The following is a 144,179-nucleotide window of genomic DNA, read 5'->3' as shown; positions in this document are numbered from 1 at the left end:
TTTTAATTATTTTTATGTGTTCATGTCGTGAACTCAACTTTTTTTGTAGCCTTGTCAACATGTCACTTTACTGTAAAAAGAATACTTTTTGTGCACTCCACATTGTGGCATGAAGAACCCTTGTCCTAAACTCCACTTTTTAGTATGCTCAATTAACTAGTTGACTTCTCATATTGCTACAAGTGTTGATGACTCACGACAACATATGTGACTTTGCTATAAGTGAGTCTAACAATGACATCTATATCCTTAGGATTACAAAATAAATAGTCCTTCGTTCCATGAGATAGCCTATAAATAGCTTTACTTCTTTACGAGAATCTAATTTACTCACGTTCTTGTTCAGCAATGTGCTACACAACCCCAAACCTGAATACGTCTTAGACTTAGCTTCTTACCAGTCCATAATTCTATTGGAGTATGGCACTAAGTTTAGAAGGTAAGATGTTATTTCTAAAACATGTCACCAAAATGACTGGGATAAATCAGATATAACTCATCATCTTTCTCTTTGCTACATTGTTCTGCAGGGTTGTGCTAGGTGCATCAACTAGCATTAAACCCCATTATAAGATAATGTTAGTCCCAAAGTGTCGCGATGGGGGGGGGGGAGGTCTGAATACGACACTACCCAATTTTCAAATTCATTTGCGGAATATTAATTTTATGTTCTTATCAAAATCCGAGTCCAACCAGTCTAAAGAATAATTAATTTGTGTATAACCCTCAAAGGTGCTATAAATGACAGTGGCACTATAAATCGTCACAAGCTCTTGCTTGTAGAAATATTTCTCTGTCTAGCTAAGTGTATATGAGTGCTTATAGTATGCACAAATGAGTTTGTGTGTTGTTGTTTTCAAATGAAAACAATTAGCTATTTATAGATTTTCATTTTAACTATGGTTAAGCCACCTTGCTCCAAGCCTTGTATGTCTGTATCAGTGAAAACCACTTGACATCTCTATTACTTAGTTTTATTCCTCAGTATTCCAAATGGCGTCACAACTTGCATATACATGGATCGCCATGCACTTCTTGAACCATTACCATCACCTTGCGCCAGTTTTGTCCTCCTTGGGCCTCCATAGAGAAAGAGAGGCGGAAGGTCCCTTTTATATGATTTATTTGATAACAGCTTATCACCTGACACCTCTTATGTGCTAGGTTAAGGTACTTTACGCTTGTATAGAGTGGTACAAGGCGCAAGGCCCTTGGACTTAGCCAAATACCAAGCAAATACCACATGTCGCCTTATATACATTGTATCCATGATATAAGTACAAGGTGTGGTGGAGTTAGAAAATATTTTATCCACATTGCGCTAATAAGCCTTATACATATATAAAAATGTTTGTTTTTTACTTAATTTTTTTTAATTCAAACAACTTGCGGCAAAAACACAGACACGACACATATAAAGTCACACACACACACACACACACACACAAATATACTTAAATTCCTTAGAGCCTGATAGGAGTTAGATTAATTGAGTATTATGGCCCGATCCAATAGAGGCCCGAGTAACCAGTTTGACCATGTTAAAATCCGCTTCAGCCCAGTAACGGTCCAAACCAGATATATATGGATCGTGAGATAGATTTAAATGGGCTCGAGGCCCATTCAAAGGTCAAACTACGAAATTAAGTCCTACGATACGACTGACTCTCGTGGATGAACGTCCCGGAGTTCTAGGTGAGTATTAACACCTGAAGATAAGAGTTCTTTCTTACTAGTTGCTCCGAAGCATACTTTGATACGAAGTCTGGTATATGGAATCATACTTCCATCCGGCTTCTAACTCTGAAGTGCCTATATAAAGGGCTCTACCCCTCATAACTAGAACTATGTTTTGGACTTGATTCTTCTCCAAGTAGAAGATACGTAGGCATCTCGCATCGAGACCAGTCCAAAGCACGAATCGCTCGCACCCCTCGTTTTCTGTTCCATAACATTTGGGGCCGTCTGTGGGAAGAAGACGACAACCATGACGAACCCAAGAATACGTTCAGAAGTACATGTTCCACTCAGCTAGACGACCACCGGAGTCTCGACCGGAATGGTCCCCATCACCGCCTCCATCCCTCTTGGGACTACCGCTGCTCAAACCAGTACTCCCCTGATCTTTGGCACGCTGCCCCCATTAACTCGGGTGATTGCAACCGTGACCGACGCTGACACCCATTACTCAACTGTCATGACCACTAGTCGTGGAGGTACGAGTAATGATGACGTACACATAACTGATTACGACTCCTCCGACTCGGAGCAAGAACATGATACCCCTCCTCGAAGGAGAAGAGATACGACCATACTCGAAACCGCCGACGTCGTCATAGGCAAGAGACTAATGAGCCCCGAGGAGCAACAAATCAAACTTATGAGGATCGAATCCGCGCTTATGAAGAAGAAATTGCACGATTGAAAAGGGACCAGGCAAGATTACCACCCCCAGAACCAAGGGATAAAAACCCTCGTCAGACCAGCATGAATAAGATCCACTTGTTGCCGGCAAGCGATCCCGATAATCCCGTTCCTCCTTTCACCCAAGAAATTATGGGTGCAAGAATCTCCAGAAAATTCAAGCTCCCAACCATTAAAGCCTATGATGGCACGGGTGATCCCGCTAACCACGTTCGGAACTTTATGAACGCTCTGTTAGTCCAACCTGTTACGGAAGCAATCAAGTACCGTGCTTTTCCTCAGACCTTGAGCGGGATGGCTCAACACTGGTATAGTCGTTTGCCCCCAAATTCTATTTATTGTTTTGCTGACTTGAGCAGACCTTCATAGGACAATTTGTTGGAAGCAAAACACACGCTAAGAGCTCCGCCTCCTTAATGAATCTACACCAAGGTAAGAACAAATCGATCCGAGAGTATATGAATTGTTTTACCAAAGAAGCCTTGAAGGTCCCAGACCTAGATCAGAAGGTAGCCATGATTGCACTCCAGCAGGGTACTACCGATGACAACTTTCGTCGGTCTCTAGCAAAGAGGGCCCCTGATAATATGAATGATTTACAAGAGAGAGCCGGGAAGTATATTAAGGCGGAGGAAAGCTTGAGAAAATCACAGAATAATCAGGGACAGAACACCAATTTCAAGAAGTGCGGGAATGACACCGAGTATAACGCTGAGAATAAATATGCCAAGAAAGACGACGATGAGAAGTCGCCCGCTAAAAAGAAGTTAGGACCAAGGTTCACGGAATACGTCAGGCTTAACGCCCCAAGAAGTCAAATCCTAATGGAGATTGAGAAGGATGAAACTGTTAGATGGCCGAAGCCTATAAGGACCGACCTAGAGAAACGAAACAAAGATTTATATTGTCGATTCCATAAGGATACAAGACATAAGACCGATGATTGCCGGCAGCTAAAAGGTGAAATTGAGTTCTTGATCCGAAGAGGCAAGTTGTCCAAATTTACCAAAGATGGGGACAAAAATCATCGGGACAATGACAGTCGTGGGAGAGACAACGATGACAAAAGAACCCAGCCTCGAGGGCCTGTGATTAATGTGATCTCCAGAGGACGTACAGCTACAGGCACTTCCAGTAATTCAAGGAAGGCTTATGCAAGAGAAGTAATGAGTATAGTGGGAGAACCCCTGAAGCGGGCTAAAATTGATTATGCTATGGCGTTCGAGAATGTTGATCTTGAGAAGGTAAAATTCCCCCATGATGATCCATTAGTAATTACACAAGTGATTGGAAACTCGTCCGTAAAGAGAGTACTCGTTGATAATGGGGCCTCGGTGGATATCTTGTTCTATGATGCATATGAGAAGATGGGGTATTCTGATACTCAACTGACATAATCAGATATGCCTATATATGGTTTCAATAACGTAGAAACAAAGATCGAGGGCATGATTCAACTCCCTGTAACTATGGGCACCGAGCCTAGACAGGCCACGTGTAAGCTGAATTTCTTGGTTGTTAAAGCCTCGTCAACCTATAATGCCATTCTTGGAAGGACTGGGATACACGTCTTCAAAGCGATTCCATCTACTTACCACTTGAAGATTAAATTCCTGACTAGTAATGGGATCAGAGAGGAAATAGGAGATCAGAAAATGGCACGAAGCTGTTATATAGGAGCATTGAAATCCGGAGGGACTGGGGGCAAGTACTACCCATAGAAGACCTTGATATCCGAGAAGAAGAATAAAGAAGAGGCAAACCTGCCGAGGACTTGGTTCTCATCCCATTGTATACTGAGGAACCTGAAAAGGTTACATATGTTGGAGCACTACTCCATGAAAACTTGAGGCAAAAACTTGTAGAATTCTTAAGGAACAATCGCGATGTTTTTGCTTGGACAGCAACCGACATGCCAGGTATTGATCCCTTGTTTATGACCCATAAGTTGAATGTGAATCCTGAGAGGAAACCTATTAAGCAGAAGAAAGGGAACTTCGCCCCTGAAAGGCAGGAAGCCATTAAACAGGAGGTTGATAAGTTGTTGGAAGCAGGGTTTATTGAGGAGATTCAATTTCCAGAATGGTTAGCCAACCCTGTCATGGTCAAGAAGGCTAATGGAAAGTGGAAGATGTGTGTGGACTTTACTGACCTGAATGATGCTTGCCCCAAGGATTGTTTCTCTCTTCCAAGGATAGACACACTAATAGATGCCACTGCTGGTCATGAGATGCTAAGCTTCATGGACGGCTTCAGTGAAGATAATCAGATCCGGATATATAAGGACGACGTACCCAAGGTATCATTCATTACTGACTTTGGTGTATTCTGTTATTTGGTTATGGCGTTTGGACTTAAGAATGCAGGAGCAACGTACCAACGTCTGGCAAACAAGATGTCCAAACATGTTGATAGGTAAGACTATGGAAGTGTATGTCGATGATATGTTGGTGAAAAGCTTGAATAAAGCGGATCACCTAGAACATTTGAAAGAGGATTTTGAAGTCCTGAGGACGCATAAGATGATGCTAAACCCAGCCAAGTGTGCCTTTGGGGTTGGTTCCGGGAAGTTCCTGGGTCAAATGGTCTCCAAGCGTGGTATTGAGGCCAAACCCGATAAAATAAAAGCTATCCTTGACATGGAACCACCCAAAAGTGTAAGGGACGTACAGAAGTTAACAGGAAGGATTACAGCCTTGGGAAAGTTTGTATCCAAGTCTGGAGACAAGTGCTTACCTTTCTTCAAAGCATTAAAGAAGGTTAAGAACTTCGAATGGACGGATGAGAGCCAAGTGGCATTTGAAGAACCGAAAAAATACATGGCGGAGCCACCCCTCCTATCGAAGCCTATTGATGGAGAGGTCTTGTATGTATACTTGGCTGTTTCGGAACAAGCACTGAGTGCTGTGTTAGTTCGAGAGGAGTTAAAAATTCAGAAACTGGTGTATTATGTGAGCAAGGTTCTGCATGGAGCGGAGTTCAATTACTCGGTGATCGAAAAGTTTCCTTTGGCCATGATTACGGCCTCGAGAAAGTTGAGATCATATTTTCAGTCGCACAAAATAGAAGTCTTGACAGACCAACCTCTTCGTAATGTTATACATAGTCCGAAGGCTAGTGGGAGGTTAATTAAGTGGGCAATTGAGCTCGGGGAGTTTGATATCCAATACAGGCCATGAACGGAGATTAAGGCTCAAGCTTTAGCTGACTTCCTCGTTGAATGTACCATTAGCAACCTGGAAGTCGGGGGGCAGGAGGATAGAGTAGAAGAACCTACTAAGGAAGAGAAGCCTAAAGAATATTGGTTACTATTTTTTGACAGGGCTTCAAAAACAAAAGGTAGTGGTACATGACTTGTGCTCCAGAGCCCTGATGGCTTTATCGTGGAATATGCTATTAAGCTGGACTTCCCGACCACCAACAACGAAGCTGAGTATGAGGCGTTGATAGCTGGGCTTGGCTTAGCCAGAACCCTGAGGGTAAAGAACTTAAAAGTCTGCGGTGACTCGAAGCTTGTAGTCTTCCAAGTAAATGGTGAGTTCGAAGCTCGCGAAGAGACTATGTTGAGATATTTGAGGATTGTAAAGACTCAAATGGCGCTATTTGAAGAATGTATAGTAGAGTATGTGCCAAGGGAAGAGAACACTAAGGCTGATGCCTTGTCACAATTTGCATCCTCCGACGATGAGATATGCTCGGGAAGTGTTTACTATCAGGTTATGAGAACCCCAAGCATCGAAGCAAAGTTAGTTGCTCTAATTGACACAAGGGCCACCTGGATGGATGAGATCAAGTTGTATCTGGAAAATGGCCATCTACCACCCAATGCCGATGAAGCACGAAAGTTACAGGTAAGGGCCTTTAAATATGTAATCATTGAGGGAATCCTATACAGGAAGTCGTTTGTTATCCCTTACTTGAGATGTTTGAGGCCGGATGAGGCTCGGGAAGCCCTTGAAGAAGTTCATGAAGGTGTATGTGGCCAACAACTTGGAGGAAGGGCACTGGCTCATAAAGTCACCCGTCTTGGATTTTATTGGGCCAGATATGCTTAAACATGCCCAAGATTATGTGAAAAAGTGTGATCGCTGCCAAAGGTTCGCACCAATAGTACGACAGCTACCTGAGATGTTGACATCCATTAATACTCCTATTCCTTTTGCCATGTGGGGAATGGATATTCTTGGACCATTTCCACTTGCTAGTGCGCAAAGGAAGTTCTTGTTGGTAGCGATTGACTATTTTACTAAGTGGATTGAGGCCAAACCCATGGTCAAGATAACCACCAAACAAGTTGCTCAGTTTGTATGGGAAAACATTATCTGAAGGTATGGAATACCACGAATCATGGTGACAGACAATGGGACTCAGTTCAATAATGCTGAGTTTAAAAGTTACTGTGAAGATTACTCGATTGAGTTACGCTTTACCTCAGTTGCCCATCCTCAAGCCAACGGACAGGCTGAGGTAGCTAACAGAATAATCCTCGATGGACTGAAAAAGAGAGTTGAGAAAGCCCAGGGGTCATGGGCCGATGAATTACTCCCTATACTTTGGGCGTATAGGACAACTTGTAAGGTCTCTACTGGAGCTACCCCTTTCCAGTTAGCTTATGGAGCCGAGGCAGTGGCGCCACTAGAAATCACTCATACTTCCTCTAGGGTCTAGCAGTATGAGCCCGAAGCCAATGAAGAAGGCATGAGACTTGCACTTGATATGATTGATGAAATCCATGATGAAGCTCATGCTAAGATTGTGGAAAACCAGAAGCGAGCTTCCTACTACCACAACCTACGGGTTAAAGAACGATACTTTCGAGAAGGAGATCTAGTACTTAGAAAAATTGAAGCCTCTGGGGTAGGCCCCAAAGGCAAGATGGCTCCAAACTGGGAAGGCCCCTATCAAGTTAAGGCTGTTACAGGCCATGGCTCATACAAGCTTCAGACCCTTGAAGGAATCGAAGTCCCTAGGAGTTGGCATGCGACCAACTTAAAGATATATTATATTTGATACCTATTCTATGGTAATAGAAGTTAGTAGTTATCATACAATAAGGTCATGTCGACCACTGCCATGTAGTTGATTTCAAGAATAGTTTATCTCTTTTACTATGATATTAATAAAAGTCCCGAGGATTCTTCACCTTGATTTTCTCAAGTGTTATCAATTTACTTATGTTTTCTCTTGAAGAAATGTCCATGAGTATGGATTAATGTGAATAAAAGCTTTGGAGCTAATACTAAGTAAAAAGTTAAGTCAAAGGCATCATAAGTAAAGATCACCCTTGAAGGGTCAACTAAGTCATTGGAAAATGATATGAGCATCCAAAGTCGTAACCGAATCATTAGAAGATGATTTGAGAATTTAAGTTACGAACTTACAGGATAAAGATAGACTGGGGGGCAAAAGCCCTAGGTACGATTTATCTTGAATAAAAATTCAGAATATATTAAGCCTTGTAGGGTGAAAGACAAAATCCAGAGGATTATTCTAATACTTGAACTCGCAAGTTTTCTTAGTCTATCATTCAAAGATTAATCTAGAAATTCTAAGTAAAGAATGTTAAGTGCACAAGGGGTAGGAGTCAAAAAATGAAACAAAAGTTAACTTAGATAAATAAGTTAATAAAGAGTTAACCCCGAAGGCTACAAACATCTGAATAATTAATAAATATTACAAAAGTTAAGCCTCGCAGGGCTGAGAAAGGCCTAGTCTAAGGAAGCCCATCGTCGAAGATGTCTTCTTTTCCCTGGAGTTGGGCCTCCGTATCCTGGGCCTCCACATCCCGGGATCTCCCATCTTGGGTGTTAGACGGGAACGAGTCCGTCAGGTCCTCCACCGCCATCGGGGAAGGAGGTCCTCCGCGGTGAGCGAAAGAACCAGAAACCGCTCCAGGCTAACACCATCGATTTGGGAGCTGAGCTCGTCGATGATTCTAACCCAACAAGACTTAAAGGTCTCGGGGAAGCTCAAGTCATATTCCGCCGCGAGAAGTTCCTCGAACCCCGGCAACGCCTTGAAATCGACGATCGCCTCCCTACGCACCCTCGCCAACTCAGCCTCCAATGAGCGCACCTTCTCCTGCTCCGCCACGAGCTCCGCCTCCACCTTCCTAAATTGCTCGAAATTGGCGGCTGAGGCTTCAAAGTATCGATCGTGGTTGCGTTCCGCAATCGTCTTCTCCGCCCTCACCGCTTTCAGGTTGTGGACGGCGGCCTGAAGATAGGTGTTCATCTGCAAAAGATGAACGGAAAATTTTTAAGTCAGAAATTTCCTAAGGAAAAGAAAGAAAGTTTCTAAATTTAAAAAAAGGGTGATTTGGGCCTTACCGTGGTCACGGCTTGGGCCCCCAGCATTTCGATCTGTAGATCGTCTGAGGACTCGACCACATGGGCCCGGTTGCGGGGGGTTACGACGTTCTTGGACCACTCAGTGGCGGCTCGAGCATCTCCCACAATGGTGTCCTTATTTAAAAGGCCCCATTGGACCACATACGGGCTTGGATCTTCATCCACAACCGTGGGCTTAGGTGTCAAAAAGGCCGGGATCTTCTCCACGGCCTCCTGGGCCCCATGCTTTCTGGGCCTCTTGACCCTTTGGACCTCGGCCGGCACAACCTTTGTTGCGGCCTTCTCCCTCTTCGCGAAAACCGTGCCAATCTTTCTTGGGCTGCAAACGTCAAACAAAGAAATAGTTAGAATGTATAACCAAAATAAACAAATGCATAAGGCCCAGAAATTAAGAGAAAAAAGGGAAATACCCTCAGGGCCCAAATTGCTTAACCCATGTTTCTGGAGCGAAGCCTCAGAAACGAGCATGGTGCAATGGTGGAGGCAATCCCCGGTCAAAATTGTGATTGCGGCTTCTTCCTCCACCCCCAATTTTAAGGACCTAACAGGCCCATCTTCAGCTTTGCTAAAGTCCGAATAAAAATAATCGGCCCTATTCCCATCATTTAAATAAAGATAAAACCACTGTTTTTTCAATAGGGAAGGGAAACAGGGACCGTTCCCGAAACAAAGATGCTACGAGCCAAGGTCTTATACTGGATCTTGACCCAACCCTCGTCATTGGGCGCGTTACCGAATTTGAACAAATATCTAAAAACGGATACACTAGGCTCGATACCGTGTTTTTTACACTAGACCGAAAAATAATAAATAAATTTCCAGCCATTGGGTTGAAGTTGGGTTGGGCAAACACGGGCCTCGGCCAAAAGCCTGAATACGAAAGGAGGGGGGGTAACCTTAAACCCGCATAAAAAGTTTCTTTATATATTCTAATGGCCTTAGGTTTTGGGTAGCAAGCCCGGTCATTTGGGCCTGGGGCCTCAACCCTATAAGGCCCATTGATGCCAAAAAGATATGCTATGGCATCAACGTCCTTTTGATCATATTTGGAAGGATATTTGTATGCATCTAAATGAAGTAAATTTGGAAAATCTTGGCCAAATTCAGAATGCAAGTCGCGAAGAGAAAAAACGCTTGCATGAACAAGAGATTTTTTACCTCGATTGGCCCTAGATCGAGCCGCAGGAGGCTGGGAAAGCTGGGATTGCTGTGATGATGAAGAATCCGCCATTGATCTTCAAAGAAAGGAAGGCTGAAACCCAGAAATTGATGAAGAGGGATGAAGATTGATCGGAACCTGGGAAAATCTTTGAAGATCGCCCAGAAACTGGAAAAAGCCTTGAATATCGGCCGGAAACTGAAAAAAATCTTGAAGATGGCCGGAATCGCGCCTGAGAACTAGCCGAAAAACTCGAGGAAACTAGAGAGTATTTGAGAGTGTTTGAGAGGGTTTTTAGCTCTTGAACTTGGAAACTTTTGTGTGAAATGAGAAATGAAATCTCAAGTCACCCATTATATAGAAAACTCTCAACCGGTAAACCCTAAAATAAACAGGTTACAGCCAGTAAAATGGGTCTTGGGCCGGTCACAAAGCCATGTCATAGGCGGGAAGCCCAAGAATTTGAAAATTCGAACCTATTCCAGAAGGATCTCGAGAATTCTGGGGGACGTTTGAAAAATTAAAGGAAAAATAAGCTATATAGGCCTGACAAGTTATAGACTAAGGCCCACAACATATAACACTACATTACTCCTAAAAGCACGCCCTCTACGCGTGGGAAAGACCACGTCTCCTTGGCGGGGCTACCCACGCCTAGGGCACATTCACTTACTGAGCAACGACATCATTTATTATAAATAAATGATAATTTCAGCATAATAAAATGACTATGTATTCTTGGCGTGGATCGAAACCGTGTTTACTAGGCGGGGCATCACACGCCAAGGAAACATCAACTTCGTCAGCCTGTGACCGGCTATACATAACCACGCCCAGGAAATATATCTCCTAGGCGTGGTAGGAATCATGCCTCCTTGGCGTGGAAAAGCACGCCAAGGAAGTATCGACCTGTTCAGCCTGGACAGGGCTAAAACAATCGCGCCCAGGAGACATGTCTCCTAGGCGTGGTAGAAAGCATGCCTCCTTGGCGTGGCAAGGCACGCCAAGGAAGCAACAACTTGCTCAGCTTTGACAGGCCTGATACAACCATGCCCTGGAGACGTGTCTCCTAGGCATGGTACAATGGATACCTCATTTGCTTTGCTAAGCTCGCCAAGGAAGCATCGAGCTAATCAGCCGTGGCCGGCCATACCATCCACGCCTAGGAAACATGTCTCCTAGGCGTGGCACAACACTTACCTCCTTGGCGTGCCAAAGCATGCCAAGGAAGCATCACACGGACTGGCCCTGACACGTCTAATCTAACCACGCCCAAGAGACATGTCTCCTAGGCGTGGCAGGTTACACGTCTCCTAGGCGTGGCAAGGCATGCCCACGAGACCCCCACAATTGAAGGATGATTCTGATTAATTAAAGAATGATTTATTTCTTTAATTGTATTCTGGAAATTCAATAAACGTGGGAAAATGTATGAAAAAATCCCAAAGATTAGGGAAAATCAAGAAAATTGAGGTTTAATTCTCAATAAATATCTTGGAAAATGCTAAAAGGCTCGAAAAATTCTGAAAAATTGGAATTAAATCACAAAATTCCGATAAAATAGAATTAAGCCTTGAGATAATACGAGGATATCATTTTGGTGAGAAATTCAACAAAGTACGCGGTGTACGACGCTAAGACCTCTATAAACTTCCGATAAATTGCTACGACATTTGTCGAAATTTGGGGGGCAAATGATAGGAGTTGGATTAATTGAGTATTGTGGCCCGATCCAATAAAGGCCCGAGTAACCAGTTTGACCATGTTAAAATCCGCTTCGGCACAGTAACGGTCCATACCAGATATATATGGATCGTGAGATAGATTTAAATGGGCTCGAGGCCTATGATACGACTGACTTTCGTGGATGAACGTCCCGGAGTTCTAGGTGAGTATTAACACCTGAAGATAGGAGTTCTTTCGTATCTGTTGCTCCGAAGCGTACTTTGATACAAAGTCTTGTACATGGAATCATACTTCCATCCGGCTTCTAACTCCGAAGTGCCTATATAAAGGGCTCTACCCCTCATAACTAGAACTATGTTTTGGACTTGATTCTTCTCCAAGCAGAAGATACGTAGGCATCTCGCATCGAGACCAGTCCAAAGCACAAATCGCTCACACCCCTCGTTTTTTGTTCCATAACAGAGCCCTTATCCATCTTGAGTTTATTTGAATCTCGTGACCTTAAAAAATTTAAAATACATGCATGGCTTGATTTTGTCTTGTAACAAATGATGACATTGGTTGACTTATAGGGATGGCAGATAATCCGATCTGATGAATAACTAATCCGAAATTTATGTACCAAACCTGTTTGTTTGGATTAGATTTAGATTTATTTTTTTAAGACCAAACTTTTTTGGATTTGGATATTAGGTATATTGATATTAAACTTGATTTGAAATCTGAAATCTGATCCAAACCCGATCCGAATATGAAATCCAAAAAAATCTAAACACACACATACACATATGTGATATTTTATTTATTACACATGATAATATATATTACTATATATGTAAGTTTAATAATATATTGCAATTTATACATTATTTAATATCCATAAAATATTTTATTGTTATTAATTAAATCCAAAATATGTCATATTGAACATATAATATTATATATTATAATATATTATAAGTTTATCGGTTAAAACTTGGTTTCCACTTAGCCGGAAAAAACGCGAGACAATGATAAACATTCAATGTCTAGTCATGATTGTTAGGAATATGTGATGCTTGATGATACAAAGTATTTTATTCTTACTTAGAATAAAATTGCATGTAGCTTATTAATTGATAGCATGTCAAGGCAGTATCAATTAATTAGATTAACTCATCAACGACTGATGAGGTACTGTAACAAAGCTGGAGTATATTAGCGATTGATGTAATAATGATGAATACTTTTAGATTAGCAGTTGATTTATCAATGGATGTTTAGATAGGGTGACATAATTGTAAATATGAGAAGTCATGTAATCTATCCAAGTGAAGTGAAGATCGGTCGCTAATCATGAAGTATCAATGTCTATTTAGAAAGAGCTTATCAACCGCTACATCAACACCATTATCCCATAATTCAAGGAAGACTATCAACCGCAAATTCAGAATAGTATCAACGGGTAATATTAGCAGTTGACAGTTAGCAATTGACAGCTACAAGTCAAGTAAAAGACAAAGAGCACATGGGTTGATGTGACAAATGCTGCACCAGTTTTGGAAGCTAAACAAAAGCAGTTTAGTCAAATATTGGGAACCTCGAAGCCTACCATTTCGGCAAAAGCAACAAGGATTTCAAGCTGCCAAATGCTGTATCAAGTTCAAGAAATTCTATATTTGTATTAGCTAGAAATTGAGTAGGAAGATGCTTTTACAGACTAGTTTTTGTTTGTAGTAGTATATATTCACTTTGTAATTTTACATTTCAAAGTATCCAAACACCAAGAACTGAAGAGCAAAGCACTAGAGAAAGTTAGCAAGAAATTGTAAGCTTCTGCTCTTCATTCTTTTGTAAGCAGCCAAGTATTTTTACTTGGAAGGTTCTTAATATAAAAATCTCTCAGGTGGATCAAACAATCTACCTGAAATTTTTAAGATCCTTGTTCTTTAAATTTCTGTTTCAGTTTTTATGTTCTCTTGTAGTTTGAATATAATCTGTTGTGCAAAAATTTATTAAAATTTTTGTATATTGTATTCAACCCCCCCCCCTCCTACAATCTAACTTATTATTTGCATTGTCTAAATAACAATGATATATGTGTTATCCTTTCTTTAAAATAATTTTTTTTGATTGATGTATTTTAAGTGTTAAAGATAAAAAAATATTAGTGGTTAAGTACTAGTAAATTCAAATTTTCAGTTTTTGATTTTGGGTTCGGGTTTTTGATTTTGGATTTCGGGTTTTGGATTTTGGTCATATCCATATCTGATCTAAAAATATACGAGTTTCAGGTATACCCGAATCTGATCAGGAATCCATCGAATCGGGTTTGAGTTTTTATTTTTTGGGTATCTTTCGGGTTCAAGTCAAGTTCGAGTATGGATGAAAAAAATTCGGGTTTGGATTTGGCCATATCCGATCTAACCCGATTGTCATCCCTATTGACTTGATCAAGTCTTTGATTAATAATTATCTTGAACAACTTTTTACGTGTTGATGATTAGTGCACCGATTTGGTTCACAAAAAACTAACACTGAAATCAAATTTCATACCGTTTTTGTCTGCTAGTATTGATTAGTCCATTCCAAATTAGAAATACTTTGATATTTGATCACCAATAATCAATCAAACTGACAACACTAGAATCGATTATTAGACAACTTGTGAATCCTGAAGCAAGCGATACTTTATTCTTCATTCTGAATATATTAATCAACTTCTTTGGTGGTTCTGTGATTGCTTAAATTTCACTGATTATCTGATTTTGTATGTACCTGTTCGTCAATTTGTCGAATCTTGTATCATACTCATTCATTATTTCACATCTTGTTACTATGTTGATTTATCTCTACTACATACTATGTTAAATTATGCCTTACAATCTACCCCTATTTGATTGTTAAATTTCAACAAGAAAATCCTTTAGAGGACAACTCAACTGAAAACAAGAAAAAGTGAAATGTATTTAAGACATGAAATAATAATTAAGTGTATTATGGATCATATAATACTTTTATAGATTTTCATAAGTAAAATACAAAGACTAAGAAGTGTTCCTCTCGCATGAACTATTCTTCTTTGATTTCTTGGCCTTTGTATTGATTTCATCTTTTTCTGCTTTGTTCATATCAATCATTCATTCCTTAGCTCAGACTATTTTTGTTGTAGCTCATCAATCCTTGCATCGATATTGTTCAATGTAGCTTGCCTAGGTCATTTTCTGGTGCAGGATCCTCGAACTTTGCGTTCAACTTCTCCAGTGAGAGTATATGTCTCATTTTGTGCAATTTCATGAATGTCAATTTCAAGTCCATACCTTCAGTGGTCATGATTACTCAAAATGGATGACCACAAACTCTTTTAGTATCATGCATGGATTTCATTGTCTTCTTTCTCTAATAACTTTCGGCAAAGGTCAAAGGGCCTGTTTATCTTCTTTAATGCATGAAATTTAATCCTTTTAATAGCCTTGACGATCTCTTTTTATATAAGATCACCAATTTAATTAATTTTAAAAGTTGAAGCCTCTCCTCCTTTCTTCATCCCAAAAGTGACCATGAGTTTGTATGATACAACAACAACTTCTACCTTCGGAGGTTTTGATGGATCAAGTGGAGGCAATGGACATGGTTTCTGTCTGTTAAAGGCATTGAGACGTTGATTCCTGATAACAACATAGTTTAGCCAATAAGCATATAGATAATTTGTTACATCTATTTTTAACCTCAACTGTTTATTTAAGTATTTTAAGGTGCCTGGATTTTAGCTAGATAGACTTTCATCTCTCAAGTTTATATTTTGAATTAGTCCATCCTTGAAGTACTTGATCAGATGTGGCTTGCTATGAAATTGCAGGCCAATGTTCACTATCCATTGCTCAACCCTATCACCGAAAATTTCATTGATTATATGTCCATAAGAGATTACCTTGTTCCTGACCATGAAGAACTTAGTTAATGTACATTTACGTGATTGTTTCTGAATGCTTGAAAGACGTCTTTCACCTCCTCACCGTGATTGTTCTACCTTATCTCTAGTAGCTTAAACAATTCCCTGGCCTTGTCCCAGTCATCTAAGACTTTGTACTTAGCAACTTCTCGGCTCTCCCTCTTGATTAATTCTTATCTAGTTTTCCAATATTTGTCTAGTATCTTATCTTTCGAGTAGTTCCTTCTTGAAATCATGTTCTGCGTGTAAGACATTGACTTCTCTTTCAAACTTTGGTAAGTAGTCATCATGATATGCAAATTTGTCTCGGAATAATTCGTCAATAAGAGCAATCTCTCTTTCTTCCAGCTCATTCTCAGTTCAAGTTTAACATCTTTGATCAATCGCTCAGGTTCCACATAGAGGGGAACAAACTCCACATAAGTAGCAAATTCAAAATCTTGTCCTCCTTCTATGAACACATCTTCTTCTTCATAATGCCCTTATCTTTGTCCAGTGGAGCTTTTTCTTGCCTCTCCTTCTCTCCCTCAGTTGAGTAGTCCTGCAGATTTAGTACAAGAGTTGATCGAGAAGGTATTAGTGACTTGAATTGAGCTTCTACGGCAACCAACCTTAACTTTCTTTTAAATTCTATTAAATATTTATGCATTCTCCCTTGAGAGCTTAATTCTCAGCTTCAAAATGTGAAACCTAATACTTCAAAGTTTAAATTTTGCTATCGATATAATGGTTTCTCACGAGTTCGTTCAATGGGTGTTTCAGTCAATTCACTCATATCACTTGATTTAGAGGTGGGGTTTTATATAATAAGTTATGTTCATGCTTACCTCACACTCATAGACCCTCCTTGAGTAGTTATTCCTGCAGTTTAAATCACCTTAGCCCCTTCTATAGATGTCACAGGTGGTGCAATGAGGTTTCATAAATCTCCGTCCTCATTAGACACTCATCGGACGAATCCATGTCACAATGTACGAGTTCCTTACTACCTTCAGCGGGTAGTAAAGTAATTTATGATAGATTTTTTTTTTTGCTAAATAATTTATAATAGATTTTTGGATGAGGTGCTTGTAAATATTATTTTTCAAATTTTTTTGTTTTGTCTAAAAATATGGATCTTATATTATTTTAAGTATCCCTACCGAACACATTGAAATGTGTGAAAAAGTCAAAGGGTCATTCGTTTTGGGACGGAAAGAGTACCTTACAGTTGTTCTTATAAATTTTTTTGTTGAATGTGTTATTCCCTGAAATAGTAAAATCCTTCATAAATAGATATCCATATAAATATTAATGTTCTTGTTCTCTATTATATCTTTTCTTGGATATACTATTCCACCTATAATAAAAATTTACCATAAAATACACACACACACACACACACACATATTCATGTAGTAAATATATTATACCATAAATATTATAAAGTTTCTTATCAAAAGAGAACTTTTTTAAATAAAACGGTCCTTTGGATCTACTAAACATCTCTATATTCAACCTCTCATATTCAAAAGGTGATGTGGCCCAGAAATAAAAAGAATAAGTATATAATATTCTCACGAGATTTTATTCCTCATATTGCCATATGAATTGTACAGAATGTTTTTTTACGAAATTCTCTTATAAATATACAACATCTTTACATAGTTAAAATACAACCATTATAAATATTATATCTACAAGAAAAAGAAGAAAAGATACAATGTCCAACCCCAATTCAGAGATGGAGGAAATGATGAAGCCACCCCAAAACCTCAAGTGTCCCCGATGTGATTCAGAGGAGACAAAGTTTTGCTACTTTAACAACAGTAAGTCATCTCAGCCTCGTTATCGATGTAAGAACTGCAACAGATTCTGGACCCATGGTGGGAAACTTAGAGACATCCCGTCCAATGCGGCAGAGAGGAGGGCGGAACGTGCTCGGGATTCTTTCATCTCCACTATCTCATCTCCCCCAACAGTGACATATGCTGCTGCTGAGATTGATAGGGCTAGGCCCCTATACCTGACTCGCCCGCGACCTAATCAGCCTCGGCTTGAATTTGTCCGAACGGACATAAACAGCTTGTCGATTACAAAATCTCATGCGGCCCCAAAATATGTGCAGGTCCAGAAGTATCATGTTCAGCCAAACCTAAGTGTTTTTCAAGCTAGTTATGGTCAAGGCGTCCCCGACCGTCATTACATGGGCGGTTCAACTAGCGATCCTTCTAGGTCGTCTTCTGGTGCTTGGTTTTCTTATTAAGGAATCAAGAGAAAATGGTATCTACACCTTGTCAGATTTTCATATTATTGCTGAAATTTTCCTGCACCAAAATTTATTTTCAGTTTTAACGTTATAGATAAAATCACAAACGAATTGTCTCAATTTTGGAGTATGTGACTATTTGGGCATAAATTCTGCAAAAAATTTCAATATATTATTTTTGGGTTTATTATTAGTTTGCATTAGTGCACACCAAATTATGTTTGTGGTAAGTGATATATATATTTCTTTAGTAAATGATAGAAAATATTATGCGAACTAAGGAATGTTGTGTTAGATGTTAGTAGGAATTATATGTATTAATATACTAAAGATTAGAGATATGAAAATCACAATTCTTTATGTCTAACAAGATCTAATGATATGGTGATTTACTTATTTTTAAGGTATGACTGTAGGGGTGAACATAACCGACCCAAACCGTGAAAACCGACCCAAACCAACCCTTTTTTGAACCGATTAAACCGAACCATTCAAAACCGACAATTAAATGGGTTCATTTTCGAAAAACCCGAATAAAATGGGTTGGGTCAGGGTTTAACATAATATAACCCTTAACCAACCCAACTCGTTTATATAAAAAATAGAAAAATTTAAGTCTGGTTTGTGTTAACCACTGTTTTATCTTCCTGTTGTTTCTTCCTTTTATCAAGTGAGCTAATATTTGCATGACAATGTTTATATTTGGTATTGATGACTGTTACTACACTTTGTCAAGTGATTATGTTCTGCTGAAATGAAAGGCCTAACAGTTATGTTATGTTCTTAAGGGGAGTGTTGTTAGTTGCTGTAATTTATTGTTTGTTCCAGTTTATCAAGTCTTGCATGGCCCAATAATTTATTCTCTTACTTTTACATTACATACAAATAGTCATATGCCAGTTCTTGCACATAAAAGTTAAAGCATACAGGGGATTACTAGATTTGATGCCTATTTGGAATCAAATTCAAGTTAATTTGTTCTGATTTGTCCAATGCTCTGTAGTCTGATTGTGCGCCTAGTGTTTTTACATTGCTTTTCTGGATACATTTTGCTTATAGTCCTAATTCTTAAAATAAGCAGAATATTTAGCATTTCCACATGCTTAACAGGAGCTTGTCTCTTCGGGTATACAGGTCTTTAGGGAAGTTCGTGCACCAAAAAATGTTTATTAACAAACCGAACCAACCCGAACCAACCCAACCCAAATTTTAATTAGCAAGGTTGGGTTATGGATATTTTTTTTTTAGTTAATGGGTTAAATTTTTATAAACCGAACTAATTGGGTTGGGTCATTTTATTCTCCCTAACCCAACCGACCCAACCCGTGTTCACCCCTAGATATGAGGATTGTCTTATTTATAGGGCTATATAGAACTTAAGAAAGAACTTTTATACATACCAATAATTTAGAATCATTTATGTATGAATACATGCCATGTAATGATTATTTTAAAAAAATCATAAGAATATAATAAAATACTAAAGGATTACGTTCGCACATGCCAAGTTTGTTCTCCTGTCTTTTTTTTACAGATCCTGTCTCTTTAAGAATGTTAGACCTCAAATATTTTTTTAATATGATCATTTGATCTTTGTTCTCTTTTTCAATTATTGCTTCAACTTTTTAAACCAAGTCTAATACAATATTATATATTTAGCGAGTGTTGTAGCAAATTTGTTATGATAATATTAATAGTTTACATCCTATTTAACAAGAACTAGTTGCTTGAGAAGATATTGATTAGTTTATGATATCCTAGTATGTAGGAATTGTGATAATTATTAGTTTAGTTTTTGTTGTACTCAATGTGTATATATATTTGTTAACATTAATGAGAAACCATTTAACCTCTAATCTTTTATGGTATTCGAACCCGAAAATCTCCAACGAGAATTTTTATTCCTATCCATTCTCTTTCATTTTTTTTCTTTAATCATGATTTCTACAACTTCCTCTCATGCGGTTCATTCTATCATTCCTAATAGCATGTCATTATCCTCTACCTCAACAACTCCTGTATTAGTACTCTTAAACTTTCCTCGACCAATTATTCAGTTGGCAAGCTCAATTTTGAGCATTATTTTATGGTCTTTATCTTCTTGGTTATCTTCATGGCAATTGTGTGTCTCCATCACCAACTCTTAGAGAAAATAATGTTACTAATCCGGAATTTGTGTTTTGGAAATGTGAAGATCAATTGATTCTTCCTGCTATTCTTACATTTGTCACGGTAATTCCTCTCATCTGCTCAGCCAACACATGTTGTGATGTGTGGGATCAGTTATCTCATCTTTATGCTAAAAGAACCAATCAACATATCATTCATTTGAAGGACAAATTGTCCATGATCACCAGAGGTTGTTCTTTAGTCACAAACTTTCTTATTTTAATAAAAAGATTTGCCGATGAACTCACTACTTTGGACTCCCCTCCAAGTGACTCTGATCTCGTGGTATATTGATCTCATGGTATATTGCACTTATGGACTTAGTCCTACTTACAAAGAACTTGTTACTACTCTACGCAACCGTGATACTGTAATTCTTATTGAAGTATTATATGATAATTAAAATCATAGATCATGAAACATTTCTTCTACATAATGAATCTTAACCCACCAAACTTGTTCTACCAACAGCTCATGTAGCTAAACAATTTTCTGTTTCTCGTTCATCTCGATCACATTTTTCTCCAAATGGTACTTGCATATTAACACTCCCAGTCTCCAAAAATGTTAAATTTCAGGCACCAACCTCTCAAAATATTTGTCAATATCATGACAAACGTGTACACACAATCAAAAGTGCTTTATAGTTATTTCCTAACTTTCATCCTCAATGACCAACTGCTCATCATTTCAGTGCTCCATTTCATTTAGGAAATTGGATCATCGCTCTGGAGTTTCTCATCACATCACATCCAAAGCTGAGTGACCTTTCGCTTCGATGGACCTGATGACATAATCATCGGAAATGGCTTAGGTTTACTAATCACTTATACTAGTTCCACGCACTTCTCTCCCTCTTTTAAATTAATTAATATGAGGAGATTGACTATATTTATAGACAGGAAAGATGTATTATTACGATTGAATTTTTTAATATGATTTTCATAATTTTATTTATAATATATATATATATATATTAATGATTTTTACTCTAAACAGTCAGGTTCCAAATTCCACTCCCTTCAGTGAGGTACGTCATATATGTTAAAATCCATGGTCCTTTGAGTCTTTATAGCTTAGGAACTTGCATGTTATCATGAAGGCTTCAAACTCCATTTCACAGCAGATGACCCATTTGTTGGACCTGCGAAAATGTATTGGACCTTCAAATCTATATTTAAGAAGTACAAATTAGATGCAAGTCAAGACTTATAAATAATTAAAGTGTTTGAAAAAGAAGTATAAGTCATGAAATAAAAGCTAGTATTCTCAACTTTTTATAAGTATTCTCGATTTTTTACGCAAACGCTACTAACAAGTATAATAAAATCAGAAACCGGACTTTTAAGTCTGGCCAAACCTCCTCTATCACCCACCCCGCCATTTTCGTCCAGCCACGCACCAGCTGAGAAGGCAAATGAATCAAGTTTACTGCATAAGAGCATCTTCAACCATCAAAAACTTTTAGCTAAAATGTGAGTTGGCATACTAAAAATAAAAAATTTAGCCAACTCTCTAAAAACTCATACTCCAATCACACTCAGCTGTTGTCTATAATTTTAGCCAACCTCCTATTGATGGCTAAATTTGTCGAACCTCTACAGGTCTGTAATACTTTCATTCAAAACAAAAGATAACCGGGGGCCATTCCCATCCCAAGCGGTGGCCCGATTCGGCCTGGCTAGGAAGTAAGCCCCACAACCCAAAGCGGCAAAAAACAAAGGAAGATTGAGCAAGGCAAAGGAGAAAGAAGTTGTCCTCTCTTCTCTGGTTCTGGTAACCCGCCGCCGCATATGTAGAAAAAGCCCACCTTCTAATCGATTTTGGATTGGAAGGAGGTTGAATTGATATATTCAATTTTAACAATTTGAAATATTAATAATATACTATTTTTAAATTATAACCAACCAATATAGCCAATACCATTGAAGCAAAATATCTTGTAGGTTCAGTAAATTTTACATAATGTCTTACATGTCCAATTTAGCCAACGATTATAGCCAACGCTGTTGGAGATGGAGATGCTCTAAGAGCATCTCCAACCATTAAAAGCCCTTGGCTAAAAGGTTAGTTGGCATACTTAAAATAAAAAAATTTAACCAACAGCTCGAAAAACTCAACTCCAACCATGCTCAGCTGTTGTCTATAAATTTAGTCAACCTCCTCTGGATGACTAAATTTGTCGAACCTCTACAGGCTTGTAAGAAATCTGTAGGAAGATTACACATCATTTATTACCATATTGAACTGATATATTCTATTTTAGCAATCTAAAATATTAATAACATACTATTTTTGAATTACAGCCAACTAATATAGCCAATACCATTGAAGATGTCTTACAGGTTCAGCAAATTCTACATAATATCTTACAGGTCCCATTTAGCCAACGATTATAGCTAACAATGTTGGAGATGCTCTCACCTACATAAGAATAACGATTTTGAAAGCTCTCATGATGCATGTTGTGGGTCTCTGTTTCAATCACTCTGCTTCAAGAGTATAAGTAAAACAAATCGATATTTTCACAATATTTATCTGGATCTTCAACTCAAAACATATATTATTAATTTTATTAATTTAGAGTCCTTGTTTAACTTTTTGGTGAGTGATGCGAACTATATAACTTTTTATGGATCTTCTTAATATATAACATTTCATACTTTACTTCCGTTGTGATTTGTGAAGCTTCTATTCATCCATGTGCTTCCCAAATTAGAATGATTTGGAAACGTGGTGTCCTTTACAATACACCATCAAATTTACAGTAAAAAACAAGGGATCAGATTTCATCGGTGAAGTCACGGAACGAAAATTAATCGGAGATTAATTGAACTGATCGAGGATTAATTGAATAATCGGAGATCTAATTAGTTCGGCAAGCTATACAGAACATAGATTACCGATGAGTTAAAAAAGCAAGAAAGTGATTATTGACTTAAACAAATACAGAATGGTTTCAAATTGAAACTTGTTGAAATTCAAAGTAACTTGCACCGAAAAACAAACAAACAAACTTTTAACGAAATTCACTAAATCAAATTATTGAGGATAAATGCGTTTGTATCATGTTGAATTTTCGCTGCCACCAGTGCTGCCATCACTTTCTCAGATTCATTGTAATAATCTAACTCAGCATTGTATGGCTTGGCACTGGATTTCACACAGTAGGTATGTGTATCAAAATCACATTTTCTGCAACGATAACGCCAGCAGCCTTCACTAGCTGATTCCTGACAAACATCACACCTGAATTCGCTCTTCATTTCGTAGTAGAGAGTCAGAGGATGTTCGTGATCTTTCCGCTTCACGGTCTTTGGAAGCGAAGCACAATCGGTGTGCAGGGTGAAATCACAAGCCCTGCAACTATAAGTAAACGAGAAACCGTTTTTGTGACAGCCGTCGCAGGTGAAACCATTGGTCTGATCAGGGATTATTATGAGTCTGAGTGGATGGTTTGGATGTGAATTGTGTCGGATCTCCTCGGGCAAATCAAAGCAAGACTTGTGGAGATTGAAGTCACATTGATTGTCCTTGCAGACATAGGCTGAACCAGAATTGTTTTCGTCGCAACCTGAGCAGACTTTCATCTGCTTCTCCCGAATTTCAGACAGGCACAGGGGATGGCCATGAGTAAAATGCCTGGTCTCTCCAGCAGCGCCTGATTGAGGATTGGCATTTGGCATCGTATCGTGACTATGTGAAGCAGATTGGGTTGGAGGACTATTGTGATTGTGACTACCAGGCATATTTGGATAAGGAGTCGCGTTCTGGTTCGTGTAAGGATTCTGAGGATTATATGTTTGAGGAGGGTAAGCAGGAATTGATCCAGAATTATTAGGCACATAAGTTTGGTGAACATTATTTTGGTAAGAAGATTGAGGTGTTGTATTAGACATGTAAGCGCAATGGACATGGATATCGAACTCACAGAGTGAGCAACTATATGCAAAGCCTGTCCCAACTAGATTGCAAGAATTGCAGTAAAATGTATTAGAAGGATAAGTTGGAAAAGGGGCTAAGGTTAAAGGGTGTGATGGATGGGAAGGATGAATCATAGCGCGGCTCGCGGTGAAACATTGGTCATGAAGGAAGAAGTTGCAGTCCCAGCAGCCGTGGACCAAGCCAGAGGCCTGGAGTTTACAGCCAGAGCATTCGATTTCATGGCCTTGAGGAATTATTTGCTGGTGGCCAAGAATGTGGATGTGGCTGAAGTGCTTCTTCTCCATTGTTATTCTGTCAAAGGGTATAAGAGTTAGGAAATTTCAATTGGAGACAACTTTTTTGCAATGAGAATTTTGCTATATATATAGATGTCTAATGACAAGTATTGTTTCGAGTAAACTAGACTAAACTTATAGTTGACTAAAATTTGATATCCACTAGCTAGCTAGATCCTTGTTCATTGGTTTGAATACTTCAAATGTCAAACTGTTTAGCTGTGGATTTATAATGCGCAAAGTCACAAACTATATAAAGAAAGATCGTTGGGATCTTGAGTATCACATTTTGTTAGAAGATGGCTCCAAATCTCAGTCTTGCAGAAGATGATTCCAACCTACTCCTATAATTTTCTAATTAAAACACTAAATCGTCTAGCGTCTATTATCTTTTTTCTTTTTAATGCGACATGATCTAGTGTTTTGTATACCTAAACGCTATTTCATTTATCGTCTTACCCACTAAAACACTGGATCGTGTTGTGTTTTCTTCACTGGATCGTGTTGCGTTTTTAAGGGTTTTTCAGCATAAAATGCAACATGATCCAACGTTTTCTTCTGAAAATCAAAACGCCGGATTATCCAGCGTTACTAAGTGATATTTTGAGCCCATTTCTTCCTAATTTTGTTATTTTAGGCATTTCACCTTAAATTTTGTGATGTTTGGGTTTTGTACATGTCTATATTGTATTATTGAATTCGAGACATGATAAGTGTATTACTCCCTCCGTTTCTTTTTTCTTTTCTTGTTTGTGATATCGGTACTGTTCATAACATGAGACAAATTACTAATTTACATCTAATCTATAAAACTAAATATAGTCATGAGTGATCTTGTTAGATTCGTATTCACAAGTACTTTAATACAGTGAAGTTTTTATATTTAATGCTACTACGAAATGAAAGATATTAACGATCAAAAGTGTGTATTGGCAAACGTGAAAAGTACAAACCGGAAAAGTATTTAGAGACGGAGGGAGTAGTTCTTATATACTCCTTCCCTCCTCGTGAATTATATATATCGGGGATGAGAACGAGCCATGTAATTTAATACTCGTGCAAAGTATGCTTCCGTCTTCAAATGATGTCGATTGAAATATCACGTACTATAGTTGACAAAAGAAATGGAGTTGTATACAAATGTATCCATATATCATATACTAGTATTTCTACCTCCAAATAAGCTTAAGATGGGCTGAAATATATTTTTCCGATACAAATATATCATATGCATATATATATCATATACTTGTACAGTTGTACGTACATATCATATACATGGATAGTTCACGCATGATCCATATTCCATATACAGCGTACACGCATTATTGTCTCCACAAATCTATCTTATGAATGTACTCCCTCCGTCCCCCTGAATTGTATACATTGGGGGACGGGGACGCGGCACGGATTTTAATGCTCCTGTAAAGTGTAGTTGTGTAATTTATTTTTAAAATTTTCTTTTTCTGAATTAAAGTTTGGATGTTATATTTTTATTCAGAAAAAGAAAATCTCAAAAATAAGTTACGAAACTATATTTTTTAAGAGCATTGAAATGCGTGTCGAACAGTTGAAAAAGAAACGTACTCCCTCCGTCCCGAAAAGATTGAACTGCTTTGACTTTCACGGAGATTAAGAAAAAGGTAGTAAAAAGGTTGAAAAGTTGGTAAAGTGGTGGGACCTATCAAAATTTTAATAATAGATTTGAGATAGTGGAGGAAAGTAGTGGGTGTAATAGTGTTTATATTATTATAGAATAGAGATAGTGGAAGAAAGTAGTAGGTGTAATACTCCCTCTGTTTTTTTTATATGACGCTTTGACTTTTGGCACACACTTTTAAGTGCTTTGACCGGGTAGTTAAAAATATTATTTTTAAGATTTTCTTTTTCTGAATAAAAGTTTTGATCATATATTATTATTCAGAAAAAGAAATTTTAAAAAATAATATTTTTAACTACCCGGTCAAAGCACTTAAAAGTGTGTGCCAAAAGTCAAAGCGTCATATAAAAAAACAGAGGGAGTAGTGAAAAGTAGTGTTCAAAAATAGTAAGTTTAATAGGTTCATTCTTTTTGGGACGTCCCAAAAAGGAATAAGTGTCAATTAAAATGAGACGGAGGGAGTATACAATTAAATGGGACAGAGGGAGTACTATTATCGGTTAGAGTTTACTTTGACTTTCAACATATATCGACACAACCGAAGCCAAAACATGTATTGCGTATTTTCCTCGCTCCATCTTTACACCAAGTTGTTGCTTTGTTCACTGCCTGACAAAACCACAATTCCACAGACTTTAGTTTGCTAAACCAATACATTGACTTGTCTTTTCTATGTATGATAATATACATATCTACTGTGTGCAGGTATCTTTCTAATTCTAATTATTCAAAATGTCAACTTTTTATTCCTGATTTGGAGATTATTCGTTTTGCAATTATTATATGTTAATTTAAATTGTGAAACTGATTGTATAATGTCAACTTCCAATAGATATCAAGGCACAGTTTAAGACGTTGAATAGGCATTCCCGGGCTCACTTATGATTGATGAACTGCATAACACAGTTGACAAATCAAAAATTTAACACGCTTAATTTGTTTCTTGGAAGTTTCTTCAGAGGTTAATATTCAATGGCATTAATGCTAATTTGAGCGTACAAAAAATATCTCAAAATTTTTGGAAAATAACGCATGATATTGGTGTTATATTATATCTCAAAAATTTTGGAAAATAACGCATGATTTTTGGAAAATTTTGCTAATTTACAAGTAAGGATTGGAATTAAAGTTTTAAATTAGATGAATTTTTCCTTAAATTATTGATATTTTGGAATCAAATAGCATTAGGTGGACGTCATTGGTTAACTGTTGTTATCATTATTATTATTTATTTTTCCAAAAGCACGCAAACTATATAACAAATGAACAAAATTCCTTTGAAAAAGTCAAATTGCCATAATAATTAAAATAAACCTAAATTATTCTTTTCTCAAATACTGTTCTTAACCGAGGGATCTGGTTAGTAATTATTATTCTTCCATCTTACACTGATATTGTAGAAAAATATTTAAAAAAATACATTTGTAACGAATATTGATTTAGCTAGGGCTGTTCACGAACCGAACCGAGCCGAATTATATATTATATGTTGAATTTGACGTTCAATAACACATATATATTACGAAATTATCATAAAAAAATTGTATTTTTTCGAGTTTTAACGAGCCGAGCTCGAGCCGAACACACTAAAAGCTCGGCTCGAGCTCATTTTCTTAACGAACACATTTATATGTTCGAGCTCGAGTTCGAGTTCTTAACGAACCGAGCCGAACTTTTATCGAGCCGAGCTCGAGCTTATTCGCGAACAGCTCGATTCGCGAACAGCTCTAGATTTAGCTTCTTCGGCATCTTTGATTAATGACCGCGCGCAATGATGGAATAAATCGCTATCTTCTAGCTCAGCGAGTCAACATATTACATCAAGTTGTTTTAAGACTAAAATTAAGTACTTAATTTAGCAAGTCAATGGTTTGCTCTACATAATAAACTCCTCTCGAGCAAGCAAACTGAACACACAAAGTAATTGATAGCTAGATAGACAACTGTTGAGACATGGGAAGGGTGAGCAACTCTGAAATCCTCTCAGAATCAGCACCAATACTAAACCATTTCAGCCACCTACACCAACTCCAACTTTTCAAGTTCCTGCCCCAGCAATCCCTAAACCTACCTTCATGCTCAGCATGCAACCTCAAATCTTCCGAAATCATGTACGCCTGCCTTACATGCAACTACTATCTTCACCAAACATGTTCACGTCTGCGCGATAAAACTACTCACCAATCTCATTCCCACCAGCTCAAACTCACGTTCTCGCCTCCTTACCCTAACCAAGTCTTTTCTTGTGACGTGTGCAGCAAGGCAGGCGCCAAGCAGTGGCTTTATCGGTGTGATTGCTGTGAGTTTGATGCTCATTTAATCTGCGCGACTAGTGTTCCAGCTCAGAATTTAGCCCCGGTGCCTTCGGCTGCTGAGATGTTGCTTAAGAGCTATAATGACAGTTATAATGCGAGTTTGGCGGCTATTGCTGCGGGAACAAGTCGACAGCAGAATCAGTTGATGAACCAGGTTTTCCAGCAAACAAGTAATGATGTGACTTCTTATAACAGGATTCTTCAGGGGCTGATGGGTGGTGGGAGTACCGGCGGTACGAGCCAGTTGCAGGGACTGATGGGGGCTGGTGGTGGAGCTGGGAGTCCATTGCAGGCACTTATGGGTGGTGGCGGAGGGGTCGATCTGCAGGCGTTGATGGGTGGTGGTGCTGGTGTTGATCTGCAGAGTTTAATGGGGGGTACTGGTGGTGCAGGTACTGCAGATCTGCTGCAGTCATTGATTGGTGGTGGCGGTGGGGGTGCTGGTGCTGGTTTGCTTCAGGGTTTCTTAGGAGGATTAGGTGGATTTTAACAACATTTTCACCTGGAAATCTTGAATTAACTTTTAAACACTCGTTTTTTTTTTTTTTTTTGCGCCTTTGGTTTTTCGATTATTTGTTCTTTGACTTTTTCTTTTCGTTCAATATCATATCAGAAATCATGTTTAAATGTATATGTAGTTTTTTTATACAAAATAAAACAATTTCATTTAATCAAAAAATAATATACAGTCGGGACAAACTCCCAACTGATCTGAAAAACAAATAACATACTAAAACTAATTAGCTAATTTGTTTCCTGATCGTTTGACACATAAAATTTAAAAATTCTTAACAATAAAAATGAAATGAAAGATCTTCCAAGCGATCGAAATGACACCAACATAACAGAAAACAACAATGTCACAATTGACTTTATCACATGAAAGTCATTGTTAGGACGGTGTTCAAAAATCCTAATCTCACTACAGATGATGACATGTTGTCTAATGTCTATTGCAGCATCTAAATTCAGAAGCAACTAACTCTGAAACCAGAAAGCAGAGAATGCAATGACAAAGCACTCGAGGTTCCAAAAATGACTAAATAAGATAGTGTTATGGGTTACAAGAATATGATCAGTCTGACCATGGAGTTGAGGCACTGGCTGACTTTGCTTTAACAGGCATGAAGCCCCCGATCCTGACAGACGAGGAGATGTCGATTACCACAGTGCTCCCCTCGCCCACACCACCGCGCAATCAGGGCAAGGGCTCCTCCGGGAAACGGTCACAACCGAAAACACAAAATGAGGATGAATAGTCTGAAGAGTCCCTGGAATCAATCAAGATCATGGAGTGCAAGCCAGAGTGGAATCATCCGAACGCTAAAATTTACTCCCAAGCAACGTCACGACAGTAAAGCACAAAATCCCATGAGGTAAGTACATATTTAATTAATTTCACAACATCATTCTAGTCTTACAAGCAGAACCGACTTAATTTTTGTTTTTTTTGGTCCACAGTTCATCTCCAAGCTACTACACATACACAAGTGAAATCCACATAGCATTGACTATACCGTAGACGAAAATGACTACCGAACCCCCAATGTGGCACCTGCAAACATGAAGCACCAATATCTTGGCCCCGAAATTTGCAAATTCGTTTTTATCTGAGACATGGGTTTTAATGCGCCGCAACTTTATAAACATTAGACGCACACCTGAGCTCTTTCTTTCTAGACTGTTGGTTCTTACTGTCACGGGCATTCTGATGGCTACTTTATTCCTTCATCCTAAAAGTAATCTCCACGGAATCACAAATTAATCGCCTAAGTTTCTTCATTTTCACCGTCTGTTTCTTCTTTTTCTCTTCCAACGACGCTGTCCCTGCTTTTATCCAAGAACGCTTCATTTTTGTCCGCGAAACTTCTCATAATGCCTACAGAGCCTCTTCATACACCATTGCTGGAGTCATCACATACCTTCCTTTTCAAGCAATTCAGGCTGGCGTCTATACGCTGGAATCGTCTGGTTCCCATTAGGCCTTCGAGGAGAGTTGTACTCCCTCTGTCCCATTTAATTGTATACGTTTCTTTTCAACTGCTCGACACGCATTTCAATGCTCTTATAAAATATAGTTCCGTAACTTATTTTTGAGATTTTATTTTTCTGAATAAAAATATAACATCCAAACTTTAATTCAGAAAAAGAAAATTTTAAAAATAAATTACACAACTACACTCTACAGGAGCATTAAAGTCCGTGCCGCGTCCCCGTCCCCCAATGTATACAACTCAGGGGGACGGAGGGAGTACTACTTTTTCATAGTACTCTACATGTCTCTCCTCTCCACCAACTCATTCGTTGTGTTTGTGAGCTCAGTAGTGCCAAACTACATAATGGGCTACGCAGCAGTCATTGCATTCACTGCTCTTTTTTTCCTATTTTGCGGCTACTTCCTGAACAGCGACGACATCCCTCCATACTGGGTATGGATGAACAAAATTTCAACAATGACATATCCTTATCAGGGGTCTTTGATGAACCAGTTTCAGACGACAGATGTTTTTGGACAAAATCCCGGAGGACAAAATACTGGGACCGCAATTCTAGAATCACTCGCAATAAGTAGCAAAGAATCAAAAAAGTGGTACATGGTTCTGATTATGTTCGGGTGGGCTGTTCTATATAGAGTCTTGTTCTATATATATAGTCATCCGTTTTGCTTTTAAAGAATCAGAGGTCATAGAGATCATTATAGTTATAAGATTGAACTTCATTTCTCAACTGCAAACAATATATTCAGTTTAAATAACCCTCGCCTTTCTCTTTTTTATTTTACTTGCTTGGTTTTACATTAACAAGTTTTACCTACATATCTGGATAGTTTGGTTACTCTGACTTTGGGCGAGAACCGATCCCCGAGGATATTAGTATTGTTTATGGAATCAAAATTTGTTAGGCTTCCAAGTCGGCTAATTAAGAGTTGATGTACTAATCAGAGCCGCCAAGGTGAAAATCCGAGAACGTACTCCTTGAGATCAATGACTCCATCGCCATCAGTGTCGATTTCCGACATTATACGCTCAAATGCCTGTAAAATGGATCCGAGCTCTGATAAATCAATTTTGCCATCTCCATAGCGTCGAACTAGCTCAATACCTTCTTAACTTCGTCTCCGTATCATCCTCACCTCGAACACTCTTTCCCATTAAAAAAAGACACAGAATTGGACCACCACAGTTTATTGAATACAGAGAGATCTGTGCCAGCAGTTAGCAATTATATAGTACCACAGATCATACATAAATTCGAATACAAAACATTACTTTGTGGGTGTTTGGCGGAGCTTAAAAGCCCCGCTTCTGGACTTTTAAGTTATAAGCACTTATTCGTACCGTTTGTGTAAAAAGTCGAGAAGCACTTATAAAAAGCTACGATTCCTGGTTTTTGTTTCATGACTTCTATTTTTTTCCCAAACACTACTTATAAGTCTTAACTAACTTCTAACTTCTACTTCGCTTTTTTATTTTAAGCAAGAAGCACTTATTTTAAGATCACCCAAACGGTCCCTTTATCCTGTGTTACTTAATTTTTAAGTTCGAAAAGCTATTTAAATATATTTTTGGATGCAAGATGATATTTTAAGTTGTTTTTTTATGTAGAACACCACTTCATCCCGTATACCCATTTTTTCAAGATTATGACAGCGATCAATTGAAGTTAAAGGGTCATTTTTTTAATTGTGATATTAGGATATTTTAATTCAAATTATAATATTGGGAGCTTTTTAATTAAAAATTTCTTAAACAGTGAATAGTGTTTCTAAGAAAATGCTGCAAGTGTACAAAACACAGAACAGAAAAAAATTGCAAAAACAAATACAGGAACACTAGTGAAAGTGTTTGGAGTATTAGTGAAACTGTGAATAACACGAGTGATTCCGGGTGAATGGCAGTGTTAATTTGAATTGAGAGGCGGCAAACAAACACATAATTGGGAAAGCATGGAAGGCAGTGAAAGCGAAGCCATCTTTGATTCTCTCAACCTCAATCCCCAACTCTTTCTCAACGAGATTTTCAATCGACTCGACGATTTAGTCGATGGCGCCTTCCATTGCTTTCATCAGTCTCTCTCTCTCTCTCCCCCCTCTCTCTCTCCCTCTCCCTCTCTCTCTCTCTCCCTCTCCCTCCCTCTCTCACTCACACACAAACACACAAACACTTTCAACACAATGTTGCCTATTTTTATGTCTAATTTGCATTTTCTCGATAAATATGTTTAGGGAGGCTTCAACTGGACTCAAAATTGAGGGCACTGATAGAGCAGATGAGCTGAAGAAGGTGAGATTTTACTTCAAATTCTCTTCTTTTTTCTACTTTTTACTGCTTTCGATGTTAATTAGCTGTACGGGGCAAGTGTTCTTCTCTTTTTCTTTCCCTTTTTTTGTTGGGAGTTATAAGTTCTCATGGGTGTTTGCTTTGATTTTTAGGGTGTAGTTTATTTACAGAACAGGATTCATTCGGCTTTGGATAGGCCGTTAACTATGTGGGAAAAGTATTGTTTGCGCCATTGTTTCGCTGTTCCTCTAGGATTCACGCTGCCCGCAAATGTGAGTTGTTTTGTGATTTAAGTGTTATGGATTTTATGCTTTTTTTTTTTTGTTTATAGTCTTGCTGATTCGTTTGTTGGTTTGAATCATGTGGATGGAAGAAGTGTTGTGTGTTGCAGTAATTAAGTTTGTGCATCTTTTTAAATGCCAGCCTGGAACTTTATGCAAAACTAATGCAATTTTCGTAGTGTTGTGCTCTATGGTTATGTTTTTATAAGTCTTAGCTCAAATATATGTAATGATGTATACATCGGTGGTGAATGGTGATGTATACACTTCAGTTGTGTTATTAACTAACAATTCTTATTATGTCAATCAACCAACTCAACTCAAGCAAAACACGTATATAAACCATCAAATGATAATTCATACTATAATGAAAGATAATCTGGCTTTTAAGATGCCTGCGCACTCCTATCAGCTATAGATTACAATATTCAGAGATGAGATCCACAGTTTGGCTAACGCTAACACCTTATACTCCCAGTATGTGCCCTGCACCTGACTCTTTAAGTAGAAAGTCTGTTTTATCCTTGAGCTTCAATGGCTGACTTGTGTTGCCCACCTCCTTTGTTTCTAGTGCTTTAATCTTCTGTTGTAGTCGTTTCCTGGAACACCTGACGTGGCTGTGTAGTAAAAGAATGCATCACAAATTGCTTCAGAATCTAATTGTTGATATACCGGTATACGTGTAGGAGAGTGCACAGAGGAATTTATATTTTCTGGTGCACTGTTGCACATTTAGATATCTGTATGTTTCTTCATACTCTTTATGACTAGGATTTTGCTGTCGTAGCCTCCATGATTGTGTCAAATTTTTTAAATGAAAATCCTAAAATGTGCAAAAACTAAGAAACCGATCTGGAGTTCAGGTAACATAAGTCGTAGCATAGTCTGTGTTGCTTTTTGAATCTACCTACTGCCTTCATCATGTTCAAGTATGTCATTTCGCAGTTTTTCTATGAGTTAAGATTGTTGTCTATGGCAGAAGATTGGTTTGTCAGGGTTTTAATGAGTAACATATTGATTGGTTACTCTGGAGTAATCGTTTTGTTTAGACTTAGGTATTTTTTTTTCTATTGCAAGGAGTGTAAGTTGTGTGTGGTGCCTTATTTCTGAATAACTTGTGGGGTTCTTGTTAGATATGATCCTGGTAAGCCCTCCTCCTAACACCTTGAGGTTTTAGGAGAATTGGTCACTTAACATGGTATCAGAGCTTAGGCTCGCGGGAGATTTGAGTTCGACTCCCTGTGACCCCCAATATTCTCAGAAATTATTAAGGACACGAAGGCACTCGACCCATAAAATGGGCTTTCGAGTGAGGGGGAATGTTAGAATATGATCCTGGTAAGCCCTTTATGCTGTAATGGGACCTAGACACAAGGGGTTGGAATATATTTTGACACAGGGGGTTAGGATGTGTTTTCTTTTTGAAAAAATTATAATAAGATAGTATCATTAAAAATTAACAGAGTATACAGTAAAGTTGAACTTCCCTCAGCATATAAATGTGAATTAACTTGTTTAATTGCATTTCTCCTACAAATTGATTTTTGTTACTGTCGTTAAGATTACAACCATCTGGTTTTGTTAAGTTTGGCATATATGAAATGTATTCTTTGTGATGAAATGTTGGCTTTAAGATCTTCCGCCTTCTTTACATATTCAAGATAGTTAACCTTTTCTTCTGTTGTATCGGACGGAAATAATAATAGTAGACCAGAAATCTATCTGTAGTTGTTTTACTCATATAGTATGATTTTGTTTATTGTTTTCGTAGAATGAATCAACTGGTGAAGTAGCTATGGATGTTGATGTCACTGATGACACAGAGCTGGATTTGCAGTTAAACTCCTTGAGGAAAAGGCTTGTTTTGGTAAATAAGTATTTCATAGGCTGTCAGTGTATTATTTTGGACTGCATTTATGTATAATTTCTAAAAAAGTTGTCATTGTTAGGTTGGAAAAGAATCTGCAGAGCTGAACAGAGAGCTTAGAATGCTGGAAAGGCAGTCGTCGTTGAGCAACCAATGTTCAAGGTCTTTAGATGAAGCAGTACAGTTGTGTGGACAATATTTTGACCTAGACATGTTTGAAGGTATGTGTAGACTGTATTCTTTGATCATCAAAACATATATATATATATATATATATATATATATATATATATATATATATATATATATATATATATATATAGAGAGAGAGAGAGAGAGAGAGAGAGAGAGAGAGAGAGTCGCACTCAGTCTAGTAGAGAAACACCCAATATATACACACAAAATAATATATCAATTACAGAATAGTTAATGTGCATTTTTGGGCAACTAGGGATCATGAGAAATATGATTAAATGTTTTGCTATACTTGATTTTTATATTGTAAAGCATATGGTGAACTTTGGAGTTCAGATATAACTCCCTCCATCCTCCAAAAAGAATTAAATTTGAATATTTGGTCAAGACCAAACTTTAATTGTAACATATTAGTGTGTTTTTTGTATGTTTGCAATTTTGGAAATTAAATGCTATGGCATGTCTTTGTACAGTGATCATGACAAATTGCATTGAACATCATTCTGTCCTTGCGGGGTCTTGAGAGCCTTTTCAGATTTTAAAGGTCACCAGTAATTATAGCTTTTAATGTGTTTTTAGACACAGTGCCTGGCTGTAATATACTCTATGGTCTATACTTAATCTTGGCAAGGATCAATACGCCAAAAAAAGTGCATGTTTGTTGTTTCAGTTTGTAAACATTGCACAGGTATTGTTATTATGCAGGTGACACTGAAGTGGTGCTTAGTTGTATCTCTATTACATCCTAAAAATGATTTACTGTTTCGACAGAGTTAAAGAAAACTGCATCACAGCTTCGTACAAAGTTGGAGAAGCTGAAGACGAACAGAGTGGAAGAAAATGACTGTATTATAATGAACAGAATGCATACATCTGATGGAACTCTGTTTGGGGTTAATCATGGAAATGGTAAAAGAATCTAAAATCTCTAATTATTATAACCCACATGGCTAATTTATTTATACAATAGTGAGTGAAGTTTTTTTTATCTATGTCTCTTGCAGGCCTGGCAAATACAACACTTGAAGAGCTTCAACAGTTGATGAATGATGTATAGTTTCAGGTTGTATATATACACCTTTGGCAGTTCTGTCTTAAGGTTTGTAAGACTACAAGTTTGTCTGGGGATTGCACCCTATTTGTGTGTACACCTTTGCTAAAAACCATATAAATAGAGTAACAACTTAAGTTACTAGAAAATTACTGTGTTTTCTAATGTTTTTTATGTGTCAAGAGTGTTCTGTAATGTTTTATTATTATAAATTTGTTATTACTATTTTCTGTAAGTGCCAACGAAACTCCCTAAAAGGGTTCCAACAAATATTCCGCATACATTTTCTTGAACCTGACTAATGCTGTTGGCAATTTGTATTTGCAACGCCTCCATTAGAACCCACTACAGCTAGTCCATATACAGCATCTGCAACATAAGGTCACCATTGCCAACAAAGTGTTGGTGTGGCGGTAGAGCTCTTGTACCCCCTTGCGGGAGGTCGGGAGTTCGACTCCCCACGTGTGCGTGTGTAATCAATTAGCAAAAAAAAAAAACATAAGGTCACCATTATTGTAGTTGATTGCGACTCCTAATGGCCTACAAGGAGCTTGTCCCAATTTTGTATTGTTTCTGTCATCACCAAGACCAACTGCTTTGTTTCATCACCAACTGCTTTGTTCCTGAAAATGGATGGGTGATTATGATTTCAATATCATTCCCCGAAATTTGATCTTCAACTATGCTACACTATGCATTCATATGGTGTCTGTCTGTCTAGAGAAGGCTAATATAGTTATTATAAATGTTCAACAAGTATTTCATATTCGTTATGTGATAAAATATTAAGAGTTTATTTCAGAAAAGAATATATCTCCAGAAATAAGCTCTTATTTCTGATGAATAAGCTTAGCCAAATGGCACCTTGTTGCAAAGACGAAAAGCACAACTGATGCCAAATTCACTTGAGAGGCGACGTGGTTGCAAAATTGACGAAAACATGATTTGCCAATTCATACTTGAGGATTCTACTATCAGATACACCGGTATAAAACTCGTCCCCCTTGCTGTTGAAAGCAAGAGAGTCTGGACCCCTTCCCCTGTTGGACGGGACAACTGACAATATTTGTAAAACTATTTTAAATTATTTTTTGAAATTGGCATAATTTTTTAAACAATTTCATCTAGTAAAGTAACAATATGCACGAAAATATTATAAAATATTAAGAACCCAATTTAATATCATGGAATACATACACAAAAGTCATTTGGATAAACTAATTAAAATTTATAAGTGATTAAACTGTTTGGAAAAATAAGTAGGTTAATTCCAAACTCCACTTATTTATAAGTATAAAAAAATATATTATTCAATTATTTTGTAAATTATCTTATTAACATTTTATATGTTGATTTATATGTTTTTAAAACAGCAAAAAAAATTATTTTTATGAAAATAATAATATTCCGTAAGGATCCAACAATTATAGAGATGACAATCGGTCGGTATGGTTCGGTTTTGACAAAAATCGAACCCGGACCGAATAGTATTTCTCAAAACCGAAACCGAACCGAACTGAAAACCGAAGTTCAAAAACCAAACCCGAACTACTGGTTGTCCGTTCGGTTTAAACCGAGACCCGAAAATTATATAAATAATATTAAAAAACTATTACAAAACACTATGTTCTCCTATATAATTCATAAACTAAACAATAATCTTAACACTTGTTAAATTTCAAATATATTAATGATTAGTTGATAATTATGTTTAAGTGTACTTATAAATGATAAATTATATTAAAAAAAATTACAATTAAAGATATTATTTGTGATTAAACTAAAAAGCTGTGATCGGTACTACAATATTATTCTGTACTCCCTAGAACTTGACCTATATTATACAGTGATATAAAATAAATTTATACTATCGGGTTCGGTTGGGTTTTGGTCAGGTTCAGATAATTCGGATCGGGTTTTGGTTCAGTTGGTCTAAAAAACAAACCCAAACCAAATTCAGTCGGTTTTCAAAAATAAAAAATCAAACCCGTAACAATACTATAAAAATCGAGTTGGTAAAATCCATTCGGATCAATTCGGTCGGATATCCGTCGGTTCGAAAAATTTTGCCATCCCTAAACAATTATATTTCAATTAAAAAACAAAATATAAAATATAAAATAATAATTATAATTATTTTAATAAGAATCATACTGCTTCTGGCAAAAAAATATAAAATAAAAATCATACTGCACTTACAAAACATTTTCCAATATGATTTATAACATAAAGAACAAGAGTTATGTTATATTTACAAAACCTATCAAACATAAAAAGAATATATTATATATTTATTTGAGTATTATATATAAATATAATTTATTATTATACAATCTTAATCCTCTATTCAATGTAATAGTTCTTTTTTCATTTGTGATATATTGCACCAAACAATTAATTATACTCATTATATTTATTATATTGAAGGATATGATAATTTCGAATAAAACCGAACTAAACAATTTATTTGCCAAATTATTGCATAAATAAATAGTCAAAGAAAGCATTGATTTCTTGCATGCATTACTTTTGGTCAATCATCGAGTATCACAACAAACGAATTTGAGTGAAACACGTAACATATATGTGGTACACGCGTCCACTACTCTCTCGATTTACCGGAAGTGGTTAAACATACTTACAAGTTACAACCTTCCTTAATTAACTCTTGTCTATGCATCTACAATATTAACAACTCCACACTCGCATGCAATTTAATTTATTACATAAACAAGTTTCTAATTAATGTAGTCATGGTGGAAGATTCATTACCAGAAGAACTCTGCATCCAGATCCTGTCCAGACTACCTGCGGAGTGTCTTGTTCGGTTCAGGTGCGTTTGTAAGACATGGTTCAATTTAATCAGCAGTGCACCTTTTTTTATAGATCATCTCACACATCAGAGCACTGATATGAACACGAACAAGTACCTCGTATTTAATCATGACAATTTTTATTCGTTGCGTGTTGTTGATGAATCTGAAAATACCTCGCTGGAGATTAATTTTCGTGCGGAGCTAGTTGTTTATGGAAGTTGTAATGGGTTAGTTTGTTTGTCGCATGAGAGTGTGGAAATGAACAGTGATATTTATTTGTGGAACCCGGTTATTAGGAAAATTAAAAAGCTTCCTGTGCCGTCTCTTGTTTTTGATGTATCGCCGGATATGGTTGATTTCGGGGATGATGAGTTGGTGACAAGTGTTTATGTTTGTTTCGGGTATGAGGATGATGATTATAAGGTTGTAATGGTGGGTGTTGTTGAAGGTGTGTGTAGTGTCGGGATTTATAGTTTGGGCAACAATTGTTGGAGTGTTGTTGATGATCTCGAAAATGATGATGATGATCTTGATCCTTTTAGGTTGCATGATTTGGTTTCGAGAGACTCCAGGTTTGTGAATGGGGCTGCGTATTTTAAAACAAGTGATGATGCTGATAATGATAATGTGATTGTTTGCTTTGATATGAGCCGCAAGGTTATTCGAGAGATTGGATTACCAGATGAAATTCATGAGATTGATAGTTATACTATGGATGTGTATGGAGAATCACTTGCTGTTTTAACTGTAAGTGTGTATGCTAATGGTTTGGGTTGTCTGTCGATTTCATTGTTAAGCGATGAATCTGTTCCGTCCTGGGAAAAGATTTTTGTCATTGATTTATCGTGGAGAATGAATATCAATCCCCGTGTACCAGTAAGGTTTATCAATAAGGGGAAAGTTCTGATAAAGGTCGGGGTGAAGCTTTTCGTGTGCAACATCGAGACACAAAAGCTTGTAGAACTAAAAGGTGAAGGGATGACTCATAATATCAGGGATTGTCTTGGGGAAAGCCTGGCACTACTTGGAGAAGATAATGTGGATGTTCGAGCTATGAGTTACCAGAGAAGATAGTTGAAGCAATGGCAGAGTGATGCTCCTCAGAGATGTTCACAAACTTTTTAACACTACTTTTTTAGTTAGATTGTATGAGTTTTTAGTAAATGTACCTTGTCAAGTCCAATTGAGAATGTGGATTTTATGAAAAGAACTTATTATCTATGTGAGTTTAATCGGTGACTGTATACTGGTGATGGTTTCTTGTGGTTTATTGTGAAGTTTTTCAATCTTTCTACAACACATCATACTTTGGAAACTTCTGCTAATTTACTAAGCAAATTACAGATATAAATTTGATAGCCGGATATATCAAGTACATAATAATGGACTCAAAAAATTAGCTGCATCTGCAAATTTGATATAACGAGCTGCAATAGTAATATACTTGGCATATGATATGTATTACAGAGGCTATAATCTATATGTACAAAGCCATTTGCAATTATACACCTACACTGTTATGCAAGAGTTTTTTTACACATTATTCTTGTTTATACTTGTAATACAGGATTTGCATCTTTTGTGTCTCATACAATGTGAACTTATCTAACAGAGTTTTTGGGAGAAAAAATCATTCCTTATTCCTAGAAGATTTATCTTCCGGTCCCCCAAGAATACGAGAAATTTGCAGGCCTCTACTGAATGCTTGGTTGAAAAGCATACGCGTTTGAAATTCTGAAACAAATGGAAACCAGGCTAGGAACGCAACAGGAGTGAATAGAAGCAAACCCATGAACATTTCATAGCCACGGGCAAGTGTCTGAACTGATGCCCATATTCCGGCTTTTACAACAAGAGGTTTCAGAGCTTGAGCAATCTAAGTCACAATAGATAGCAAAAGCAACAAGTTATGAGAACTGTGTTGCAAAAGGGACTAACATAAATAAAACCAAGCGAAGCTCCACTTGTCAATATATTAAAAGAAGTTAAGGTGAGTAAAGACGGACTGTCACGTGGAAGCACTCACCAGGAGTAATCCCCATCCTGATGGCATCAATGCAAGAATGCACACCACAATGTCACGAAATTGCATGTCGACTAACACTACAAGAGTAATCAATGCAGCAACGGATATGATGAAGATCACACCATTAATCATTCGAAACACAAGCTGAAAATTGGCACTAAATTTCCGCCGCCCAACAGATACAGCCTACGTACAAGAATTAAACATAAATCATACAAAAAGTTAAGACGAATATAATTAGAATCAATTTGAAGAACATCAACATCAATGGGATAAATCATATGTGAACACTGTGTTTTTCAACTGTATAGAACCGTTGTGGATCAAAGAAATTATATATGATAAAGAAAAAAGACGTTGACATTCATACATATCAAACATTAATGACTTGCCTCATGTAATTTTAGGATGTTTTTCGACTTGGGTTTGCTCTAAATTAGGTCAGCTATCCAATATCTAACATACTTTAAGAAACCATGTTCTAATACTAGTGTTTCAAGCTGGTTAATGTCTAATCTATGATAAAATTTCCATCTCCGGGGGACTTTATTAAACATGAAAAATCAGTGTTGAAAAAAAACACACTAGAAAACTGAAAACCGCACTAACCTTTACCACAAACAATATTACTAATATCACTATCCAGGATAGTCCGTAAACCTGTCAAGTAATGAAATAATTTGTTGAGAAGTTGCAGAAACCGTTCAGATGAATCAGATAAGCTATACTTAATATTTAATTTAAAAACCAAGAATACTAGTACCAGAAAACTTTTGGAGTGCTTCGCAAAGGTCAGATGATATACAAGTCCATACTGATAAATAAAGAAGCGCAATGACAACAAAATCTCCACAATGATGCCACGAGCCCCAGAAAACTTGAGATGATTCTGTTCCTTCTCCCACCATGATTCCCAACTTTTTTCCTGTGACACGCCGATACCTCCCCGGTTGAGCATCCACTTTTTCCAGTCACTCCAGTCTTCAACTATTTTTTGCCACTCAAACCCTGATGGATTGAAGAGGAAAGGAGCAAAAAGCCATGATCCCACCATAAACCATATAGATATAGTAATTAATAAATATGCAAGAACTCCTTCATAGGCTCGACCGAATATATGATAAACAAGAAGCAAAACCATAAGTTCAATTCCCTTGACAAAGTGACTACGAGAGTACAGCCTATAGTTCTCAGCAAACTTGGCATGGAAGACGACGAAGCCACGACCTGTCCCTCTGTATTCTGCTCCCCCATGAAGCAAGGTTCTACCAAAATAATGGGTTTTTGTTCCAAGAGAAAACGTAAAGAATATTGGTGCCAGCTGTAGTTGCATAAGAACGAAATCAGTAAATGCCTTGCTAAATCCATGCTCGAGACCTATTTCCATCACCATAGGTAATGCCATTAAATATCCAATCTGCACAAAAGACTGAGAAGCAAGAGCTACTTGTAGGGGTTTATTGTCTCGAATTGCTGGCTCCTTGCTCATTGCTTCCTCTAGTCCACTGAGAACAAGATAAAGCCGGCCATAGAGGAATACATAGACTATAAGGACAGTAATCTGCCAAAATACACCAATGTAATTTAGAAAACGAGAAAAAACTATAAAGACTAAAAGCAAAGTGATGTGTATTATCTTTTCAGTACCAAATTGCTGAAATAAAACCCGATGGTCGTGAAATAGCAAGAAAGCATGCGGAAGAAGTCAAATCGGTGTCCAAGCCTGTAGATATCACGACTCATCGTCTGCTCCCCATTTCCATTTGCTATCTTTGCTTCGAATTGGGAAATTTGATTAAGGCCCACATCCCTCCCTTTACCAACCTGAATATACTCGTGATGAGTAATGTTCCCTCCACGCAGTGTAGAATTGAAACCTGAAAGTGAAAACTATGAATGAGGTGCATGCAAGCTAGTCTGTAAATTTTATATTAGATTATAGGCACAAAAGTTCTCAGCATTTTGACAATGCCTGCAAATATGTCCTCGCTTAGGTTGATGATTGTCGAAGCTTTACTAATACCCCCTCTGGTCAGGTGAAACAGTCTATCAAACACATCAGGATGGCCATAATGGAACCGGACTCTGAATGAGAAAGACAGTAAAAAGTCATTAATCTATAGTGCATGTAACTTTTATGAACAAAATGATCACAAGTAGTTGACTCTTACTATCATACAAAGCCAAATCTCTAAGAGAGAAAAACATTACAAAACTAAGTCTCAACATCTATAAATGTTCCAACTGAATACAAAGTAGTTGACACATACAGAGATCACAGACCAACAATCTGGTGTTCTAACAGGCTCTTAACCTACGATTACAAGGTTATACTATTCTCCTTTTCTTATTTTTTGGAAAAGTGATGCCATAGGGTGGTGAGAATCCAATTCTAGATTTCTTCTAGCAAGGAGCAGTTCTCTCACCTGTGGCTTACTCGTGATTCTAGCTAACATTCTGATTTACCACCAAAGACTCTATTTGAGATTGGAACAGCTTAAAACTATGTAAACACAATATGAAATTTTATATATAATAAACTTGCACCATCTTATCGAAACTCACTTTAAAGGGCTAGCCAAAAGCCTCTGTCCAATTGTTACAAAACTAGTCTCCTGATTGGACATGAACCATGCCAGGGAGGAAACACTGCAAAAATAAACCAATGCAAGTTTAAATGGTCAAATAACTAAACTAACGGACAAACCATTTACTTAAGCATCTGTCCACAGATAAAAGTTTGAAATTGTTTGGGAATCCAAAGAAACATAGAAGCTCAACTACAATAGACATATATAACGTCAATATAAGCACCTTCCAGTAAATATATGCTCCCTGAATCCCAGTATCGTTGGATTCTTAAAACCACGTTTTTCCGAGTCCTTGTTCCAGTCATTCTGGAAGTTCTTCCGAGGGAGAAATTCTTCAAGTAAGTTCCTCATCTTAAAGGCTTCTTCCATATAGTTATCCTACATATTTGAAGTCACTGAAAATAAGTGAGCTAATTGAAAGAAATTTTTTTGATGGTAAGCAGGATGTACCTGATTCATATCAATAGTTTGTAAACCTTCTCCCCGAGTAAATATCAATGCATGGTTTTGATTTTCTGGCTTTCCTTCACCCAGAATAGCAGGCCCTGGAAGTTTTATCCGATATATAACCTGAAGAAAGCAAGTTCAAACAAAAAAGAGTAACCATTTGGTCAAAATAAAACAGCAGAGATTTTGGAATGTGAAAATTAATGGATGCACATAAAAGTCCTTGATTGATTTAGTCATCTTTTTTTACCTTATTTCTAAGTTAGGATTGTCTTATATCTCTCCGTCTTTCTAAAGTTTGATACTAAAATTTTTAAGTGTACCATTACCATTACAAACAACAAAAAAGTTCATGGAGTTCATTTTCTGAGAAGCCAGAGTATGATACATTATTCTTTCTCCCGAATTGATAGTTAACATTTTATAACGCAGAACAATATTAAGGAGAAAACATTATGTGTTCAATAGTAGTTTTCAAATCTAACATATTACGTTAGTAAACACTTATTGGCTTTTAACTGATAGAACCAAAATGATTTAAATATACTACCTCATCTAAGTTTTGAACTGGCTCTGCAGAATCAAGCGACTTTGGTACAGCCTTCACAAGCACTGAATAATAGACTTTTTTAAGCTTATTCTTCGTTTGACCCTTGTTTGTCTCTTCAACCTCATCAACATAAGCAACACGAAGTGAAGGATAGCTGCAAAAAAAATAAATTTAATTTAGCAACATGGCTAGCTATAAACTAGAATAATCGGACTAGTACGAGATAGAGTACGTTGTCATGAGCCTCAGAATGTCTTGTGCACGTGGATCACGAGACCTTTTATGAATGCCATACTGCTGGCATGATACAACATAAGTGAACTTCATATCTGCCACAGCTTGACATTGGGCCAATAATGACCTTTCATTTCTTAAATCTTCCTCAGTATTAGATTCCGCGGCTTTATAACCTTTCATTAACTCTGCAAGTAGATCAATAACCATGAAAAAATAACGCTTCCATTGACATATAAAAGATACTTAAGTTGTAAGTAAGCCTTCAGCAAGTACCATCATCCTTGGCCATATCCAGGAAAGCCTGAAGTTCTAAAGCTTGCCGATAGTACATCATGCCTCGAACTAAATCGCACAATACATAAAAATCAAAATGTGTAAATCAAAAACTTATACAAACTAAATTATAACACCAACATAATTAAAATCACCAACAGTACAAGGACTCATGTACCAGTTTTTGTCAGTGTTTGGCCTCTATATGATGCCCATAGGCGAAGTTGATCTTCCATCTCTAAACTTTCTTTAAGTTCTTCTTCATTTTTTCGTTCGACGCGTTCAAGAAAGTTGGTCCACTCATCTGTATAACATAGGTTCATTCCATACAAGTAAGAAGGGGTTGAAACCAATATGATTCCCCAAATCTATTTTAATAAATGGGTTCCATAACCATTTCTTTGGGTTGCAGAATAAAATGTGCTAATGTCGTTCAAATATACATAAATATAAGTTCTTGTCATCTTAATGTGTATAATATAAGGATTTGCAAGAGTACACAACAAATTAAGATGCACAGTACTTGATACACACAATTACACACTGACCTGGATATATCTTTTGCAAGTAGAAGAGGATAGAAACACCATCTTCATTTGGTTTCTCTAGACTTTTGATGGAGAAAAGAACATCCTCAACATAATATGGAGTCAGGGCACTAAGATATAAAATGAATGAAAAATTGTTACTATTACCAACAAACAAAACATACCCCCATACATCCCACTTGAAATAGGGTCTGGTAAGGGTGTGATGACCTTAACTGCTATAGTGTATACAGAATAAACTTAGATTGCACTTGGGAACATGTATTTCATTTCAAGTTTTGGATTTCAAATGACATGATTTGAGGTATCATTTCAATTCTCAGCTTTATACTAGTATTTGAATGTCCTGGATTTCAAATGAAATTCAAGTCCAACTTTTTCGTGTGTATCTAAACATGTCATTTGATCAAATCCAGAATTTCAAATGAAATTCAAGTTCGCAAACAGGCCACTACTTTATATCAGATGTATTTCAGGCAACAATTTATAGGAGTTGTGTAAACTATTGTTTATTGAAAATATTCCAAACGTCTTGTCATTAAAAGAGAAATATGAACTTTAATTTCTCAAGTACAAAAGGATAATAGCATCTTTACAACCAAACATCCAGCAGTTTCCTTGTCCCCCCAGAATAACATGTTGAGCTTGAACTGCTAGGATTGTTATCATATACTATGATTTGGAATTTAGAAAGCTGCCTAATCTTAGCTATGTAGCTGCCAATAAGTTTTCTATGTTTAATGAATCTTTAAGCATGCCATTGACATGAAACAAAACCACGCATAAATTGATGCCAGAAAGGGCATACAAACTGTTCATAATCCAACAACTTCATAAAATTAACTCGTAACTATAGTTTTACATTCTAATTCCAGCAAATAAATGCCTGCACATCATGCTTTTCTAGAAACTCAAAACAGATCCTGTTAGTACTTCATCCGCTTAACACAACACAACTGGTCTATGAATCCAAAGAGATGGCTTTTATTTAGCCTCCTCGATACAAGGGGTAAGCCATGCATGTGTTAGACTGTAAACAAAATTGCCATTCGGGTACGTTGTTATACTAACACTAAAGAAATATCCAAATTGTCAGCAGTAAACACTACACAATTTTTCAAGTACCGTGAGCCAAAAATTAAGGGATTAACGACGTAATTCCTCAAACAAAGGGAAGATATATATTTACGCAAGGCAAAGGTAGCAAAGTCCCATGATAATTGTTCTGGACACCAGTTTAAGCAAATGCTGCCAGGTGCCCCAGTCCAAAGCAGAACAGTTGCTCATGCATAAGCAATGTGAGGAGCAAGAGTCGTCCATAACATGATATCACCCTCTCATTCCAGGGCACAAGTGAAGTTTCAAGCAGTAAAAGTACATTACTGAGTTATATGAACCTCAAGGAGGAATACATGTCTATATGTGGCAGTTGAAAGGTCAACCAGTGTTGGTGAACTTTTCAGAAGGGCAACTACTTCTCCTAGCATTATTCAATGGATGTCTTAGGGCAGTTTGAAAGGTCTTTAGATTGGTGTATGTAGAGCAAGTCCAATGGTGGTGCTAAAATACATATAGCTATTGCTATATTATGAAATCAAAAAGTGATTTTTGATGTTAAAATAGAGCTTATACTCCAATAGTAGTTTTAAATAACACTAAGTTATCTAAATATAGCTATATTTCACTCACCCAAACTTTAAATGCACTATTTTATTTGTCAACATTACTTTAAATGTTGATTTTCCAACTTGCATGCTTATGTGGCAATTATAGCAACATGCCAACATCTATACTTGGTTCTATATTTAGCACCAAGGATAGCATTTTGCTATTATTATGTATCCATGTTTAGCACCCCATTGGAGTGAGGTTTTTGCTTGGGTGATACAGATATAGCACCACCATTGGACTTGCTCTTAGCCAGTACAGCCGACCCCCACCTAAATTTTCAAATAACCACATTCCCGATGCAAAAAGTGGAAAGTTGTACTGTTAAGTAACTAGCCCACTAAAATTTTAAGGTGTTAGAGAAAGGCCCAACAGGATCTTATATTATTCAACAAGTACATGATACTTCTATATAACTGTCCTTCTTCACTGCTCAAGCAATTTATATCTTTCTACACCTCTAGCCAAAATCCTGATCAAATAATACATTTTATGAGAAAACCTCTAATAACTAGTGTGGAATAGAACTTCTGAATTTCTGCATCAAGCTTACCTATGAAAAGTATTATGATCTGCCAAAGCTAATTAGGTTAAGAAGGAACAGCATTCCGTAAAACTAATTCATAAAAGCATCAGTTGTAGATAGCATGTCATTGGAGGAGAAAATGGGTGGATTTCATGGTTATTATATGTGGTGGGAAAATTTACCAGAAGGAAAGCATATTGCGAACTTTGGGTGCAGTAGGCATGTCCATAAACAACGAATTTGAGAAGAAAGACATGCGCCTTCTAGCTTCTAAATTGGATGGGACATCCATAGCTGATTCCTTCACAGTAAGTAATAGGTGGAGCCTCCTAATCTGCATATGACATGCATGGGATACGTCAAAGTAAACCTTGTTTAAAAAGTAGATTTATTCTGATTTGGGGATTTCATTAGAGTAACCCTACAACAACTGTTATTCAGAAACCAATCATAAGGGTGTAAATATAAAGAACATTAATCCTCCTCATTCGAAAGTCCTTTTTTGGGTCGAAGAGTGGTTCACGGGCACCCATCTTTAGGGCATAAACCTTCCCCATGTAAAAAGCCATAAACCTTCCCCACAATTTTTGCAAAACATAACCAGGCCAGGACATATTTTGAAACACTCAAAATTTCACAACACGGTTAGAAATCAGTGTTCCCAATTCTTAGCAAGATTAAAAACATGTTGAAATGCTGAGTTTCCAAATAATCTCTAATTATATATTATTGACAAGCTGTAAGAGTTGTTACGTATTTAGGAATCAACCCTTTATTTTTCGGTTAACGAAACGTGATAATAGTATATAAAACTAAACAAGAACATACAACACTTATCATTTTCATAGCATATAGAGTGAGCCTACTTCTAGAGAAGCACTTAAAATCGCTGTTGCTTGGAGATGGAATAATAATCTTGATCACCTTGCAAATTTTGTGAAAAAGAGCATCTTATGTTAATTCCTCTGAAATGGGTGGCTACATGTGATCTTTTTTTCACAAATTCATCTATTACGTATCACCTCTCTTCTATATATACAAATTCTTGTACGATTCAGAAATTAAAATAGATATAAAATCTGATATGGGATAGGAAAACAATAAACAAAGATTAATTGACGCAGGCTCTTACTTTCTCCATCCAAGCTTCCGTTTCCTCAGTAACCGGAAAATTAAGCTTACCAAAAAACTGGCTTTGTGCACTTAGAGGTTTCATTCCTTCATCCTCATCCACAGGATATGATCCACCATGGCTTGATTCTACCAAACTATAAATCATGAAAATATTAAGCAACACCAATTTAACTAAGCAAGGAAACTGATTTCACATTATATACCTATGAATTAGGTCCTCCGTTATGATGTCTCTTGTCACAACCTCGAGCATGTTCTGTAACACAATGACGACGTTATCCTTGTCATCTTTATTGTTTTCTTTCTGTAGAACACAATAGTTTAGTTAACATTATACATATTTGTAACTCACAGAAATTGCAAGTAAAATTCATTAGGTATTTACCAAATACTCTATGAGTCGAATGAGTTGATCACAGAGACTAGGGAGAGAACTGATATTCAACCCACTTATCACATCAGCATTATGTATATGATGATCAACTTTGGAAAAAATCTCCTCTAGAACTCTGGATATGTCCAGGTCAACATCGACATTAATAAAACAGTGCCCTTGATCTGCAACTTGCTGAATTATGTTGTATGGTAGTAATCACTTACAATTTTTCGCGCTCCCCCAAAACCAAAAAGTTGATAATATTTTTACATGATGCATAGCACTCAATGACAGCATACCGCATGTAATTGTCCGTTTCCAACCTCTTTATTAGATCATTGTGTCTTCCGCGACTATATTTTGCCATGTCCAAAGCTATGGGAAGCTACAGAGTGCACATAATAAATATGAATTCAGTTACAAATAGCAAGTGTTATCTATGAAAACAAAGTTAAGTGGTAATAAACCTTGCTAGCAAGTAGAAAAGGAGGCCACTGGATGAGATCTAAATCACGGTTTGACCAATAAGGCATGAGTAGAAGGCTCTTTTCACTGTGCAGTGGACAAACACAGATACTAAAATATACCATCAAAAATATGTATTACTTACACTACTTCATCAAACTCCACAGATACCTATTACTTATCAAATCCTCGTCCCTAAAAGTAGTAATTATCTGGTTCCACAATTGAGCAAATCGAGCTGCCTCCTTATCTTTATTAGAAGGGATCTAAAATAGAAGAAACTAGTTACCAGGACCCATTGTAATCGACTTAAAGGAATCAGCAAAATTTATGATACCAAAATACATAGTAGGAGTACCTGAAACTCTGGAAATTTGTGAGATAATGTGGACTTCAGTCCTTTCTTAGGTCTTTCTTTATTCTCCACTGGAATTAAGCAGTTGTTAAATGCTCCAGGTAGAGACTGAAACCGAGATCTTAACATCACCAAACTTCGGATCTGAAACCAAAAAAGGAGTAGCTATTTACTGATTCCCGGCTAACAAAAACAGGGCATTCTTTGGTACAAAATAATGAGGAAGTGCACATATAGACAAAAGGTCAACCCTGTTAACGTATTCTTTGAAATAATACTAGACACAACACAGAAGATATAAGACACAATAACCACAATATAGTACATTCATTCTGTTATGTGAAGATTCGGAACCTGTTGTTCTAGGTAGACCTGTATTCTTCTACCACACTCCTACTTTTCTCTAGCATTCAATTTTATGATACACAACACACATCTACTCCATGTAAGTTTCTTTCATCAATATATTCATCCCTGAACAAGCAACCACTATGAAGATAAAAAACAGAGCCTCGGTATGATAAGTAGTTCTTAGATCTTACTAACCTAATATACATCCATATGCGAGCAAACGCCACTTATTAAGAACACATTGCTCAAATTTCAGCATAAATAAATCATTCCTTGGTATGACTATTATAACCAAAAGAAGTCTTTATCCATTTGACAAATATAGATTGATACTTGCAATTATAGATTAATTTAAGATACTTGCAATGAATGCCTGCTGAAACTAAAACTAAATGCATCTTTAAAGCTTTCCGAGTATCTTAAATTTTAATCATCGAGTTAAGTTGCATAGTTTAGGGAAACTTAGTGGTTGCGAGTTGAGGGTAAAAAGCCCTAAACTATGCAACTTAACTTGATGATTAAACTTTAAGATACTCGGAAAGCTTTAAAGATGCATTTAGTTTTAGTTTCAGCAGGCATTCATTGCAAGTATCTTAAATTAATCTATCTATTGCAAGTATCAATCTATATTTGTCAAATGGATAAAGACTTCTTTTGGTTATAATAGTCAAACTTTTGTCATGAATTAAAGGATAACTATAAGTCTTTTACTGGCTATATCAATATAATATAGTTACTCAACAGAACATAAAATCAAATCAGAATTTGAAGATTGCAGGTATGTAAGAGAACCAAACTTGCAGCTGGGGACACAACTAATAATTTCTGCTATATGAGGTCTATTTAACAGATAGTTTTATATTAATATATCAGACACTTGAATTTTGTCAAACTCACGTGTCTTAAACTCGTCATATGTGTGTGTGTGTGTGTGTGTGTGTGTGTGTGTATTACGAATAAGGACATTGCACCAATATGACAGCCAGATCAGTTCAAACTTTAAAAGATAAAATCAGACCTCCAGTAGCAAATCTTAATAAAAAATTTTAGGAAAAAAAATATCATTTTAGGAATAACTATGCTGTTACTTATTGATCAGAACACGTGCTTGAAGTGCAGGATATATGAAAAATTAGTGGAGATGACCAGCAAATTCTAGAACACACATCTATACTTACTATATTCTTAAAGATTAACATGGCGAAAGTTTGGTCGTTGGTTTGTAGTTAGGTATAGTACATTATAACCGTTAAATCACTTAATCAATGGACTACAACCGTTAAATTGAATTTTCTATATTTTACTATGTAGGATGCTGCTAAAGGTTTATAGGCTTATGGATCGAAATACCATATTAAAATTATTTTTTGACTAGCTAGGAAGAGACTAGTTTTATATACATTTTTTATATTGGGTACCCACTAGTTTGATGTTTAGATTAGCCAAAATATGATAAATTAAGGAAGTTCTCACGGTTCTCATTTTAAGAAGTTCTCACCAGAGTAACCCTCTATATATATATATATATATATATATATATATATATAGAGGATGTGGTTCAGTGAGGAACCAAATCAATTGTGTAACTTAGTAACTTTAGTCTAGGTTATCCACGTGTCCCAAACCCTATCCCACTTGGTACTGTACATGACGGTTACACACAAATGAAACTGCCAATATTTCACAACAAAAGAAAGTAATATATGACACCTAATATACGTAACTTACAAGACATACCGCACATACGGTAACTTGTAAGATATTTTTGTTTAGAGTATAGTTATATACATAACACATACGGTATTTTACAGAACACAAGTAACTGTATTACTGAACACAAGTTACTACCAGCACTATGCAGTTACAGAACACAAGTAACTCCCAGCACTATGCAACCGCTATCAGGCACATGTTCTAGAAGAGAGTTCCTAGGTTACTCATTTAACAAGTTCCTAGGTCACTTCAAGTGTGCAGAGTTTGGTGTAAGAACTCAAGTCTAGGAAAGGATCTCAAGCCAAGTCTACAACAGGAATTGGCCACTCACTAGTTGAGTCAGCATAAGAAGAACTCGGGAATTTTAATTTTTTATTAATGTAAATTTTAAATGGAATTCTTTTATTCTAGAATCTACTTTGTTCACTTCTGGCCAAAATGTTTAAGGAGAAACCCGCTAAACATTTATACAGACTACAGAGTCCTAATTCCTGGAAGAAGAATGCTACAGAATTAAATTCTGCATATAAACAAGAATATATATATATATATATATATATATATATATATATATATATATATATATATAGGGTCTTGCTCCAGTACAAACTCCTTATTGTACAAACGTACAAACCAGTGATTATGACAATAATATTTAGTGATTAGCAGATTTTAATTTAACAAATACATACATACATCCATCACCACTGCCACCACAATCACCTCCAATCACCACCACCACGCACGACCACCCCACCCACCACAACCACCACCACCACCACCCACCACGACTGCCCAGCGCCTCTCTCTCTCTCTCTCCACCATCCACCACCAACCACCACTGCCCAACACCTCTCTCTCTCTCTTACCCACCACCACCAACCACCACCACCACCACTACCAGTGGCTCTCTCTCTGTGGTTGTTCGCTCACCGATTAGTGCTATACACACACAAACACACACATTCACCACTTCTTTTCTCATCTCCCTCAATCGTGTTTCTAGCACTGCCCTCGCACCGGCGTCGCGGCTGCCGCCGGCCGCGCTGCACCACCACTCGGCTATGCCGCCCCATAAGTGCTCCCCTCCCCTTATCTCTCCATCAGACCCCCTTGGTAGATTTAGTGATTCTGTTCAATCATTTAGTGATTCTTTTCAAGTCATTTAGTGATTGTTTGTACGTTTGTACACTAAGGAGTTTGTATTTGAGCACTTGCCTATATATATATATATATTCACTTGAACTGTTATGAAAAAGAGAAAGGTTAATAAAATTCTAACCTCTCCAAGACGACGAAATGCACCATACATGCCACCGAGAATTGTTGAAAAAATTGCATACCATATCTGAGTGTCCATGAAATAGACCTGTGTAAAATGATATCGTTGTTATACAAGCTAATAGTAGGACTGTTAAAAGCATAGTAGTGGAGAGTCACTAGAAGGAAAGAAGATTATCTCACAAGAATAATAGGAGCCCAGAGTGAAATAACAACACCAATATTGTTTTTAGCTGCAAAGATAAAATAATAACATTAAAATCATTTCCGTTTCGTAGAGAAAAGAGATCAGTCATTAATGATTACCTTGGGGGAAAAACTCATGCCACTGGTAATTTCTTACATGGACCTTCATAATTGCCTTTGTGGGGCCAACTAGAGGCTTTATCTGTAAGGTAAAAGCACAAAATATTTAAATCAATTCAGTTCAACACATGACCAAGTGCATAACATCTACAGACAAGATGAGGAAAGCTTTCTTTCTACAAAAGAAGAAAATTTTGAAATCAATATCGCAAGGACAGTTATGGAAATGATGTCTTGGTCTCATCAATCTGGAGTAGAAAGCTGAGTTGAGTACATATATAAAGCCAACTGAAAGGTAGTTAGCAGTTACTAAAACCATATTCAAATGAATAGAGATTGAGATTTATCGCTTAACCACCATTGGGAGCTCCAATCTACTTTTCTTATATCAGCTTAAGTTGGTCAAAGAGAAGCCCTATGATTCAAATCTTGCACAGGAAACCTTAGTCACTTATTATATTGTAGTGCACAACAAACAAGGCAAAGGATACCAAATTCAAAAGCAGAACCTCAACCAAGATGGGAACCTAAGAAGTCGAGAAAATTAAGCTCTAATGCATAGCATAATTATGTATTAAACTAATTTAATGGCAATAATTGTGCAAGGCGGTGGTAATACAATATTTTAATGGCAATAGTTGTGCACAGCAGTTGTACCAAAACGTTAGCTGCACGATGATGAATGCTGAAGTTGATTATATAAATCTTTTTCACTCGAACCGTAATATCAGGTTTCCTTGCGGTGTACATATGATAAGGTATATGGTTATGGTTTTGTCGAAGGAGAAATTTAACATCAACTATATCATGATCCTTTTTCAGACACAAGCGTAAACGGAGTGACATAGAGAAGTCCAAGAAAAAATGATAAGTCCTCAAGAGGACAAGAATCTGATAAATTACAGAATATAAAGATAACTCACTTTCCTACAAATATAGTTTACATCATTGACTTCTGAAAAGTCATTACACATTTTTAAATGCATATCTGATGCAGTCCAATTATCACCTTAAATTAGTCATAGACTCATATCAGTAATAATAAATTGAGGTAATTGCATATTGCACCCCCTTACTATCGTTCAAAAACAATTTGTACCACAACTTTGAATAATTTAAATTGCACCCTATTATTAGTTTAATCCGCGAAAACAGTATGCACCCCTTCCGTTAAATATGCATAAATCCGTGCCGTTAATTAGGGATGAGCAGAAACCGAACCGAGAACCGAAACCGAACCGAAAACCGCACGAAACCGCACCGAATAAAACCGCACCAAATAAAAACCGAACCGAATAAAAACTGCACCGATACTTTGGTTTTGGTTTTGGTTTTGAAAACTGAGGGCCGACTCAACAATAAAGCAAAATAAGCGATCACTTAGAGTCCCCACACATACAACAATATCAAAATTTTTAAACCCCTTTATCTATACACATATAATTTTTCAACAATTTTATATAAATTTTTTCAAAATCTTTTATATCATTTTTTTTTTCAAATTATATAAATTTCTATATATAATTACATAGAAATGTTGAGTATATATACCTATATAAAGGGTTTTAAAATTTTGGGGTTTTTGTATGTGGGGTCTTAAACAACAGTTTTTTTTTCTGCTTTCCTGTTGAGCCGGCCCTCGATTTGTTAATATTAGCGACACGAATTTATGCATATTTAATGAAAGGGGTACAAACTGTTTTCGCAGGTTAAACTAATAGGGTGTGATTTGAATTATTCGAAGTTGTAGTACAAAATCGTTTTTGAACGATAGTAAGGGGGTGCGATATGCAATTACCTCTAATAAATTACTATACTACTAAGTTTAACAGATAATAACCAAGAGGATAGGATAATCACCTCGACATAGTAACTAAATGCCAACTTTGAGACTATAAGAAGAACCCAAAATGTAGTATACCTGAAAGGTATTAAAATTAAAAAGTTAAAAGGAAGGACAATCGAACATCAGAGACAAAGCAAGGCTGAGATTGTTATGGCTGTCCTACTTGATTAGAGAAAGTGTGCTCTCTTGCATTCCCCTCCCAACATATAGCCGAGTCTACAACAAAAATAATATACCAGAAACAGAAATTAAAGTCAAATTTCATGATGCTTGTTAATCAGAAAGCACAGCTATTTAAGCTAGCTTTTCAAGAGCAAATAAATATGTCTGATACAGGAGCCACATAATGTGGCAATTAAAATCATATTGATGAGGAGATTGTCCTATATACCTGAGACCACCACATAATTAGGCTGACAATCATATTGTTTGACTTCTCTAGACGCAAGCGGATAAAAGGAAACACGAACAACAATGTAGAGAGCATGTTTGGAAATAGGTATAAAAGAACTGCCATAACGAATAAAGAAGGTGAACTCTGGCCATTCCCAAACCAGCTTCTTATGGTTTGTGCCAACCCAGTGGTATTGCTCCAAGAGTAGGCATAAGTGACAGGTAATACTATCATCCACACTGCAGCAAAGACGGCCTTTAAAATGTACCTTAGCTTCACATGGGCTGACATACTATGTAACGCTTTCCAGCTCATTATGATATCAAGAACAGCTGAGGAAAGAAAAGCTCAATTGTTTGGTCACTTTTTATACACGAATATCGTTGCACTGTATGGAGGTAAAAATTAAAGCAGTAGTAAATAGACGCTCTTACACTAGTACCAAAGGAGTAACTGACTGCATATGTCAGATTTGTTTAGTGTTTACTATAGTGAAGGCTATACTACTAATACCAACAGTGGCGGGGAGCGTAGTGTGGGTTGAAGTTGCAGCTCCTGACCCTTGACATATGAAATGATAGCAACTCTCTAGATATATGATATTTCATCCTTGTCTAAATGGCAATATAGTTCAATAGTAGCTGCCCACCCTCTGTCTGCTTTGTGTATTTGACATCTTGCTTTGTGTATTTGACATCTTGCCTAAGCTTACTCCTTGTCTGTTTATCATTTACTTCTATTAATTTAAACCTCATATTTACATTGATGTACACATACAAGTGTAAATTATTTGACAATAACTTTGTCCCAAAGTTTACATAAACTTTAATTAATATGGATTCGAATCCTAAACTTAGAATGAATGTACATAAAAAAACCTGAAAGTCATGAAAAAAGAAACCATATAGTTTACATAATATACAAAAAAAAACTTGAAAAAAATACCATACAGCAACCCATGTTACATATGTGTGTCTGTATGCAGGAGTTGTACTCTAAAATATCCCAAACTTTTCTTTTATTCAGTATAATCCTCATATGTCCTTCCGAAAGAAAGAAATTTTATATCCAAATAATACACCTATGTACTGCCAATGGCCAAGAAATTATACTCCAAACATTTACTAAACTAGCATAATTATGAGTGATACTATTAGTACCCCCACAGTGATGCTCGGTATGATTTGAATGTATCATCAAATCTAAAAATATTCTTTTAAGAAAATTGATATTCATGCCGTCTACTTCCCCAATATAATTTCCATTGGTCAAGTAGTAAAATGAAAGATAATTAGAAAGGTGTGGCAAAGGAAAGAAGAAAAGGCCATCTTCACCTTGGGCAAATTTCAATATTGCTGCTGTAATGAATAGACTCAGCACTTTTTTAAATCCATCATCCTCAAATATAGAAGTTGGCTGTCCTGATTCGCTCCAAGCCATTATAATCATTGCCTGTATGATGATTGATTCCAGAAATGACATGTACAACATCTACGACTGAATACAGTGTAATCAATGGACAAGATTTTGACTAGGCCAGATAAAAGATATATACTGAACAAACCTGCAACGACAATATAAAGAAGCTCCACATTCTGTCGAAACTTCTAAAGATATGCCAAAAGGAACGTATTTCAACAAAATTAATTTTTGCCTTCCATCGATCCTTATGAACTTCTCTTTCTGCCTGAAAGCCACCAATGAATTTATAAGAAGGAACACTATCTTCTAATCAGCAGAGCTTGTGGAATGTATTTATAGAATTTTTCCGTCTTAAACTACATTAAAATTAATAAATATGCATCCCTACCTTATAATAGCATGCTCGGTGAAGTAGAATCATTTATAGCACGATTTGTTTTGCAAGTAGAAAAGTGCAATATATTGAGCATGCTTACAACAATAGCCACAACAGGATTTATTTTTTTGTACAGAATGAACCACAACAGGATTTGTTTTTTGTCATCCTAGCTGAGTATGATTTCTTTAATGTGCACAAACTACACTCAGTTGACTCGAAAAAACAAACTTTCAAGAGAAGGGGTTAGAGAACAGAAACCTGCAATTTGAGGCCCACATATGATACTTCCCTGCCCCAATTTAATTGACCACTTCAAATTGGTACTTACTACTTAGTAAGAAGAATCTCAAACAACACAATTTTAAGTACTGTTTCAAAGACATTATACTGATATACAACCTTGTTTCGGATTGCATTCTGGATTTCTTAAAGGTTGGGGTTGGTTGGTAAATTTGCACACAATGTGCATAAATGTCACATACACGAAATCAAAATTTTTTATGGTGACTTAAACTGAAATACATACATTATTTTTCTGGATGCTGAGATGACCAATAGGCTGACAAAAGAAATCAGCATCGGCACGCATAGGCCAGCTTAGTTTAAAACAGTCAACAGACCTATCAATACATAAAATTTGCTCAAGAACTTGTAAAGATTGTGTGCATGTGTCATGTGTGTATAGAGCCTTTTATTGAATATACCAGAAGTATTCATTTAAATCATCATAATTCCTCCACCGTGAATGTTTGGATTTCTCTTCTCTGCTCCCTCTAGCTTCCTGCAAAGAAGCACAACCATCATAATCACATCAACAAAGAAGAGTGGGCAACAACAGCTTATCTATTTGCTTACTAACTTGGCAGAGAGCCCACCTCTGCTATTGTGTTGTAAATTGGAGTTACTACTTTCCTTAAGAAAGCTTCATCGTCCCCACCATACGCAGGCTTGACATGCTCACCAGTCATTTGACTGACATTCCCAGCCAACATACCATACAGTTCAAAAGCCATCTATAAAATTAGAAACTGATTACATTAAGAAAAAATGGGTATAAGGTGCACATCAACTCACGAATACATTATACGTTGTCATCTGTAGTAAGACCATCTAAATCATATATAATTTGCCTTGTACAATCAAACAGTTCTTTCATAAAGGAAAACTGGTTGACAAAGGCTTGAACTTGTGAATCTATTATCATGTTATATAGGTTATTTTACAACTTAAACTATTAGTGACATCATACACAAAAATATATGCTAGTAAAAGAAAATGTAATGACTAAATATCTTTGTTTACATGCAGCAAAACCTCAATGAATTATTATTTTATGCTGCTGGAGCATGGAATTTTTATTATCTTTAAGGAGGTATTAATTTTACTAAAAATTAATAATTTATTGATTCACATGGTGTTTTTTTAGTAAGTTACAAAGAGGTTTATAACTCACTAAACAACAATTTAATAGTATAAGGAACCATTATATATTAATAGTGTATGTATCACATGTGTAGGGCTCAAATGAGAACTAGTTAGTTATCAGGAATGTTCTGTACATACAATGTATACTTTCTGTAATCATATATAACAAAATTTGTTCTCTAAATGCATAAAACATTCTCATAATTATTTTTTATTTACATATCACATGCATTTTTATTATAAAAAATGTGATGATTTTTATGAAACATGAAGTAAAGAATTAACTTTACATAACATGCAGTTGTTCTCTAAGAATTTCTCTCCTGTTTTCTATCTAAATTCATAATGTTTTCTCAAACAGCTTATTAATTTAAGAAGTATTATATAATGCTTCTATACTCACCAGACTGGACAGTTAAGTAGTAGCCCAAACCAAACAACGCCCAAGCAATACTCTGGTGCATCTCACTTTAAAATGGGTTATGGTTATGTAAGCAGACCGTCCCCCCTATTTTGCAGAACCGGATAAGCTAGGTTGTTCATGAAGTAACCTTGGCTATTGGAAAAACACACACAGGTGTGTGTGTGTGTGTGTGTGTGTGTGTGTAGAACCGCGCTCAAGAGAGAACCAATCCTTAAAATAGAACCTTAGAACCACTAAGGTTCTGCTGCAGAATCCTAAATTTTAAATAGACTTTCAGGATCTTAATCTAAATACATGTTTTTTGCATCGTTGTGTGTGTTCAAAAATACTTTCAAAATATAATCCATAAACACGACAATTTTTGCATGTGCAATTCTGCTGCAGAACCCTAATTGATACTAGAAATAAGGCTAGGGGTTCTAAGATTCTTAGGCTAAGGGTTCTAAGTGGAACATGATGCATATGAAGGAGATTTGGAAGAGGTTTAAATTATGGAAACTTCTGACATTTATTACTTGAAGTACCCTGCCCATACTATAACTAGATTGAGCTTTCCTTGTGAAATCATCAATTTATACATAACTATTTTTCATATTTAGCTTAAGCTCAATTGGATCAACTCATACGGTCAATAAAAACAATGATTATGAACAATTCCCTTCTAAAACAACATTCTTGAACCCTGTGTAGAGTTTAACACAGATATACACACACGTATATAGCACAGAGAGAGAGAGCAAAAATGTATGTTACTGATATTTCTTCTAAAAATGAGATAAACGATTACAAGGAAATTAAAGAACGAAGATGCAACGATCTCTAAACTGGCTCCTATGATTTCTCCAGGACTCCTTTAGCACGCTACTATCCTAAACAAACTGCAATTGATTATGACTTACTTGCGAAATTCTACATTTTCCCATAGCTAGCTAGAGCATTTGTCAGATACCAGAAGTGTAAATAAAACTTACACAGATATATAATTATAGTACTCAAGCACTAACAAAAGATAGGAGCGACATATCAATACATACATGATGATAGATATAGCAAAGGCATTCCGGCATGAATCTTAAGTTTGCAGCCTCCCCCCAAATGAGAAGGTATAGACCAATGTATAACAGCTTTCTTTGCTGTACATCTTGTTGAATATTAGGCAACCTGCAAGTAAAGAGAAATAGCGTAAGGATTCAAAGTTTATTACTAAAATGTCAGAGCATGCTTAGCGTAAAAAGATAGCCATATTACTGTATACATTATATCAGAACTGTGGCTGATAAATTTCTTCACTATTTCCTGGAAAGTATACAATCTATATTCGTATATTGTTTACAGGAAGTGTCAGAGTATTATTTCTTCAACCCACTCTTCCTTGATTACACTCTTGTACCAACTAAACAATTTGTTTTGTTTTTATCTCACAACAGAGATGTAAATTTCGTGTACTAGAAATACAATATATTCTTGAAACTTTCATATATCTATTACTGTAAAAATGTGAACAGTCTTTATTGTTTTTTTCCTTTCAAGAATCAAGTTTGTACGACGACTTCAAATTTATAAAACCATAAACAATGACGTGTATTAGGAATTAGTAAACAATATCTATAAATATATGATTTCAGAATCCAACACTTTCTTCAAATATGAGACTCTGGACAAATTTTCTTGTCTTTGTTTCCTTATGTTAAGTACTATTAAGGAAGTTTGAATTTTGTTCGATAGAAAAATCAGTACTGCACTAATATTATATTAAGTTTATAAATGATATTATTATGAACCACATTACTGTTACTAGTTTTCCACAAGCCTTTATACAAAGTTTTAGAAATATGGACAAGAAACATAATATATATAGAGACGGAGTTATCAATGTGGAGCTTTTATTCTAATTTTCCTTTAAAAAGAGAAATAGTTTGATAGTTTGATAGATCTTACTCGGATTGTACCTTTATACAAAGTTTCAGAAATAGGAAAGAAAAGCATGTATTACATATAGAGAGACAGAGATATCCAATGTAAAACTTTAGTCTAAATATCCTTCACAAAATTGTATGAAGAAAAATATTTTGGTAGATGTTACTCATTTTTTACATTAGTGCACATAACAAACAACTTATATTTTTAGCAAAAAACACCTTATAAATTGGGAGTATTTCAGTTTGAGCCAAAACCCCGTGTTTGAGAATATCTCATGTGTAACACAAAGTCTAATGATGTGGAAAGCTTCAAACATATAAGCATATATACTTACCACAGACTACTTTTGCGACCCAAATACTTGCACCACCCTTTGTAGTTTTTGAATAGCTTTTTCATCACTTCTGTAAGGGCCCGATCATCCAACTGAAAAAGAATATTTTAATAAAATGCCAGGAGTGTAGTATAATTATGCAATTGCATAGCATGTCCGTGCTTTTGTGTTTGAATACATACCACAGGCTGCTGCTCGGGTTTTGGTAATTGCCGAATATGCACATTTGCCAACAATAAAATCAAGTGCTCCCTTTGATTTGACACGTTATCTTTCTGTATGTTTTTTGACATACTTTCAACATCACATGTTAATATGAACGTACACAAGTTACTGGCTAACAGGAAAATAAGCAACCTGAAAGCCAAACATTGCCTGAAGCCAGTCTAGAATATCTTCATCTTCTTTTTTCTTCTTGCCCTTGGACCAAGGTAGACCCCTGGTGTTGCGCAGGGCCTGAACGGCCGCTTGAATCTGAAAAAGGAAACGCATGGTACTACAATGGCGCAAATGCTTGCATGTATGAAGCTAAAAATGCATGTAAAAAATCACAAACACCCAAAGAAAGGGACCTCTGTATATCTCATAATTGCTTGATTTTTACTCTCGGAATCAAGAGGAAGTATGTTATATGGTACATATATCTCTGCCTTCTCTGCAACCTTATTGTGAGCTTCGATAATCTACACACAGTTATCAAATATAACAATTACATAACATACATACTATAGGCCGAAATATAACCACGTTATGTTGTTCTTAACATTGAATGTTTATTTCAATTTTAGTTTACAATAATCCATATAAGATTGACGTATCTAAAATTTACACTATTAAAAAATGCTAGTAACACCTCATCAGCCATGTCAACAGATTCGGTCAAATTAACAGCCTTCAAAACGTCGAATAAAACAGCAGCAGTTTGATAAGCTTTTGTGAGCCGAGTACTGAATTAAAATGATAAGAAAAATCAAGAAAGAGGCTTCTTTAAATAAAGTAAGGGAAGAATAATAGTCCAACCACACCTTTACTGCAATCACTAAAATTATAAGGATAAAAATGCTGGAAGCTTACTAACCGATCTGCTTTATCTGTGGCATTCTGCAGAGCTTCTATGTACTTGGCATAGTAGTGTTGATAAAAATTCTGCATTTCACGAGCATCACTTTTTTTCCTTCCTACTATCGTCGCTTTATCTTCCTGACAGTAAAGGAGGCGTCTTAATAACACAATTTTGATATAATTGTTGAAAAGGAAAGTAAACATATATATCAGCAACTGATCAAAAAAAATGTCGAAGCGAAAAGCAATAATAGAAACATTAGGTACTAAATGAGATTTAGCAATGTCATTTAATGTGATTAAGATTATATTAACATTGTCAGACAGAGTAGGTTAAGTATATTACAGAATGAGGTCTTTCTCCAGGATACCCATCTTTGGCCCAAAAATCTATCAGCGCCCATATTGAAGTGTTCAAACTTCTTAAACATGGTATAAGATCCAACCAAGATCTCCTCCCAAGGTTTTGGGTTACTTATCATGGTATCAAAGTTCGGCTTAAGAAGGGGTCCCAGTTGTGGGTCCTCCCATCCCCAGTTGTTTATATTTAATATTCTGTTTGTCTGTTCTGGTTGTCCACTCATACGAGTGAGTGGGAGTGTAGACTGTTGAATATAGTATATGATCCAATTGAGACATCCTCAGATGGAAAAGTTGTTTACTTGACATAACTTAGGACCTCTAGGCAATGGCAAGCTCTAAGTTCATCTTCAATTTCCTTTTGTTCTAAAACCTTAGTGTTTTTAGGAAGCTACAGATATACATAGTATTTTGTATTATATCTACACATGTATAAGACCAACAAGTAAAACATTCAATTGTACTAAAATGCTCCTCAACCTGCATAGATCCAGCTAGAGAATTTACTCCAACTTTCGTGTAGATTATAAGTTTAATTAGTTGTTGGCTAACTTAATGTAGCCTGCCACGTGGAAAAAGATTCATCGGGATAGTTTTGTCAAGCACATGCTCTATTTATACTATTCATCCCTAAAAAGTCTATGTTTTACCCATACCAAATGACCAATTAATAAACAGATAAAAATAGAAAATTAAACAAGGAAAAGGCACACGCAATAATATCACAGCAAGCATTGAAACTGCATACCCTTTCTAGGCGTTGCAGCAGCGCAGTCTTAAACTGGCGGACACCACGTCCGCTTGATGTTGGATCGAGTTTGTGAGCTTTTTCAAAGGCATAGAACCGACCTGACACCAACTCCAATTAAACACACACGTCAAAAGGAACACACTGTACATATTTTTGCTAAATTTGCATAATAGTTGGTTTTTCTCGTAATAGTTGGTTAAATTCTAGTCAGTATGATTGTGGCAAGAAGATATAACAGCAAACCAAAAAAAACTCGTGCATCAAAGACACATCGCTGCACATACAAACTTAACATTTTTACAGCACAGCTCCTTACTGAAATGGCGAGGGGAAACAATTTATTGAGTTGAAAAACTAGATGCCCCACAGTGCAGCTAACTTCTCTATTCCACATGTCATTAAGCTCTATAAACCCATTCACCTTTACCCAGTTGGAGTTTCTGTACTATATAACATCTAATGGATTTGCATCATAAACATTCTTAATTTCAAAGGACATAATTCAACATAGCTTATACTCAATGCCACCTAAAAAACTGGGATGCAGAAGTTGCCTTGTATCCCCTAAAGCCAATGTTTTGGTAGAGTTAGCAATTCAGTTTCGAATCTCACTATCATATAACTAATCACCAGTTCACCACCTGGGTGAAAACTATTGTTACTAAGTAAAGATTTTACATCTAGATGAAACCTCAAATAAGACAATATTGCAAAACCTTAATATCTGATAGTTACTGTTGAGCAAAAAATCTATTCAAAACATGTCACCTGCAAGCAAAAGAGTAAAGAAAAACATACAGAGATAAGCAACCCTGGGATTGGAAGGTTCCACTTCATTAGCTACACGAAGAATTGGCGCAATTTCAACCAAAGACGACGGCACAACTTCACTGTCCATCATTGTTTCCCCTAAATTACCAGCAGTCTGAGTCCTCAGCAGCCCCCGCCTAGGCGGCGGCGGCTGCTGCTGCTGCTGATCAGACCCCCTTCTGTTGTAAGCCATGTTTCTTTTCAAACCCTTTTACACATACAACTCAAACCTCTCATCAGCTACCTCCTGAAACCCATCAAGATTCACAATTGACCCAAGTCAATGCCCAAGAATCTCAGCTTTTTTATCAGCAAAATCTCAACTTGTTCAACATAAACAGTACAATAATAAGAGTAAATTTAATTAAGATCAAGTTTGCTAATACAGACAGACAAAAGAACAAGACAAGACAAGATTTGATTCACTCTTACTGCATCAACTGAAACACTTGAAAAACACAAGAAACACAGAACACTAGTAGAATGTTTTTCCTATTTTTCATGTTTAGAATATTCTAACAGCTTTTATATATTTTGGGAAAAGTGAGAAATGAAATATAATTATTATTATAGTACAATTTAATCCTAGTTTGAATTTGATGTTCCTTTGAATCAAGAACTAAAACAAAAGATACCCAGTTATGTAAATAAGCAGACACACCGAGAAAGTGAAGTTGCTACTGATGTTTGGACAGTGAAGAAACAGAGAGTTCAGACAGCTTCATCTACCATACAAAACTTACACGACAATATTAATGTTATTAATTTATTATATGGTCTTAAAATAATTGGAGTGTGAGATGAATAGTTACAGACCTGCATATATACTTACAATACAATGAATATAGTAATGCAATGTTGACATGCAATAAGACAGTCTTTCCCACACGCAATTGTTTTAGGTACATTTTAAGAAGTTAATTTGGAGATAGAGCGGTGCCGAAAGTGTGATGGGGTCTAATGGCTTTTATAAATGGATTCTAAGAGGGGTGTATTGGATTGAGATTTCGAAGCATTTCTTTGCATTAATGAAATCCGAGGGTATTCGATTGGGATTGTTTGAAATCCATTAAAATCTTGAGGTATTCGATTGGGATTTTAAATTATGCTACAAAATCTGGTGGTATTCAATTGGGATTTTAAATTATGTTTTAAAATCCGATGGTATTCAATTGGGATTGTTTAAAATCCATTAAAATCTGATGATATTCAAATGCTGATGGATTTTTTTTCATTTCATAAAATGATGGATTTTGTAGCATTCTTCAGTATATTTTAAGTTTTTTGAAATCCCACCAAATTCAATGGGATTTTGAAGCATTGTACCTAAATCCTATCAACTCTGCGACATTTCATCAAGAATCCGCACAAAATCAAAATCTCATACAATCCATTAAAATCCATAGATTAAAAACAATGCATTAAAATCCCAATCGAATACACCCCCGTAAGTATAGGCATAGGCTTTTATTTTTTGGTTGCAAGGAATTCAATTGTTTCAATGTTACGCCTGTACATGACTCTGAAAATCCATCTATCCATCAATCATCAATATACTTATATAAAGAAGAAGCGATAGGCGTGTATGTGGCGTCAACTTTCTGAAATTTTTGGATGAAAAATATCAAGAATCAGAACTACCTTTTTTAGTTTCGGATATATTTAAAGCAAGTTTCAGAATCTAATTTTGTTTTACATTATTTATCGAATATAGTAGCTTGAAAATTTTAGTCTGATTTTTCTCTATATAAAAGAGAAGCGAGGGGCGTGTAGGTGACGCCTCTCACATCGCTCCGTTCTATTTTTCTAATTTTCTAATTTTTTGGAATTTTCGGATGGAAAAAAGAAATAAAATTAGAACTACCTTTTTTAGTTTCGGATGTATCAAAGGCAAGTTTCAGCATCTGATTTTGTTTCAGATTATTTATGGAATATAGCAGCTTGAAAGTTTTAATCTGATTTTATTTCAGATTATTTAATTATGGGAAAGAGTAGCACACAAGTTTCTCTACACCTATAAATACCCCTATAGGTTTTGGATCATCTAAACACAACACTTTCTCTCAATACCACAACTCTACCTCTCTCCGGTGATAATTCTCTTGCTTGATTTCTAACTCGGTGGTGTCGTTCTTCTGCAACGAGAAGTGAAGGTTGTTTATACGGTATTAAAAAGAATAAAGGTTGTTGCAAGCAAAGGTAGTTATAGACCGCTATGTGGGAGTCGACAAATCCAAACACGGGAGAAGAATATAGTCTTGACATGATATTGATGGATGATGTCAATAAATTAACTATTAGTGATGTATGTTTGTTGGTTATTCTTTTATAATATAATAGGGAAATTCTCAATGCTACCCTCTTAGAATTGGCTTTTTTAGATGGTACAGAAAATTGTTTTGACTTTCGAATGGTACCATTCTACTATTATGTTATTATATGCAATACCCCTACCGTTAACCTCCGTTAGTCAAACATCAAATTTTGGTTATCATTCGGAAAAGTCAATTTTAGAAGGGTATCATTGATAAATTTTCTTAAATATTATTATTCACATTTTTTTTAATCGTATTATTCTAAAAATATTATCTCCAATATGTTTTTATTACTATATCATATGTACATAAGCATGTGCTCAAATGAGAACCAACCAAACTAAGACTCAATCTCGGTCTTTTAATTCTTTAAAAATTAAACCGTTCAATTAGATAATACACACATAAATAATTGTTTGTATGCCTAATATAGAGATTTGAGAAGATGTACTCGAATTGAAATAATTGAGACTTTTTTACATAACAAATTGAGATTTTATGGTACTTCGTCAAAAATGATACTCGATTTTGTTTCCTAATCTTATTCTAATTATTCCCAACTTTGTTGGATCAGTTATCCTTAATTTTAACCTAACCTCGACTTTAACAACTGATATTTAGTTTAATCCATATAAGTTTAAATTTTCAAACTAATAGGATATAAAAAATCATAATAATACATTAAAGGAAATTCTTAATGATACCCTTCTATAATTGATTTTTTCAAATGATACTCAAAATATAACGTTTGACTAACGGATGTTAATGGTAGGGGGAATAACATAATAGTATAATGGTACCATCCAGAAACCAAAACAATTTTGTGTACCAACTGAAAAAGCCAATTCGAAGAGGGTACCTTTAGAATTTCTCTTTATAATATTTGTTTTGTTCATCGGACATGTTTGTTGTTGTTAATTTTTTATATGATTTATTTTGTACACAAGGAAAACATTATTCATGCCGTTTAAGCAATTTTTAAGTGAAGACTGTTCATACAGTATTAAAAAATAAAAATTGTTACAAATAAGGGTTGTTATAGATCGCTAATAAGTTAGATGTTTTTGTGCACAATCAATCCAAAAAAATTGGAGGAAGGTGACAATGTAAGAACATGATTACTTTTAAAAAAAAACACAAATAAAATTCAGATTTGGCGTGCTTTAAATTGTTAATTACGTGTATAAATTTATTTTCATTTTTTCACAATGAATTATAGTCCAATTTTGCAATTTTATATATTAGTATTTGTATTACATCAAAATTTTTATAATATAAAATTTCTTTTATTCTACAAATATTAATTTTTAATCATTAATATATACTTTTTATAGACAGCCACAAAATTATTGCATTCTACAAATATTAATATTGAATAATTAATATAATATTTTTTAGAGGCCGCCGCAAACGCGCGGATTCTCAATTAGTTAATAACTAATAATTATTCACATACGAGTTAAGCATGAGTTGACCGATACATTTTTCTAGTATATAATATAACTAGCGTAAAAGCCCGTGCAAGGCATGGGCCTATTGTATAACTAACATATACTTTCGAGTTTCAAATATCAATATTTTACGATTTACCACGTGCTTATTAAAAAAATTCAGCAATTTCTTGTCTTTATTTTATAGTATGCCTGTGTCAGAAAGCGCTGCTAACCATCCAAATACGTCTCCATGTAAAGACAGAACTTTCTTCGGGTTTTTTTCAAGTTAAAATCTGACATAAAAGTGAAGGCAACAACATAATTTCGAATAAGTCCACACATTTTGTGGTTACCCAGATTGAGTTTAAACACAAACTCCTTCCCTTCCTGTAAATGTTCAAGCATAGAATCAGAAGATAGACTCATCCCTTTGAGAGTTTCTTTTGACTGGCGCATTATGTAAACATTCAATATACGAGTTGAACACAAGCAAGTTGAAGGAGCCGCCCTTGTCTTGCACATCGAGATCCAAAACCCTGAGACATAATATAGTTTAAAAATTAAATCTGAATGAGTAGAAGTGAAGATCATATATATGGTGAAAAATAACAATCAAGGGAGTCAAACAATGCAAGTGCAAGTCCCAATAGGTCGAAAATTTCACCGACTTGAATGCATATTATTCAAATCAGCCCCGTAGATTTTTTAAATGGAAAAATCATGGACATATCGTGCTTATATCGTTTTATAGGTCTTAGTATCAGAAAAATAGGAATACTAATAATTAGGAAAGCATGAGCAATTGTGAGTTATTCGAGTAGAACTCTTATCTTAATTAAACCCTTTAACCACATAAAACTTAAGCTATAACATAACAAAGGAGGTCGTTGAAATTTTTAGGTAAGTAAGATGAAGGCATAGCCATAAACGGCTAAATCATAGTCTAGAGAAGAATCTGCTGAAGTAAAGGTGAAACTTCGGTAAAAGCAATATAAATTTGAAGTAGAAGTTATAAGTAGTCTACAATAAACACTTATAAGTCAGTTAATATTTTGACATTCAATTTTCTACAACCACTTGAGTCTGTTTGAACACAATTTATCCCACAAAATATGTTGGAGCATAAAGCAAAAATGTAGTATTTTTTAGAATTTGTAAGTGGGCAGTCTTGTCCTGTAATACATACCTGACATGATGGTATGGATGTGTATCTTTTTGAAAATATAGTTTTTAGCTCACATAATTCCCCAACTTTTAATCACAGTGTGTAGCAAAAACGGAAGTTAGTGGGTCAATAGTTTGATTTTAAATTATGGGAGCAGTTCTGAGCCTCTCATTTCATTATTCATCCCCCATTCTAATCTTTTCTGTTTCTATTATACCTTGAGATTAACCATTCTCAATTCCCTGATAGGACTCTTCTCTAAGGACCTTAAACACTGGTATCATATTGACTAATTAACTAATGATTTCTTGCACAATCGGAATAAACCGCAAATTCGAGCTGTGTGCCTAAATTTTCTAGTCAAATAGATAACTTTGTCTAACTGCCATTGTATACAATCTCACTTTAAATTTTGGTATCACAGAATAACTGTCATCAAGAGTAAAGAAGGAATTCTTGCAGTTCTAACTATTCTTCTAATTTGAGTCTTTCATTCGATGAGAGATTAAGGTGACATGCTTGATGCATATAGAATATAATAATAATTATTGTATACTTTTATTCACAAAAAAGAGAGTAAAAATAATAATTTCAAACAGATAGTCAATAATGTCTAAAAAACTCAAACGACCTATGAAAAAAACAGGGAGTACCCTATCTACATTATTTTTCACAGAAGTCTCAAGTTCATTTTAGCTGATCTATGTATAAATTGTTACAGTATAGTAATAAGCTAACCGTTTTTGCTTTGGAGCAGTTAAAACAAAACATTAATGCATCGGAGATATGTTTAAGTGTAAGAACGTTTTTGGCCAAAAGAAGTGAAGGTCAATCTAACAACAACCCAAATGACAAATAAATAATTGCATTCGCAAATGCACATAATAAACAATGACATAAAAATATGTCGGCATCAGCTTTGACATAGAATTCAGAATCATAAAGTGCATAAGCGGCTTTAAAGAAGGACAACCTAATATAAATGCACAAGCTTTTATGAGTATCAGATTATGTATCCAACTCACCGAGATGAAATTAATGCAAGGACGAATTTATATGGGACTTACTGTACTCCTCTTTGATATCCAAGAGCATGAAGTCATCAAATTTTGCCACCTCCTTCACGAGTTCTGACACTTTTGCTTTATCTCCTGTTCTACTGATAATAAATATGATGACCAAGCCAGTGGCTTCTTCCAAGCTGCCAAATCCATTTATAGAAGATGATCATCAAACATACAATAGTGTAAAAAAGAGTGCGCAAAGGAAAAAAATGTTGATTCTTAGTTGCCTTGAGAGTGAGTAAACAGAAAACTAAGGGATAAAACTCAATATTCTCTGCTTTACTGATCAAATATTTGTAGGACTTATAATGAGCTCGTATTTAATGATCTGATATCACTTAATAATGGAACAAAACATAGTTCACTAACAAATTATCCATTAGATAAAATAAAAAAAGATGCACACAAATGTGAAAATATAGTGCATATTTATAATTGAACTTGCAAGTTTTACATACACATTCGACATTTATAAATTTTTTTCCACGAAACTTCAGCTCATAATTCACAAAAGAACTCATAAAATCATGTCATCAAAATCTTAAGTTCAAAACTATCCAGCAATAATCAGCTTAACACTCTATTTTTTTAATAAAAAAAAAACTGCTAGTCATATCCATTGTATCTTCACAGTAATGAACAGAAAGACAGAAATTAAGTTGATGAGAATGCCTTTTTATTTTAGCATGAGACAGGCCGTCAAAATGAACACGTAAGTACACGATTTAAGTAGTCCGAAAAGATATTTATATAAATAATCAAATGCTATTGTTTCCAAAATATCCTCGAAGATAGCTGCATGAAAATATAAAGGCTTAGAATGGTTTTAGTCACAACTATGTTGTCTGCCATCATTCTTTTGCATGTAGGCATATGGTGCATCTCAGCAAGTCTTCTAAGTTGTCACTGGTTTCTCACAAATCACGAGATGGCCTAAAGCAGCATGAAAAAAAAAAACCAAATCCCCTCTTCTACAAACAGACAATTATAATTTAATAATTAGTGAATTACTAACATGTTTTTTGTTATTTATTACACAAGTGACAAGAAGCCTACTTTGCTCAAATAAAAAAACAGCTTTTCTGTATTTTGCTACACTATGCTCCAAGGAAAATCTTGAAGAAATTAGTGAAATGTGAGCCTAAAAAGTCTGAATTTCGTTTAGTTACGACCACAAAACACTCAATTTACATGACCAAAAGAAATAATATGTTGATAACAGTGACCAACTATATATAATTATTGCTGAAGATTCACCCTTTTCTAAATAAACAAAATAAAGATTTTAAAGATTTGATCTTTGAAACAAAGCTGAGAGCAGATGAGAAACACACCCTTTTGGAATTGGCATAGAGAAGGTCAGGAAAGATGTTGTAGAGATCTTCATCCACAGCCTTGGGTGCCTTTCTTGGTGGAGGAGCATTAGGCACAGGGCTTGGTGACTCTTTCACATCATGCTCATATTCATATTCACACTCACAAACCACCCACCCTTCCTTTTTGCTGTCTTCCACAAGTGGGTAGCCTCCTTTTGCCTGTTCCCCAGATTATTTTTTAACATTGTGTAGATAGGTTCAACCAAAATTTTGAAAGCAAAAGAAAGAGGCATTTATCAAGAAGAATTCACTCTTCTTGGCAAGTACCCACATGCAACAACTCAAGAAATGCACATACCTGTTTAAAATTGCAAAAGAAAAAGTTACTTTCAGGCCGTTGGGACTTGTTCAAGTACGATGGCAATCATAACCTGTCTTCCAATTTTTCCTTCATTTCAGCAGGACACAGCATGCAGCATCCCTGTACCCGTTTTTTATTACTCAAAAATGTATGATTGCTGATAATTATGGAATAAAAAACGCAATTTCTGTTCCAAAGATAAGATATACACTGATATTTTTTTTTATAATATTTACAAAAAAAGCGACACTATAATATGTCATACCATTGAGTTAGTGCCCAAGATTTTCAGTCTTTGAAAGACTTTTATATTAAACAATATTGTCTGAGGCAGCCCAAGTCTTAGGAACTTCTAAATTCCTAAAAGCCAAGATTATAGATGATGATTAGAATGCGACAACTAAATGATAAAAAAAATAATAATAAGATGTTCGCAATTGTATAAAGACATGCACATAATAAGTAGAAATTTGACACCAGTATTTTGTAGGTAGAGCACAAGTCGCCAGTGACATAGAGATCACGATCTTCAGAGTAGCTGTAACGCAGGAGTCTAGCTTGTCTTGCTGACTCAAAGCACTGTGTAAACGGAAGATCATCATTGCAATCCCAGCTCCCAAATACTGGAACATGGCTTTTCTTGAATTCCTGCAATTTTTTCTCAATCAAAATCATATACTAACCACAACAAAATCTAAAAAAAAGATATATGTAAAAATATTATGTTATTACAAGGAAAAAGAAGCATACCCAGAGAGTACAAGTTCATGTTCCGTTGGCTCTTTGCTACTTTGGCTATCATATGTAGTCCTTCGTAGGTGTATCTAATGCAAGAATAAGTTGTTAGTTTTGCCCTTCATTTCTCAAGTCTATCACTCTAGTCATTAAAACAAATATACCACTTGATAATATGTTCTCATGGTCTTAATATTATTCTGTTGACTTTTATGTTATAGCTATCTAAAACCAGATTCCAATATGTTGGAGATAGATAACCTGTGAACATACCTCTTCCGGAGTGAGTTGCGGATTCTTTTTAAACATAATTGGTTTACCAACCACCACATGTATTGGTTTGCAGAAAGGTAGATGAGATATGAAACAATGATGTAAGAAAGTTAGCAACAGCTACACACAAGAGAACAAGTTGAGGAAAAAGGGAAAAAATTACACTGTGTGATCCTGCGTATATGTATACATAAGGTCTTAAGAATGCACAAATGAGGCCAGCATCAAAGAAAATAATGAACTATTCCCAGTTTAGAATAAGCAACTTGATACTTGATGAATTCTTTTACCAAATGCACTACATCTATCAAATGTGATGATGCCTAGTTATAGTAATATTTAATTTCTGGTGAAAAGGATATGAAAAAAGAGAATACATCACTAAATATAATGCAAATTAAATCTTGCAAAAGTAATGGGATTTTTGAACCATACCAATTCGCAGGAACAAGTTGTTATTAGGCTTCCACCATTTATCGACTTCAGTCTAAAGCAATTTGCGATCCAGAAATTAGCATCAATGAATGTAGAACTGAATAGGAAGGTGAAGACCATATAACAGATGTCTCTTTGACAATCATGAAGTATTAAAATTTAATAGTGCAGACTGAGATGAGAAGACAGGGCAAAAATGTATACCTAACAAAAGCCGAAAGCTGGCACTGTATCACATCCCTTCTCCATAGCTATGCGAACAAATCCCCGTCTTGACTTGAGAAAAGCAACCTTCAATTGAAAAAAAAAATCGAGTTTCACTGTAAAGAAAAACTATGCCTGCCACGTTGTTTCGAGGAACCGTCCATTGTGAAAAAGGTGCCCCATAAACCCAATTAATATACAAACAAAAAATGAATCTCTTTCTCTAAAACCCAAACCATGACAAAAACCCAACAGAGGAGAGGCAACCCCGAGTTGGGGGTTTATCAAACCTCTTGAGAAATTGATAAACGCTGGACCTAAATATATCTTGACTCCTTCACCCACTCAAACTCAAGATTTGTAATCAAACAAACAATATATTCCTGTTTGTCTCTGATTCAATTCAATTAGCAGTGTGTATATCGATTATCTGAGAAACCATACCTAGTTCCCGGCGAGTAGCATTCCGCAGTCGCTTCAGCGTCCCGCGCTCCTCCGTAACTTCTTGTTCAGGGCCTTCAGGCACAGCTTCGGTTTGCTACGCTTTTTTGGGAAACCATCCGGTGAAAAGCCGTGTGTGCCGCGTACATCCAATTGATATACACAGAGATTCCCTTTTTCCTAGAACCCAATCTAGGAGAGGCAAATCAATACAAAACACAATCGCAGTAAGAAATCTATAACTCAAGCTATAACCTAATAACGAGAGAATACTGAAGCCAAATTAAAGAGAAAACAAACGATAAACATAAAAAAAACTGGCAGAGCACAGCAAGAAAACGAAGAGTATTCAGTATAACACGCCGAGGGCATTATAGAAAATCTGTGTAAAGTAAGGGTATATATGTAATTTCACGGGTATTTTTTTTTGCTCTTTTTGCCCCTAGTCCCCTTTTAATATATAGAAGTAGATTAATGATTTAATATAATTTAATTATTATATCAAGTAATATTCGCAATCAAGACCACCTCACCTCCCATGCTAAAACCAATATTAATAAACAACTAAGTTTATGTCCAATGGACTCTTTAAAAAAAATTTAACTCTAAATTTAAAGAGCACGTGAAAAAATAGTACTCTATTGGACTACTAAAAGCATTTCTAAGAGGTTTTTAAATAGGCTCTTCAGTCAAAAAGAAGGAGCATGAGAAAAAAAACAAGAAGCAACAGAAAAAAAAACGGAGGAAACGGTGACATGGGTGGCCGGATAGGAGTGTGTCAACAAGGATGTGGTAGTAGAAGTGGGTAGGGGTGTCAAACGGATAAAACGTATACGCCCATATCCGTATCCGTATCCGCCAATTAAAAGTTGGATTCGGATCTGCAAATTTTTGAATAAAAATATCCGTATTCGTATCCGCCCGGATATTATCCGGATACGGATATTATCCATATCCGTTTTTCAAATCACCAGAAACTAAATATACATTATGACATTGAGATCAAAAGCTGATGATGCGACGACCGGAGATCGCAAGCTTCTCCTTGGTTGGGATCTTTGCCTTCGAGAGAAACTGTGTTTTCTATTTAAGTTTAGGATTTGGCTAGTGTGTGTACATGTGCATGTGCTAAGCGCGAAGTTTAATGTATATAACTTGTTTTGAATGGTGGAAATTCACTATTAGAAAATTTTACATTAAATATTAATTCTTGTTCAAAATTTATATAATAATATATAAATATATAATAAATTGATATAAGTACTATTATATATATACAAATTATTTCAGATACGGATACGCCTATATCCATATCCGTATCCGCAATACCCGATTCGAATACTGATAATTTCCATTTTATTTCGGATACGGATTATATCCGTTTTTTTTCTGAATACGGTAACGAAGTTTTCGGACGGATACGGATTTTCCGGATTTTTTTGACAGCCCTAGAGGTGGGGTTGATGAAAGAAATAAGGTGGACTTGTTGGGTTGTATAAAAGTAGGGCTGTCAAACGGATAATTCAGATACAAATATGTCTATATTCGTATCTGTATCCGAATTTTTTTTACAGCACTATATAAAAGAAGAGGTTTTTAGTTTGTATTTAGATGGTGATTTGTATTTGATCATGAGCCTAAATAAATATATATTTTATCATTACAGACTACTAAATAGCTTCTAAGACCAAAAATAAGGAGCATGAGAAAAAATAGAGTTTCAAGAGACTCTTAGCGACTCCTAAAATACCAGGAACCTCTTTTCTATCCTCTCTTTTAAAAGTCACTACATGACTCTTAACATATTTTTTATAATAAAATATTCATTTCTTCTCATTTGAATTTCAAATTTTGTCATAGCAAGTAAGAATAAAATATAAGCTTAATGACCATTTAACCCTTAAAATTTGGAGGTTTGAATCGGCCGAATCTAAACACGAGGCCGCATCGGTACAACCCTCCAAATTTTGAGGGTTAGAAGGTCATTAAGTCTAAAATATAATATGAAGAGTGAGTATAAGGAGCATTGTTGGAGTTCAGACTGTTAATAATATACTAATTTACTAAGAGCTTAGTATTTTAGATTACATTTAGGAGTTAACTGGCAGACTATCAGAGATGCTCTAAGTGAGTATACAGAGTATTGTTGGAGTTTAGACTATTAATAATGTGCTAACTTGCTAGGAGCTTAATATATATTATTAAATTTAGGAGTTAACTAAAATTCTGTTGAATATGCTCTAACTCTTCAAAATTTAAGAGCCTCATTCCTTTTAAAAAACATCGGGGTGCTCTTAACTTATTATTATTGAATTTAAAAATTTACTTCCCTCCATTTCCATTCACTCTAATTTTTTTTTCAAATGATAATTAAATATAAATAGAAAGCGAGTAAGGTTGAAGTTGTCATTTAGGAACCCTTAATTCATTTTGTCTTCATTAATCATAATTCTCATATATCAACATATTTTTCAATAAAATCACAACTACCTCCATTTTTTCTATGAAATTATATAATTACATAATTCTGATTTAAACACGTACTTTATATAAGTAATCAATATTTATTATTTTAGTTTAGTGTAATTTATAATTAGATCTTGTTTTTTTAACTGATTTTTAACTTGTATTTAAGAATCGATTTGTATTTAATCACTAATTAATCTATATATAATAATTTTCACCAATTATAATTACAAGTGGCAAAATAGCCCAAGTTATTCTTACATTGCACTAGAGCACATCCAAGCATATTGGTGTTGGGATTAATAACCTGCATATAATGTCTACATTCACCCCCACAACATTTTTTGGTCCCGGGGTCATAAAATGGTTTCTCCTCATCTACCCAATATTTAACTACCACACCAGGTGTTAGTTCATCAGGGCCAGGGGATTGAGCAATATTTTCACCATAAGCACCTTTAGTATCAGAATGCTTTAGTTCACAATCTGCAATCCTCTGGTTTGCGTAATTTCGAGCATAAGCTGCCAGAGTTTCGTTCCATGTAAGAGGTCCAAGTCCAACTTCAGCTCGAGCCTTGTTGTGCGGCTCAATATAGTCAGCATGATCATTGCCAGGAGCTCGGGTCACGCCACTTGGAGCAACAACAGGAGCCTTGTTCTGCGGATCAACATAGTCGGCATGATCATTGCCAGGAGTTTGGGTCACAACACTTGGAGCAACAGGGGGAGGACTGAAAATGAAACCTTGGTTCAGACGATTGAGCCGAGGAAAAAACCCTGCAAAAGGAAGGAAGAAATTCATTAGGCATTCTAACCATTGTTAAAAACGAACGGTGTAATAGCGAAAAGAGGTGAGAAATCAAACAGAAAATAATACTAATAGTGATCAATAAAGGCCCGAATACCAATTAAAAAGAGGCTAGGTTTTTAAAATTAGAAAAAGGATTAAATTTGGAGAAACTAAATAAGTCATGCAGTTGGGATAAATTACCCAGGTTGATTTTGATATTGTTTCCGCCCGCCTGACTTTTAATCTTGTTTTCATCCACGTCATTTTTGGTCTTGTCTCCGCCCATATCATCCCTATTTTTGGTCTTGTCTCCGCCCATATCATCCCTGCCCACCTCACTTTTGCTCTTGTGTCCGCCCGCTTCATTTTTGACTTTGTCTCCGCTTGGCAATTGGCTCGCCCCCTGAGCCTCGTGTGCCCTCGAAGCCTGGGATGCCTGTTGCCCCTGATTCCCGTGGTCCGCCATGACCGCATCAAGTGCTGATCCCAGTAAAAACATGCAAAACATTAAAGTTGCGAAAACAATCTTACGATCAGAATATCCCATTAGAGATGATTATGATTTATGAACAATCTCATTATATGTAAGTGTAGCTACGTTGAATATGTTGCTTAACATTTGTACTTGTCCCATTTCAACCAAATGAAAATTCATTGCTTTTTTCCTATTTCAAGCTCCAAATGTGAGGATGACAATACAATTTGACAAGAGACATACCATACTTTCTAATTTATTTGAGGATAGGCAAACACCATACACTCTCATTATAAATACTCTCTCGTGCCAATCGATTCCTCAGACTAGTGGAGAGAATAACGAGGTGCTAACAAGGCATTATACACGAACAGAATCAATGTTCGCATTCCTAAATTGTGAACCTAACCTTCATGTTATGTTAAAATGCATATTGACGACGTTCAGTTTCTCCAGAATATGACGTGCAGATCAAAGGTAGCAATTCGGAATGAACAAGAGATGTTTGGCTATTAGAATGTAATACTGAACCTCCTATATATTTGATCACTATTGTGGATAATATTTTCATTGTAACACAGCCTTGCAACATGTAAACCAAACTGATATAGTTTTACATCCTTGCAAATGAAAAAGTGCACACTTAAAACGGAGATTTAACACACTTTAAAGCGATTGAGTGGGTGTTAAGACGACCATCAGAAAATTTACAAAGATTACATCATTGAGGAGGGAACTGTCTTTTAAAATCAACCTTTCTAGCAGCTACATTATACTTTGATATACTATTGTTTGCTTGCTCTGCTATACCAATATTCTTTACTAAACAAATTTTATTATTAAAAAAAACACTAGTAGTTTCACCCAAAAAACAGAAAAAATAAAAATAAATGCCAAATCAATCAAAGATAATTTTACACTCAGCTTGGCATAAACATAATAAATGGTATGCTGCAGACCAGATGAAGAATGTAATAAGCTGGCTCTACTCCTTAACCAGACACCAATTGCGAACCCAGCTCATGTTCTCAATAACCAAATCATTATCAACCTCTAGTTCTATGGATAAAAATATAGGAAAAGTGTGCCGCTGCTCCATGATATGAAAGACTAATACCGGAATGGGAGGAGAATGGAATGAAAAATTATATAGAAGTTTTAGGGAGAAAGAAGAAAGTATGAGATAATATTGACTAAATATGAATGCGTTTAAATTTCTTGTAATAAAATTGTAAGGAAACATGATATAGAAATGGAATGAGCATTCCTTCCACAACATGTGGGTTAGAATTTAAGTTAAAATAGTAGCAATGGAATGATTGAAGGAATGAAATTTATAGACATTTTCTCTAACCAACACCATGTAAGAGTACAAAATTCATTCCATTCTCCCTCCATTCTATTCCATCCAAGTGAACACAACCTAATTGTCCGGAGTTATCAGCCATGCCTATCGATGATGGCTCACTAAAAGCAACTCCAAACAGTGCAAAGCCACATACACTGATCAGACAGGTTCTCTTTCCAGCACTTCAGTTGGCACTTAATATTTCAATAAAGAGTACATGTAACCTTTTTCAAAATATATTTTTCAGTTACTTAAAATTATAATAGAGGAAATTCACAAATTTTGGTTAAAAATTAGTTGATCAGAAAAATTCAAAAATTAACCACTAATATGAAATGGATGGCATAGCAAATAAAGGATCTTATATCAATGTGTATACAAATATCCTGGCAAAAAAAATATCAATTACCAAGTTATTTTTTTAAGAGTAAACTTCAAGGAACATGGTTGCTGACTTGCTGATGTTGAGAAAAATGTACAAAACTAGTCTTTAGTTTGTTCTTGACTAACCGGAAGGGCTCTGGATTGATCTCTCTTATGGACCATAATCCTCGTCTGCTCTTCTTCAACCATCCCTGGTTCTGTTTCCTTTTCCTGATTACAAACTTTCTCTCCAGAACTTTCAATACATATTTTTTTTCCTTTTTTTGCCATTTTGTATTAAAACAAGTCCTATATCTGATGCGGAGGGTTAGGATAATAATATTTTTTCTGACAAAGCTTAACGGGTTTTGAGCTTAGAATTGTCTTTAAGCTTTTGCTTCAAGCTGTTATGTATTATCATGAGTTCATGACAACGATATTATTCATAGAGATTTTAAGCCAGAGAATATCTTGTTGTCGAATAATTTATTTCATTTCATTTTTAGTTATTCATGTCGTGAACAAGAGAATGAGGTTTAGAATGGAATTTAGAATTTTTTTGAAACACTGATTATCTTTTGTAGCCTCACTGTCTTCCTAAAAATCTTACATAGCTATCTTATGTTGAAACCTCGTGATCGTTGTGTGTAGGGCTGACAAGATCTAGTCAGACCCGACATGAATTCATCTCGAAATAATTCAGATCTTCATTATGTGTTTTCTGTAAGATACTCTCAATTTGAGTTAAACAGCTGGTAAAGATGATGATCAACATCGACACAGCCTTGATCAACTCAGCCAAAACAAAACAGAAGCTTAAGGTTCAACGAGTAGTCGCCAGAGCAACCAGCCAACCATTTTGTAGAATGTAAATTTTCAGTCTGAACCTTTTGTAGTCTATAACATGTAAGGCAGACATTTATGCATAACACGGTGATGATACTTTAGAGGGAAGAAAATATTGAAAGAGCAGGGAGAGTAGCTCCAGCATCAACTACGAAAACGTTGCCTGTAACGTACTTTGAAGAATCATGAATCAAGTAGCGAACTAGTGATGTCAGTGCCGGATCAGATGCAAGGAAACTTTTCAATGGAACTGTTCTTGCTGTCACATTTTTAAGCCATTTCATTTTCATCAAACTCTCCGTTATTTCAGATTCGAAAATATCAGGGGATATCGAATTTACTCTGATCTTATGCTTCCCTAGTTCTAGTGCCATAACCTGTTTATATTCCAAATCAGAAGTTAAAAACAGAAAGATAATGGCCCTGTTTGGGAATTAGCGGTTAGCTGTTAGCGGATTGAATTAGATGTTTTGACTAGCTGATTAAAGTAAATGTTTTGACTAGCGGATAGAATTAGCTATTTTTCGTAAAACTGTTTGATAAATAACTGATTGATTAGCTTTTTCTGACATAAACCAAAACCGCTAACCCTTCCTCAAAGTAGCTTTTTCAAAATTAGCTTTTAGGATATAAACGTCTATTTCAATCCGCTAAAACACCTCAAAACTAGCAAACACTAATATTAACGGATTCTAGTGATTAAACCTCTAAAACACCTCAAACCTCTAATTTTTCTCAAATCTCTAACTTCCAAACAGGGCCAATAACTATACGGTCTTACTAAAAATAGTGAACTATGTAAATTCAATGTTCTTTTCTGCAATTGAAACTCTTCTATTTCAAAGATTATCTGTTATTTGTTGTTCGAAATCTAGATTTTGGAATGTACCTGAGTCACGGAATTTAGTCCTGATTTAGAGGAGCTGTAAGCAAGAGTGCTGCGAGCAAAGGTTCTGTTCAGACCAGCAACAGAGGAAATGTTAATGATACATCCCTCCTGACCAGCTTCAACCATGCGTAATCCAACGTACTTGGACACCAACCATGATCCTGTCATGTTCGTCCTCACCACATTGTTCCATTCTTCTTCACTTAAATAAAGTGAAGATTTTGTTCCACCTTGTACAAAAAAAACATTTTATAATTTTCAAGTAAATTTGCAAAATGTTAGCCTTAATTATGGGTGTAAATTGAGCCGAGCCGAACAGTGCTAGACTTGACTCGAGCTCGGGGCTTCAGCTCTATCAGGCCTTTAATTTCAAGTTCGAAACTCGGCTCGTAAACAGTTCGATAGGCTCGAGTTCAGCTCAAAACTCGAATTGAGTCATCAAATATTGACATAAACTTGAAATATGATCGGTTCAGTTTGGTTCGGTTCGAGTTCGATTCGATTAAATCTATAAAATATAAATAAAATATTTTTATAAAAATATATTTATAAAACATTTAAATAGCTCGAGTTCGAGCTCAGCTTGATTATTACCAAGTCAAATTCAAGTATTGTACGAGTCGAGTTTGAATATTTATAAACAGTTTGACTCTCTGGCCTTAAATGTCAAGAAATCACCTCTAAGACCAAAGCATCAATGTGTCCAAAACAGTTCCATGCTTTCTCTACAGCCAACTTGATTGCCTCGCTATCCCCTGCCACATCAAGCTCAACAGCTGCAGCAGCACGGTATTGCTGATCACTAGCATCCCCACAATTGTTAATTTCTTCACACAGGGACTTAAGCCTGTCCATTCTCCGAGCAGCTGCAATGACTTTACAACCTGCATTTGCCAAGTCGAAACAGAGTTCTCTCCCGAATCCAGACGATGCACCCGTCACCATCACCACCTTGCCTTCTAGTCTGCCCCATGGCTCCATCATGTTGAATCTCACTAGCCATTTATATACATGTAACAACACTATTAGTACCGAATCATCACTATCGTTCTATGAAGAGCCTGAGTTGACAAATTTATGAAGTGTAAAAAGAATAATGCATAATAAAACATGTGCTATTTGGAACTTACCTAAGGAAAGTAATATGAAAGCAGAAGCTGAAGATAGATGAGAAGAAAAGAGGCAAGGAGTATTTAACAATTTTTGGCAGGGGGCAGGGGAAGTAGAGAGGTGGTAGGGCCGTTTGTAGTATAAAAGGAGTTATTCATTTCCAGAGTTATTTCCGTTCTAGGAAAATTATTGTTTATTGTCCGATATATTTTTATATTTTTAGAAATGCAACGAAAATATAAGTGGGACCGCTTAGGCTAATTTAAAAAAAAGTGATTTTTTTTTAAAGTGAAAAAGTGGAGTAAATGAGAGAAGCAAAAGTAGTTTGTTAAATGTTTGGTTAAGTATTTGGATATGTTTTTTTCTAAATAAGCGTATTTGGATAGGTTAGTTTATCAGGTGAGAAGTAGAGGAAAAAAACTTTGACTTCTAGTTTATCAAATGTTGCTCCAAAGATCAAAAAAACCCGTTATGCTTTTTTTCCTAAACAGCGATATAACTTTTCACTTGGGCTTTTATTTAAAGAAAATTTCATATTAAAATATATTAAATATATTTCTAACAATATATATTTTTATTATTAATTTTCAGTCATTAATTGGTCAAAATCAAACAAGACATGTGGAGAAGGAGAGAATATAATATAATAAATAATACTCCTTCTGTCTCTTAATACCTTTCCTGTTTCCCTTTATCACGTTTGCTAACACACATTTTTGATTATTAATATCTTTAATTTCGTATTAGTATTGAATATAAAAGTTTCACCGTATTAAAGTACTCATGAATTCGAATCCAATATGATCATATTTAGTCTTATAAATTAGACATAAATTAGTAATTTATATCATATTATGAATAGTTCAGACATTTCAAACGAGAAAAATAAATAGAAACCGGAGTAAATATTAACCCGAGACCATCCGCCGGTTAACAACGAAGGCTATAGGCGAACCCACCATCAGTATAGGCCAGAACCCACTTGTGGTGGACGGTTGGACCACTTCACAGAGACAGCGAAGAAAATAATTTTCTTACTGTACATTTTGAGGGCCGGACAATGTGCATGTTTATTTACAAAAGGTACGAGTTTAAAAATAGAGTTTGAAAGTAGTTTATGCTCTTGAACCGTTTATGTAAAAAAACTACAAGTATTTATAAAAAATTGAAAATGTTAGCTTTCTATTCATGATTTTCATTGTTTTTCAAACAATTTAATAATTTATAAGTCTTAACTTACTTCCCACTTTTACTGAACTTTTTCTTTTAAAATAATGAGTTAATTATCTGGTTGGTCACTGAAGTGGGCTTAATGTATCAAGTTGGTCACTGAACTCAAAACAATATTAAGATTATCACTAAAGTCATCAAAAATATCAAATAAGTACCTTCAAATATGAGTTCAAGCAGTAAAAATGTTATTTATAGAATTATACTCATTATTTATAAATATTATCACAATCAACTAAATAACACCCGTTCCCAATATATATATTGTAGATTCTATCTTAATTAAAAATTGATAGGCAAAAGAAGTAATTTCATAGCCCTAAAAAAAAGTGTTTTGTCTTCTCTTCTTGCGAAATGCCTACGTGGTGGTAAGAGTTTTGATATGCAATCTGATGGAAAAAGTGACCACAACGGCAACAACTAAGTGCGGAATTAATCTTCGTTGGACAATACTTATCCCTACTTGTATGAACCTTCGATGAAACAAACAAGTAAAGCAACAATAAACAATAAACAAGACACCAAGAATTATACGTGGAAAACCCCCTCAATGAAAGGAGTAAAAACCACGGGACCGTAGTCCACCCAAACAATTCACTATGATAAATTATATGGGTAATACACCAAGTTCTTCTCCAGATAAAATTAGAGGAATACAATCACCTTCACACTCTTGGAATAACTCGTCAAGAAGTATGGAACCAAATAAGCAACAAAAGAACAAAGACCCACGGCTAGGTTCAGCCTCTCCACGGCTCTTTAGCTACTGCCCAGCCCCTCAAATACACCTCCGAATCCGATCTCCACCGTTCAGAATTTAGATATCGGTGTTAGGAAGATGCTGTCCGAAATTCAGGACGATCCGACCGTTGGAACTCCGGGAAACGCAAAAACAAGGCAGCCAGCGCAACCAGAAAATTACCTACGAATTTTCACACAATATATCTCTTTTGCCTATTTTCTCTCTTGCTTATTTTCACAAATATCCTCCTATATTTATATATAGGGTTCCCTTTATTTTTATCTCCTTGTGGGCCAAAACAAGGGTAATCCTATTGGGCTTTTAATCTCATAGATAGAAACTAAAACCCAACAAATCTCCCCCTTTCTAACTATGAGAAAGAGTTCGCCATTCCGGCGATCGAACAACATACTTTTAGCTTCCCTTTAGCTAAAGACTTTGTCAACATATCAGAACCATTATCATCGGTGTGTACCTTTTCCACTTCAAACAACCCTTCTTCAAGAGCGTCTCTAATCCAATGATACCTCATGTCGATATGTTTCGTCCTTGCATGAAATGTTGGATGCTTAGCTATATCGATAGCTGCTTGATTATCACAAAGAACCACATAGCGTTGTTGCGGGAAGCCAAGCTCCTGCATCAACCGCTTTAACCACAACAACTCTTTACAAGCTTCGGTTGTTGCTACATACTCTGCCTCCCCCGTAGAAAGTAAAACACCCTTTTGCAACCTAGATTGCCATGAGACTGCTCCCCCTGCAAAAGTCATCAAATATCCAGAAGTGGATTTCAATGTATCCTTATCACCTGCCAAGTCAGAATCTGTATATCCAATAAGCACTGGTTTATCATTCCCAAATGTAAGACCCAATTTGGAAGTACCTCGAAGATATCGCATAATCCACTTAACTGCTTCCCAATGCTTCTTACCCGGATTTGTAAGATAACGACTGACAACCCCAACTGCAAAGGCTATATCAGGTCTCGTAGATACCATAGCATACATCAAACTTCCTACTGCTGAGGCATATGGAACTCCATCCATCTCTGCAATTTCTTCCTTCGTAGAAGGAGAATCCTTTTCAGTTAACTTAAAGTTGGTAGTAAGAGGAGAACTAACAACTTTAGCTTTATCCATGTTGAACCTGCAAAGCACCTTCTCAATATATTGCTCTTGTGATATATGCAACTTCTTGGCCACTCTATCTCGATGAATACGAATGCCAAGAATTTGTTTCGCTGGCCCCAAGTCCTTCATGGCAAAGGACTTACTCAACTGTTGCTTCAGTTGGGAAATTCTTTCAGTATTTTTGCCAACAATAAGCATGTCATCCACATAAAGCAATAATATGATAAAATCATCATCTGAAAATCTCTGAACAAAAACACAATGGTCAGAAATAGTCTTACGGTAGCCTTGCTTCTTCATAAATGACTCGAACTTTTTATACCATCGTCTTGGTGCTTGCTTCAAACCATATAGACTTTTTAGAAGTCTACAAACATACCCCTCTTTACCTTTAACCTGAAAACCTTCAGGCTGCTCCATATAGATTTCTTTGTCCAAGTCACCATGTAGAAAAGCTGTCTTGACATCCATTTGTTCAACCTCCAAATCAAGACTAGCTGCTAAACCAAGCACCGTACGAATTGATGTCATCTTAACAACGGGAGAAAAAATCTCATCAAAATCAATACCCTTTTTCTGACTGAATCCCTTGACGACCAACCTAGCTTTGTACCGTGGTTGTGAAGTATGCTCATCTTGCTTCACTCTGTAAACCCACCTGTTCTTCAAAGCTCGTTTTCCCTTAGGTAGCTTCACCAACTCAAAAGTATTATTCTCATACAAGGATTTCATCTCATCTTGCATGGCATAAACCCACTCTTTCTTGTGCTCATCTTCAATAGCTTCTGCATAAGATTCAGGTTCACCACTATCAGTCAATAGAACATACTCATCAGCAGAATACCTGTTGGAAGGATGACGATCTCTGTTAGACCGCCTGAGTGGAACGAATGGTGGAACATTTTGTACCGGTGACTCCTCATGGGCATCATCATCCATGTCACTATTTTCGGGAATATCAGTATTAGTGTCATGTTGGTCATTATCATGAGCATCGTCTCCAACCTGCGAGTCCACATGTCTTGGAGGAACTGGATCCAAATCAACCAGATCATTATTATGTTGAGGAATTGACTCTGCCTTTCCAACATCTTTCAAACTCTGATCTTCAACAAAGATAACATCTCGGCTTCTCACGATCTTCTTTGAAACTGGATCATAGAGCCTATAACCGAACTCATCTTGGCTATAACCAAGGAATATACACTCTTTAGTCTTCACATCTAGTTTAGACCTTTCATCTTTGGGAATATGCACAAAAGCCTTGCATCCAAAGACACGCAAATGATCATAAGAAACATCTTTACCACTCCAAACTCTATCTGGAATATCAAACTGTAAAGGAACACAAGGTGAGAGATTTAATACATTTACCGCAGTATTCAGTGCCTCACCCCAGAAAGACATCGGCAACTCAGCATGTGAAAGTAAACATCTGACCCGCTCCACTAGTGTTCTGTTCATCCTCTCTGCCAAACCATTAAGCTGAGGTGTCTTTGGTGGAGTCTTTTGATGCCGAATACCCTGCTGTCTGCAATACACATCAAAGGGACCTGTATACTCCCCTCCATTATCTGTCCGGATACATTTCAGTTTCTTCCCAGTCTGTCTCTCAACTAAAGCCTGAAAATGCTTAAACACGTCTAATACTTGATCTTTAGTCTTCAAGGTATAAACCCACAACTTCCTTGAATGATCATCGATGAATGTAACAAAATATAATGAACCACCATTGGTTCGGGTTTTCATGGGACCACAAACATCGGAATGCACCAAGTCAAGTATATGCTCTCTACGAGAGGGAGGACGACTCTTAAAAGAAACTCTGTTTTGCTTGCCAGCAACACAGTGAGAACACCTTTTCAAATGTATATCAGTCAGACCAGATAGTACTTTTTTCTTCGACAGCATATTCATTCCCTTTTCAGTCATGTGAGCAAGTCTCTTATGCCATAAATCAATCATATCAACATTCTCCACCGCGTTAACAATGCCAGTAGAGACTTTAGGTTGTGTCATATATAATTTCGGACACCTCTTTCCTCTTGCGACAATTAAAGAACCCCGAGTGAGCTTCCATTGACCATTACCAAAGCTGCTAACATACCCTTCATCATCAAGAAGGCCTGTTGAAATTAAATTCATTCGCATATCTGGAACGTGCTTCACATCATGAAGAAATAACTCCATGCCTGTGTCAAACTTCAGACATACCTCACCGACGCCAACAACTTTTGATATGCCACTGTTACCCATTTTAACATCTCCAAAATCACCAGAAGTATAAGATGTAAAGAAGTCCCTTCGTGACGTAACATGACACGAAGCACCACTATCAATAGCCCAACTCAAATCATCTTGTGCAAGGTTAACAATGTCTCCATCACAACAGATCAGGTGCTCATCAGTAGTAGCAATCACCACAGAATTATCATTACTACTGTCAGTTTTCGTCTGATCGTTGTCTGAGCTCTTTTTATTTTCTCGCTTCAACTTTCTGCAGAACTTTTTCGTATGTCCCTTCTTACCACAATGATAGCACTCAACATTAGAATACTTACCTCTAGAACTACTCCGTTGATTACCTCAATTGGCTGGACCTCTGCTTTGAGCTCTCCCCTTCCTTTCGGTGACTAGGATTTCTGACTGTGAAGAGGAACCCTGTGACTTTCTTCTCATCTCTTCATTCAGAATACTGCTCTTAGCTAGTTCCATACTGATAATACCATCCGGAGCTGAGTTCGACAAAGACATCCTGAATGTCTCCCAAGAATCTGGTAAAGTACCCAAAAGACACAATCCCTGTATCTCATCTTCAAACTTGATACCCATTCCAGCAAGCTGATTCATAATTCCTTGGAATGCATTCAAGTGATCAGAAATTGTAGTGCCATCTTGATATCGCAGAGACATCAACTGTTTAATCAAATACAACTTATTATTTCCCGTCTTTCGAGCATAGAGTTGCTCGAGCTTGTTCCACAAAGTACGCGCATGTGTCTCTCCACTAATATGGTTCAAAACATTATCATCCACCCATTGCCGTATATACCCACAAACCTGTCGATGCAAAATAGTCCATTCTTGCTCGGTTTTATTTGCAGGCTTCTCCGTAGTAAACACGGGAAGATAATATTCCTTCACATAAAGAAGATCCTCCATCTTCCCTTTCCAAACATGATAATTAGAACCATTCAAATTAACCATTCTACTCGTATTCGTTTCCATCGTTCAAACAAGTTCAAAAACAAGAACCTGGCTCTGATGCCAATCTGATGGGAAAAAGTGACCACAACGGCAACAACTAAGTGCGGAATTAATCTTCGTTGGACAATACTTATCCCTACTTGTATGAACCTTCGATGAAACAAACAAGTAAAGCAACAATAAACAATAAACAAGACACCAAGAATTATACGTGGAAAACCCCCTCAATGAAAGGAGTAAAAACCACGGGACCGTAGTCCACCCAAACAATTCACTATGATAAATTATATGGGTAATACACCAAGTTCTTCTCCAGATAAAACTAGAGGAATACAATCACCTTCACACTCTTGGAATAACTCGTCAAGAAGTATGGAACCAAATAAGCAACAAAAGAACAAAGACCCACGGCTAGGTTCAGCCTCTCCACGGCTCTTTAGCTACTGCCCAGCCCCTCAAATACACCTCCGAATCCGATCTCCACCGTTCAGAATTTAGATATCGGTGTTAGGAAGATGCTGTCCGAAATTCAGGACGATCCGACCGTTGGAACTCCGGGAAACGCAAAAACAAGGCAGCCAGCGCAACCAGAAAATTACCTACGAATTTTCACACAATATATCTCTTTTGCCTATTTTCTCTCTTGCTTATTTTCACAAATATCCTCCTATATTTATATATAGGGTTCCCTTTATTTTTATCTCCTTGTGGGCCAAAACAAGGGTAATCCTATTGGGCTTTTAATCTCATAGATAGAAACTAAAACCCAACACAATCCAACCACGATATCCTAGGAATTGAGTTTTTGGAGTTTTTCACCATCATATATATTATATTTTCTTTCTGTAACTTGATAATGAATAGGGGATAAATATCAAGTAGGTCACTCGTTTCGTCCATATGTATCAATTGAGTAACTGATTCTCAAATTGACTCAAATGAGATACTCATTAGAAAAATTTGTATCAAAAATATCACTCTATCGTTAGTTGAAATTTTGAAAATATCATATATTGAGTTTCGCACATTTTTTATTGAATGGTATTACATCCAAATGAAAGATTCCGAGTTTTATTTTATTTAAATAAAAATAAATAGAAGATAAATGTTTAAAAATCTAAAAATATTATCTAAAATACTAGAACTCGGAATCTTTCATTTAGATGTAATATCATTCATAATGTGTGAAACTCAATATATAATACTTTCAAAATTTCGACTAACGATAGAGTGATATTTTTTATACAAATTTTTCTAATGAGTGTCTCATTTGAGTCAATTTGAGATTCAGTGACTCAATTGATACATTTGGACGAAACGAGTGACCTACTTGATATCTATCCCTAATGAACATATGAATGTTTTTTATTTAATATGTCCATAATATAATTTTTAAGTGTTATAAAATGTTGTATCACGCACTTACTTTGAAATATTGAAGTCGAAATATAAATGTGAAACAGGTTAATTATCTAACTGGTCACTAAAGTGGGCTTAATGTATTAAGTTGGTCACTGAAGTGAAAACGGTATCAAGTTGGTCCAACTTGATACATTAAGCCCACTTCAGTGACCAGTTAGATAATTAACCCTAAATGAAACTTAGTAGAATTATAAAATAGTGGCATTACACGTCAAATACGAATATTGTAACTTTTATTTAAAAATAGAAAAATAAATATCAAAATTATAGCCTTTTAAATTGAGATGTTCTAGTCTCATATTTCGTATTTTGTTTAAAGTTATTCGTGCCATTTGAAGAAATAGTTACAATTTGTATATGGTCCAATAAAAAGTGTAATGCTATCTTAATGGAATCAGGACCTTTTATAATAGATGTGAATTCATTACAACCAATTTCTCATTTCCGTTGAGTATGTACGTAATACTTGAAACAACCCGGATCGAATCCCGAGTCTTTTTTGAAAATCGGGTCTAAGTTCTAAATTCCGAATCCTAAAATAAACGGAAATAAATTGGCCCAATTGCAGTACCTTGGGTAATCAACAAGCCCATCAAAACCCCCCAAAAGAGCATGATTTGTTGGTGCAATTGGTAGTAGTACTTATGCTTATAAATTGAACAAATATTCCCACTCTTCTCGATGTGGGACTGGGGTGTTACAAACTCCCCCACTTAAATTCCTGACGTCCTCGTCAGGCCGAAACGGATAGCCCATAGGCCCAAATCCTACTTTTCTAGCCATTGTGGGATGATACCGGCTTGCTTCGTGGCGGGATTGGTAGTAGTACTTATGCTTTTATGCTTATAAACTGAACAAATATTCCCACTCTACAAACTCCCCAACTTAAATTCCTGACGTCCTCATCAGGCCGAAACGGATAGCCCATAGGCCCAGATCGTACCTCTCTAGCCATTGTGGGATAATATCGGCTGGCTTTGTGTCCCCACCTCTAGATCTCAGTCCGTTGCGGGATAATACCACCAGCCTTCTTGTCCCCACCTCCGGCAACTTGACGAATCAAGCTTTCGAGAGTTGGCTCTGATACCATATGAAACAACCCGGGTCGAATCCCGGGTCTTTTTCGAAAATCGGGTTAAGTCTCGAATTTCGAATCCGAAAATAAGACGAAATAAACTGGCCCAACTGCAGCATCTTGGGTAATCCACAAGCCCACCACAGGCCCCCCAAAAGATCATGATTTGTTGGTGCAATTGGTAGTAGTACTTATACTTATAAAGTGAACAAATATTCCCACTCTTCTCGATGTGGGACTGGGGTGTTACAACACTCCTCCTCCTCCGTCCAGGCCAATTTATTACGTTTATTTTGTATATGAAAATTAAGAAATATATATAAAGTAATGGGAAAGAAAAAAAGAAAAGTGAGTGAAATGGTGTGCTTCATTGATTTTAATATATAGAAGAAGATAACAGAATAAAAATAGTATGAAATGGCAGAAAAAATGAAAAAGTGATGAACTTACGACCTATATCTGATAAGTTTTAAAACATACAGAATTGGATGACACCTCACACTAAACAAATATTCAACGAGAAAATGTCATAAATATCAGTATTTAAGGATGTAATTGCCCTAAATATCAATTATGAGTAATAGTGTCCTATCTATCCACTTAAATACGCCTGTGACATATACATATATAATATCTTTTATCAACGTCCATTTTTCGGAAAATAACTTCACGCAATCTATATCTCTCTTCTCGATGTTCCTTGACAACCCAAGCCCATATTTCCTTGTCCATCGTCAGAGAAGAATATGCATGCATCTATTATGACCTCTGTTGGGTCCCATGTGATGATATGTATTTTATGTATTGTTTTCATGCAAAGTTTTCTGTGGGCGTGAAGGAGAGATTGAGGAAGCTTAGACCATCTACTCTATTTTAAAACAATTCTTTCTTTAAATTTTCACCTTTTTCACTTTATATCACTAGTTCTTCTCCAATCATTCCTTCAACTTTTACTTCAAATCCATTTTATTAATATATTCAACAATGTAATTGTACTCCAAACCTATTTTAGCTTTATATATCAATGATTGACAATGCTTGTATGAATATACTCCCTCCGTCCCTTTTTACTTGTCCCTTTTGAAAAAATAACGCATCTTAAGAAAATGTTAGGTGGATATCTTGTTTTCATACATATCCCTAATAAATGTAATGAATTAGATAGAGTTGTGTATATATATATGCTAGTCAAACATTGGAAGTTGTTATATTTTGAAAAAACATACAAAAAGTTGCTTTGAAAAGAGAAGTGGACAAGTAATTTGGGACAAAAAAAAATTTCAAAAGGGACATGTAAAAGGGGACGGAGGGAGTATATAGTTTATTTCCTCAGCTCTTTCTATTCTCTCAATTCTATCTCACACTGTGTATCTTTAACATTCATGCACACCAGTATATATAGTGTAGTTGCTGTCCTAATTCCTTACGTAAACAAGCTAGGCAGCCACCTCTTATTCAGGGGCTCATTAATATTACACATGACCAGCTAGCTATTACTTTTCAATTAATTATCTGCCCAGCCTATCTTATTTTTAAGATTCAAACAAGACTGCTGCATGGATTTTCAGTAAGCTGCTGCATGTAAACATTGTAGAGTGCCACATCCATATTTCTTTTATTGCTACACGTATTTGACTTCAAAGATTAACTGCATGCAGCTGGCTTTTGCGTACTCTGGACAGCAACCCATTTCATTTTGTTTTTTATTCATTAACTAAGCATCCGGAAGAGTTTGACATTCTAACACTTCCCCTCAAACTCGATTCTGTATTCCTAGCTTTTTCTTTATTTTCTGAAATATATCCGGCTTCAAAGGCTTCATGAATATATCTGCCAAATTTTCTTCCGTCCTACAGTGTACCAGCTCAACAATTTTATCATTCACTTGTTCGCGAACAAAATGATATTTAATATTGATGTGCTTGCTGCGACTGTGTGATACTAGATTTTTCGCTAGTGAAATAGCAGATTCATTATCCCTGTAAATTGTAACCGGGTCTTCCTTTGCAAGATTTAACTCACCCAAAATATAGCTTAACCAAATAACTTGACATGCTGCTCCTGCTGCAGATTACAAGTACATGTGTATCTTTAACATTCATGCACACTAGTATATATAGTGTAGTTGTTGTCCTAATTCCTTACGTAAACAAGTAGGGTTAAAAGTGGGGTGGGGAAAATGGGGAACCCGCCCTGAATGGGGCGGATCCGCCCCGCTAATATGGGGAATGGGGTAGTGACGGGGAATGATTTTCTGCCCCGCCAAAATATGGGGCAAGTATGGTATTTGTTGAATCCCCGCGGGGATTCCCCGCCCCGCCCCGCATATATTTAATATAAATAAATAATTTTATTTAATATAATATATTTATTATATTTAATATTATTATTTTATAATACACAAAATTATAATTTTACAATATATAACATGTCTCTTTGATTTCTATTATATTTAGTTTTTTACTTTTAATATACATGTCTAGTATATTTTTATTAAACTTTGAAGAAAAAATTACTAAATTTTAAAATAATTGTTTAAAGTGTAATATTAAATTGGCGGGACGGGGCGGGGCGAAATTATATTAAATCCCCGGTGTGGCGGGGATGAGAACTAAAAATAAATCCCCGCGGGGAATGGGGTGGGAACGGGACAGGAAAAATATATATGGGGCGGGGCTGGGAAATGAAATCCCCGCCCCGAACCCGCCCCATTTTTAACCCTATAAACAAGTTAGGCAGCCACCTTTTATCCAGGGCTTCATTAATATTAATATTTCACCATGCTCCTTGCCATGTCAAGAATAGTACGACTACATCTCTACATTGTTCCTTCACATTTGAAGTTGAATAGTTGTTTGCTTTATATATAAAGATAGAGATATTGTGCATTGCATATGAATTTTGGTATTTTAACTTCATATATGAAAATAAAAGAGGTTATAAAGTAGAGATTGGAAACGCCTTTAGACAATGTATACTGATAGTGCACTTGCGCATTTATAAAATGCGTATAGAGTCTCGCGCATTACAAGAATGCGTATGCAGAACATGACCCAACAGCTTTAAAGTCAGGCGCACTTCTTATATGCGCATTCATCTGGGTATTTAGAACACACTTTCTCTCCCAGTGATTATTTAAGACAGGCTCGTCATGAAATAAATTATTATTGGCTTTCACCCATATTCAACATTTCAACTGGGTCAAACATGAAGGTCACGATTAGTTTATTAAACTTTTTGTTTATAAGAGTTTATCAATTGATATTTTATTTTTAAATTAAAAATTTAGAAGTTGAAAAGTCCAAATGTTTCTGTTAGTTTATGTTAATATATTTGACTTCACAAAATTATATACTGTTTATTTAAAAATAATTACACTCCTTATATCCAATTTTCTAGTTCCCATTTTGACATAAATTTATCATCTTTCTAAAAGTTATGATAATATATGTCATATATGGTATTAATTATGATTAAATAAAAAAAGAAAAGCAAGATTATATATATATTATAATTTGTATTTTATTAGTATATAACTTGAAAAATAAATTTATCCAAATTCAAAAATCATTTATGCCAAACCTAATAGAAAACCCTAATAGTTAATATTTAATTAATGATCATGATCATTCGCAGTATAGGTTGACCCAAAGAAATTTAGCTTAAGCAAATAACAATTAAGAAAAAAAAATGCATCGTGAAAATGTATAGCTAAAATTGCATACAACTAGTCAACTATACATGTCTACATGATATAGTTTAGCAAAAAAAAATAAAAAAAATACCATACATGATATAAATGTTTCTAACGTATATAAAATGCAATTTCCAATAAAAGATACACAACAAAGTCTATTAAGTATCGAGCACATACCAACTTCATATCTGATCATTATATCCAGAGCTCTAACTTGCAGCTAGGGATGGACATTTACCCCGCCCCGCTCGATCCCGACCCGATCTCCGCCCCGTTCGGGTCGGGGATTCGGGGAATTTTTCGGGGATGGGGCGGGGATCGGGGAAAGGTTTATAAAAAATTCGGGGATCGGGGCGGGGTCGGGGATTGGTGTCTCCCCGCCCCGATCCCCGACCCCGATTATATATATATATAAATAATAATATATTTATATATATTATATTAAATATATTATTAAAAATAGATAAACTTTATAATATAATTAAAAGTAAAAAATAATCTTTATTTTTATTGATTGATTATAAATATATTGTAATATAATATATTTTATAATTTTAAATTGTTGTTTATTTATATTATAAATCAATTTTAATATGATTTGAGGTTGAAAATATAAGATAATATTATTTTATTATTATATTAGGAGTTTGTAGTTTGTTTTTTAATTAAAAAGTATATTATATATTATAAAATTATTATGTTTTTATTAAAAAATAAAATTCCCCGAAACCCCGCGGGGATCCCCGTTCCCCGTTCGGGGCGGGGATCGGGGCAGAAAATAATCCCCGTTCGGGGTTCGGGGCGGGATCGGGTAGAGGTATTGAATTCGGGGATCGGGGTCGGGGATAGCACTCCCCGCCCCCGAAATGCCCCCGTGCCCATCCCTGCTTGCAGCTTTGAGCTCAAACGATTCAGTTTAATAATATAAACTTGCAGCTTCACTAGACTCGAACTAATTAATTATCCAAAAAAAAACAAAACAATCTTTGAGCCAATTGTTGAGCACAATAATAGATATCATAAAAACTAGATAATTAAATTGAATGTATTTATTTGAATAAGATACCTCAAACTATGCATGTCCCCAAGTTGAGCTGTCCACAACATTAGAATTCATCCACAAAAAGGCAAAAACATCTAATGTAATCAACCCTTCTAAGCAACTTAAAAAACCTGCTTGCATAGTTTTCTAAAAATTTCTGGACCTCTTCTTTTCACCTTTCAATTGTTGGCAACAGTATTTCCTATCAAAGGAAGAAACGCTACAAGAGCAATTATTATAGAAAAATGACGTACACATCGTGTAACTTTCAAACTTAAGAAGATTTCTTGCAGTGGTTTTCAAGCCATTCCATTGTAACACTTTTTGGCCTCTCAAGTGGTAATCCAAGAGCTCTGTCCCATACCAGCTGCACATTTAAACAAGAAGGCAAACAAGACAAGTTGAGAACAAGAAACAAATAAATAATTTATGAGACGACAATCAACAACATACCTGAGAACAAATACCAATGGCCCTCGATACTCCAAAGAGAACAGTATAATATCTGGTCATAAATTAAATATTGTCATATTTTATAGAAGGAAGCAACTGGCACAAAAAAAAAAGTTGCTATGACCAGACATTTACCTGGCTTCTGTTAGGCCATAATGATTCAGCAGTACCCCACTATGGGCATCAACATTTGGCCAGGGGTTCTTTACCTATTGGCATAAAAAACCCATATTAACACTATGCTTGATCAAAAGTAATTAACATTTATAATACAGATTAACTGCCTTATGCACTATACGGTTATGCCATGCAGAGCAAAATGTTAGTAGACCATAAACTGACATTTGCATAAAATATTATTCAAAGTAAAAAAGTGAAGGTTAACTTTTATCATGCGAGAGACAGACTGAACTGGACAATAATAGGGATGACATGACATGATTTAAAATATTCCACTTTAGCCTATCTGTTTAGGTCGAACTTCAGTCCGAATGAGGTCATGAGAGAAGGAAAGTGCCAGAAACATGGCATTCATCTGATAACTAAATTCCACGCATGTCATTTTTTTAAGGTCGTAATGACACACAATTCCGAGTTATTAAATTAGTAACAGTAATTAAATTTGTTTACTTGATACATGTCCACCTATCAATTAGGTACTGCTCTAATAATATGATATGATCAACTCGGAGACCATTATTGTTAACTGAAACAAATGGTGAACTTGCCTTGCCAAGTTCTGTAAGAATAGGAGGCACCACTTCAAAGAGGTTTGAAACCTGTACATACATATAAAAGAGAGGGAAAGTAAAATAAACACCAATTCAAGCAAAAATTATCACTCATTCCCACATTTTACTAAATGTGTCAGCTAATTAGGACTCAAAGGACTAACCAATTGAAAGAGTGGATCATCAGGTAAATGCTTTAAAGCAAACTCTCTCTGACATATGTATCTTGGATCTGTGTTACGCAGAACACCATGTCCATATCCAGGAACAACCTGCAGTTTATAAGGAGATAATGATGAGATGCAAAGCGAACCTGAACGTGTTTTTTCCAGGTTTCGACGACCTTTAATGTTTTTTTGGTCTGGTTTAATTGGACTACACATTTAATTTACAACTTTGGCGTGCAAAGGCTGATTAGAAAAAACCACTTCCATGGTTCTGCATTTGGAAGTTGCAACTATTTGAGTGAAGCACAAATGAAATCAGAACATGAGAAATGAATAAAAGAACCCTATATTTAAGAGTTAGATGGGACAGTTGTATAAAGGGAAGCACAACCTTCCCGCTGTTTAATGTTTTCCAGATATAATCTTTCAATTGTTCCTTAGTTACATTTTCTCCGCATTCGGAAACCACAGACTTGATCCATAACAAAACTTCCTGTATCAAGTATGCCACCAATTATGTCAGCAAAATAAATCAAGACATCAAATCTCTATAAATTCAGAAAAATACCATAATACAGATTTCTCAAAGCTAATTTAAACAAAACAAACCAGTGGCCTTGCAGAATAAGAAAACTTCTTGAAACTTGATATCCAAAACATACAACCATATTTACGAGTATGACAACATCACATAGGGCAGACGAAAACTATAAAATACAACGTATGCGATAAACACTACGGTATCTTATTCAAAAACACATATTTGTTTAATGTTAGTAAACGTCAATTACATAAATCCAATACCGAGGCTTTAAACTCTCGACCTCCTATTACCAAGAGTAGAGAGATATCCTGTAGGATATCTTACTTAAATATAGGCGCATCTGGATCATTCAATTGGTATCTGATTATTAGAAATCACAATTAAAATTTCAATAACAAAATATGTATTATCTCATTTTTATTCCCATTTACTGGGTTCCAATCCCATGAACCAAAGTCCAAACAGCAGCATAACGTTCTCAACCTAAGAAGCTGCAGGAAGTCAATATGTGAATCTACGTGAAACTCCTTGAATTGTACTTTAACTAACAAATTATAACACATGACCGCAGCCAGTCATTCACTACAAAGATAGCACATGATGAAAACGAAAAGAATACACTAGATTCCAGATGAAACTAGCTTGCAGAAGACCGATGGGGGGAAATTGAAAATCACAAAAGATGACAGATACAGAACCAGAAACTTCTATCATGTTCAAGTGCCAACTGCGCAATTTAAGAAATCGATGTATTTGTACTCTCTGTTTGTGGGGGTAGCTAAATTAAGTCTACTTTCACTATGAGGATTATTATTACAATTTTAACTATTGGTTTGTGTTTATTATAACCAAGTAAAAGTGATCACTTGTCAGAGTAAAGGAAGTCGCAATATGGTCAATTTCAAATTCAATCTACTAATATAATTAACCTCTATCAATCTCAAATCAGTATGATACATTGATTATGAGTGATATTTAGTATAGGAAATTAGACTCTAGCATTTACTAATAGAATGGGGGATTGGCGCAAGGAATACGACAATTTCACTAGTTTATCATTGAATGTCACACGTCCTCTTTTAAGATAATGCAAAGTAGGATGCGGGGATTTCCATACTTTTCAGGATAACATAATATGAGATTGCCAAAGACATATACATAATACACGATTATAGAGAATTAATGACAATAACAATATAATATTTCATGGTAATGATAGAATCAAACAAATTATAAAAACCTTTTTACACATGCCAAAACTAACACATCAAAATAAATACGTTAATATTTTATTGACAGTCGAATGCGATATAATAAAAGAAGTGATAAAAAGTATTAGACCTGATTTGCCAAACCATGAAGAGGCCCTGCTAAACCATTTAATGCAGCTGCAAAAGAAAGATATGGGTCTGAAAGGGCACTTGCAACCTGTTTCAAACATGAAAGGTTTATCAGATAGTATGGTGGTCATATACTATGCCTTCATACAGTATATAAGACAATAACATTTGATTCATGAAAAGTAAAACAAAATGAAGCACTCTTTAATTAACTTCAGGGTAATAAAAAAGATGGCCAGGTTTACAAATCAGCACAAGAACACAGCATGGAGAAGAAACAAGTCACTTACTAGATGACCAGTATGAGCACTAACGTTTCCACCTTCATGGTCACTGTAACAAATATTGATCAACCAGTTAATTACAGTAATGGTATTGCTCAAGTATACATATAGCTAAAACAAGATTTACAGTCACACTGAATACAATTACAGTGGGTTGCACATGGCCCAAACTTACGTATGGATAGTAACGTAAAGCCTCATAAGCTCTTGCATGCTGGGACTATCGTAACCAAGCATGTGGGCAAAGTTTGCACCATAATCTAGAGAATCATCCGTGGATATACTTTGTCCATTCTTGTACATCCTTCCAGATATATGAAACAAGTCAGTCAAGATATCAAGCAAATTTGTAAGCATTATACCATGGAAGTAACAATGTTTATGTATCTAGGTAGTCATTTATTAAACTTTAAAAGCAAAAATTCTTTATTTAGTACTGCAAGTGCTTAAATGCATACCAAAACATGTGAAACAAAGAGATAAACAAATACGCAAAATAAACAAACATAAAATCCAATACCACATCAGATACTCAAATTGGATGCTAAATATCATGCTGTATTAACATATTTATATATGTTAGACTTCATATAATTATAAAATGTGGTTTCATGTGGGATTAGTCCCTGTAAAATAATACCATTGTCAATAGAAAACTTGAATGAGAACGAACGACTAAATACTGCAATCTGAACCAAATGCAAAGTGACTTTGACTCCCTTCTATTGGACATCAGTATATTGTGGGGTGAACAAAGAACAAGATGGCCCTAAAGAAGTACTTCTGTGAAATTTTATTACAAGACATGTATTAAAAAAAACGGTACCTACAAACTTCACATACCTGCGATAGATATAAGCTGCTACAACTGGTAATTGAGCAATTAAAGTAATAGAGTCCTCATATGTTGGCTCCCAATACCTAAAACATTATGGGTTTAACAATATGTATATTGTGGAAAGGGTGTGTAAGATCAAAGAATTGCCAAGATCTAACTCACTTTGTTTTGTGAATCCCTTTCTCGTATGCCTTCTGAAATTCACTTTGAACCTGCAAGCGGAAGCGATAACATATGAATATTCTACAAATTAGAATAAAAAGTGCAAGCATTTTAGTTTTTGACTTTTCATAATAAAAATGAAAGAAGTAGCTCTTAAGATTAAAAATAAAAAAGGACCTATTGTGGAACACTGGCAAGCAATTACCGGATTAGACCACCTACATTCAGTGTTTTATAAAGGTGCCAAATTTTTTTTATATATAAAGATCTACAGTTTATAAAGAGAGTACAGGCATTTAAATTAAAAAAGGAAATATAGATGCAGACAATACTGGGACCTTTGTCATATAGTAATAGATGTAATTTCTATAAAACTATAGTCATTAAAATTATAAAAATCAAAAAGTTATATTACAATAACTATAATGAATAATCTAAAACATTGTATATCATCACATAGCAAAAGGAAAATAGGATTCAATATTTGGCCAATTTTAAGAACTGGAAGCAGCCATTTTTTTGTTGGTTGAAGGCAGTTTAACAATGAAACTATATGAACAGATCAATAATCAACCTGGAGGGCCATGACACCAGTTGCAAATTGAGTCATTGGATGAGCTGTAACAGGTAACGCATCGATGGTTTTGTATACATGCTCTGAAACAACCATAAGAGATTATCAATATACTAGCATGCATTTAAAAATCAAATACAAAGGCTGCCATTAGATAACAACTATGAACTCTCAGAAACCACATTAACATAACTTTAGATCCAAAGCCATTTCTTTAATGGTAAGAGGATTAATGTCCTGAATGACAAATCAAGCATCAGGATCTTACTTATACTTAGTCATTTAGCTGACTTAAGTTACAATTTATATCACAAAATGAATTGAACAAACAATAGCAGGAAGAAATAACTTTTAGAAAATAGATCGAATATCTTTCATCTTGTGATTTTAAAGACAGTGTATTTTATCAATCCATCCATATTTTATGGATAAAAAATTAAACATAATGTATAAACATGCCACTGATTAAAAATATAAACCTTGTTCTACTTATTCCTAAATTTTTCAGTTCAGGAGTAGGACAAGATTAGAGTGAGTGGCTTATATTTTACCTCTGATACATGTAGACGGGTAAAAGAGAAACATACTGTACAATGAAAAGATAGGAAGAATCAAGTCACAATGCAAACTAGAATTTCCCAGCTCTACTATCTTGTTCCTACATTCCCTTGGTTCAACAAACTCACAAAGATGATGCAATAATCAACTCAAATTCTCATGAACAAATACGAACAAATATATTGACTGTTTGACAGAACTTGGTATGCATGGCGCTGGCAACAACTAATACTCTAACAGACACATGCATATGCAATGTGTATACTTGCTAACACCACCAAACAACAGTTGCTCATAAGTTATGGATGCTTTTCATATTGATTGTGCAAAAATAAATGAACCTGGTACAGCAGCACGACTTCGCAACTCTGCGGACAATGCATCTACTTGCTCTTTAGTTGGTACCTGCGTTTAGGGAAGTCAAAATAAGTTTCCTTAGAAGTTCTAGTCATATGACACATGATGATATATAACTATAAGACTAAAGACAACAATCAACCAAGACTGATTCCAAATGATAATCAAGCAAAAACTCGCAGATGACATTTCATAAGACAACTTCGACCTTTTTATGTCTTAGCAAACATTATCAGGAATTAGCATTATATTAACTATCAATAGTTTGTCATAGCATACAAGTTTTAAGATATCCTAATTAACTACCTTTCCAGTTAAAAGAAGCCAGAGCAGACCCTCGGGCAATGGTTCTCCACCGGGCTTCGCTCCTGGTAATAGCTTCTGACATTCAGGTATGGACAACCCCCTAAAGCGAATTCCCTGATAAAGAAAGAAAATACTAAATGTTGAAACACAAAAATACAGTATTATCCCACGTAGCAAGAACTGAAGTTCTAAAGAGCGTCAAACCAAACAAGTCAGTAACCAGGCATATGCATATACCTCTTCTGGGTCAAGTAAAGAGGTTTCCCATAGAAGTCCTGTCATCCCTCTCATACCGCCAAGTACCTTTGCATTAGAAAGAAAGTAGAAATAAATGGTGAGTGTTAATTTTTTTTTTTTTTAAAGATAGTTAACAACTCATACAGTACATGCTACTTGCATACACATCCACATTAATATTTAAAAAGCAAATCAGAAATTGTATTATATATACCATATCAACAGTTATGTTTCCCAGCTGAACCTTTCCATGTTCTGCTTTAAGTTTTTTAATCCGCTCCTGTAGCAAAACACAAATATATGAAAGAGTACTTCAGTCTTGAGAATTAAGGGAAACCGTTTATACAAGAAAAAGGTAATACGATGAAGCTATAACAAGTTTCATTCCTAATGATTCAGAGGGAATAGACATTAGAGAACATGTTTAAATTGTCAAACTAACTGCCCATTTGGCTGAACATAAGAAAGTTACTCATTACCTTTCGATTACTTTTCAATTCTACGTATAAGTAACTTTCCTACTATTAAGTTACTAGACGTTTAAATAATTTAACATACAATATATATCTTATGCAATGTAACTAAAACTAGAAGATTTTACATTTACGAATGGTAAAATTTATTTTTATTAAGTTAAATTTTTAAGCGCGTAAACTGAAGTAAGTACATACTTCCTATTTCTAAGAATTCAACTTATAAATCAGTTTTATATTGCTTTAGCTTATTACACAAAAAGACCCTTGATGCTAAACCATTTCTACTTGTAAGCTTAGACAAACAAGCACCAAACCAATAAACAAAGGTTACAGGCTTACAGCTGAATTTTTATTTAGGATTTACACATAACAAGTGTAAAAAAACAGTCCATCTACACTGAGTTAAAATAATCCTGTAATAATCAAATTTACCTGCTGTTCTGGAATCAGCTCCTTAAGTTGAGAACGAAGATCCTACAGGAAACATAAACAAGATGAGTGATACCACAAGAGAAAACTGCTGAACAATATCTGCCCAAACAAACTGCTTGTCTGTCCCAAAATTAAAATTTACAATTTGCTTATATTACTGATTTTTGACTTCTTAATAAGAATTAACTTCTCTGACATATCAACCACTTCCACTCAAGTTTATTGCAAATTACATTGTAAACTCTTTCATATGCATATAAATGAACTAAAACTAATAACACACCTATCATACTATTTCTGCAGGTGTATGCAGTATGCACTATTCTATAGAAAGACATAAGTAATTAATGCTCACCAGGCATGATTTTATGAAAATAGGAAACATTATTTTATGTCAGGTTCATCGATCAATATTTGTAGACTACGAGTTTTATATAACTTCAAACTACTATAGCAAATTAAATACCACCAACTAGAAACTCCAACATGGAGGTTTTCATCCAACTAAATTATCATAGGTCTTTTCTTTACTATGATACAAATCCACTCGTATTTGTATCAAAAACTTCTTTAAAATAATTTGTACCACGAAAACTAGCATATATACACTATTTTACAACTTAAACATATATAAACAACCAAAGCAAAAAAGAGAATCATTACGAGATCAGAAGCGGAGGTCTGCACTTGAAACCAACGCACTGTATTACTGAGGTTCGATTGCTGAACCTGTCAAAAAAAATTCATCTTAGAATATCAAGAATAGATAAACCAATATATCAATAAATTACTATACACACACATTCATATAAACATATTAAACGACAAGTATATGTAACTTACAGCCCGAGACCGCAGCTTGTTAAGCAGCGAAACACTCCGAAAGAACACCATTTCTCAAACCGAAAACTGCAACATTTCATACACACATATTAATATACACAACAGATCTGTGCATACACGAACTCAAACAGCAAAACTATACACACAAATCATGTAATTGTACACACAAACTCCTCGTTTTCAATAAATTAAAGCATATTCGAGAATCAAAACGAAAACGAACCAATCAGACGTGTATAATCACACACATATTCAAACACATATATAACAGATATCGATTAAATTGAATTATTGTAACGAATAATAAACTGTATTGAAATTTAATCAAGTGAAAAAGCGATAAATCGTACCCTAATTCGACGAATAAGATGCGAGAGAGATATAAAATATGTATGTAGTGATATAAATCGCAGTGTGATTTGCGAGACGGTGGGAGAGAAACGTGAAAAATGGAGAGAGAGAGAGAGAGAGAGAGAGAGAGAGAGAGAGAGACTGGTATGAGGTGGTTTATATATGTGTGTGTATAGGTGGTGGCTCAAGAGTGTTTGATTGTTGTATTTATTCTGTTTTAACACCTTGTTTGGCATACTCTGTTACTTTTTTTTTGCTACATATTTAACATAATTTGGGTGAATTATCGATTTATTTCAAGGGGAGTTTCACGTTTTTTTACGATTAAATTATTATATTTTTAAGCGAATAAATTTTGTAATGCAGAAGTACGGTTTGTTAAACAAACGCGGCCCTAATGATGGGCTTGACTATTCTATAGTTCAACGGGCCATTTAGAAAGAATTCATGTCTTATTGCAGCCTGTAGGGGTTGGCTTTTGACTTGTGCGGATGATTAATTTTCATTATAATTTTTTGATCGACACAGTTTTGTTTCTAATTTATTTTAGTTTTTATAAGTATTTTAACCTAATTAAACTGGTCTATAATAAAAGGATTTAAACCCTCACAGTGTAATTGTGCCATGTATACATCTTCTGGTAAAAATGTGTTTCTTCCATCAAAATTTGACTTCGTGTTTTCGATTACGATTTTAATGAATTGGTTTTAATCTATAATTTTTTATGAATTACATATGATTTTGAATTTGCATAGTTTTATGATTAAATGTCGAGAAGTAGATATAGATTCTTTAGGATTTAGGGGTGTAATGGATTGAGATTTTAAAGGATTTTTTTTCATTTATGAAATCTGAGGGTATTCGATCGGGATTGTTTGAAATCCATTAAAATCTCGAGGTATTCAATTGGGATTTTAAATTATGCTATAAAATCTGGTGGTATTCAATTAGGATTTTAAATTATGTTTTAAAATATGATGACATTCAATTGGGATTGTTTAAAATCCACTAAATTCTGATGGTATTCAAATGTTGATGGATTTTTTTGGATTTCATGAAATGATGGATTATGTGGTATTCTTTAGTGTATTTTATGTTTTTTGAAATTCCACCAAATTCCATAAGATATTGAAACATTGTACTTAAATCCTAAGAAGGGATGTATTCGTTTGAGATTTTAATGAATTGTTTTTTCAATGGATTTTAATGGATTATATGTGATTTTGATTTTTGTGCGGATTCTTGATAAATTGTCGTAGAGTTGATATGGATTCTTTAGGATTTAAGCACAATTGAGATTTCAAAAGACTTAAAATACACCGAAAAATGACACAAAATCCATCATTTTATGAAATCCAAAAAAATCCATTAGCATTTGAATACCATCAGATTTTATTGGATTTTAAACAATCCAAATTGAATACTATCAGATTTTAAAGCATAATTTAAAATCCTAATTGAATACCACCAAATTTTAGCATGATTTAAAATCCCAATTGAATACCTCTAGATTTTACTGGATTTTAAACAATCCCCATTGAATATTCTCGGATTTCATTAAATGCAAAAAAAAAAAATCCTTTAAAATCCCAATCCAATACACTCCTGTAAAGAATCTATATCAACTCTGTGATATTCTATCAAGAATGTGCACAAAATCAAAATCACGTACAATCCATCAAAATCCATGGATTAAAAACAATACATTAAAATCTCAATCGAATACACCCCCTAATTAGCGCAATATTTAAAAATCTCATGGATTTTGGTGGGATTTTGAAAAACTTAAAAGACACTGAGAAATTTTACAAAATCCATCATTTTATGAAATCCAAAAAAAATCCATCAGCAATTGAATATTATCAGATTTTAAAATATAAATAAAATCCTGATAGAATACCACCGGATTTATTAGCATAATATAAAATCACAATCAAATACACCAAGATTTTAATGGATTTTAAATAATCTTTATTGAAAACCCTCATATTTTAGTGGATTTTAAACAATCTCAATTGAATCTTTTAAAATCTCAATCGAATACACACCCTTAATATTTTTTTAACAATTGGGAGTTGATTTTTTATATGATTATGTTTTTTTTTTTAATGTAGGAACCCGCAGCCGCTACCCTTCGGGTGCGCACTGGGTAAACCCACGAGCTCACGCAATAGCCTGCAAACTACGTGAACCAAGGTAAACCGCACCTAAGCGCGACAGGCTCTGATCCAGGAGGCATAATCACAAATTCTGCTCCCTTCGGGTTCATGTATAAAGATCCGAATGTTGTGTCTTTCTCCTTAAAAAAGAATATTATCTAATTTAGAAACATGTGGAAATGTCCGGCAGCCTAGATAATAAAATTTACGACCGAAGTGAACACAACATAAGGGCTACAGGAAAGGTATAGTTAGACCGTGACAAGAATATTCATATTGTTTATATAAAAACACACTTTTCCCGAACTCGTCACCCTCTTTTACATCTTTTATTTTTTTATCCATAAAAGTCAAAGACATCATCCTAAAAATACAAACCGACAAATATTAAGCATCTCTTTGTTAAATAATAATATACTAGCTTTTAACCCGTGCGAAGCACGGACGGGTATATAGTTCTTAATTTATTATTTTTAATTTAAATTTTAACATCATTTATTTGTATTTTAGTATTAATGAATTGAATTTTATTTAAATTATATTATTCAACTGACTATATTTTCTTCTGATTACTTGAAAATGGACAAACCCTAATAAATATAGTCGATCGTGTATTACTTTTGGAAAAGTTCAGTAATCTAATCAATTGAATTTCAAAGTAATTTTGTAATCTTGATTTTTTTGACAACAATAACTTTTAAGAATAGAGTTAGAAAGGATTATGCAGTGGTTCGTGTTTATATTGAAATAGAACATGTTAAAATTAAAAAGAATTATATGAAGGTTCTTGTTAAAAAAAGATATTTGAAAATGTATATTTATAATTTTATTTATAGCATTATTATAATTTTTTTAATGAAACATTATATTATATGATAATGGATTGTTAGGAGTGTTTTTAGTATTTGAAACTGTTTAACAATGTAATACTAATAAACTCCACATTTGTAGACTTGTAGTACCAAAAGGAGAGTACCAAACCAAAAAATATAACTAAAACCTTGGACTACAAATTATACCCATGTTGGCTTATTATAGTATAGTATAGATGTCGAAAAAAAGTTGAGACTATTATTTATCTTAAGTATTTTGTAAGCTTATACAAATAGTTTTATATAGGCCATCAAATATAAGTTACGCATGTGAAATGTTAAAAGTCATACACATTAATATACACATCATTGAGAGTAAACAAAAATGTCAAAAAATCTTGAGATACACAAAGAGTCAACACTCATCCACATATTCATTTCATAACACTCACCTTTGAATGTCATGTATCAACACCATACCTCGTTAAAATCTTAGCATTTACATTCTTTTGCATTTTTTTATTTTGTATCCAGAAAAACAAAGACATCATACTGAAAATAGAAAATGACAAATAATAAGCTCCCATGATATACTAGCCTCTATTTTTTAAGAACTTAATATATTGATATAATAGCTTCTATTTTATCAAAACTTATAACTTGTATATATCTAATCAAAGGGTAATTCTTTGCTCATGCACTAACAAATATATAAATATAAAGAATACATTAGAATCAAATCATATATACTCCTTCAGTCTCTTTCCATTGTTCACATATTATTTTAATTTTTTTTCTTCTAACAAGATGTCACCCAAATGCGTAGCCTTTACGGTACCATTTACCGCGAACCTCCCACATATTGTAATACCACCCCTATGTAGGCTATCAACAGGACCTTCAATTGTTAACCCCCTGCGTATGGTGTTCCGCCCATTTCCAACCTGTTAGTAGGATCTTCGGCAGCCTTTCCATCTAGCTTGTGTCTTAGATCTCTATCGGTCAGTTTTTTTCACAAATGATCAAATATGCTCACATTGGCAACGGGTAGTCCTAATTCATGAAAGGTCCCTCATTTTCCAGATAATCTCCCATATTAAGGGTTAGTTTCCTCATTTTTGTCATCTTCTTCGCCGAAATTCAACCGAGTCGGTGTAAATTCCCAGACTTTTTTTTGTCCTCTCGGACTTTATTTTTTATGATGCAATTTCTTTCTCATTTTCTTTATCTTGGCACGCATTTCGTTCCACATCAACTCTCTGCCAGAAGCATCCCCGCCACTTTTCACATTTTCATTCGGTATTCTGTGATTACGGGAATCTCCATACATCTTTCTTATCTAATATTTGCTGAAATTGCCTTCCTTCTAGCGCCAAAAAGTTTGTCAGAGGATTTGATACAACATTTTCATAAGTATCTGGCATAAAAATCTGATTTTCTTTGTTCTTCGTGTAGGCAACAGGTTACGCACATGAGCTTCCTATACTGAAAAGGATGGTGTTTAAAGGTTGTGTTTGCAAAACCATCAGGAAAAAAAGCTGGGATAGTCCCTACTTAGGCTCGTCAGCGCACGAAAAATAGTCACAGAAGCTACACGTACTTTCGAGAATATATAAATTATGAGTCCAAACCTTTTGTAAAGTGCCTACATATAGTTCTCTTGATAAGCATCAACATGGGATAAGTCCCTTATCCCAACTTTGTAACATGTCACATTGTTGATTAGTTATCCAAGGATTCCTACTCCAAGTATACCACCTTGAAGCCTTCTAATCACATGTATTCTCGAATATATACATATAATTTGCATATATGTATTAATTATCTCTATAACCACCTAATTTATCTTGATTAGGTCGATAAATATCAGCATAAACACTCACAATCCATCTTTATATCGTGCACCTAAAACATATGAGAAAAAAACCTAGTGTAACTTTGTTGTCCTGCCATCGAGTCGGCAATAAAGCCGTTGGTTGAAGCCCTGACAGTCGTCATCTGAGGCCCACACAGCGAAAACCCTAACTGAGGAAAACTATTGCAACACATCCAAATGAAGTCTTATCCATACAAAAGTCCTCATATTGTCTTAAAAGCAAGCCTACAACCCCTTACATGCGGCCCTAAGAGTTCACGCTCAAGTCCTAAATCGTTTACCAAATGATTCAACCAAATCCAAATTACATAAGAGCATCTCCAATGGGACTGCTAACTAAAATTGCTTAAAATGATATATCATCAAAAATAGTACTATTTTATATTCTTTCTCTTCATTTGTACTTTTGAGAATTTTTACATAAAAATTGCTCCAATGGTTGGCACATGTTACATATCTGTATAAGTATAATAAGATAGGAAACTATATGTCTTTAGAGTGATATATACATTTTTTTCCTATTTTAGGAGGGTGCCAAAAGTTGGTAATTTTGCTTGGCACTCCTCCTCTAGAGCCAACAAGAGTGCTATGACACATCATGACACTTTAGCACTCTTTTTGACACCCCATTGTAGTTGCTCTAACGGGCTATAAAATAAGCCCAGAAAACATAATGGCACAAAAATTACTTTAATCCTTTGCCTTTATAATCCTTTGCTTCAATTTCTTGCGTATGTTAATGAGAATCCTACATTGATTCATTGATACATAACACTATATATTTGAAAAACATTACTCTTGTCAGCTCACAACAGAGAGTATAAAACGTTACATGTACCAGTACAGTAATACTTGCTAAGCATCAACGCAGCATAAACACACTGCAACACTAAATTCAGAGGATTCAAGGAAATGCAGAAAATTTCTTCTCCTCTTCTTCAAATAAGCCATCCAATTCTAGAAACCCGTCAAAATATTGATTACCATAGGCGCTTTGACCATACAAAACTTTCCTTTCTTTCTCCATTATCTTCCAATCAGAATCCCAGACTCGTGCTTTTCTTTTCATCTCAGTACCAGTAGGTTTTCCAGTGAGTCTCTGAACCATCTCCCGAAAATTCGAAACATCCGTCTGTATAATTCTGGGTTCTAGTACATGAATTATTCTTATCTTTGGTCTCACTCTAACATGACATTGTTTTGGCATAGATAGCTCTGCATGTGCTGCTAAAATGCTCTTCATGTTTCCCTCTGAACATGCACAATGATAGTACTTTGAGAACTAAGAAGTAGGGCATTATATAGAAGTGTGTACTTATGTGTATCTTGCTTGGCTTTTGGGAGCAGTGTTTAGGTGCATATGTGGATGTTCGTTTTCCCACCAACTGCACAAACTTCTTGTTCCTATGTCGATGTTCACAAGTTATGTATACATTCAACTCTATTAATGTGGAACTTACTATATATAATTATTATAGGGAAGACCAACTTATTAAACTTATCATTCTCATTACGTATTAATAATATAAAATAACGTGTCCCCCTGAATTCTAGTGATTTAAGAAATCTATTTTAGTGTCAACTTCAATAACAATCTCTATTTTTTATTCTTATTATTATTTTTAAATTTGAGAGAACGAAGGGGGAAAGATAAAGAAAGGAGGAAGATGAATTTTTATTCATAAAATATTAAATAAATAGCCGCCTTTCTTGTAGGTACCAGAGGTTACCTTAAAATAGATAATGATTAGGAAATTACTGGGATAATGTTGGAATACTTTTTTGCCTATTAGACTTGCTCAAGTATAAAAATTGGCAACTGCTCAGCTTACTAGTTTATTTTATTTACTCAGATTTGTTTTAGAATTAGATGAAGTGATGTACACCTATAAATTAATAACAGTGGTTGATTGGATTTACCACTTTCTGCTGTTCAACATTGTGTTCATAGACTTTTTTTAGGCCACTTGCTTCTGGTTCTTTTTCTCACATGACCTCGTAGAATTGTAGTCAGAAAATAATATTTCAATTAATTAGGTATGCATATATTACTAATCGGTTCGGGTAAGTGGGTCTTTTTTTCTGGGAACTGGCTGAATTTCTTAACGAATAATTAAGCTGGTAATAAGATGGGATAGTTGTAAATAGTATTAAACCACAGAAAAGTCTACAATTACTGATGCCGCTTCATCATCATCATGACGATCCATCTTGTAATAATATGCAGTTGCATAATTTAATTTTTAAACCATTTTAAATCATCTTCAACGGTGTTCGCTTCGATTAAATTGGGGAAATGTTATTTTCAGAGCAAATTTTTATATCCAGAGAAAAAAAAGCAAGAAAAGACGAAATTACCCTCACATTGTTTTTTTCCTTTGCTGTTATTGTATATGCACGGGTCAGTTTTGTCTTTTTATCCTTTGTTTGCTCTGAATATATAAAATCAGCTCTGGATATAGTATTTCCTTTAAATTGGACTTGTAAAATATTACGTAAAATTTGATAAATTTGTCGGACATTATACTTGAATGATAATGTCTACATTGATCGGTTATATTTTAAAGATAATATATTATCATTATTTCAAGTTATTATAAATAAAACATGTCATATATATGACGTGAAATCTTGCTATATAGATTTCTATAGATTGACCACATATATAGACATCAAAAGATTAACTATATTTTTAGATAAAGATAACAAATTTTATCTATTATTTATGAGGAAAGTTCTATGGAGACCGCATTTTTATCGGAGACCTCGGAGACCACGTATATTCTGCAATCAAAACACTGTAAAATACATTATTTTGTAAAATATGTTCTACAAATATCATGTATTCATTAAAATTGTTGAAGATCATCAATGTTTAATAAGTAGATAATGCATGTTTTGCAAGTTGAACAAATGTTCTGCAAATTAAACATATTTCATAGAACAAAACATTTTGTAATGTTCTACATGTAAAACTTATATGATATTCAAGATTTTAAATGTAATAATGATTTCGGAGAACATGATTTGTAAAATTATACGTTTTGCAATGTTTTTATGAAATATTTTACTTGCAGAACATATGTGGTCTCCAAGTCTCCAGAAAAAATGTGGTCTCCATTGAACTTAACTCATTATTTATAATATAATTTATTGACTATTAGTTAAGGATTTCAAATAGTTGGAGATATTCTTTGCCATCATATACACTATCCTTTCAGCTGATTTTATATAAATGCTTAACTTCAATCTGGACTATAAAAAATGAGATAATGATTATCAAAAGTGAATTATATGAATGTGTGATTGTAATAATCATAGATGGGTGAAAGTTCTCTTTATCATTTTTATAAAATATTGAGCCTAAAATAACGTTGTCCGAAAAGGATTTCTAAAATAACATTTTGTACACGGTATTTGAATTTTGGGTGCCTGCATATACACATTCTCTCGTTACGCAGCTACGATCCATGCATACTATTTTCTAAAAATAACATTTTATATATACACAGCATTTGAATTATGGATGCCTGTACGTACACATTTTCTAGTTACGCAACCATAGCATGTGTGTTCGTTATTACTCCCGTGTGATATACATTTCTTAATTGCATATATAGATAAATGTATTGTAGTTCTTTTAATTGTTATGTAGTGATTTGTTTATTTGTTCTCCCAGCTTAACAATATATATCGTGGGTGTTTGTTTAGGACTTATAAGTCCAGCTTCTGGATTATAAGTTATGAGCACTTATTCGTACCGTTTGTGTAATAAGTCAAGAAGTACTTATAAAAAGCTAGGAATGCTAGCTTTTGTTTCAGGGCTTCTACTTATTTCCCAAACACTTTAATCACTTATAAGTCTTATCTTGCTTCTAACTTCTACTCCACTTATTTATTTTAAGCAAGAAGCACTTATTTTAAGCTCACCCAAACGGCCCCGATCATCTCTTCCTCTCTTTTCAATTTTAACCTCAAAAATATCACAACAGCTAGTCTAGGATTTTTTACGTTGGTGATATGATAAAATTAAATATGCAAGTAACTGTGAATTATGATGGAAGAAGGGGGTATGCTGACCAGGGATGATGTTCCTCGTCTGCCGTTGAATCTTACAAATTTAGATATGGAGTTTGTGCATGTATATAACACACATATATATTCAATTATATGAATATTTTGAACAATAAAGATAGATGTCTATCATATGCGGGAAGATATAAGGGCAGTTTGGATTAACTCGAAAGAAGTGTATATTATGTGAGAAGTTAGTTATAAGTGAAAGTAATTCTTAATTTATGTGTTTGGATAAATATTTTATTTATAATTTATCGGATATAAAATTTATTAATATAATAATAAAATAGTATAAATATTTTTATAGTGGTGTATACATTTTTGTAAAGTCAAATTTCAAAAACAAAAGTAAGTTATTAAAAAAAAGTTATGATTTGCAACTTGTCAGATTTCTGAGTACTTTTAGAAATTGTTTATAAGTGTTTTACATAGACTGTACGAGTAAGCTGATTCTGACTTAAAAGCTGCAGGAATTTTAGAATAAATTTAGTCAAACTGTCTGAACTCTGAAGTGTTTGATGAAATGCATAGGTGGGTCGTTTGATCATTTGAAAACACGCATACATGGGATGCGCATATGATTGGATAAAATGGCCGAGTATCTTAATCAATAATTACTCCCTCTGTCCCTCTCATTTCTTTACAGTTACTATTTTGGGATGTCCCTCTCATTTCTTTACGTTACTATAAATAGTAAGTTTTTTCCATCATTACACCCACTATCTTCCCCTACTATCTCATATTTAACAATAAAAACTACTATTCCACCCACTACTTTCCTCCACTATCTCAAATCTATTATTAAATATTGATGGGTCCCACCACTTTACCCACTTTTCATCTAACTTTACTCATTTTTCATACATTGTCTTGGTCTCCGTGTCCCCCTCCAATGTAAACAATTGAGGGGGACGGAGGGAGTAGTATTTTAGGCATCTTTAAAGTTCATATTTTTTAGGATATCCCGGAAAAGCTATTGATTCATATAAAATGGGAGGATATAATAGCTTATAACTCGTGACATGCACGGGTGATATATTATATTTGTTATTTTATCAAATATATTTGATATTAAATTTATTAATAAAATAAAATTTTATGACACATTAAATATTTAAAATTTCCATAATAAAATGCACGTCATTATAAAAAGTCTAAAAGAGGCTAGCATCTATGAATTTAGGCTTCTGACATAAAAAGCTTAAAATAAGCACTTAGAGAATCTCCAATGGGTTTGGCTCAAATCGTTGTTTAAATTGGACCTGCAAGACATTATGTACAAAGACATTGTGCTTCAATGGTATTGTGGTATTGACTATATATTGGTTGATTATAATTTAAAAATAGTATGTTATTAACATTTTAGATTGTTAAAATAGAATATATCAGTTCAATATGGTAATAAATGATGTGCAATCTTCCTACAGATTTCTTACAGAACTGTAGAGGTTCGACAAATATAGTCATCCATAAGAGGTTGGCTGAAATTATAGATACAGTTAGATATGGTTGGAGTGTGAATTTTTCAAGAGGTTGGCTAAATTTTTTATTTTTGATATGTAACTCACAGGTTGGAAACTGGTTGGAGATGGTCTTATGTTTCTTTTATAAACGGCTGAAAAAAAATCCAGAAACCCAAATCATGGCCCCAACCCCAAGTGACCCAAATGCGTTTTCACGTTACTTTCATGGCCACAAAGATCACAGCGTAATTAAGCTGATATCTCACAACTAAAAAAGTGTTTTTATCAGAAATTGTAGCTTTCTTGCGGCCTATTTTCTACTCACTACCAGCTCCATGGAGTCAGTTGATCCATCAATATCTTTTTGTTATCTTCACACAATCCATTTATTAATTATTTGGAAACTTTTTCATTACGTTATCTATCCCACAAGCCAAGGTCCTTACAAGAGATTAGCACAACTGGACACATTCAGAGAACCTGGGTTTGTTCACTCAAGCAAATACATCCACATTCACTAACAATGATAAGGTACTGGAAGGAAGTATAGGCCAGTCTACATTTTCTCCCTCGACAACCTGCATATCGTTAGATATTATTATCTATCGAAATTGCTCATCCATATCGAAATTGTTCATTGCATACCTATATGCTACTATTCTATGCATCAAGACACTTAACATTATATGCTATTGTATCACGCAGAAACATTCATGAACAATGCACAACACTAACAAAAATTACAAATTAAACAAATTCAACTTTTATTCACTCTTGTACTTCACATGCCAAGGAAAAATATGCATGTATACAAATAATCTGTAGTACATAGTATATCTGATTCAAATTGTGCAGTTTATGTCGAAATAACTGAGACAGCCAGCACTCTTTCGGAAGAAGATAAAAAAATAGCTCGACACACATCACCTTCTATACACAAACTAGCTGAGCTGAGATGCAATGAACAAATGAATACCTAAAGAAATCTGTAAAGATAATGAAGATCAAAGCAGCGCTAACTGTTGTGATGGACTGGAGACGATTGTTCTTGATTCTTGGGAGTTGTAGGAGACAGCTCGCCCCCAGCAGGCATATCGGAAAGGGCTGCAAGAAAGCGTCGGATGCTCACCGACCGAGCTGGCCTGAAATTACCAGGCGATCTCGGAGGGGAGTTTGAGAAGAGATTGGAAGAATTGGAGAGAATACAGTAAACAAGAGCTTGTACAAGGAGAAACAAAGCTATTTTTACGAGCATGTCTCCCAAGTCATATTCAGTCAGCATATCCATTGCTGTATATAACCACCCTTGTAGAGAGTTTGTCGAATGAAACTGAAGATCAAAATAGTTCGAGGAAGGAATAATTGAGTAGATTCTGAGGATTTCAAGTTTTCTTAAGAGGCTTGAGTACATGAATGTGTATATATATACGGTCCGATCATCGATGGAGTTGGACCCGGCCAATAATTGACTCCTCAAATTGTTAGACCTTGGCAGTGGTTATTTTTGTTACGCAGCCATGTTGGCCTAACCAGCTGATAAAAACAAAGGCCCTCTTTGGAAGTTCGCAGTTTGGGAAAAAATTAGAGATTTGGGGTGAGTTTTGGGTTACCAGTTTTGGTATGTCATAAAAAGCTAATGAAACAGCTATTTACCAAACAGCTTTAAACGAAACCGCTAATCCAATCCGCTAGTCAAAACATCTCGTTCAATCCGCTAACCGCTAATCCCCAAACAGAGCCAAAAACAATAATCTTAAAAATTAATATCTTCCTTTATAAAACAAAAACATTTCAGAAAATAATTCAGTGTTTGATCATGTTTTTAGGAATTTCATCTAGAAAGTACATAACAAGAAGAAAAAACAGAATGCAATATTAAACACCGAATACTGTTTTCTGAAAATAAAAAACAGAATGCAATATTAAACACCAAGATCTGATATAAGAAGAAAAAATATTGACTGTATCAGACGTGTCATGGTGGCTACCAGGATAAAAACAAGAGTTAATATACAAAGATGACTGTAATATAAAATAACGATTCATAGATTACTGCTTTCAAAAGTTCAAGCAACTCGTCTCGATATAAAAAATTAAATAAATGAGAGTCAATTTGTATAACCACCCCCAAGAGGAGATGCACTGAACATTTTTAACTATAACTTGAATACCACTAAAATATTTTTAATCTAACAGATCAACCAATACAATTAATATTATAGTCAAATTATATTTTTATGATAATATCAAACAAATATGACAAATACAAGGAACCATCACAAGTCGTGTAGCACTAAACAAAACAGCATCAAGATGTCCCAATCACAGGAAATTGAGAAACTTATCAGAGCCACGTATTCTACACCTGCTTTGCAGCTATTAGACGTCAGCTTATAATAGTCAAAAAAACATGTGGAAAAATGCTGCAAAGCTTCCACGAAATTACAATCATAAATAATCTCAAACTTCCAAAGTTTCCAAGAAACTACAATCATAATCTCGAATTATCTTCATTCATCCAGAAGGATACTAGCATCCAGATACAGGTGATACACAACATTTTAATACAGGTTAGTTGATGCAGCTAGGTCAGGAATAGTATCCTAACACCTAGTACATTTAATGTAACTGGAAAATAAGAACTTAACAAACACTAGCCGACTAAAACAATAAATTGGCCGGTGTAACAAAATTTATTATAACAAGTACCACTTATGAGCACTAGGAATTCAGCAAATCAAGTATGATTTGCCCGATAATACAGCATTTAAATTATGAGGGAGATGTCGAGCAACACAGAATTCTCTTTATTTGGTCCACTTGAAGAGGATGAAAAAGTCTAAATAAGTACAGACAAATGCAACCGACATGAGCTTATTGGCTATGGTAGCGGAACCTGGTTAACAGATAACAGATTCACACTTTTTATCCACTTGATCTACAGTTGCCAAGTTCATGGTAATAGAGACAGCAACACTTGATCCTCTGACCCACTATACAATATACCTGGAAAGATAAGAAATGAAATTTAGAATCAGCAATCAAATATCATCTTTGCAAGGTCTAAGAATGTAAACTTAGCGAAAAAATCAGCAGTATTTGGCCTGCTCATTCCCAAACTCCAATACAAAACAAATGATACGCAGGCAGCAGTCAAGGAATAAGAATTGTACGTGGAGCTGGCCATAACTTCCTTTAAAGATGCGGGGGATATAAACATATAATGCGCAACATTTCAAAGAATTAAAAACAAGATTAATGGAGTTAACCTTGCCATTTGCACGCAACAGACCACTCCAGATTCCTCTGGCATATAAAAACTTATGCTAATGTCAACACAATTTACACAACATCCTTATGATAATGTCTTTAGACAGTCTCTTGTATTGAGAAATGAAAATATTTTGTTTGTAATTTGCAATTCATTAAGAGCAAGTCCAATAATATCCTAACTTATTCTATATATAAATATAGTATAGAAATATTAGATCCTCATAACTTATGTCATAAATTGATAGTTTTATCTCCAACAATGTTCATAAATCTGCTTAAATTTATTTATTCAAAATAAATAAAGTATCATAGTGTAAGAGCCTTCAGAATAAATAATGTGTTAAATTGTAAGAGCCGAACGTCTATTCTGCATTTTCATTCGAATGATTATCTTGTGTAAAAAGAACAGCCTCCATCTCCGGTTCATCAAGGGAGAGAATTGCAATTTCTAAAACACCTGCACCTTCCACTTGTGAAAAAGCATCCCCACCAACATCCCACATCTTGCTTATACCTTCCATATATGCATGAGTTTTCCTTGAAAGAAGACGAAAATTTCTATCAATTTCCTCCACACCAGTAGCAGCGTTGCTATTCGCGCTTGAACTCATTGACCCACTCATAGTTTATAGGCTTTAAACACACGGAGAGATGTATACAGATGTATGTATATATATAAGAAAGTAGGAGATGTAGTGATATATATATATATATATATATATATATACACATACATATACATACATATGTAGAATTGTATATATATGCGGACAGACGAAGATGAAAAGAGCTGAGAGATATTATTAAAGAGATGGGTATTAGGTTAAATAAGATGTGGGTTGGGCCTGACTAAAAAAAACATATAGGTTAGGGTTTTTTTTAAAGGGCTGAGTCGGTCGCTTGTCGGACGTGTGTCACGTGTCGACACGCCACATGGCGAGTCGGACACGTACTCAGCCGAGTCGGTGCCTAGTCGCCGTGTCGGACACGGACACGGCAGCCTTTTTGGAGTGTCGGTGCTTCTAGGCAGCATGAGGTTAAATGGCAGATTATAAGCCTATAAGGAAAGCATTTGCTGCATGATTTTGGAGTTCAGAATTTATTATTATTATTATTGTTATTTTTTTTTTTTTTGGGGGGGGGGGGGGGGGGTCGTGAAGTATTTAATCTGGCATCTAGGTGTACTTTATTTATTCAGATTTTAAATTATGAGCTTCTCAAAATGACGCTTCACCTTCAAGCTACAAAAGTCACTTGTTTTTCAGAAACTGATCCCATAGGCCATGCCAAATCATGTCATATCACGGCTATAAGGACGAAAATGGAGAGTCTAGGTAACGACGATTTTAGCTAAAGTTCACTTAGACAAGTTCAAAACACTTCCCTATTGTATCCAAGCATATTAGCTCCGGTCCCATGAAGAGTGCTTTACTGCCAGCATAACATCAAGCCTAAACAACCCCGATTCATCCATGCTAAACGCCTAACCATGTATATGCTCCAGGTTTTGTTATGTATCAAGCCACATAAAACTTCTGTGCCTGTCAACTTTCTTTGTGACCACGTATGCTTATATGCCCTTCATATTTTTTTTAACATATGTATCTTTATACTCATTTAATGTAAATATATTTCTACTCATTTGACGTAAATATGTTAGACAAATAACACAGAAGTAACATTATTTATTGTCAACAAATTTAATTCAAAATAAAATGATTGAGGTTTACAAATGTCATAAAATTATGTCATATCAAGTTATCAACATTTAATCACACATTCACACTCTTAACTATTGGGCTTGAAATGTTAAGCAGGGGAGAAAACCAAATCTACCCTATATTTCCATTTGAATGCTCATCTTGACAAGTTTTTAGCTGTAGAATTGCGAAAAAAGTAGGTGAAGAGGACTAGCTCCTCCACTGCCCCACCCTTACAAGATAGGGACAAAAAAGGTAGTGGCATAAATGCTAATTTGTAAATTTCTGTTTTATAATAGGGAAATTGTGAAATCGTTTTATATAATGTAAAAACTTTTAGCTTTTATCTAGGACCTAATTTCTAATCATTATTCTTAATTTATAGACCAAAAGTCCCTCAGTCCAGTGAACATTCCTTCAGTAGCAAGACGCAATTTTTTTTATGGTAAGCAAAAAGTGGATATTTTTTAAAAGGCTTCTTTTTATAGTTAAAGACTGGACATGACGTGGAGTAATATCATGAATTTCTGGCACTGGACTTGCGAACATTCATGATAGTCATCAAAAGCATAGTTACCCGGTTCGCGGTACGGTCTATGGATCTGCGAACTGGTTCGCTCGTACCGGAACACGGGTCGAAGTCGACCCGGATCGGCCGGGATCGCGTTCCAGTTCGTCATTTCCGGCGAACCGCAGATGCTTACTTCGACGACCGTAAAATGAGGAAGAAAGATAGAAAATCGATTTGGGCTGTATTGTTTTGATGATCTGTGATGTGTATATGTTTGTGTATATTTGTTTGCTTAAACTCATGAAGAAGATGAAGTGTGAAGAAGATGAGAGACGTGCATGTGAAACTGTGCAAGTGTGTATGTGTGCAGCTGTACAAGTGAATAAGTGATAGACAGCTGTATCTTTTTCTCTACTTTATTCATTTTTCATTTTCTTTTATTTTTTGATACTAGTCACGTGACGTTCAAAATTCAACAGATGTGCAAAGCTCAACATCTGTTCACATTTAATTTTATCATTTTTTTCTAGTTTCAAAAACAAATATTGTAATTATTTCAATTTTAATATAATATAATATTGAAAATCCAAAAACTAAACTTTTATACTAATTAGTAATTAACATAAAAAGTAAAGCAAATTTACATATGTATAATTTTTTTCCTTTATTATATATATACATTAACGGATCCTTATATCGACCCGCGTACCCGATTCAGTACTCAGCGTACCCAATTCACTCAAACTAACGTTCCACGTACCCGAACTCGTACCGCGTACCGGATCGATCCACGATCCGTGCAACACTGATCAAAAGTCATTACAGTGTCTGTGTCTATTAACAGAAGACGTGTAAAGTGTGTGTACTTGGTCCATACAAAACAAGAAAACGTAAATCACTCTGTATTTAAAGGTTAATTGTCCTCTTGAAGAAAATTGGCACCCCTTTACATATCTCTATAGCACGTAAGCACAGTGACACATTTTTTGGCACGGAAACATAGATATTAGTCAAACATATAGATTTATAAAGGGCCTAGAGTCTGAAAAAAAACAACTCCAATATTAGGTAGGTCACACATCTTACCCTCCCTAGCTAAACATTGCTGCAGGTCCGGGATATATTGCATATGATCAGTTTGGTTAACTCAAGCAAAGATATGAAATAGGAGCGTACCGTGTCTTTACTAAACTAGTACTTACATAAACCAACTTAAACACTATATGAAAGCCTGATATGAGAAGATACATATTAGACCAGAATCAAGGACTAAACAGTGTTAAGTAAACATGATTAAAAACTAACACACAAACAAACATGATAATAAAGTTGTCGTCAATAACACAGATCATAAATTATATGCAATCCTGATATGAGAACATATTAGACAACAATCAAGAACTAAACACTGTAAACATGGTCAGCAAATAACCATTAACCATATGTGGACACACTAACAAACATAAAATCATATTTTTTATCAATCTCACTGTTTAATGAATTTGTTCTCTGATAATATGGGAATAAAATATGGTATACCTTAGATTTTTAGGAAAATATTATCTGCGACTTGAATTTCATAACATTACAACGCCGCCCCTGAACCATCATTTCCTCTACTACTTGCACCAACCTCCTGATCTCCCCCTTCTCCTTCCAATGGCCACGCCGGCCATCCAGATGACACAGTCTCCACACTATTCTCCCTATCCAAAACCCCAATCTCCGCCTCAGCCACTCTGGTAGGCGACAACAACATAGAGTCCTCGTCCCCTTCCACAACCTCCAGTCCATTCTCCCTCCTCGAAACCGGAAACACAAGCCTATGCCTCCTCGCAATATGCCTCAACGTACTCCCAAACCCATAAAACTCATCATCCCCCAAATAATCCCCAAACCTCCCGTTCCCAAGCCTATCCCTCCGCCTCCTCACCCTCAATCCACTACTACTCTCACTCGGCATCTTAAACCGACACACCGGACACGAATTATGCGATTTCAGCCACGGCAGTATACACTCCTCATGATAAATATGGTTACACGGAAGCTGCTTCGCCTCATTATCCACAACAAACTGCTCCTTACAAACAGCACAAAGTATAACCGTCTCCAACTGAATCATCAATTCAGTTATTTTAATACTCGGAATCGCCTCAATCGCTGACTTGGCAGTCGGATTGTGGCACGACCCCGAGGGCCCCACATTAATCTCACCAGAATTCCCATCCGTCAGCTGATGAATAAGCCGGTGGAGATAAGGACTGTCCAGCAGAAAATTATCATCCGCGGTGACCGAAGAGAACGGAAACGACTCATCGATAATACCACCATTGTTCCCGGTACTGATAATCGTTTCGGGAGGGATCGGATTGGAGTGAATTGGAGTGGCAATTGAGCTAGGGTTTGAGAGATCGGCGTCGAGTTGTTCGATGAAGTCGCTGCGGCAGTAGGGGCAGAGAGGAGTGGGAGCGGTGGTGGTGATGAGAGAGACGCTCATGTCGCATTCGTGACACCAGTATGTCTGGTGGTGCGCGGTGGCGGAGGACATGGTGGGAGAGGGAGTGTTTGGCTGGGGAGAGATTGAGGGAAGAAATGGTTGGTGATTATTTGGGTTTTAGGGGGTCATCCAAACATACTTCACTTTTACGTTTTATTACACTACGCTTTACTAATCGGATAGTGCAGGCGCTTGACTCGTTGAAGTTGTTTTGAAAACATGGATTTTTTTTATAACAATAATTCATTTCAATAAAAGAGAATATTTTTGTATTATTCGCGGTTTGGCTTACGGTATGAGTTTGAAATAAAAATAGCAAATCTACGGATTCAATTTATAACATCCTTCGAGATTTTATCAATAAACAGATGTATTGTGTGTTAATTTTTTACGTGACTACAAAAACCCATTACGGGATTATAATTAATCTATTCACAAAATTTAAAAAAAAATTAGTTGTAGTGAGTATCGTATTTAACCCCTTTCCACGATATTTCGGAACCTAACAATGATTAATCTATATTTTTTATTATTTTGTGTCTTATCTTTTATTCTATATATTCAAATTCTGTATCCATATTTTCAAGCATGACTTTCTTGTTTATCATTTTAATCTTCCAACTTGTTGCCATAATTCACATAACTAAGCTAACAAATAAGCAATTTTGACAGTTAAGTGAACTGTAACTGTAAGTCGCGGAACGAGAAAGTGTTATTATTTATTTAGAAAAAAATATTATGTCCGCTAAATTAGTTATAATATTATTTTTTGCATAACAACATGTTTTAATGACATATTTGGTAGTCTCAATCATTAAAATAAAAGAAGATATCAGTGACATTTTTATTCTTCATGTTATAATCTAATTGATGCATGACTATGACAAAGAATATGTAAAAAAAATTAAAAATAAACACCAATATATATATATAATCAATTTTTTAACGCTGGAAATATTGCATAGTTATCTGATGTCGAATACCAACCATTAATTATATATCTTCAGATATTCTGTTTTGGAGATATGTCACACTTGATCAGGTGTTGAGCTGAGCTCTCTTTTTATCTAGATTTTGTTATTGAGATTTCAATGAACACATTATAATAACGAAATTTATCAAAACAACTCCAACAAAATCATGAAAAATCATTTGACAACTCCGAATTTTACATGATCAAGCAAAGCATCATAATATAACCATCTAATCATGTTCTTAAACAAAGATATATAATACACATAAATACATATTTACAATCTATATGAAACATCAGATGCACATGTAGATTATTAAAAAGCCTACTTATCGAACATACATACCATGTAAAAAAAATATCACACAACTATTTATGATGAAGCTTCATGAAGTTTGGTCAACTCAAAATCCGCAGCCTGTTTTAACAAATTTTCCTCACCGTCTTCAAGCGCCATTTGTATTGGGGATGAACCAAGTCCATCGGCAATAGCTAACAATATCTTCTTCATCTCGCTCCTAAACTCTTCGATTTCGATCAACCCATTCTTATCACAATCAAAATTATCAAATATTGTATCGTATAGTTTCGTAATTTCTTCCTGACTAGATTGAGGACCAACTCCAAAATGAGTTTCAAGAACATTCATGGATTCACATGCTACTCGTAGCTCTGAACGAGATAAAACGCCATCTTTGTTGAGATCTAGAGCTGCGAAACGCTCGTCAACACTTTTGTTAAAATGTTCTTCGTCTTCAACGAAGTCACGCACGGTGGAACCATCGATTATCACTACACCCATGAGATATTACGAGAAATATGTATTTGTTTTTGTGTATGTTTGGTGTGTGAGAAATGTTTGAGAATAGTTAAGATGAGGATTGGAAAACTATGACCATTCTTCAACTTTTCTATTTTTGTATGAGAGATGTTCATATAATATACGTGGCGGATGGGGAGAGAATGAGTCATATTGTTGGTCGTCCTTATCTATGTGATGTGAAATGCATGTACTTCTATTTCTCTAAAAAGATGTGTAATATAATATTTGATTTTATTAAATAAAATAAAGTGTAATAAACAAATATTAATATATTTTTTTAATTTAATAATTCGTTAATTATATTTGTTTACTTTATGAGGATAATTGGCGAAGAGAAGTGTAACCACGTGTATAATGTTTACAAAGCGAATATTATGCTCACTTCATTTTTTTAAAAAGTTACAAATAATTTATATCTTCACAATTATTAGCAACATTTTAAATCATTGGATAGTACAAATTATGAATGCGAATGAAATATGTTACAAATAAGTAGTATGTTCTACCATTTTATTCTAGAGTTCTTTTACTAACATACTAGTAAAAAGAAAAAAAGAGAGAGAAAAAAAGATTCATGACATATGTTATTCTTTGAAAGCGATATATTCATATATTTTATATTTTTAATCATATAGTACTTAATTATTTCAAAATCAAAAATAATTTTTAGTTATAAACCGGTCATTTAAGTTCTCTATTATGTGTTGATTTTATAATGGATGTTTTTCAATTTGATAAATGCATAAAAGAGTAACTACTTTGGATAGGAATATTAGATTAGAGACTATGAAACTGGTATAAGGTGTGAAAGCATTATCGATAAATTTATTGATAGACTAAGGAGGGTTAAATAAGATAAACACAATTATAAGCATGTATTGAGTTCAAGTACTAGACAGTTGAATCCACCACCAAATGGTTGGGTTAAAGTTAACTTTACATATTTATATTTCCGGAGACTAGTTGTATTGGCATACGAAGTGTGATAAAGGATGACAATAGCGGTTGTGTAAGAGTTAGTGGACAAAAAAAGTATAATTAAGTTCCATCCAAATGAAGCTAGAAGTTATGAGCTTTAAAGAAGCACTCTCCTGGGCAAAAGCTTTAAATTTCAAGAGATATATATTCGAAACAGATGCGGAAACACTTTTGGATGCATGTAAGGAGTACAAGAAAGGTCATATTTTTCGTACTATTATCTTAAGGTGTTTTGAGTTATTTAAGAACTTAGATGATAGTTGAGTTTGCTCATTAATTTGTGAATGGAGTAGCTCATTTGTTAGTAAGAGTCGTGCATTTGTTCTATTCAAACATACAAGAGGGTTAGTACGATTCCAAATTTTATTCAGATGTTTTGGTTGTTGATTCAATTTAACGAAAGAAAATCCGTCAATTTCAAAAAATGGAATAACTTGAGTTTCTGTTCATATAAAAAAATAAAATTTTACCATTATCTTGTCTTCTCAAATATGACAGGATTTCTTAGCACAAAAAATGAGAGGATAAACATTAAATTCTACAACAGAGCATATAAGAAGAGTGAGGTTTTTCCCGTTTATCTTGCATAACTTCTTTTACCTGCTACATTAAAGATGTAGAACTATGTCACTCTGGAGATATCATACCACCTCACCCTCTATATATGGTCTATCTCTAATACAAACGTCCTTAAAATACAACTACAAACTAAAAATAAATCTAAATCACATTGAAATATAACACATATGGTATGCAAATTGATCATTGGGAGATTAAGAAAAATACAATGAATTCAAATTTCAAAAAAAAAACACTCGCTGATTGATGGGAATAGTCGAATTAAAAAATACAAACTAAAATCCAAAAAACCAAGAGAACAACCCCTAAACAACATCACTCACCCTCTATATGTAATCACCCACCCATATATATGACATCACCCACCTTGCTCCATCCCGCCCACACTCAATTCACTCCACACCTACTAAAGCCTCGTCAAGACTTCAAACAGGCCTCGAACAGGCTTCAGATAGTTCTAAGAGCCAAAACTCGACCTCACCACGATCAACCACTACACCATAGATGAGCTACCGCGACCCCCCTTCTACTGAATGTTAGCTAATATGTTACCTTAGACATGCTACTTATAGTCTTATTTAATATTTTTTTTTAATTTTACGTAGGAACCCGCAGCCGCTACTTTTTGTGTTACCTTAGAGAAAACTCTGATGTTACATTAGATAGAAAGTGTTGAAGTTTGGATCATAAATCAATAAATGTTACCTTAGAGTATTTAAGTTAAATATTAATTTGACAAGAATTTTAGGTGATATAAAACTTAATTGTGAGTTTTATGTTGATATACAAATTTTTAAATAAAAAATTAAAATAGGCATTTGTAAAATAATAAATTTAGAAAATTTAATATAAGATTTCAAAAATTAATAAAATATAAAAAACCCATTTTTTATATGAGAATTGATATATAAGTTTTAAAAATAAACTTAATTGAATATGTAGCATATGAGTTTATAGTAATTAACAAAATAATATTCTTTTTATAAGATAAATAATAAATATTAATATATAAATAATAAGATGGACTCAGCATATTTTTGGGCTCGGGCGGCAAAAATTTGGGCTGGGCGGCAAAATTTCGGACACTTAAACTTTTCGGACAAAGATGTCGAGTTAAACACACTTTCACTAAACACAAAACAACCCAACTACACTTTTTTCTCGTCTCTCTCGAGCTGATCTCAGGCGTTACTCTCTCTCTCTCTCTCTCTCTCCGGCTAATCTCTCAGCTCGTGTCTTAGTTTCACTTTCTGAGCTCACGTCTCACTTTCACTACCTGAGCTCAATCTCTAGTATATAAACTAGGACTCAATCCATTTACTCATATCAAGGCTCAATCGACTTCGGTTCTTCAAAATGGGATTTCAGTCGAATTGATTTTGTTTATGTTTATCTTATGCAATTGATTTTGTTTATCTAAGGTCTTCATTTCGGGTGTTTTTCAATTTAGGGCTTTAAGTTGGGGCTTCAAGCTAGGGCTTCAAATTGATTAAGGTATATTCTAATTAAAAAATTAGGGCTGATATTGTGTATGGTTTTATGTTTGTTTTATATGTTTTCTATGGGCTTCGATTCATTTTTCTTTTTTATTTTCTTTTGCTTACTCTATTATATGAGTTTTGTATGGTTCTATTGGTTTTGTATATTTTTATTTTGTACTCTGTTGTGATTTGGTACCGTGTTGTGCTATTTTCTTTTATCTTGTGTGTTGGTGTGCACTGCACACGAAGTGCCTATTTGAGATGGTCTTTACAGGATCATAAAATTATGTGTCCGTTTTGTTACAAAAGATTAAGGGCTCATTTGTTAATAACTGGATGAGAGATTTTACTGGCTCGTTCAGGACCCATTTTGTCAAGACTGTTTGATTACATTGTGTTTGAACTGGACGATAGAGAAAGTCTTCAAAAAACTGCTGGATGACGCACCCTAACATTTCCTGCTCCTGTCGTCCAGATTACTCGTGTGCTTGATCGTGCTGTGTAAAATGCGGTTAAAAATATTATAAACAACTCCACATTGATATTTTGAATACTCATATTAATCAAAATATTTTAGTTACATATAAATTTAACAATAAAATAATGCAATACAGTATACAGTTAATTAAATAGAAAAAATAGTATTGCAAAATTACAAGTGAAATTACATAATTATTATAATTTATAATTTTCATACTATAATTATCTATTTTATAATGGTAATATGTGACAAATCAATAATATAAAAAAAATCTGGTGCTTTAGTATCACTTGAAAAGAATATAAATGCATAGAAAAATGATTACTACCACGGTTATGTGGATATAAAAAAAAAATTGTTCTCATATTACTCATCAGAAAATATATTGATAAATATTTACCATCCAACTAAATCAAAAAAAGTTATTAACAAACAACATCATTCATCCAGATTTTAAGAAACTGATCATCCAGAGTCTCAACGATCCAGATCATTGTTGTTCAGATTTAACAAATGACCCCTAAGTAGAGAAACAGTGGACAAGTGAGAGAGATATTTGAGATGGTCTTTAGAGGGCATTTTAGAGTTTAGACAGTCATAAGGCAAAATATACTATATATTGTTGTTAATAAATTGTTTCATCTCAGAAAATAGTCAATATGGCGTTGAAATAAGAAATATTGCTCTTAAATTGTTGTTTGAACTTTTTTGTATACATAACCTACCTCCATTTGAGTGACATGACATGTTTAAATGCTTGTAATTTTGACACATGACATGTTAAAATAGGTGATTGATGAATGAATGCTTGTAATTCTAACATGACTTGTTCAAATACAAGCTTGAATGTGTTCCTTTTATAAGTGTACAATATGCCTGCATACATAAATATTAGGATTTGATGCTAGCTTCTGTGTAGAGATGATGTGTAGTATTTGTATAGATAAACATAGTGTGAAATCATTACTATGGCTATATATATAGCTTAGGCTGCTTAGGCTGAAATGTATAAACACAGACAAATAGATTTTGTCCATTAACATTCTAAATTATGAAATCGGTGTAATACTTGCAAGCTACTAATTTCCATAAATAATCTAAACCAGAATCAGATAAAAATCAAGAAATACACCATATCAATTAATCTAAAACAAAATCAAATTAATTTATGCCATAATATTTGAGCCAAATTCCAATAAAAAATAATAATTTTCATTATTAAGATAAATATCATCATATTTCACACATCCATTAGTCATAATGATCAAAATATGACTTATCAATATGGGACTTATACTCATTTTTTCCAACATTAACAACCATAAAAAATTTAATATCAACTTTAGTTATAATTATTAGAAAAACTGAAATATAATTATATTAAATTATTAAGAGAGAAAAATTCGGATAATAAAAATTTAAAATCTAAAAATAAAATTTATATAAGTAATTTATAAAGCACTGTGCATTGTATGGTATAAAGATAGTTCATTAAAGTTGTAGGCGACTTAAGATTTTGTTTGTTTAGTACTACATCGTAGGTTGACCCGGAGGTTAGTGCTAATATAATATAGCACGACTGAATGACATGGAAGACTATGGCAGCTAAATGCAATACTACTATAACTATATGGTGGAGCCATGGAGCTAAATCTGAAATAGGGATGTAACATTGGGAAACTAAGCAAATCTGAGCTCGAAACACATAAGTCTTTACATGTGATCTCATTAGAACCCGTCCTGGTCATACACAGATACTAAAGTATGATACTCTCAAGGTTTTGATGATGACACTAACAGCAAGCTAATAACATGAAACTGATATGTGTAAGCATGCTATCAAAGGTTGTTTATGCGGACTAACAGTATTTCAGGATGTTAGCATGATTATAGCTGTCAGCAAGCTTACAGGGATATTTACAAGCTATCAGCAGGCTTACAGCGTGAACAGAGAATCAATCGGATAAAGATCAAAGTCTATTTTCAAGGAGATTTAATAGGAAACGACTTTGTAAGGATTCTAATATTTATATATATCTGATATAAATATTAGAGCTCAGTTTTATAAAGAGTTTTGTTCAAAAACGTTTTCCTAACAAATAGGAGATTTTATCTCAAAGAATCTTATCTTTAACAAACTCCTATTTAGTTTCAAACGGATTTTATTTAAATTCTTTACTGAGATGTTTTCAAACGATTTTATCTTTTACTCAGTAATCTTACTTCATTCAAACGTTCATCATTCAATTCAAATTTAAACGTGAGGTTGTTACCAAGATCGTTGGGAAGTTTGTTGGATTATGACCGTTGGTATGATGTATATAAATTTGTGTGTGCTTTCATTTTCGGTAGAGAACAAGGAGAACACACCAAGCTTTCTGAAATACAACTCTTTACATTGCTAAATCTTTTATTGAGCTCTAGTACTTATATTTGCATATATATCTATATTGAGAGTTCATAGTTTCGGTTGTATTACACTTATTCATTGTATTGTTCAAGGTGTAATGTTTTGTTGCTGTGTATCGAGCTTGTGAAACAAGGGAACAAGGGGACTAGTTAGCTTGGAGAATATACTTGGGAAGTATAGGTCTTGGTAGGCTTTTGGTTCGTGGTTCAGGGGTTTCAGCAGGCTGATAACAGGAACAAGGGAGAAAGGGAGTTATATTATTGAATCTTGTAATCGTTGATATTATTGATTAATAATATAATCTCTTACCAGTTGGTAGGGGACCAGGACGTAGACCATTAGGGTTAGGGGTCGAACCTGGCTAAAATTCTTGGTGTTGCTAGCATACTGCTTTACATTATTTGCATTGCATTTATCTTATTAGCAGGCTAACAGTTTACTCTGAAAATTAACAGCAGGCTGTCATTGACAGATTAATTTATTCGGTAACTTATAAAAATCGGGTATATTAGCCATAACACCTATTCACCCCCCCTCTAGGTGTGTAATTTCAAAGTATGTAATAATTGTTGTACAAAATTTGTACAAAATCACAACATAAGAAAAAGAAAGCAGAATGACAAAATGCTAGAGCAGGAGTGCGGAGACCAGTAATATATGTTTGAATTGAGCCATTGAATGACGGTACATTTATGATAAAAACTAAAAAGTAAGGCTTGTGAACCCCTCCCATTTACCGTCACTAACAACCTCTAGGCAATGTAACTCAACTCTACCCATGTCGACCCGGTAACCACACTCGTTTTAGTTTCTACTGTAGACGATTTCCTCACATTCATAACAAATCCGTATAATGATTTATTTATAGCCTAATTTTTCCAGTGGTAATTGCGAATTTTGAGAATTTCATATCCATTTGGCATCTAGAACCGTGGAGCCAACGGAGATGCTAAGTGTAGATGAGTTAATGGTACGTTAAACGAACACATGCTCTTTTTTTTCATTTCATTTCTTGTGTGTTTTTTATATATAAAATCTTATCTTTTTTTCATTTTTGTCATAATATGCATCGGTAATATCTGCCAAGATTGAGAATGAGTTATGATGCATCCTTCACTATTGAGTTGAAACCTAAACAAAACCGACCCCAGATATTTGATGGTGACGTTGTCTTAACCCTCAGATATCAAGGGACAAAAAATACACTGTTGTACGATTTTCGAACGTGATAGAAGGCCACAGATATATGAATGGAAACACTACCGCACATAATGAGTTTTGAGGGTTTTTTCTTTTTCAAAAAGAAACCGGTGTATCGTTTGTCGTTGGAGAATGGGTGGGATTAACAGTTCAAAAATGGATTTGGGAGGAGCGAATTATGGGAGCCCGATAATAATGGTGGTAGGAGAGCCTCCTAACCAAATATCAAACTAATATTCACACATACGGGGACATGTTCCCGTACCTTTTTAAGTGTTCATGGTATTAGCTATGTTACAACAACAACATGATTGACCTTATAATTAAATTATAAGTTCAAAAATTCTGTGTATATTTTTATTTATAAACCATATATAAATAACCCTGAATAATTTTTTTTCTCAATGTGATAAAATTTGCAATACCTCTAATAAGGAAAGCAAACAAACACCATTAAAGAGAAAAACATACCTACATCATAAATACAAACACAATTGACTACAACCGTTGTTATCGGACTCCCATAATTCGCTATTCTTCCAAATCCATTCTTGAACGGTTAATCCCACTCATTCTCCAACGACATACGATTCACCGGTTTTAATCTGAAAAAGAAGAAACCCTCGGAACTCATTATGTGCGGTAATATCACGTTCGAAAATCGTAAAATAATGTATTTTTTTGTCACTTGATATCCGGGGGTAAGACAACCTCACCATAAATATTTGGGGTCGGTTTTGTTTAGGTTTCAACTCAATAGTGAAGTATGCATCATAACTCATTCCCAATTTTGGCAGATATTACCGATGCAAATTATGAAAAAAAAAGAAAAAAAGGTTAGATTTTCTATAAAAAAAACAAACAAGAAATGAAATGGGAAGAAAAGAGCATGTGTTCATTTAACTTACCTAGCATCTATGTTGGCTCTATGGTTCTGGATGCCAAATGGATAATGAAATCCTTAAAATCTGCAATGACCATTGGAAAAATTAGGCTATAAATAAAAGCACTATACGGATTTGTTAAGAATGTGAGGAAATCGTCTACAGTAGAAACTAAAACGAGTGTGGTTATCGAGTTGACTCGGGTAGAGTTGAGTTACACTGCCTAGAGGTTGTTGGTGATAGTAAATGACAGGGGTTCACAAGCCTTACTTTTTATCATAGATGTACAGTCATTCAATGGCTCAATTCAAACATATGTGAAGTCATTCAAGGACCTAGTACTGGTCTCCGCACTCCTACTCTCGCGTTTTGTCCTTCTACTTTCTTTTTCTTATCTTGTGATTTTGTACAGCAATTATGACATACTTTAGTATTTAGTATCTGTGTGGGCCTGGGACGGGTGCCAATGAGACCACATGTAAAGACTCTGTTAAGTGTTTCGAGCTTAGATTTGCTTAGTTTCCCTGAAAGGCATATGTTCAGCCTATTTGTATTTAAAGAGGTACAACTCAATTCAGATAAGAAAGCTCAGTAAATAGCAAGTCAACGGAATCCGTACGAAGAACGTCAAATGATTTATGGGAATTATATGTCAGATAAATTCCAGGATGCTGCTGCACACCACTGAAAGAAGTTCATTAATATGTTCAAGCCTCAGTGCACAAATAATCTTTTGTGGCACGTCCAGGAGTTCAGAAGATATAAAGTTTCTATACTTTATTTTATCAGAAGATTCCATTTAATGAAGAAGTACTTACAAGACGAAGTCTCGACGAACAAATCAAATTCTTAATGTTTATTTGACAAAGAATATTTGATTTAACTAGATACAGATGAACCAGACAGTGCATCTGTGTATCAGTTATTCAAATTGAATATTTGAAGTCAAGCAAAGTTGGTGGTTCGTTCGCTCGACTGATCAAGACGGAGTTTTTAATGTTTAAAGAAGACGGGAAGCAGTTCTACTGTTGAATGGGTGATTAAATATTTAATAGATTATTATTTCACTTCTCAAATAATTAAATTAATTATGTAATTTATTTGTTAAATTAATTCACTCTCGAATTAATTTAATTTATGAATTTATATGATTAAATTAATTAAGTGGATAATTTTCTATTTAAATATAATCTACAAATCACATTCAATCATCCACTCAAGCTCAGCAAGACAATCTGAGATTGTCTTACCGAATTTCCAACTGCCAAGACAATCCTTGATTGTCTGACCGAATGGTTCTCAGCAAGACAATTAGGAATTGTCTGCCCGAGAATGCTTTGCCAAGACAATCTTATATTGTCTGCCCGAGAACAATCTGCCAAGACAATTAGGAATTGTCTGACCGAGATAAATTGTCTGCAAGACATTCTGTGACTTCCCAGACAATCAAAGATTGTCTGACCGAAGGTGCTCTGCCAAGACAATTGGATTGTCTGGCCGAGAGAACCACACTGCCAAGACAATATAATTGTCTGACCGAACTATAGATTGTCTTGCTAGCCTTAAGATTGTCTTTCTGCCATGCTTTTGGCTTGATAGGCAATTGTAATTGTCTTGCCCTTGCTAGATTGTCTTTTCTACTTGCAATTGTCTTGTCTTTCAATTGTCTTACAAGTACAAATGCTTTGCCTATATATATGGCATTGCATCCTTCATTTTCAAGTGTTCATTCACTTTGTAATCAAAGCATTTGTAAAGCTTTCAAGTTGTTCGTAACTTGCTTGATCGTTATATCCACAGTTTTCTGTGCTTTGATAACCCGGTTGTTTTAATCACTAAATCTAGAATATACCCTGTCGAATTTATTCTACGAACTTTAGTGGACATTAAAACTGAACCATCTTAATTATATAACGACGTCAAACATTGTTATATTAATTAATTATAATCTGATTAACAAATCATATTCAATCAGATTAACTTCCGCGAAGATTTGGTACTGATTGTATTCAACCCCCCCCTTCTACAATCATATCTGGACCTAACAATTGGTATCAGAGCGAGGTTGATACCATTTTTCCGTATCAGATCCTATACACACTCTGTAACGTCCAAATATTTTTTATTCGAATTAATTTTATTCCAAAAATTAATTTTGATTTAAAATATTTTTCTTTCAAAAATCCAAATCTCATCCAAACACTATTCACTTCAAATCCTTAAACATGAGTACACAAAAGATCAGTAGCATCAAAATCCCACCGTTCAGCCAGGAACACTTTGGCCTATGGAAGAGGCACATGTTCCTATTCCTCCGCACTGCGAACAGAAAATACATTGGGATTTTAGACAAAGGTGTTACTACTCCGATGAAGGTCATATTAGCACACGAAGAGGATGGTGTGTTGATACCTCATCAGGTCATTCCGAAAGAACTTTCTGAGTACACAGACGAAGAGAGTGATCAGATGAACTTAGATGATGCTCTTCAACTAATCTTGGTTGAATCTCTAAATCCAGTAATGTACAATGCTGTTGTAAATTGTACGAACGCCAAGCAAATCTGGGATACATTAGAGATTATCAATGAAGGCTCAGAGGAAGTTAGGGAAAACAAGAAAGAGATACTGATGGCTCAGTATGAACAGTTTGGTTCTCATCCCGGTGAAGGGATTTCAGAAGTATTTATCAGACTTAATAATTTGATAAATAATTTAAATCTGAATGGGAAATTCTACGACAAGAAAGAGGTCAACATGAAGTTTCTCTTAACCCTTCCTGAACATCTGGAACACAGAATCACTGCCATCAGGGAAAGCAGAGACCTGAATGAGATTTCTCTGGAAAGACTCTACGGAGTTTTGAAAACTTATGAACTGGAACAAGTTCAGAGTAAACAGAGATATGGCTGGGGTAAAACACAGAACCATTCGAGAGCTCTAGTTGTTGAGTCACCTGTACTGGAAGAAAAGAAGAAGGATGTTGTTGTTCCTTCTGAGACTACTCAGGAATTTGTTGTACCTGAGATGGGTCAGACTGCTTCTACCAGTGGTGACGAAGAGTTCTATACAATGGAAGAGCTGGAACAGTTAGAAGATCAATCTCTATCACTGTTTGCCAAGAAGTTTGGAAACATGAGATTCCGGAAGAACCCCTCCTATAAATACAAACCTACTGTTAGTAAGTTTCAGAAGGGAGGCTATTTGTAAGTCTAAATGTAAAGACAACCCTATCTGTTACATAGGGATGATAACTCAACAATAGAACAGGACAAGTAAATAACACTACGCCTGCACCGGAATTGGAAGATACGAAGACAAAGGTTGAAGAAGCCATCTACAGTCTTGAAGGAATAAGTTCACTGGAAGAAGTTCATTAATATGTTCATGCCTCAGTGAAGAATAAAGATTGAAGTATTCAAGATTGTGGAAGCAATGAAGATGTTGTCCAAGTACTCGAAAGATTTCAGTGCAACCCCTGAAGCAAGATATTTCTATATATCTTGGTTGGTTATTTATAATCAACAAACTGAAGCATAAACTAACCCGGAACCGACTGATCAATGTTTGCTGACAAAGACGGTACAATGTTTAACTTCAGTGTTAGTCGCTTGTGAACCAGACCAGTGCACTAAGCGTCAGCACATACGGAGCTTTGCAAAGTATTTATCGATCGAAGAATTGATCCAGTCATATCAAGTCATTTGTTCCACAGCCAAGCCAAGCCAAATGCCAGCTATGCCAAAGCTTACTGCTCAAATGCCATATGTCAAAGCTTCCACAGAAAGCCATATCAGGAAGTGACATTTTATATATGTGTGCACTTATATATTTGTATATGTACAAATATAATTATATATGTATATATATGTATATTTAATTAAATATAATATATATAATATATATGTATATATGTTCTTAAACATATGTATATGTATATTTATATGTATATATATTTAAATAAATATATATGTATATAGTATATGTATTTATATTTTACATAAACATTTATATATTTAAGTGTATATATATATATTATATTATGTGCATAAATATATGTATATTTATATCTATAGGTAATTATATATATCTCTATATATATATTTATATTCATATTTACATATAATTATATGTATATTATATATATTTGAATATATGAGAATATATTTAAATATATGTATATATATATTACTATATGTTTGTATAAATATTATTTATATATATTTATATGTATATCTTTATTTATACATATATTTATATAATATTATGAATATAATATAATATATATAATATATGATTTGTGCCAACTCAAGATTTGAGCTAATTTGGCTAAGTTGGGAGAGGAGCAAACTCAAGTCAATCTCAGTCAAAGGAGTGATAACAAGGAAAGCTTTTACAATGGTGGAGCAACTTTTGACTAAGTCAAAAGACACTATGGTGGAAGCTATGTGAGGAGCAACATTTGACCAAAGTCAACAGCTCTTCCTCACTTAGAAAATTCTCTAAGTATCATCACAAGTGAAGACAATGCACTCTTGAGGAGCAAACTTTGACCAAGTCAAAGTTCGTCCCCAAGTGATGAGAGAGAACAAGGAAGCTATGTGAGGAGCAACATTTGACCGAAGTCAAAAGCTCTTCCTCACTTAGAAAATTCTCTAAGTATCATCACAAGTGAAGACAATGCACTCTTGAGGAGCAAACTTTGACCAAGTCAAAGTTCGTCCCCAAGTGATGAGAGAGAACAAGGAAGCTATGTGAGGAGCAACATTTGACCAAAAGTCAAAGGCTCTTCCTCACTTAGAAAATTTTCTAAGTACATCACAATGGAGTATCCACACTCTTGAGGAGCAAACTTTGACCAAGTCAAAGTTCGTCCCCAAGAGATGAGAGAGAACAAGGGAGCACATTCACTATGGAGTTTCTTGGAGTTAGATTTATTTTGTTAAATCGAATCCGTCCAGGACGAACTCAAGTCGTCCAGGACGAACTCGTTAACCATGGTTAGTTTATGAAAGCCTATAAATATGTGATTGTGGTTCTCACAATTTACATCATCCTCCGGGATGGATGGCCAAGTGCTATGCACAAACTCTCTCAAATATACACACACCCTAGCCTAGTTTTGTACCATAAATATTTGTAGTGGATAGGGCTTGTAATATTTAGAGGAGTGGTCATTGTAGCCAACCTTCGGGTTTGGATTTGTAGCACCTTCGAGGTATTTATCAATATACAGATATACCTTGGAAAATATTGTGTGTTGGTTTAATATTTTCATATCCTCAGAAATCGACCCAATAAATATCCGGAACACGAAACCCATTACAGGACTGCAATTTATTTATCCGCAAGATTCGAAAGAATTTTAAATTGTAGTGAGTATCGTATTCAACCCCCCCTTCTACGATACTTTGGACCTATCAATTGGCATCAGAGCCAGGCTGATTGATATACAAATCAGGATCCTTATCGTACGGAAAATCAAGAACCTAGCTTTTGATATTTGATTAGGGGAAATGTTCTTCCGGTTTGTGTTGCTGAATTTGTCCGTAGGCCTAAGCAAGGATTATCTGTCGGATACTGAACTTTGGACCAGGACTTATAAATTTATACTTTAAATTTTAAAAAGTTTATTTTATAAATTTGACTTAATTTATTTTAAACTTATTAATTGAGTTTATTATGAATTAATTAAATTTATCTTATAAACTTAATTAAATTTACTTTTAAACTTTACTAAATTCATTTAATAAATTTGCTTAAATTTATTTCAGACTTGTAAAGTTTACTCTTAGACTTTATCAAGTTTATCATAAATTTTTATAAATTTATTATTTAAATTTGTATAGTTTATGATTTAAATTTAAGTTAAAATATAAAATATAAATTTAAGAGGATTTAACTGATTATGGATATAAGTTCAAGTTCAAGGGTTCAATTTAGTTTGTTTTGGAAGCTATGATTTAATTGGAGACGAGACACTTGAATATTTTTAAAAAATTAAATTTATCTAATAAATTTTAATATATTTACTAAATGAATTTGAAATAAATTTATTCTAAACTTATTCAGTTTATTATGAATTTATTTAAATTTATTTTTTAAATATAATTAAATTTACTTTATAGATTTAACTAAGTTTATTTTATACTTTATTTTCTTTTATTTTTATACATTTTTTTGACTTTATTTTCTTAGAATTTAAACTTAGTTTAAATAATCAAGTGTCCCCTAACCTTTTTTAATTATTCAACTCCAAGACAAATCAGATTGACATTTAGTTGAGACAGATCAGGCTGACAGATTACAAGACAAACATCGGACTTTCAAATACCAGATTCTCAGAACCGGTAATGGAAGTACATTGATGACCCAATCCAATTGATTTCTCAAAGGATTATTAGAAGCAGTTTTTCTATGTTCAACAAAGTTGATTGTGATTCGAAGAAGATTCTATTGAAGACTGATTGGACACTACTGACAGTGAATTTTGAAGAAGGTACTTCAGGCCTTGATCTGAGTAATTACTCCGACTTGATTATCAGATCACCAGATCAGGATGGAAATTAGCTACATCTGCAATGAAACATCTTTCCAGGGCTCGGAATGTCAACTTTGAATGGCACCACTAGTAGTAGGAAAAGAGAAGTTTTTGCAGAAGAATCTTCAAGGGATTTCAATCTAACTCAGTGATTCAGGGATATACAATTACACAGTGAATTGTATCAATGCTAAATCCATCCAGAGTCAACTGAACCAAAGACAGAGAACTGTGGAGGTTTAAGGATATAATTATCGAGTTACTACCGCACCAAATCAGTTTCGTGCATTTATGTCAGAACCTTAGGATTGAACAGAAGAGTTTGTAACTGCTGAATTTGAGGAAGCTCAAGTCGACGAAAGTTAACACTTTTGAAGAATGTGAGGACAGAACTTCAAGGATTAGCATAACACTGTCTGAGAGGTTTAGTCATGTCAGATTCAGATGGAATCTATTGGTTTTAAGTGGAGACTCTTCAGGGTTCAATTCAACAGGCTGTTTGAAAACTGAGTTGGTCAGCGCACACAATATTTTTGGTATCTTTAGCAAAAGAAGGTTGCTATATATATTGAAGCCTCGACAAACAAGGATGATAGGGCTTGTCTGAAATTCAAGTGGATGTTTTGAAAGAAACATCACAACAAGTTCTTATGCTATTTTAGGAAAGGTGTGAGCTGGATCAGTTGCTGATGAGAAGGATGATTATGGTTATCTGGCTATCCTAGCATTCTCTGAAGATGACTCAACTCGCACATCTCAGGTACGAATTCTTTCTAACTATGCATTACATATTTCTTTATATTCAAAGCATGTTATAAATCTCTGAGTAGAATTGTTTAATACACAAGCACAAGCATGATAGCATCACCATAAATAATGTTGAACTAGTATGCTAGATCACTTCTCTAGTAACTAGGTTTGATGATAATCTTGTGCATGTGTCTTTAGCAGATTCTTAACATGTGCATGAATATTTAGGATTTGATTATTTGCAATAGTGAGATTAGAAGCTTTCCTTTGGAACACAACTCTTAGTTTTAGGGGTTATGATCCTAGCATGTATAACTTTGTTAAAGCACTTACTTTCAGATTTCCTGGTACAATTAGATTTGCTTATCTAATCTGAATTGTTTGTTAAGGAATTTATTTGTTCTATGATGGAATGTCTACCTTGTGTCAGTAGAACTTTTAGAACTTCATGTTAGATCTAAAACTGACTTAGGTAATAGAGATAGTATAATGCCATATAACAACAGATTGGGATTAGTATGAATTGATAATGTGATTATTAATTTGTCTCAGATCCTTATGCTCTTAGAAGATTATTGAATATATGTAATTCTACTTGCTACCTGTTGCACTTGTGTTAATTGGTTTAAGTAGAGAGTACTGAATCTTCTGAATTGCATAACTGCCTGTCTTGCTCTTGTCTTATCTTTGATTGTTTGCCATGTGTATTCAACATCATGTTTGCTTATTTTCATGTCATGAATGCATGTCTTTGTACTTGCATTGATTTTAGAAAAGCATGTTTGAGAATCACATTAGGGCAATGTCTAAATAAGAATTAGCATGTTAAGGTTGCTTCCGTTGTTACCACTGTTAAAGAAAAATCTCTAATTCATCCGGACCCAGTTATGATTGGGGACCATAGAACTCTTTCCGTTTGTGATTGCAGGTTACATATGTTCCATATGATTTTTGGTGCACTCTTTTTGCTGAGTAGCTGAAATCATATATTCACCAAAAGTACCCTGTTAGCAAATGTGATCATGTGAGCAGTTCCGTCAATAATCTTTGAAAGATGACGACAAAGATTCTCTTGCGGGACATGCCTGTTTTATTGAATGTCATCATGGAAGCATATCTTTCTTGCAAGAAGTCAAAACACACATTCCTAGTATCAGACGGTTCTCTGACAAAGGACACTATGTCAGTTCATGGAATAGTGTTTTATCTTAAATCAGGAAGGATGTGAATTTTGCTCGTAGCTAATATGGAACTTCAACTGAAGATGAAGTGAGCTGTTTCAATAGAGAAGCTTCATCGGATGAGTATTAGCTATGGCACTTGAAGCTCTCAAACTTGTATGTCAAAACAAGGAGCTCTTTTTATTAGTAAGAAGAGATTTGGTGAGAGGACTACCTCATCTGGAATTCAATATGGATGAAGATTATGAGGTATGTCAATAGGGAAGTCGAAGGAGCATCGCACAGAAGCAAAGATATGATCAACATTACTGAGCCGCTTCAGATGATACGTATGGATTTCGACGGAGCAGCTAATGTCATGTCTGCAAACAAAGCCATATATCTTTTTGCGATGATCATTGACTACTCTAGATTTTTTCGTGTTGTTCGTATGTGTTCGAAGGACAAGACGTCACAAATGAAGGTTGATCAAGATGAACCCTGATCATTGATAAATCCAGAAAGACACCATTCTTGTCAGTGGCCAATCAGAAGCAAACACTAACTCTTGGTATGTGTTTGGAGGAAAATGCCTCTTTGCAAGTCTTGCATTTGAAGCTCAAAGAATATTTTCCTCTGCTACTCAATGGAGTCTACAGTCTACAGGGTGATTATGATTGATCAACAGAAGGTGATTGTAAGTCTGGATGGGGCGTTGAACGACACTTTGCTCCAAGCTGTTAAAGGTGATATTATTGGTATAATGATAATTCAGATCCAAGCAGAATCTCTTTGCAAGGATAAGGATTATTAAAGAAATCTCAGCAACAGCTTAGGGGGAGCATTTGGTAGATCCACTAGTCAAACTCAACACCACACAAGATGAACATGACATATCAAGAACGTATCTGCTTAGACAAAGGGTTTGGAGTCAATATCATTCCCGGGTTCTAGTTCTTAAATGTTCCTAACGGTGAAGTGAAGACTGGGAGAGCTATTGTGAAAGGATGTTATTTCTTTGGGTTTCAATCTGAAGCGAAACTTGAGGAAGATTCAGAAGCTCTTAAAGGGATCCAAATTGAGTGATTGCACAACAATATGATCTCAATCAATTTGAAAAGCAGATTGTGCGGATTCTGATACACTGACCTAAAGACAATTCAGTATTTAGTACTTGTCGGGTATTCAGATTCCAACTGGATGTTTTTGGCTCTGTTACGAGGGACAAGCCAAATTTGGTTGCTTAGAGTTACTTCAAAGGAGAAGGTCATGAAGATGATGGAAACAGAACCGTCAAGTTTAGGACTCTATATCTTAGAGGACTCAACGACCTTCATGATTGAACTAAAGCACCATTGACGAGACTCGGGTTCAGGATATTACAGTGAGCTAGAATATGAAGCTTCATGCAACATTTCAAGGACTTTGCAGTTGCAGATCCAACAGAATTTATATTCTCTTTCTTCACCAGCTCTCTATGAGTTGCTATCCAACATCTGATGATCGTCACGGACATGGTATGACTTCTAACTAGCATATTTTTTTAATATCTGTTTGCTAGAGTCATATTTGGTATCCAAATTATTACCTCTCATGATACAAGGCACACACAATACAACTATTTGTGCTGTGATACCATGATTATATTATATGTGGACTAACGTCACTTGTGCAAGATAATTGCTAAGTGAATGCAGATTAGTGATATGATGAGTTTGTTGGAAAGTTGCAATTCTTCATGGTCTACTAGTTAGCCTAAAGAATGATGGCAATAAAAGGAAGTCAAGGATCTTTTGAATATGCGCATTTTGGAAGATTCTAGACTTGCCAAGACTTATGCCAACAACCACTTGACTTGATCAGTACAAGAAAGGTACATCAACTGAAATGTCAAGTCTCAGAGGTATTCAACTTATCACTTTACTTCACTGCAAGTAGATCACATACTATATTTTCTATAAGGTATTACTTCTTTCATGAGCATGTCTATCGTATTTCTTGAATGAATTCATGAGTATTAAATTGTCTATACATAGGACTTGTGAATTTATTTAAAATCCAGTACCTCGTGCTTTTTGCTATTATATGTGATTGCCATGTTTATTGATTTGCATGCTTAGATGGTGATTATATGTTTTAGCATGAGTGTTTGTTATTTCAAATTATTTAAATTGTGTTGCATGATAATTAAGTGACTTACTTGCTCATGATTTAAATGATTAGAGATGACATGAAGCATGACTTAATTATGTTATTTTTCTTGATCTATACCTCTTCAACAATTGGTATCTAGTAGAGAACTTTGTCATAATCTAGTCGTGATATATCTGTTTTTGTGAACATACTTAGGATTATTTTCTAGGTTGAATTCATTTTTATAGGTATAAAATCTGAAGCATGACTTATTTGTTTCTAGACTTGTAACTTGTATCAGTAATTGGTATGTGGTTAGAATCTAGTTAGAATTTAGTCATGATATACTAGTATTTGTGGAGTTACTTAGATTCTCTCTAGGCTGAATCCATTTATATTAGTGTATATATTTGAAGCATAACTATTTGTGTTGGATATTTGATGATTTATTAATTGATATCTTATTTCATGTCTAACTGCATATAGTTGTGATACTTTTAGTGTTAGTGATATTTTGCATGCTTATATGTAGATCACTAATATTAATTGTTAATATGTTCTGCG

The 144,179-nt window shown here is 35.0% G+C and overlaps 15 protein-coding genes and 1 pseudogene across 20 annotated transcripts; 6 read left to right on the top strand and 10 right to left on the bottom strand.

Annotated features, from left to right (window-relative positions):
• The first annotated feature begins 2,882 nt into the window (after positions 1 to 2,882).
• LOC108201233 (uncharacterized) lies at positions 2,883 to 3,821 on the top strand. The gene has a single exon (XM_017369524.2). The coding sequence runs from the start codon at positions 2,883 to 2,885 to the stop codon at positions 3,819 to 3,821; it is 939 nt and encodes a 312-aa protein (XP_017225013.2).
• Positions 3,822 to 17,252: 13,431 nt separating this feature from the next.
• Positions 17,253 to 17,795, top strand: LOC108201231 (dof zinc finger protein DOF4.4). The gene has a single exon (XM_017369522.1). It carries the CDS (start codon positions 17,253 to 17,255, stop codon positions 17,793 to 17,795), a length of 543 nt encoding a protein of 180 aa, XP_017225011.1.
• A 5,204-nt stretch (positions 17,796 to 22,999) lies between these two features.
• On the bottom strand, positions 23,000 to 24,196 carry LOC108201993 (uncharacterized). The gene has a single exon (XM_017370348.2). It carries the CDS (start codon positions 24,194 to 24,196, stop codon positions 23,000 to 23,002), a length of 1,197 nt encoding a protein of 398 aa, XP_017225837.1.
• Positions 24,197 to 27,753: 3,557 nt separating this feature from the next.
• On the top strand, positions 27,754 to 28,793 carry LOC108202126 (uncharacterized). Its single transcript, XM_017370507.2, has one exon. The coding sequence runs from the start codon at positions 27,801 to 27,803 to the stop codon at positions 28,650 to 28,652; it is 852 nt and encodes a 283-aa protein (XP_017225996.1). The 5' UTR covers positions 27,754 to 27,800; the 3' UTR covers positions 28,653 to 28,793.
• A 248-nt stretch (positions 28,794 to 29,041) lies between these two features.
• LOC108201230 (ABC transporter G family member STR2-like) lies at positions 29,042 to 30,908 on the top strand (annotated as a pseudogene).
• A 1,052-nt stretch (positions 30,909 to 31,960) lies between these two features.
• On the top strand, positions 31,961 to 36,062 carry LOC108200861 (protein MIS12 homolog). 2 transcript variants are annotated; one of them, XM_017369125.2, is made up of 7 exons: positions 31,961 to 32,230; positions 32,388 to 32,445; positions 32,595 to 32,714; positions 34,495 to 34,590; positions 34,673 to 34,811; positions 35,557 to 35,694; positions 35,790 to 36,062. In XM_017369125.2, exons 1-7 carry the CDS (start codon positions 32,109 to 32,111, stop codon positions 35,840 to 35,842), a joined length of 726 nt encoding a protein of 241 aa, XP_017224614.1. In that variant the 5' UTR covers positions 31,961 to 32,108; the 3' UTR covers positions 35,843 to 36,062. The 2 variants fall into 2 exon arrangements, with proteins under 2 accessions (XP_017224614.1, XP_063940057.1); XM_064083987.1 differs by lacking the exons at positions 35,557 to 35,694; positions 35,790 to 36,062 and adding an exon at positions 35,259 to 35,423 and having other exon boundaries at positions 31,971 to 32,230.
• A 2,418-nt stretch (positions 36,063 to 38,480) lies between these two features.
• On the top strand, positions 38,481 to 39,896 carry LOC108201905 (putative F-box protein At3g16210). The gene has a single exon (XM_017370241.2). The coding sequence runs from the start codon at positions 38,590 to 38,592 to the stop codon at positions 39,724 to 39,726; it is 1,137 nt and encodes a 378-aa protein (XP_017225730.1). The 5' UTR covers positions 38,481 to 38,589; the 3' UTR covers positions 39,727 to 39,896.
• Positions 39,897 to 40,035: 139 nt separating this feature from the next.
• On the bottom strand, positions 40,036 to 65,411 carry LOC108202401 (callose synthase 3). Of its 4 annotated transcripts, none has more exons than XM_017370775.2 (43): positions 65,288 to 65,411; positions 64,615 to 64,873; positions 63,814 to 63,914; positions 62,722 to 62,843; positions 62,497 to 62,590; positions 62,216 to 62,326; positions 62,001 to 62,117; positions 61,826 to 61,918; positions 61,644 to 61,735; positions 60,424 to 60,550; positions 58,416 to 58,553; positions 58,245 to 58,321; positions 58,067 to 58,160; positions 57,304 to 57,426; positions 57,074 to 57,191; positions 55,737 to 56,071; positions 55,509 to 55,561; positions 55,360 to 55,420; positions 53,500 to 53,581; positions 53,377 to 53,426; positions 53,195 to 53,281; positions 49,852 to 49,992; positions 49,665 to 49,759; positions 49,496 to 49,580; positions 49,253 to 49,413; positions 49,038 to 49,161; positions 48,856 to 48,956; positions 48,651 to 48,786; positions 47,701 to 47,852; positions 45,325 to 45,434; positions 44,955 to 45,080; positions 44,777 to 44,845; positions 44,499 to 44,688; positions 44,267 to 44,420; positions 43,720 to 43,839; positions 43,493 to 43,647; positions 43,244 to 43,327; positions 42,651 to 42,763; positions 42,326 to 42,555; positions 41,442 to 42,239; positions 41,288 to 41,338; positions 40,679 to 40,864; positions 40,036 to 40,528 (listed from the first exon to the last, which is right to left on the bottom strand). In XM_017370775.2, exons 2-43 carry the CDS (start codon positions 64,817 to 64,819, stop codon positions 40,283 to 40,285), a joined length of 5,907 nt encoding a protein of 1,968 aa, XP_017226264.1. In that variant the 5' UTR covers positions 64,820 to 64,873; positions 65,288 to 65,411; the 3' UTR covers positions 40,036 to 40,282. The 4 variants fall into 4 exon arrangements, with proteins under 4 accessions (XP_017226264.1, XP_017226265.1, XP_063940375.1 ...); XM_017370776.2 differs by lacking the exon at positions 65,288 to 65,411 and adding an exon at positions 65,059 to 65,077; XM_064084305.1 differs by lacking the exons at positions 62,497 to 62,590; positions 63,814 to 63,914; positions 64,615 to 64,873; positions 65,288 to 65,411 and having other exon boundaries at positions 62,722 to 62,816.
• Positions 65,412 to 68,491: 3,080 nt separating this feature from the next.
• On the bottom strand, positions 68,492 to 73,149 carry LOC108202213 (uncharacterized). 2 transcript variants are annotated; one of them, XM_064085039.1, is made up of 5 exons: positions 73,031 to 73,149; positions 72,278 to 72,928; positions 71,938 to 72,138; positions 70,607 to 70,740; positions 68,492 to 68,910 (listed from the first exon to the last, which is right to left on the bottom strand). In XM_064085039.1, the coding sequence occupies exons 3-5, from the start codon at positions 72,024 to 72,026 to the stop codon at positions 68,603 to 68,605; spliced, it is 531 nt and encodes a 176-aa protein (XP_063941109.1). In that variant the 5' UTR covers positions 72,027 to 72,138; positions 72,278 to 72,928; positions 73,031 to 73,149; the 3' UTR covers positions 68,492 to 68,602. The 2 variants fall into 2 exon arrangements, 1 of the variants encoding a protein (XP_063941109.1); XR_010287838.1 differs by lacking the exon at positions 68,492 to 68,910 and adding an exon at positions 70,438 to 70,512.
• Positions 73,150 to 77,048: 3,899 nt separating this feature from the next.
• Positions 77,049 to 78,250, bottom strand: LOC108201229 (secreted protein RBT4). The gene is made up of 2 exons (XM_017369521.2): positions 77,826 to 78,250; positions 77,049 to 77,611 (listed from the first exon to the last, which is right to left on the bottom strand). The coding sequence occupies exons 1-2, from the start codon at positions 78,169 to 78,171 to the stop codon at positions 77,049 to 77,051; spliced, it is 909 nt and encodes a 302-aa protein (XP_017225010.1). The 5' UTR covers positions 78,172 to 78,250.
• Positions 78,251 to 80,618: 2,368 nt separating this feature from the next.
• Positions 80,619 to 82,751, bottom strand: LOC108200678 (uncharacterized). Its single transcript, XM_017368914.2, has 4 exons — positions 82,676 to 82,751; positions 82,231 to 82,540; positions 81,546 to 81,795; positions 80,619 to 81,033 (listed from the first exon to the last, which is right to left on the bottom strand). The coding sequence occupies exons 2-4, from the start codon at positions 82,527 to 82,529 to the stop codon at positions 80,755 to 80,757; spliced, it is 828 nt and encodes a 275-aa protein (XP_017224403.1). The 5' UTR covers positions 82,530 to 82,540; positions 82,676 to 82,751; the 3' UTR covers positions 80,619 to 80,754.
• A 13,440-nt stretch (positions 82,752 to 96,191) lies between these two features.
• On the bottom strand, positions 96,192 to 104,992 carry LOC108203007 (citrate synthase, mitochondrial). Its single transcript, XM_017371686.2, has 20 exons — positions 104,855 to 104,992; positions 104,505 to 104,570; positions 104,325 to 104,390; positions 103,662 to 103,703; positions 102,968 to 103,033; positions 102,754 to 102,819; positions 102,517 to 102,630; positions 102,195 to 102,258; positions 101,296 to 101,378; positions 100,722 to 100,771; positions 100,565 to 100,642; positions 99,897 to 100,025; positions 99,728 to 99,770; positions 99,439 to 99,525; positions 97,945 to 98,046; positions 97,551 to 97,658; positions 97,384 to 97,434; positions 96,791 to 96,864; positions 96,656 to 96,707; positions 96,192 to 96,569 (listed from the first exon to the last, which is right to left on the bottom strand). Exons 2-20 carry the CDS (start codon positions 104,553 to 104,555, stop codon positions 96,477 to 96,479), a joined length of 1,419 nt encoding a protein of 472 aa, XP_017227175.1. The 5' UTR covers positions 104,556 to 104,570; positions 104,855 to 104,992; the 3' UTR covers positions 96,192 to 96,476.
• A 5,614-nt stretch (positions 104,993 to 110,606) lies between these two features.
• On the bottom strand, positions 110,607 to 110,945 carry LOC108201228 (uncharacterized). The gene has a single exon (XM_017369519.1). The coding sequence runs from the start codon at positions 110,943 to 110,945 to the stop codon at positions 110,607 to 110,609; it is 339 nt and encodes a 112-aa protein (XP_017225008.1).
• Positions 110,946 to 115,982: 5,037 nt separating this feature from the next.
• LOC108201926 (uncharacterized) lies at positions 115,983 to 116,704 on the bottom strand. The gene has a single exon (XM_017370268.2). The coding sequence runs from the start codon at positions 116,651 to 116,653 to the stop codon at positions 116,258 to 116,260; it is 396 nt and encodes a 131-aa protein (XP_017225757.1). The 5' UTR covers positions 116,654 to 116,704; the 3' UTR covers positions 115,983 to 116,257.
• A 1,324-nt stretch (positions 116,705 to 118,028) lies between these two features.
• LOC108202830 (E3 ubiquitin-protein ligase RZF1) lies at positions 118,029 to 123,386 on the bottom strand. The gene is made up of 2 exons (XM_017371388.2): positions 122,266 to 123,386; positions 118,029 to 118,248 (listed from the first exon to the last, which is right to left on the bottom strand). Exon 1 carries the CDS (start codon positions 123,272 to 123,274, stop codon positions 122,312 to 122,314), a length of 963 nt encoding a protein of 320 aa, XP_017226877.1. The 5' UTR covers positions 123,275 to 123,386; the 3' UTR covers positions 118,029 to 118,248; positions 122,266 to 122,311.
• A 1,167-nt stretch (positions 123,387 to 124,553) lies between these two features.
• Positions 124,554 to 124,998, bottom strand: LOC108202374 (uncharacterized). The gene has a single exon (XM_017370753.2). The coding sequence runs from the start codon at positions 124,996 to 124,998 to the stop codon at positions 124,570 to 124,572; it is 429 nt and encodes a 142-aa protein (XP_017226242.1). The 3' UTR covers positions 124,554 to 124,569.
• Positions 124,999 to 144,179: the final 19,181 nt, after the last annotated feature.

Source organism: Daucus carota, chromosome 9 (assembly GCF_001625215.2).
Source record: "Daucus carota subsp. sativus chromosome 9, DH1 v3.0, whole genome shotgun sequence".
Classification (NCBI taxonomy): Eukaryota; Viridiplantae; Streptophyta; class Magnoliopsida; order Apiales; family Apiaceae; genus Daucus; species Daucus carota.
This window is presented reverse-complemented; position numbering and strand designations above follow the sequence as displayed.

What these genes read in the sequence shown, in the direction of transcription:
- LOC108201233 (XM_017369524.2), top strand. Translation starts at nt 2,883, where the DNA reads ATGAATTGTTTTACCAAAGAAGCCTTGAAGGTCCCAGACCTAGATCAG.
- LOC108201231 (XM_017369522.1), top strand. Translation starts at nt 17,253, where the DNA reads ATGTCCAACCCCAATTCAGAGATGGAGGAAATGATGAAGCCACCCCAA.
- LOC108201993 (XM_017370348.2), bottom strand. Translation starts at nt 24,196, where the DNA reads ATGGAGAAGAAGCACTTCAGCCACATCCACATTCTTGGCCACCAGCAA.
- LOC108202126 (XM_017370507.2), top strand. Translation starts at nt 27,801, where the DNA reads ATGGGAAGGGTGAGCAACTCTGAAATCCTCTCAGAATCAGCACCAATA.
- LOC108200861 (XM_017369125.2), top strand. Translation starts at nt 32,109, where the DNA reads ATGGAAGGCAGTGAAAGCGAAGCCATCTTTGATTCTCTCAACCTCAAT. An exon ending in TGAGGAAAAGGCTTGTTTTG is followed by an intron (nt 34,591 to 34,672) that starts GTAAATAAGTAT and finishes TGTCATTGTTAG; the next exon opens with GTTGGAAAAGAATCTGCAGA. An exon ending in TGACCTAGACATGTTTGAAG is followed by an intron (nt 34,812 to 35,556) that starts GTATGTGTAGAC and finishes CTGTTTCGACAG; the next exon opens with AGTTAAAGAAAACTGCATCA.
- LOC108201905 (XM_017370241.2), top strand. Translation starts at nt 38,590, where the DNA reads ATGGTGGAAGATTCATTACCAGAAGAACTCTGCATCCAGATCCTGTCC.
- LOC108202401 (XM_017370775.2), bottom strand. Translation starts at nt 64,819, where the DNA reads ATGGCTTACAACAGAAGGGGGTCTGATCAGCAGCAGCAGCAGCCGCCG. An exon ending in GGTCGCAAAAGTAGTCTGTG is followed by an intron (nt 60,551 to 61,643) that starts GTAAGTATATAT and finishes CTTTACTTGCAG; the next exon opens with GTTGCCTAATATTCAACAAG. An exon ending in AATATTGAAATTTGCCCAAG is followed by an intron (nt 56,072 to 57,073) that starts GTGAAGATGGCC and finishes TTCTTTCCTCAG; the next exon opens with CTGTTCTTGATATCATAATG.
- LOC108202213 (XM_064085039.1), bottom strand. Translation starts at nt 72,026, where the DNA reads ATGCTCCTCCACCAAGAAAGGCACCCAAGGCTGTGGATGAAGATCTCT. An exon ending in TCTATGCCAATTCCAAAAGG is followed by an intron (nt 70,741 to 71,937) that starts GTGTGTTTCTCA and finishes TGGATTTGGCAG; the next exon opens with CTTGGAAGAAGCCACTGGCT. An exon ending in GGATATCAAAGAGGAGTACA is followed by an intron (nt 68,911 to 70,606) that starts GTAAGTCCCATA and finishes ATTATGTCTCAG; the next exon opens with GGTTTTGGATCTCGATGTGC.
- LOC108201229 (XM_017369521.2), bottom strand. Translation starts at nt 78,171, where the DNA reads ATGGGATATTCTGATCGTAAGATTGTTTTCGCAACTTTAATGTTTTGC. An exon ending in CAATATCAAAATCAACCTGG is followed by an intron (nt 77,612 to 77,825) that starts GTAATTTATCCC and finishes TTCCTTTTGCAG; the next exon opens with GGTTTTTTCCTCGGCTCAAT.
- LOC108200678 (XM_017368914.2), bottom strand. Translation starts at nt 82,529, where the DNA reads ATGATGGAGCCATGGGGCAGACTAGAAGGCAAGGTGGTGATGGTGACG. An exon ending in GGACACATTGATGCTTTGGT is followed by an intron (nt 81,796 to 82,230) that starts CTTAGAGGTGAT and finishes TTGAAAATTATA; the next exon opens with AAATGTTTTTTTTGTACAAG. An exon ending in GACTAAATTCCGTGACTCAG is followed by an intron (nt 81,034 to 81,545) that starts GTACATTCCAAA and finishes GAATATAAACAG; the next exon opens with GTTATGGCACTAGAACTAGG.
- LOC108203007 (XM_017371686.2), bottom strand. Translation starts at nt 104,555, where the DNA reads ATGGTGTTCTTTCGGAGTGTTTCGCTGCTTAACAAGCTGCGGTCTCGG. An exon ending in GAAACATAACTGTTGATATG is followed by an intron (nt 102,820 to 102,967) that starts GTATATATAATA and finishes TCTAATGCAAAG; the next exon opens with GTACTTGGCGGTATGAGAGG. An exon ending in AAGTCGTGCTGCTGTACCAG is followed by an intron (nt 101,379 to 102,194) that starts GTTCATTTATTT and finishes TGGTTGTTTCAG; the next exon opens with AGCATGTATACAAAACCATC.
- LOC108201228 (XM_017369519.1), bottom strand. Translation starts at nt 110,945, where the DNA reads ATGAAGAGCATTTTAGCAGCACATGCAGAGCTATCTATGCCAAAACAA.
- LOC108201926 (XM_017370268.2), bottom strand. Translation starts at nt 116,653, where the DNA reads ATGTACTCAAGCCTCTTAAGAAAACTTGAAATCCTCAGAATCTACTCA.
- LOC108202830 (XM_017371388.2), bottom strand. Translation starts at nt 123,274, where the DNA reads ATGTCCTCCGCCACCGCGCACCACCAGACATACTGGTGTCACGAATGC.
- LOC108202374 (XM_017370753.2), bottom strand. Translation starts at nt 124,998, where the DNA reads ATGGGTGTAGTGATAATCGATGGTTCCACCGTGCGTGACTTCGTTGAA.